The sequence below is a fragment of the Peromyscus leucopus genome, chromosome 6, assembly GCF_004664715.2.
Source record: "Peromyscus leucopus breed LL Stock chromosome 6, UCI_PerLeu_2.1, whole genome shotgun sequence".
In the NCBI taxonomy this organism is placed as follows: Eukaryota; Metazoa; Chordata; class Mammalia; order Rodentia; family Cricetidae; genus Peromyscus; species Peromyscus leucopus.
The window spans coordinates 132,178,757-132,322,554 of NC_051068.1; the positions used below are offsets into that span (position 1 = coordinate 132,178,757).

General features: G+C 46.6%; 3 protein-coding genes across 4 annotated transcripts; 1 reads left to right on the forward strand and 2 right to left on the reverse strand.

The window, feature by feature from the left end:
* The first annotated feature begins 13,642 nt into the window (after nt 1-13,642).
* Nucleotides 13,643-79,265, forward strand: LOC114700454 (choline transporter-like protein 3). 2 transcript variants are annotated; one of them, XM_028880078.2, is made up of 13 exons: nt 13,643-13,683; nt 15,003-15,139; nt 15,944-16,037; nt 23,611-23,771; nt 25,599-25,688; nt 27,859-27,983; nt 29,120-29,306; nt 40,992-41,157; nt 49,069-49,225; nt 52,235-52,321; nt 74,149-74,286; nt 77,540-77,776; nt 78,848-79,265. In XM_028880078.2, the coding sequence occupies exons 1-13, from the start codon at nt 13,670-13,672 to the stop codon at nt 78,950-78,952; spliced, it is 1,698 nt and encodes a 565-aa protein (XP_028735911.2). In that variant the 5' UTR covers nt 13,643-13,669; the 3' UTR covers nt 78,953-79,265. The 2 variants fall into 2 exon arrangements, with proteins under 2 accessions (XP_028735911.2, XP_028735912.1); XM_028880079.2 differs by having other exon boundaries at nt 52,238-52,321.
* A 1,620-nt stretch (nt 79,266-80,885) lies between these two features.
* Nucleotides 80,886-114,858, reverse strand: LOC114700455 (calponin-3). Its single transcript, XM_028880080.2, has 7 exons — nt 114,500-114,858; nt 89,949-90,070; nt 89,679-89,745; nt 87,760-87,897; nt 87,268-87,384; nt 84,532-84,678; nt 80,886-81,989 (listed from the first exon to the last, which is right to left on the reverse strand). The coding sequence occupies exons 1-7, from the start codon at nt 114,554-114,556 to the stop codon at nt 81,645-81,647; spliced, it is 993 nt and encodes a 330-aa protein (XP_028735913.1). The 5' UTR covers nt 114,557-114,858; the 3' UTR covers nt 80,886-81,644.
* Nucleotides 114,859-121,205: 6,347 nt separating this feature from the next.
* On the reverse strand, nt 121,206-121,790 carry LOC114700443 (60S ribosomal protein L29-like). Its single transcript, XM_037206492.1, has one exon. It carries the CDS (start codon nt 121,761-121,763, stop codon nt 121,320-121,322), a length of 444 nt encoding a protein of 147 aa, XP_037062387.1. The 5' UTR covers nt 121,764-121,790; the 3' UTR covers nt 121,206-121,319.
* Nucleotides 121,791-143,798: the final 22,008 nt, after the last annotated feature.

A 143,798-nucleotide genomic window follows, 5' to 3' on the forward strand; every position in this document is an offset into this window, starting at 1 on the left:
GGTTAGAATGGGAAAGTAAGAAAAACATCTACTGAACACTTGGTGTGTATCAGCAGTAAGTCCGTCACAGATAACTTCATTTAACTCCCTCAGCAAAGCATTAGGGACTATTATATCAATTTATAGATAAGAAAACTGAGGACCAGAGAGCTAATTAATGGTCTAATTTCATGAAACCAGTAAAGAACAGAGCAGCTATTCCATCCTGTAGAGGTGAACTGCTTCCTACTGGTCTATGAGGAGAGAGAGGAAGTTGTGGAGACGCACATTATTTGTAAGAGAAACAAAACAGTCCCTTCCAGACTTCGGCATGCCTGTTCCTCACACTGTCTCCGACATTTGGATCACTTTGGTTGGGAATGTCATGGTTAAAGTGTTTGTGTCAATGAGTGTGCTGTCCCTGTGATCTTCATTTAACATCTGGAGTTGAAGCCAGGGTGCAGTGGGGAACATCTGGAATCTCAGCTGCTTGCCCACTGAGGCAGGGAGATCTCACACTGGGGCCAGCCTGAGCAAACTAGCAAGATCCCATCTCCAAAATAAAGCGAACAAACCTGGGATTGGGCGCTTCAATGCTTACAGATTCTACAAGTTCATGTGTCTTTTGTGAACTGGACAGTTACGTCTATTGCCCATTTTTCTGTCCCCCCCCTACAGCTTTTGAAATCATACTTTAGAATAAAGATACAAGAATCTTGGAAATATTTATAGAAAATACAACAATATCTTACTTAATTTTGAACTCAGATGTATTAATGTCCCTGTGAATTTATGTCCCATAATCATGTGTTTCCTGTGAGGCTTCACGTCCTTGGGAAGCTCAGCCATGATCTTCTAGGAACTTAACAGACATTACTATTTATAGCCATGATGCTTTTCTTTGAATGAGTAATGCTTTGGGGGCTATGATTTGAACTGGAAATGTGTAGAGACTCTCTTTGTTTACAGCTGTTGTCTACAATTTATTTAATTTACTGTTTGCTATTAATTTACTCTACTTGTGTCTTTATGTGAAAATTGGCTCTAACAATAATGAATTTCATATCCTTTCACTTTTCAGCACATTCTGAATTCCTGCATGTGTGATACACAGTATCTCGAGGCCCCTGAATCGGCTCCCCCGAACTGTACCTTGTCCTCATTATAGCTCTAATAGAACTGCTGACCTAATATTCCCTTTCAAGTTTGATTATTCACACAACAGGTTGAGCTCTGAGCAAACACTTAGGGTGTCTGAAGCCATGGGTTCAATCCCAGCACCAAAACAAGGAGACAAAACAATGAGGCTTTGCCTAAACACACTTAGAAACAGTTCAAGTTGCCAAGGCTTCTGCCCAACAGAATGCCCCATTCGATTTAGTTTGAAGCCAATAAATTAAATTTGAAAGAAGTCACACTTTGACAAGGCTCATCTTTCCGGGCCGGGTGGGGGCTTCTTTTTCCCAGAACTTGTTATAACCTGGAATGGCATTTCTACACATCGGTTCTCTCTTCCTTTACTCCTCCCGTGGTTTCTCTTTGGATCCCGTTTTCCTAGAGAAAACACTCTCAGACATAACACGGGATGACTTTTATTTAGCGTTGCCGGGAAATGGCGGCTCAGCTCTCGTCAATCAAACAATCAGCAGCAGCTTTACCCAGGAGGCCGAGGGCTCTTGCTGGCGGGACAGAGTTCACCAACCACTTACTTTATCTGATAAATAACTACTTAGAATATGAGGCCCCGTGTGCTCTGCTTAAAGTTATCTGGCTCCATCTTCTGGGTTAAACTGTAAGTATTTGGAGGAAGAACTGGGTCAAAGTCCACGGAGCAGGGCTGGGGGACTTCAGTGAGCGAAATCAGGAGCCTGGGGTCAGCGTTCCAGGATGCCTGGCTTCCTTTCCTGTCTCACCTGGGCCCAGCCCACCTGCGGAGACCGGCTGTCAGGTGCCAGCTAGTGCTGAGTGTGAAGCTGGGGGGGGGGGGGGACTCCTCCCCACGACTTCCACCCGGAGCACTCAGCTTGGCCTGACAGAGCGCAACCCCTCCTGGCTTCTCTGGGATGCTTTTGCATTTGCAGACCATCTGCAAGCAACAGCAGTCCTGGCAGCAAAAGGCCGTGTGGATGTCCCTACCGCCTCCCTAAAGCCAGCCTATGCCAACTGAAGGAAGAGTCTGTCCGTCTGTCCGATCAGTCAGTGGGACCGTGACCTGCACCCTAGCTCTGCTGTTGTTCACTGCCAGACTTACAGTCCGCTGTCCTCCACCAGTTCAGAGGGGCCCACCAAAGCCTCAGCACAGGGGCCGTCACAGTATCCAGGAGGAGCTGAAAGTAACGGGGGAAAGCAACTGCCCCCCAAATAGACTACAAATCATCCATAGAGAAAAGGCTTAGTGTGCGTGAGATTTCATTCTAACATCTCTGTGTGCAATGCTAAGAGGCAGAGAAACTCTTCTGTCTTTGTGCTGTTTATATTTAGGAGGTCTTTCGATATCTTGGTGTGTTTTTAAATTTCTAGATACAAGCTTTTAAAAACAAATCTACAAATTATTCAAACTATGAAGAAAGGGTCGGGGTGGGGAGTCCGTTAATTGTCTCAGTTCACAGAAGGGGAGAGAGTGTCCCTGTGGAGAAATGGTTCTGAGGAGGCAAGAGAGATGCTGTGTGGGTAAAAGAACCTGATTCTCTTCCAGAGGAGGCAAGGTCATTTATCAACACCCACATGGTGCCTCACAATCTTCTGTAACTCCAGTTCCAGAGGATCTGACCCCTTCTTCTGACCCTCAAGGTCACCAGGCATGCACACGGTGCATACACATACATACAGGCAAAATACTCTATATATGAGGCAAAAACAAACACTCAAAAAATGAAATAGCTCAGCCAGGCATGGTGGCACACACCTTTAATCCCAGCACTCAGGAGGCAGAGGCAGGTGGATCTCTGTCAGTTCGAGGCCAGCCTGGTCTATAGAGTGAGTTCCAGAGCTCTACAGAGAAGCCCTGTTTCAAAAAACAAAAACAAAAAAACTTATCTCCAAATGCTGAGGCGCTAGGGACTGGGATGTCTAAGTGTGAATTTCAGGGAGGGACACAATTCAGTTCCTAGACTTCAGTTATCTGGAATGGCTGCTCACCAGCCTGGAACTCTCACTATTCTGCACGGCACAGATGCACTTCCTCCCTGGCAATGGAGGTGGAAGCTACTGCAAAGGGAAGCTGTCTGGCAGTCTGGGAAGCAGAAAGGAAAGGACAGGTCTTTTTCCATGACCCAATAGCTAAAATCCACCACCTTACAAGCACTGCAGGACTGAGCCAACTAATGCAACCTCAAGCACAATTTAGAGGAAGCTATTTTAGATCAGAATTTTTCACATTGGTAAGTCTAGGTAGCTCTGGAATATTCCTATTTAATGTCATTCCAGAAGTCACAGCATTTAAAATGAAGAACAGGCCCTTTGGGGTCTGTGTGCCCCCAAAAAAGACTCATATGAACACAGCGTCCCACCAGTGAACAAGCTAATTCACTAAACAGCATAGACACACTTTCCCATTTACTATAAATTAAAGGTGTTTGTTTGATATCTTAGTTAACCAAGTCTTTCAAAAAGTACTCAACCCCAGCAGGAAGCTGATGAACTTGCTTAGGGCCACTTACATAGTGGATGTAGAACGAGACTGTGGTGATATACCGTGTACCCTAATAAACTTTGCCTGAAGATCAGGGAACAGAAAAGCCACTAGATTAGACATAGAGGCCAGGCAGTGGTAGCACCCACCTTTAATCCTAGTTCTCAGGAGGCAGAGATCCATCTGGATCTCTGTGAGTTTAAAGCCACCCTGGACTACATGAGATTGACTAAGTCTAGAAGAGAAACAGAGCCAGGCAGTGGTGGCACACACCTTCAGCCCCAGTACTTGGGAGTCACACACCTTTAATCCCAGCGCTAGGAAGGAAGTAATATGGATGGGTGGAGAAATGTACATAAGGCGTAGGGAGACAGGAACTAAAGCCCGTTCAGCTAAAGGCTTTTCGGTTGGGCCCCTTTCAGCTAAGGACTCAGAGGCTTTGAGTCAGAGGATTCGTGGAGTTGGTGAGGTGAGACGTGGCAGTAGCTTGTTCCTTTGTCTCTCTGATCTTTCAGCATTTACCTCAATATCTGGCACCAGTTTTTTATTATAAGACTTATTAGAATTTGTGTTACATGAGACTCATCTAGTTGGCCATTTTAGGGACAAAGAAACAAGCGGATGAAAGCTTTCATGATGGTTGAATTTACCTAAACTCATATCCTCCTAGACAATGAGGTAAGGCATCACTTCTCGAATCCCAAATAGTGCCGAGTGTCATAATATATTAAATATGCTAGACAACTTAAAGAATTTATAAGAAGTTACATCTATAATAGCTTTTGACAGAGCATTCAACATTGAAGTAAATAGCTATATACTATAAAAGCAGCCTCGATTGTTTTGAGTTATTAATATTTAATATGTAATTAACAGAAATATAGATATCTAGCTCAGAATCCATGAAAAAACTTAACATTCGGGTTTTTTTTTTTAAACACAGTCACTGGCTTATAGTGCCACCTGCTGTTAGGAAGTGGTAATTACATGAGCCCTCACTGACAGGGTTTTTCAAGGCTCTCAGAGGATAGTGGATGCTAGTCTATGAAAAAAAACCTGGCAGGGCGGTGGTGGCAGATCGGGGGCTCAGATGGAACAAAAGGGGAGGAGGAGAAAGCCCTGACTTTCTCTTGGCTCTCTGTCCAGCATAGAGAGCTCTTCTGCTCAATAAACCCTCCGGCCATGATGGATTGAAGCCTCTAAAACCATAAGTCCTAATAGATCTTTCCTACGCTAAGTTGATGTCTGTGTGGGTGTTTATCACGGCAATGAAAAGCCCACCAAAACATAACCAAATGCAAGAAAGCGTTAGGAAATAAAATGTGTGTTGTTTTTCTAGAAACATCTGCATATATTAATTAAGACTATTGAGACAAATGGTTTCTCAAGATCGGTGTGTACCATCACCAGCTTTGACCTGGAAGTTCCAACCCCCATTGAGGCTTAGGTAACTGTCACACCTACAAGGTGGGGCTGAGAGAGGACCCTGAAGACCCAAGATCCTGATGCACCAGCTCTCTTGGTTCCTGGACCCTGGACGCTGGAGGTAGACCGAGCAGAGTTCTCCAGAGAACACCACCGGACTGCGCTACACCTTTCCCAGACCCTGTAACCTATCCCTTCACTTGTGAGTTACCCCACAAAATAAACCTCCCTTTTAACTACGTGGAGTGGCGGTAATAATTTCACCAATAATTGAGATTTATATGAGATATTTGGTAAGAAACAAAAGCAGATGGTATGCTTGTTTTTTAATAACCTTCATGAAATGCAAATGTCTCACATTTCAGAGTAAACAAATGGACTCTGCCAGTCATGACATTTATCTCACTGGACAAGGAAAGTACTGGCCTGAAGTCAGCAAAAGCTGAGGCTGGACCGGTAGGTCTCAGTCCTGTCCTCTGGGCCACTTCCCATCTTCACAAACTCTGCTCTTCCTCTCCACCAAGGCCTCCGATTGGGATAGGGTCTGGGAGTGGACAGTCATAGCTAGTGATGGCATTGTCAGTCACGAGTCCTCTTTCAGGGTCATTTGTATTTTAGGTTTTCCTTCAATGTGGGTTCTTTGTCTGTTTAGGAAATTATAGACGGGGTTAATCAGTGGGGAAGACACGGGGGCGGGGGTGTCTCCACGTGACTTGGAGATTATTTCTCCCACTCTAACACTGCATATTTCATAAGAAAGGGCACTGAAGCTGTCCTCCAGTAGCACTTTCTAGTGTCAATAATTGTATTAGATGTGCCAAAATTAGATGTGCCAAAATTAGATGTGTCTGCCACAATGTGTGTTCTCTGGTAAGCATCTTCAGATCTAACGCCCCTCAGGACCAGGTCGCGGGAACCACTTTCTCAAGCTTTCTGTTAGAACTCTCAGTATACACTCAAGAAGAAACAAGTGGTTTCTCAAGATCGGTGTGTACCATCAAAAACTTGAGTAAGAGACGTCTAAGAGACAGGTATAATTACTTGGTGAATGAAAGTAGGAAATTTCCTCAGGTCATTCATACATCCATAGGCCATTCATGTGTATGAGACAAGAGAGGTGATTGTAACACAAATACTGCATCTCCTCCAGTCAGCCACTCATCTTCAGCCTTATCTCTCCTACTGCTTCTTCCACACTGTTACTATATAGTGCCAATAAGCATTCATTCCAACCGCCATATTCTCCATGCCTAATAGAACTTTCTCTTCTGGTTTCATTATTTTTTTTTTCCAGCTTCATTGTTACTACCATACTCATCTCTGTAAATATAAATATACATATTGTGTGTATTTAAACCTCTCTGTGTGGTGGTATTGTGTTCCCCAAAATATTGTGTACCTTAATAAACTTATCTGGGGTCAGAGAACAGAAAAACCACTAGTTAGGCAGAGATAGCACACGCCTTTAATCCTAGCATTCCAGAGGCAGAAATCCATCTGGGATCTCTGTGAGTTCATGGCCACATTGGAAACAGACAGGCATGGTGACTCACGCCTTTAATCCCAGGAAGCAAGCCTTTAATCCTAGGGAGTGATGGTAGAAAGCAGAAAGGTATATAAGGCGTGAGGACCAGAAACTAGAAGCATTTGGCTGGCTCAGCATTTGGCTGGTTAAGCATTCAGGCTTTTAAGCAGCAGTTCAGGTGAGAGCCATTGGGATGAGGACACAGAAGGTTCCAGTCTAGGAAACAGGACCAGCTGAGGAATTGGCAAGGTGAGATAGCTGTGGCTTGTTCTGTCTCTCTGATCTACCAGCATGGACCCCAATAACTCGCCTCGGGTTTGATTTTATTAATAAGAACTTTTAAGATTCCTGCTACATCTCTGTCCATCCGTTCTAGTCCTAATTTGTTTCGGATGCTGTGATTCAACTGTGGTCTTTCTGTAATTACACACTGTCTACTTGGGGAGTGCTGGGGGGGGTAGTGAATTCAGGGTCCCCTGGAGTTCCAGCTACTCGCTCTGAGAAGCATGCATTCAGGAAGATCCTGAGAGTTAGGAGGGTGATTAGCCTAGAAGGAATTCCACCCACACACACCAGAGAGCCACTAACTGCTATTCCCCTGTACTCACCCCCTGGCTTTTTAAAATATAATATTTGTATTATTGTTTTAGATTTTTATCCATGCATGCAAAACATTTTGATGATATTCACCCCCATTCTTCCTCCTAACTACTCCCACAAGGCTCAGGGAACATTCCGGAAGAGGAGTCAGGAAGACTGTGAGAGCCAGAGGTCAGGGAGGACTAGGGCAAAATATCTCCTGAAACATGGCGGGACCACTGCACTTAGGAATCAGAGTGGTTGTGCTTGCCTGCTCCTAACCTGCACAAGAACAGCCAACTGCCATCTGGACGGAAGAAAGACTCCCTAGCCCCAGTTGAGGAACTATTGACAATCGATGGCTTCTGGGCAGGAGAAAGAGTGTGGGTGAGCCCTGGTAGGTTGATCAGGCTTTGGTGGATGGCCTCACACCCATAAGCACACGCGATGTTCAAACTGTACTCGCTCCCCTTTCTATTGCTCAAATCGGTTTCTACCCCTGGGGAGAAGCAGTGAGCTAGCAGCCTGAGGCGTGGAGGGACAGCAGGTGAGCTGGAGCAGGGGAAGCAGACCGAGAAAGAGGGTCCTCTGCTGTTTTGTTTTGTTTTTTTCCTTCTTTTTTATTTTACAGTACCATTCAGTTCTACATATCAGCCACGGCTGTTGTTTTTTAACTCCTCACCTCAGCAGCGCTTTCGTACCCACCTGATTGTTGAAGATAAAATTGTTGTCTCCTGGGACATACACACCGGTGTGCTTCAAAGGATGCCCACTGTACAGTCAGGTGATGATGCACAGTAGGAGAGAAGTGAGCCAGCGCTCCCTCTTCCCCCGCCCCCACAACAGAGAGAGAGAGAGAGAGAGAGAGAGAGAGAGAGAGAGAGAGAGAGAGAGAGAGATATTAAGTCAGTCCTTGGTCTCTGGGGGCTTTGTCCTTGTTGAGTTCCTGAGACTCAAGTTTCTGAAAGGTACTCTGTGGTCGAAAGGATGCAGCCTCGTAGAAATGGTAGCTGGAACGGTAGACACGGAACCCCTTGACAGCCTGTGTCCCCCTGAGCACCACTTCTGTCCCATGCCTCCGTCTCCCTTGGTCAGTAGCTCAAGGACAATCACAACAGCTTGCAGCTTGATGCTTGTCGCGGAAAAGCTGGTGAAACTCTCGGGGCAGGATTCTGCACACCGAAAGCGCCAGTTACCTGTGTGTGACACACCCCTGCAAGCTCCCCGCCCTCCTCGGGAGTGATCCCTGGGGCCTTACTTCCTACTCCTCCAGGCGCTGACAGCCCGCCGTTGGCGCACAGTAGTCAGGTGCACTTCCTAGGAGCCGGGGACTGCGTGGGTGGCACCCCAGCTCCCAGGCGGCCAAAGCCACAGCGCAGAGGGCGGGCCTAGGGGATTAGCGCCCCCGGCCGCTAGGCGGCGCTGCGCCCTGCCCGCCCTGCCGGGGCCACCTGGGCCAGCCGCTGCACCTCTGGGCCCGTGTGCACGGCGGCCACCACGGCGGCTGCCAATCCCTGACCTCGCTACCGAGTGTACCATGCAGTGCTTGGGCGCCGAGTACTTGGTAAGGGCGACAACCTGGGCCCTGAGGGAAGCGGCCTCTGCGGGCACCTGCACAGGCAGGACGCTTCCGCCTCCCATGTCCCTTGGCGATCAAGCCATCTGCTCCGCGACACCGCTCCTTTAAGGACACCTGGACCGGAGGGAGTGTGTTGGGCCCAGGTCAGGAAGACGCAAGGGACTAGGGGGAGGAGGGTGCTCTTACCTCCAGTAAGAACTAGGCACCCAGAGGACTTCACATCCCACCCTGCAGAGAGCAGGTCTCCCCCAGGAGAAAGAGTCGGTGACAAAGTTGAGTTACTTTAAGCAGCCTTTGGATAGGTTTCGATTGGGCTGATTTCACCTGCTTTCTCCTTATTTTCTCAACTCTCCATTTTTATTTATTTATTTATTTTCCTGGAAGGTTTCTGAAGAGAAAACACCTAGACAGAGAGAGTGGCGACCCAGATTTACAGGAAATGCACAGATACGGCGTGGCTAGCTCTGTTCTTTCTCTTTTGGACTGGTTTGGTAAGTACGGCCGCTTGGCAGGCACAAGGCCCCGTTGTGTGTGTCCAGACACAAATGTGTCTTAAATGTGAGTCGTTTAAAGTTTATGCTGCAAGGACATTGGCCCAGAAGGAGCCTGAGTTAGGAAATTCTTCTGGGATTTCACAATCTCCTCAGCTCCCTGAGGAGGCTGTCTTCTTGCAGCAGACCGAGATTTGTCGGGTCCCCATTAGGAAATGGAGAATCCGTGTCTTTCCTTTGGTAAGGGTGAGGTGAATTCCTTTACTATCCAAGCTCTCAGAGTAGAAGTCTTCAGTCAAATACTCAACAACAGCCTAGAGATCGCTTTTTTCCTGGGTGCATACAGAGACACACACGTACACATGGGCACCTCCTTGGCCTGCTGTGTTTAGTAACGTGCTGCAAACCCTCTCCTTACATACTTGATGGGTGGTACACATGATTGGTGATAGACCCCATCAGACCCTGGTGAGTCAACCCTAAGAGTCTCTTGGAGCTGAATCTTGATTCTCTTAGTCCTGGAGCCTCAGTCACCCTTTTCAGAGGCTGTGCTAAGGAAGTCACCCATGCCAGCTGGGGCATGCTATGTGCTGCATAGTAAATGGTTAACTCACAGTGCCCTATATCGACCTAGTAGTAATTACCTTCGTTGAAAAGACTTTATTTGAACTCACCCTAAAATACCATGCTTGTTCTACCCAAGTAAAGAAGGCATGTATTCAATTTTTAATTTTCCAGCTTTGTGTAGATAGACTTGATTGGACACACAGTGGAAGGCTGGGCCTGGAGGTGATTGCTGCTCCTGCTGCTGCTGCTTCTGCTGCTCTAGCTGAGGCCTCTCCTCAAGGAGCCCAAAGAAGTCTGTGTACCTACTATGTCTTATACCTCCCCTATCCACGGTCTGTTCTCCTCCACTTCCGCTGCTCTGTAAATGTAGGGAGCAGCTGTCCCTCTGAGGACTCTGCAGCTTTGACCTTGGGCTGTTACTGTCATTTAATGGTCCTCCCTGGCCCCTCCACCCCTCAAACTCTCAGGCCGGCAGCTGCCTAGGGAGACGATCATCGATGGCCCTTCACAGCCTGAAGAATTATGAGCTGGCTGAGACACTGCACACACTGAGCTGGAAACTGCAGAGAAAGCACACTTTGTTTGTAGGATAAATCTAAAGGTTTCCATATGCCCAGATTCTCTTCACTACATCTAGTCATAAGAGTTCTCTCTTAACTGACTAGCTTCTTTCCTCTTCTGCAAAATCTTTAGCTACAGATACCTATCCGAAGCAGAACAAAGTGTGTGTGTGTGTGTGTGTGTGTGTGTGTGTGTGTGTGTGTGTGTGTGTGTGTTCATCCACTGTTCCACTTCTGGGTCCTGTCATCACATCATAGACCAACTGACCAAGTGAAGGATTGATGTCGCTGCCCTCAGTCAGGGCTGGACAAAGCAGCTCGGTTGAGGATGCCAGACTTGTAAGCAGGGCTGGTCCCCTGCAAACAGAAAGAGCACCAGCCTGTGCTGATGCTTGTATTAAATACCTGAACAGAAAGCAAGCCTGAAGCTCTGAATGATCCCTGCCTTTCCTTACCCTCCAGTGTCCTCTCCCACATCACCCTTTCCTAGTTATCTTTCCAGACTCCCATTTCCCAGAGCCAGCTTGGGGCGACTTCATTTGAAGCCACAGCACACTAACATGCACACTTCCTAGACTGCTGATACTGGAGTCTGGGCTCTGAGGCCCGGAGCTCGCCAGCCTTACCTTGACAAAAGAAAACCAGGCCACAGGAGCTGGAGAAAGGAAGTGCGTTCATTTACAGTCTGGGGCAGAACTAGAGGCCAAAAAGTTGTTAGTTTTTCTCCACCTTTTCTGTTGGAGTCTTAAAATGAGGAAAACAAAGCCAGGAAATATTCCTGTTCCGATTGAGCTGTGTGATAGATATCAGTACTGTTTGCTGCCTCTTCCTGATGGATGTGGAATCCCTCCTCCCGTGGGAGGGAGCGTCTGGGACCCCTAGGAAAAGTTTAGTTCCCTGAGGTCTGTTTCTCAAGGGCCCTGTTACACTGCTCACCACCTCTCCTCATGTGGAATTAAAATTGTGGTGATGGTTCACAGTGGTGTGAAGGGAACCCAAGAAAACCCAAATCCCTCACCTCCCCATGAACTTCCCAAGGGAGGCATCGCACAGGAAGTCGGGGCACAGAGAAACTATCATGTTGTGATTAGATAAGTCTCTGGTAAGACAGGCAAACGCAGACACACACAAGTGCAGATGACATCAGGACTCACATCCCAAGCCAGGACAGAAGACGGACATGCCAAGGCCATTTTTAGGCACACAGACTCACCCTTTAGTGCCCTGCCTTGAAGAGAAGAAAGGGTGACCCTGACTGTTAGCAAAGGTGACCGATATATCCTAAAACTCTCATTAGCTAAACTGAGAAGGAACTTGGGAAGGGACAAGGGTCCCCTCCCCACACGGTCTGCAGTTGATAAGTCCTATTCCTTTGGGGGCTGTGTCTTCCCCTAAGCCTCTTGGTCCAACCCCAGCCCAGGGCAGTGCCATCAATATTAATAATCCTGGGAAGTGAATTTCAAGGGTTGTCACCCAGCTTTGTTTGTCTTTGTGACCTCTAGTAAAGTCTCTAGTATCCCCTGAGCACTCGAATATTTAATACTTTGGTTTTGTCTTTTTGAGACAGGGTCTTGTGTAGCCTGGGGTTGGCCTTGAACCCATTTTGTCACCAAGGCTGGTCTTGAATTCCCCCTGATCCTCCATCCTCTGCCTCCTGAGAGCTGGGGTTTCAGGTATGCACCACCTGCTCAGCTTATTACTTTTATTTCAAAACTGACAATGAATGCAGAGCCTCCAAAGTTCACTGACTTCAAGGCAGGGTACCTTTGGAGCATATGGCCACCCCCGTTAGTGGACAGTATCCCGCGGCCTCTGTCCCTGAAGAAGCTTGCTAACACCACATTCTTTTAGATGGCCTTCTGCATGTAGTAGATCGAGAGACTTACCCCAACCTAAGTGTGTATTATGAGAAGAAATCTCGGCAGTGGACAGACAGGTGTGTACGAGTGCAGTGGTTTGGGCTGAAGTTTCAAATGTTCCACATTCACTATAAAAGTGGATTTATGAAATAACAACAACAAAATAACAAAAAAAACACTGATTGACTGCAAGATGCCCTTGCAAAGCAGAGTCCTGAGATCGTTTTTTTTTTCCTCATAAGTTCTTTATTTTGTAGATTTTAAGCAAGTAGCCCAAATACTGCTTCAGACTTGTGTGTTGATACGTATCGACTGTGTAGCCTTGATAGAGTTCCCTATAAGCCATATGAAAAGCACAATTCTAAGGGGAGACGGGATGCCTGATAGCTCAGGCAGTAAGTGTTGGCATTGCAGGTGAAAGGACTGAATTTGACCGGAGGAGGAGACAGATGAAGACAGATAATGGTTGGGGCTCACTGGCTAGCCAGCCTAACCTACTTGGTGAGTTTCGAGCCTGGAGAGAAACTGTGTCTCAAAAAAACAACGTGGATGCTATTGGTGAAATTATTAAGGCCCTCCACGTAGTTAAAAGGAAGATTTATTTAGTGGGTGACTTACAAATGAAGGGATAGGTAGATCGAGGGGCCTGGGGAAGGTGTATCACAGTCCAGCGGTGTTCTCTGGAGCTCTGCTCAGTCAACCTCCACCGTCCAGGGTCCAGGAACAGAGACAGTGCTCGCCCATCCAGGTCTCGGGTCTCCAGACGCCTCCCTTGGCCCCGCCTCGTAGGCGTGACAGTTGCCAGAGTCTCAATGGGGGTTGGAACTTCCAGATCCAAGCTGGAATGGCTACCCACTACAGGATGCTGTCTGCGGAGCAACAGCCAAAGTTGTCCTCTGACCTCTACGTATGCATACGTGCACACATGTGCACCCACACGTGAACACATGTGCACCCACACATGCACACGCAGGAAAATATTATGTGCACTTGATACACTTAGATAACCCAGACGTGCTGAAGGGATGAAATGAAATGATCCCAGTCAAGTTTGGCTGAAAAATCACAAAGTGATGGCTTCTTGAAGAAGAGAAAGAGGAGGAGAGAGCAGAGCAGAATCTGAGAGCTTTAGGACCCCACCCCCACCCCCACCCCGCGCACTCACCTGCTACACCAGCTTCACAAAGCTGGACCTTACCTGGGTGGGTGGAATTGCTAAGGGAGGGAAGGGCTGTGGAGCTGTGAAGCATCCTTGTTCTTGTGTTTCACACCTTCCTCTCCGGGGATGTGAGGGGCTGTGGTTTGCTCCCCGGCCAGGCAGTCATCCCATGCCCCTGGGTCTTGCCAGGTGTTCATCATGGCTATTCGGTGGTGGCTGGAGCAGCGGGAAGACTCCTCTTCGGCTATGACAGCTTCGGCAATGTGTGTGGCAAGAGGAACTCCCGGTGGAAGGGCCCCCCTCTCGGGGCAGGACATGACTCTCAGAAAGTAAGTCTTGTGACTTAGGTCTCCAATCTACAGAGGGGCTGGGGCTGTATTTCAAAACCTCGCCTTCATCTAAGAGCTCAGCAACTCTTCCTATCTGAAAAGGAGGCTGCGCGTGCCGGTAAGGGGGCAAGCAGCTGTAGAATCAGCCAGTCCCGGGTTCACATTCAGCCTCCACTATTTCTCAGCTCTGTGACCTGGGGGCAGAGTCCCTAGCCTCTCTGAGGCCAGTTTTCGTCTTTTTAAACTGGTAATTATGCCTATCTTTCCAGGGTGTTTTAACGCTCCCCTGAGACTCTGCACAAACTAAAGCTTAGCAGATGCTCAGTGTTCCTTCCCATGACAAGGTCTCAGAATCAGACAGGTAGTGTGCATTCTGCATTCTGCATTCTGCTTGGGGTGTGGAAGGGAGTGAACTGGCCGTTTCCTGGGTTGGGGGTGGGTGGGTGATGAGGAGCTTGTCTATTGGAACTGTTTCCACAGGCTGGTTGATGGGGTCAGTTGTACAGATCCGTCCAGTGCCCTGAACTGTGTGCTGGAAATGATTCAGGAGGCAAACTGGATGTGTATTTTAACAGAATTTTGAGTTTCTAAACAAAATGAGGTCTGCGTGTGTCGTTCACCCCGGGAAATGTGTCCCACCGTTTCTCTCGCGTCCTTCCTCCCATCCCCGGTGGAGGGAGAGAGGCTTCGAGACCCCTTTGCCAGGTGTTCCCCTCACAGTCAGCCCCCCAGGGCTCTTCCCCTGCGTTCCTGTGGCTTTGGCAGCCTGTATCAGCCTTGGGTTGGCGGGGGGGGGAGGGGGGGGGGGAGGGGCAGCTGCCCTGAGAGCGCATGACCCGCTGAGGGACAGCCTACTTTGGGGCCGAGTAGCTGAAGGCAGCCTGGCTGTCCTGGCTCTTAGGCTGACTTAAATCCCCAACCTCAGCCCCCTCCTCCCCACTTGTCACCTCCCTGAGCTCCACTGTCCTCTGAAATTTAGAGCAGTCTCCATTACGTCGTTTATATGCCAGTTTGAAGCACATCATAAACAGTTTGATCGGCCCTTCTCTTCCTCCGTGACGTCTCGGGTAACTCTTGCTAGATCCCTCACTTCTCAGATGCAGACCCTAGAAAAAGGAGAGGCTTGTTCCCATTTGAATACGGTTCCCAAGATGCCGCCAGTTGGTGTGATAAGTGTTCGGTTATTCGGATGCATTTGGCTACAAAAGTTTGTCTTAGTCATTCCCCCTTGTGATGGTACACGATACATTTCCAGAGCCCACAGTTAAACCAATGAGTCTCAGTGGCCTGAGATGGGCCTTTGTTTCCTCCATCTATAGACACGTGTTCTTTATGAATGCCTGCGATCTGGACGTCGAGGACAGGTGGCTTGGCCCCACGACCCTCTGTGTATCCAGCTGTCCTGAGACACAGTTGGACACCCTGGAAGAGGTCCAGCACTTTGCCGACACCAATGGTAAGTGTTAAGGGCCTACTCTTCCCCCAGATCACCTGGTGTAGCAACCTGTAGGGTCCCAGATAGATAGTGTAACTTACCCTGAAGCTACTTTCTCTGAAAAGGTAGGAAGTATGCCCCTTTGCGGGCGTCTCTTAGTGGAAAGGACCAGGAGTATTTTCTCAGGAACCTGTTCAGTGTCATTGAGGCTTTCTGCGCTTATTTGAACCCCCGGGTGTGGTCCCTGCTCACAGGTCTACCTCAGAGGCTAAGAAGGGGACAGCAGACACAGGGCCCCGAGGTTCCCGTTCAAATCACCCACGTGGGGGCTTTTTTAATGTTGTCAGAGACCTTGAATACTTTCACTGACAGAAAAAGGTCAGAAGTTGTACTAAAACCACTTTGTCCAGAAAGTTCAGATGCACTTTAATTTAAAAAGGAAAGGAAAAAAATGAAGCAACTTGATGGTGAATTTTATCTGTCTGAAAAAATGGAGTGTGAGATCTTAAAAAATGTTTTCAAAGCTGGGTGAAAAATCTCAAGCTCCTACAATAAATCATCTTCAAATCATTTTTAATGACAATCCTATGATTTATGATGTCAAATTTGGGGGTTTGGAAAGAAAGAGAACCCAAGTCATCCTCAGATGACACACCTGTTCTTTCCATGTGCAGGCCACCTGTTTTCCAAGGCTGGGTAATACATTCTAATTCCTTCGTGATTTGGGAAAACAGCCGTGGCTTCTTTACTGGCTCCCCAAGGAAGATGGCTGCAATACATTTAAAAAAAAAAAAATAGCCTAGTGTATGTGTGTTCTGCTTTCAGGGTCTTTCCTGTGTGTCTATAGTTTGAATTCCTTCAACTATACTCAGAGTCCAAATGCAGATACCCTGTGTCCCAGGCTCCCCGTTCCTCCAAGGTAAGAGCTTATGTACAAAAGGCATTTGGTGCTTGATACTGTCTGTTCCTCCTCTATACACTGCGAAAAATGAAAGGGAGATTCAGAGTGTAGCTCACAATCAGGCACAGAGAGGGACTGTTTCATATATATAATAGCCAATGGCTAAATACGGAGAAAAACATCAAACAATAAGAGTACACACAGTCTTCAAACACCAGTGCTAGGCTGGCGAGGTGGCCCACGTGAAAGTGCTTGCCACAAAGCCTGGTGCCCTGAGTTTCATGCCCAGGACCCACATGATGTGAGGAGAGAACCCACTCCTGAAGATCACCCCCCAGCTTCTACCTGTATACCAGGGTGCACATGCACATGCATACACACAATAAAGTGTGATAATATTTTAGAGACAGTGAAAACAAACATATACACTGTTACCAAATGAATGGTTTTTATGAAGCGGCTAACATTCACTTTTCCTTCCCCAGTTCTTTGTTATCGTTAAGGAGAAATCATCAACATTCACTTTTTCACTACAACCAACATGGTTAGTTTTTATTGTTCAAGGCTATGCCATAAGAAGTAGCCCTGGGTGTCTGGAGAGATGTCTCAGAGGTTAAGGGCACTTGTTCCTCTTGCAGAGGACCTGGGTTCTAGTCTCAGGATTCACATGGTGACCTGGACCAGCACCAGGCACACATGTGGTGCACATACATACAACAAGGCAAAACACCCACAAAATAATGCTTTAAAAAGTTCAGTGTAGGGACTGGAGAGATGGCTCAGCGGTTAAGAGCACTGACTGCTCTTCCAGAGGACCCAGGTTCGATTCCTGGCACCCGCATGGCAGCTCACAACTGTCTGTAACCCCAGTTCCAGGAGATCCGACACCCTAATACAGACATAAATGCGGGCAAAACACCAATGCAAATGAAATAAAAGTAAATAAAAAATTCATGTATTCAGATGAAATGTATTAGAATTTTACATAAAGTTGTACATTAAGGTTTAAAAAGCTGACTATATATATTTTAAAGCAAGAACGAGGCCTGGAAGGGGAAGGTCAAGCAGGCTCCACACTTGTCTTGTCCAGCCCAGGTCCTTCTGAACATCCTGGGTGAGCTCCTCGGGGTCTTTCTCACCCTGGCTTGCAGCCGGCAGCTTCTAAGTCCTTCCCGAGTGGCAGTGATGCAGTGCTGGCGTGGGTGGCCCACATTTGCCCCTTGGAAAAGGCCAAGGCCATGGCAGGGCACTCTGCTGTGCTAAAGAAAGCTTGTTGACTTTGTATTGCCCTTCTTTTGGAAAAAAATGAATAAGTACTCCTAAAAAGAATCCCCGAGGAACAATAATTTAAGTAAAACAAGACATTGTCTTGAGCAACCCATACGGTGTGGATGAAACTTTTGCTTGGGACCCTCAAAATAAAGTCTATTCTGTCACAGCCTAGCACATACATACCTTCATATGTAGGTGTAAAATAGACAGAAATGTCACAAAAAGACCTCCTCTTATTATATATGAGTCATGTGATGGTTCCTATTCCAGTGAAGTTTTTAAATATATATATGTGCATGCATGGCTAGTCAACATTCGAGCATGGAGAGGCGAGGTACTCAAAGGCCCCCACTCCTAGCTGGGGAGCTGTTCACAACTGACAGCTTCTGGAAGAGGGAGAGTCGGTTTTCTTTAGGGGCGTGGCTCCTGGTAGACGGGCTACACTTCAGTGGGTGGTCCCATGCCTAGAAATACATGATCAGCACAAATTGGACCTGGTGGATTTAAAAAAAAAAAAAAGGACACAAAGTTAAGTATGGAGGTGGGGAACAGAACTTGGAGGAGCTGGGGAGGAGTGGAGGGGATGTGACCAAAATCCATCGTATGAAATCCTTGAAGAATTAATAAAAAATATTGTATTAAAAATAATCACTGCCAGACGGTGGTGACGCATGCCTTTAATCCCAGCACTCAGAAGTCAGATGGCAGGTGGACCTCTGAGTTCAAATCCAAGCTGGTCTGAGAAACCCTGTCTCAGGAAAAAAAAAAAATCAGTACAATCCTGTAACTGGCTGTAAATACAACTTGAAAAAAATATCAATCTCTCAAGACCTAAAGGCAACAAGCAGGGTCGAACTTATAGGAGTCAGGGTGTAATCCATCATCTTATAGCACTCTTTTCTAAAATTTGCAATTTGAAAGCTTATTCAATCCGCTTTCCTACAGTATCTTATTTTTTAATATGGTTATTCTTGCTTATCTTAATGAACTATAACTGAACCAGGAAAAACAACTGGAACATTTGAGTGAGCTAAAGTAAGATTATGTAATGCTTGGACAGAGATTATTAGTGATTAGGAACAATATAAGTGTGCCTGCATAAAGAATTGAAAAAAGAGTGTGTGTGTGTGTGTGTGTGTGTGTGTGTGTGTGTGTGTGTATACATGCGTGTGCAAGTGAGCATGGGGAGGCCAGAGAACCCCCTCTGGGCTTATACTGAGAAATACCATCGACCTTTTAGAGACAGAGTCCTGTTGGCTTGGAGCTTACCAGTTAGGCACTGTCTCTGTCTCTCCTGTGCTGGGATTACAAGGGTGTGCCAACACACCAGCATTTTTGCACAAATCCCGGGCAACCCAGCCCTCTTACTTACAAGGCAAACTCTTTCCTGTAAACTAAGCCATCTCCACTCCCCCACCCCTAGTCCCGAGAATGAAATTTTTTAAGGTTTCCATTTAAAGAGTCCAATCAACTGTCCTCTTTCTGTAACTGGGATGACAGCCATGATTCCATGGGAAATTTATATGGTGCTACTGAAAAACAGCACATTTGTGGGGCTCCTAGTCCGTTCCTTTTCTAAGCCTCTGACATGTACTCACCCACTGGGGCCTCACAGAGTGTCTGTGCTGTAGGTATCATTTTATAGACGAGAAAACCGATCGGAGAAAGGCTGAGCCCATATGATGAGCATGTAGAAAAACAGGCATCCAACCAAGCAGCAGTGTCCATACTGGGTTCTGTAACCCAGTGTATGCAATCAAGGCTAGATCGGACAACCTGGTAAATGGACTCCTTAGGCTCACAGCAAGCTAGAAGGGGAAAAATATCTCATGATCACATGACCTGGAGCCACCACCTCTTCTACCTCTGAAGCCAGCCCCAACCTTTTCACCCTGTAGCTCAGATCTTGCCAATGCTAACTTTCCAAGTGCAGACAGAAGTATTGATTGACTAGCCTTTTTTGGACAAAGCGAGGGAGACAAAAATAAGCTTGAGGGCACCATTTCCTTTTCCTACACAAGCAAGCGTTTGTTTAAGATGGAAATTATCATATTTATCCTGGAAGAGCTGTGCCAAGCCTTAAAAGCTACAGAACATGAGAAGTGTGGCCGTAGAGCCAAAGAACATTTTGTGAATACTTCTTTTGACTACATCAATTGTTTCTTCTGCTTGTGGCGATCGCTTAAGGTATAACTCACCCTTTAGAGCAGTGGCTGAATTTCAAAAAGGCATGGGCACCTGTGCACGAGCTTTGATGAGCAATGAAAAAGTACTAAGGAAGATAATGCGCCAAACTGTCTTTTTTCCTTTGGTGCCTAGCACAGTACTTCATTTTGAGTCTCCCATGCATTTGAAATCTAAAAGGCTTGGGATTCTCCGCCACACTCTCACCTCCCACTCAATTCTAGTTCTGGCCTCCTGCTCGACACTGTGTTGTTTACTTGGGTGAAATCCACATACAGATGTCTATACATCTTTCTGGGCGGCCCTCCAGACTCCTTTCTGCAAGCTGGAATGGTTTTGCTAGTGGCGATGAAATGTAGACGTGTGGAAGAAATCTCAGGCTGTGGACTAATGCACCTCTGGCCCAGTTAATGACGGGCATTTTCAGTGGACTGCTAGGCAGCCTGTCTCACCTGGAAAGTTAGTATTGGCAAGGTCTGCACTTGAGGGTGAAAGGCTGGGGCTGGCTGCAGAGGCAGAGTAGGAGGAGGTGGTGCCTCCAGGACACGTGGTATGGCATGTTTTCCCTTCCTAGCTCAGTGTGAGCCTGAGGAGGCCACTCATAAGAGATCCAAACTTCACATGTTTCTCTGTGTCCCTTTCAGGGTAAGATGGGTCATTCTTGTCATTCTTTATCAGCACAGGATTAGTGAATCACACACACACACACACACACATACACACACACACACACACACACACACATACACACACACACACACACACACGTTAGTAAAGCCACATGTATAAAATTATGAATAATGTTTAGATCAAAGGAATAAAAGAGCATTAAGTCTGTGTTTGCTCTTAGCTTTTAGAAACCCTGGTGAAACTTCAGAATACATTTGCTTTGAAAACACTTGCAATTTATTGGTGTTGTGAAACCGTTTAGTGTCAGAAAAGCAAAAGAAATTAGAGGTTTGGAAATCGGAAATCGGGAGCTAATTGCTGCTCTGCAGAAGGTATGATTATAGACCTGGGAAGGCAGGATAAGTGCCTGGGAAGTCCCTGTGTGCAATAAAAGAACTCATGTAGGTGGCGTGGGATCAGCTAGTATTTTGAAATCTGCACATTCGTGGGTTTAAAAAAAAATACTTATTTACTACAGCAGGAACAAAGATCCCATACAAAGACACCAAAATCAGTTTAAAAAGAACTGTATGAGAACCAGGGGAGGAAAACACCAGCGCCATTTTAGGTACAATGAAAAAACAAAAACAAATGCAAAGGTACTCTGTGTTAACCATACAGTCCAGCATGAAAAGACTTTATTCCTCTCTATTGGTCTATTAACCATACAGTCCAGCATGAAAAGACTTTATTCCTCTCTATTGGTCTATTAACTTATCATTATGGCAATGGGCAGATCAACAGGATTAAATCCAAATATGGTAATGTATTGCATGATAAAAGTGGCATTGTCAATCAATGGGGAAATGTGAATTATTTGATAAATGGTTATTAGGCCAACCAGGGAGACAGCCAATGGATGGTTTTCATATAGAAAATGAAACCAGAAGGTATTAGAAGCTTACAAGGATTCTTTCACATCCTGAAAGTGGGGAAGGCTTCTAACTCCTACTGAAATTCACTAAGACAAGCCCTCAGAAGGCTGAGACCCCTAGGGGAATTGCCATGAATCTGAGACCAGCACAAAACAGATAAAAATGTGATTTGAAAAAACCTAAGAAATCTAGTTAATACTATACTTGATGACGAGCAGTTCACACTTTATAGCTAAGATTAGAAACAAGCAATATAGCAGGAATCCTAATTGATCCTAATAATAAAAACCTGGAGCCAGATATCGAGGTAAATGCTCAAAGATCAGTAAAGGAGCCAGCAACTAGAGAGATTTCTTACCTCTATCAAATCTTCAGGCCTAAAGGGGGAGATCCTGTCTTTTATGAATCCTCCCCGTGCTGGGTCCTAGCTTGACCAGCAATTCTGAAGCTTTGCACTAGGGTTGAGGATGGAAGGGTCTAAATGAGTGACACCCCATCATCAGGGAGCAAATCCAACAACCGGCTCCTGGCTTCTAATTGACCTTTTACAAAGGATTCCTAGACAAATAGCTGACTGGATGAGGTCTCGGATGAGGAAAATGCCAGCTAATTCTGGTATCATCTTGTACAGCCAGAATATAAAGAAATGATGGAGGAGGGAGAGGAAAGGAAGAGGGGGAGGAGGAGGAGGAAGTAGGCTGATAATATAAATACTTCTCTCTATAAGAGATAGAGCCTGAGTTCCCTCCCCTTGATAGTAAGTGAGGCTCAGTGACTCATTTTTAAAATGTGTATTCTGGCCGGGTGGTGGTAGCACATGCCTTTAATCCCAGCACTCGAGATGCAGAGGCAGAGGCAGGCGGATCTCTGTGAGTTCGAGGCCAGCCTGGACTACAGAGGGAGTTCCAGGAAAGGCACAAAGCTACACCACTCAAAGGAAGAATTTTCCTGTTGAGTTTCCATTAAATCACTACTGGGCGACTCAGGGACTCTTTTTATAATATTGTGATCACCCAAGGAAGGTTCTTTCAGATGTCCATGTTGTACTTCAGTAGGAATTTCAGAAGCAATTTCTTCTTTCTTCTCCATTTCCTCTTTATACAGTTCACAAAATGGCGGCTGTCTGGCTTTCAACAGTTTGTTAGATAATCCAGCCCTTCTTAAACTGGGAGTTTTAGCCCCACTGTTTGGAGCCCATGGAGTGATGGGAGACCCTGTGATGATATCTGTGGTTTGTGAAGATTCTTTAGAATGTCTATTCCCGGGTGTGTTTACATTTTAGATAGGAGCCCAGAAAAGGTTAGCTTTCACACGGACTGACGGCAACAGTCACACAGCTTAGCTTCGCTTTCTGAGAGGACTGAAGAGAATCATTACTGTCATCAGTGCAGCTTCTGATCGACCCAGTCCATCCCCCTACCTGTTCCTTAAAGAAATGTGATGCTTACTGGGTGGTGGTGGCAGATGACTTTAATCCCAGCATTCGAAAGGCAGAGGCAGGCAGATCTCTGTGAGTCGAGGCCAGCCTGGTCTCTACAGCAAGATCCAGAACAGCCTCCAAAGCTACACAGAGAGACCCTGTCTTGAAAAAAAAGAAAAGAAAATTGAAAAGAAATGTGATTCTTGGTATGGGGAGAGGGTTCAGGGAGTAAAATACTTGCTGCTTCAGTATGAGTTCAAATCCCCAGCACCCATATAAAGGATGGCCACAGGGGTTGCATACATTATTACCCTGAGGTGGGAGACAAAGATCCTGCACTTACTGGCCAGCTAGTCAAGACAGTTGGTGAGCTCCAGGTTCAGTGAAGAGACCCTGTCTCAAAAACAAGGTAGAGTGAGAGGAGACAACTAATACTGACCACAGACCTACACACATATATGCACACGTGTGTGCATGCCTATACACATGTGAACATACACACAACCATGTACAGACAACACAAACACACACAAAAACACATACACAGAGAGAGGGAGGGAGGGAGAGAAGGAGAGAGAGATTTTATTTTGTACTGGAGTTAATAGTCTAAGGACCAAAACATAATCCAAAATGTTCCCATTTATTTATTTTTAAAAGGTGGTGTATAGATATTCCATGGGATGTCATTCAGCCTCTAAACAACCAAAAGGAAGAGCAGTTTCAAGAGTCTATTGTTTCCCTTAATCAGTTTCTCAACATGAGTATCAACTAATCACTGTAGCAGAGCAGGGTTGCATATCTTTCTAAGGCATGCTTTGAAAGCAGGATGCTAAACTTTTTTTACTATTTAAATTGTGTGTGTGCGTGCGTGCGTGTGTGTGTGTGTGTGTGTGTGTGTGTGTGTGTGTGTGTGTGTGTGTGTGTTTGAGCATGTATAATTGGGTCAGGGGCTGATGCTATCACACAGATGTGGAGGTCAAGGGCCAACATCCAGATTGAACTCGGGTCATCAGGCTTTAGAAGCAGGTGTCTTTATCTGCTGAGCCAGCTCATTGGTCATAAAGTCCTTTTTATAGATGCTGAGCTTCTGGTTTGGGGGTGTTGGAATTCTAAACATTTTTAAAGATAAATGACTGATCATTTCACCATTGATTCTGCCTCTTCTTTTCAGCAAGTCCTTCCCCTTATTTAACCGGTGCATCCCTCAGACCCCCGAGTGCTATTCCTTATTTGCATCAGTCTTGATAAATGATGCTGACGCTCTCCATCGGATTCTAAGTGGAATAATGGCGGGAAGAGACACCATCCTCGGCTTGTGTGTCTTCACATTCGGTAATTCTTGATTAATTTTATTTAGTAACTGTTTATGGTATGCCAAATTTCTCGACACTCGAGTACCTTGTGTAATGAAAACCAGCATCTTTGACTTAAATATAGAGCTTATGTATTTTCTTCACAGATTTGTTCAGAGGTTCAAGTGTGGACAGGGGCTGTAAGAATCGAAGACTAGTTGGCTCTCAGCTGGGAAGCAGTCCTGCATAGAACTGAGTTAAAATATTGGTCTGGCTCCTGTCTTTTGTTAACTCTGCATACAAGATGGGCAAATAAAACACTGCCACCTCATGCATTGGCTATGAAAAATGTAAGCATCAGGGGCACCAGACTCCAGTGCTGCTCGTCAGTGTGCCTTCCTGGCACACTTATAGACTGGTCAGTCTATGCGATCAGAAGGCTGCTGGCTGGGGAAAGGAAGGAGTGTGTGTCATGATATTGTCCTGGTCCTGATGGAGCCCTACCTGCTCTGAGCGAAGGCCTGCTCCCTCGTATCTTTGGGGAAGCAGCTGCCCATCCTTGAGCCTGTGGCTTCAATGCTGTGTTTCACCTTGCTAAGACTAAGGCAATTTTCTGTCTGAAGAGGTTAAGCCATGCTGCTTTGGACAAATATTGTAGGTCACTGCTCTTTCCAGCAGCAGGCCTCCCACCTCCAAGCTGAAGGAGACATTTTGGTCAGCCATCAACATATTTCTGCCTGTTTAAAAAAATTTACTTATTAGCTGAGAAGTAGTGTTGCAGGCCTTTAATCCCAGCACTTAGGAGACTTGCAGAGCTGAGACCCTAACCCAGGTCTGATTCCAAACCCTGTGTTAGTACCCACTGTACTGGAACATCTATAAGCAATCCCAGTTGCTTTATTTGTGAGAACTAGTGTTCCTAGTCACAGAAATATTCAGAAAAGTCACAATCCTAAAAACCCAAGTGTTAGAAAATAAAATGCAACATCTTACATATACAGTTTATTTAATAATTATAATAATTGATTTGTTAGATGTTGGTAGTGCATGCCTTTAATCCCAGCATTTGGGAGACAGAGGCAGGCGGATCTCTGAGTTCAAGACCAATCTGGTCTATAGAGCAAGTTCCAGGACAGCCAGGGCTACACAGAGAAACCCTGTCTCAAAAAAAAAAAAAAAAAAAAAAAGTAAGTTTAATTGTTTTTCATTGTCAAGACATTATTCTTTGAGATTTCATAAGCATATCCAAGAACATTAAGAGTTAGAACTGGTCCAGCAGTGGTGGCGCACACCTTTAAGCCCAGCATCGGGAAGGCAGAGGCAGGCGAATCTCTGAGTATAAGACCAGCATGGTCTACAGAGTGAGTTCCAGGACAGCCAGGGCTACACAGGGAAACCCTGTCTTGAAAAACTAAACAACAACAAAAAAAAAAGTTAGAACTTCACATAGCCCAACATAAAAGACAACAGACTTAAATATGGTAAAAATTTAAATAGTTAATTTGGACTTTTAAGAAAAAGTATGATTTCTTTTTTTACATCTACATTTTACACTTATTTTAATACATTATTTATTTATTCATTACTCATCTATCGTTATATTTAAACTTGAGAAGAATGCTGGCATTTTCAGAACCTCCTTACCACAGCTGACTTGTGTCGGAGGCCTAGGAGGGTATCCTGGGTATTTGTATTTAGTATTTGCTGTTTCCCAGGATGCTTGGAAATTGAGTAAACCCATCAGCCCTCACTTTCCTGGGCCTGACCAGCAATCACAGTTTTATGCTGACCACCCTTTCTACCCACCGCCCTCCCCTGCCGCCTTGTTGCCCTGGAGCATCATGTTTACCTCTGTTTACCTTTCCAGCCTTGTCTCTGGCCATGATGTTCACTTTCCGATTCATCTCCACACTTCTGGTCCACATCATCATTTCGCTGGTTATTTTGGGATTGCTGTGTAAGTATTTCCATTCTTTTTGAGTAAATGGAACAACTTTCCAGTAAGCACAGAGTTTAAAGGTTGGGGGGTTGGGTTTGGTTTGGTTTGTTTTTTAACTAACTAGAGTCTTAGAAGGGGATGCAGTCCAGCCCCATCTTCTCACATATGAGGAAAACCAGGCCTAGGGAGGCCGGTGGGAGTTGCTCCTGCCTCCCAAAGAAAGCTGATGTCCACTCTATCCTTGAGTCTACCTGTTGTGCAGCTTCTGAGACAAGCCTACCAACTGGGTGACCCTGGAGCCCATAACACTGGGCCGAGGACAGATCTCAGTGCTAGAGTCCTGCCAAGCATGCACATGGCCCTACATTCAATCCCCTGCACGGCAAACAAGCAACAACACAAAATTAAATTTTACTGATACTTAAATACATCATCAGGAAGAATTCCAGCTGGCCATGTTGGTGCACACCTTTGGTCCCAGCACTTGGGAGGCAGAGTCAGGTAGATGAACATCTGTGAGTTCAAGGCCTGCCTGGTCTACATAGCAAGTTCCAAGAGAACCAGGGCTGCATAAAGAGACTTTGCCTCAAAGAAAAAAAAATTTTTTTAAAAGAAGAAGAAAGAAAGGAATTTCTATCTTTCTTTTTGTTCATTTTGAAGGATTTATTCTGTGTTACACTTACTCTGTGGGCCTGTGAGAACCTATGATTGTCACACAAAGGCTCTGGTCAGTCTGAAGAGCAAGGCTGAGAAGGAGCAGAGACCAGGGGAACCTGTGTTGACCCCTCTTTTCCTTACAATAGATTGTGACTATCCTAGGAGTTTTGAGGAAAGAGGTAGAGGCCTCGTTTTGCAACTGATATAGGGCATTTTAATTTTGAATGAGCAATGTGACTGTAATGTTTTATCCCTTTGAATATTTAATTCTGCTCTCAGGCAGCCACACAGAGGCCTGGTGTCAGTCACCTTTCTGACTCTGTGACAAAACGCCTGAGTAAATCACTTAGAGAGATTTACTGGCTTGGCTCACAGTTCCAGAGGCTTCTCTCCACAGTCACTGGCTCCCTTGTTCTGAGCCTGTAGCGTTATTCTCCTGCCGGAAGCCTGTGATAGCCTAAGGCTGATTACTACTACCTCATGGCCACTAAGATGCAGAGAGTTCAGGTCCCCATAGGCCTTCCAAGCACATCTCCAGTAACCCACTTCCTTCAAGTAGATCCTACCTCCTACAGTTTCTTCTGCCTCCCAAGAATGCCAAGACTCGATCCAGCTGGGGATCTAGCCTTCAATACATGAGGTTCTAGGGAGCATTTCGGTTCTAAATCACAGCAAGCTCTGTATTGGAGAATGGCCACTGTGACCAGTGAAGGCTGTGGCATCCATCTTCCCATCTATGATCGGCAGACAACTATGACCTCCCTGGAGTTACAACAGTGATGGTTTATAGTCATGTTTTTATCTAGATGCAGATTATTTGCAGTGCCGCTGTATCTTCCCAGTGCACCTCTGATAACGTGATCTCCGTGGGCTGTGTAAATGACCCACCTTTGTGGGTAAGAAGCCAACATCCAGCCAGGCATAGTGGCGCATGCTTTTAATCCCAGCACTCAGTAGGCAAAAGCAGGTGGATCTCTGTGAGTTCAAGGCCAACCTGGTCTACAGAGTGAGATCTAGTACAAGCAGGGATACACAAAGAAACCCTGTCTTAAAAAACAAAAAGAAGAAGAAGAAGAAGAAGAAGAAGAAGGAGGAGGAGGAGGAGGAGGAGGAGGAGGAGGAGGAGGAGGAGGAGAAGAAGAAGAAGAAGAAGAAGCCAACATCCAGTCCCCCACGCCCAGGAGCTATCACCAGCAGACCTTCTGTGAATACTTTAGACTCGAATGCTCTTCCTCTGCTCACACTCATCCTGTGGACTAGGTTCCTGTGTCTCCAGAGACCAGTAGCAAGATTGACAGGTTCTCTGCAGACCTGGCTTTGTCCAGATCACCCAGAGAGAAGTGATGGGCTCCAAAACATCTGGGAATTTAGAACCTACTGTTTGAACAGGATCACTGGGTCAGAAGTGGCTAGACTGTGTGTGTGTGTGTGTGTGTGTGTGTGTGTGTGTGTGTGTGTGTGTGTGTGTGTGTAAAAGAGGAGTGGGTAATCTCAGGACACATGCCAAGCCTCCTATCACTTTGTTTTCTAGTTGTCTGCGGAGTCTTATGGTGGTTGTATTATGACTACACCAACGACCTCAGCACAGAATTGGACACGGAAAGGGAGAACATGAAGTGCATGCTGGCCTTTGCCATCGTCGCTACGGTCACGACGGTAAGACAAGCCCTTCCGAACGCTGGTTGAGTAGCCACCATCAGCTCTGAACCCAAGTTTCTGAATTCCAGCCAAAAACAACTTGGATGTTCCAGAAGGCTTAACACTCCAGAGGTCACAGGATGCATGCAGCCTTAGGGAGAACAGTGTCAGGAGTGTTGAGGTCAAGGAGTTTGTAGTAGATAAAGAGATACTTAGATGTGGGAGATTAGCGGTAACAAAGACAAACCAAGATGCTTGACCAGGAAGAGAATAGTCGAGAAGGCTGAATGGTATGGGGGTAAAGGATTCTGGTTTCCCTAATTTGGGAGACTTATAACTATTTCTATGTGGAGGAGAAACCCAGTCAAGAAGGCACAGCAAGTAGCTTTGAGGCATTGTCATTTTACGGCACATTCATATTCTCTTGCCTGTTGGCAGCCCATCTCTGGTGTGTGGCATGGAGGTGGGAAAAATAGAAGGTGTTTTCCTTGATCTTTCAAGAGCCTTATTCTCACCTTTGAACTCTGACTTATGGTGATATTTTATTTTGTACTAAAATGTTAATTGTATGTTAATAAATAAAGTTGCCTGGGGGTCAGAGCTATTAGAGCCATAGCAAGAGCATGGCGGTGGTGATGCACGCCTTTAATCTCAATACCATAGAAGACATGGAAGTCTCTACAGACAGGCAGTGACGAGGCAGTCATGTGTTTGGATTTACAGCCAATGAGAAGGCAGAACAGAAAGTCTATATAAAGTCAAACAGACAGGAAGTAGCTCTCTTTCAAAGAGGTCTCTGGCGGAAGAGCTAGCTACAGCAGGAAGGGCAAGGCTCTTAGCTCTGATCTCTTGACTTTCTTCTTTGCATTGGTTCTGTGTTCATTATTTAACAAGACAGTTGGTTACATCTACACTGACTGGCTCCTTTAGGCAGGGACTCAGCCTTGTTCGCCATTGTGACTGTGGGATCTCACACAGAGGCCAGTACATAGTAAGGTCTGAGTCAGTGCTTGGGAGTTGATCTTTTCAGTTACAACAGAAGTAATAAGTATCTTCCAAGAGAGCCGCTTGAGGCCAGTTAGACACTTCCGTTTCCAGCCCCACCCAGCCCTTCTCCGCTCTGCAGTGGTTTGCTCTGGCCTCTCTCTCAACAGGCGATTCTCCTCGTCTTGATCTTCACACTCAGAAAGAGAATGAAATCGGCAGTCGAGCTTCTCCAGGTGACAAACAAAGCCATCAGCCGCTGTCCTTTCCTGCTCTTCCAACCACTGTGGACATTCGCCATCCTCATTTCCTTCTGGGTCCTCTGGGTGGCTGTGCTGCTGAGGCTGGGAACTGCCGGTAAGTGGCGCCGTTTTAGAACTGAGCCGGTTCCTGGGAGCCCCAAAGCTCTTCTGGAACCAGGGGCTCAGTCACGGGGGACACTTTTGACTGGCCTTGGGGAAGCTGGGTTTTATGAGTTAATGAATTCAGTCAGGCTTGAAAACTTAGGTGAAACTTTAATATGAACCAAAGCTCACAGGGAGATGACTGTTAAATGTCTTCAGGTTTAAAGCTGGAGAATATAGCTCAGTGGGTGGAGACCTTCCCTAGCAAGCATAAAACCCTGAGTGAAATGGCACATGCTTATAATATCAGCATTACAGAAGTGGGGACAGGAAAATCACAAGTCCACAGTCATCCTTGGCTACTTAGTAAGTTTGAGCCAGCCTGGGCTGCATGAAACCCTGTCTCAAAACAAACAACAACAACAAAGTCTCCAGGTTTAAATCTTCTCCAAAGTAATTTGCCAGCTCCTGACAAATTAGTACTTCACAGATGGCACAGACTCCAGGGAAGATTCTGCTAAGTGAGTTGATTCCAGCAAGGCCAGCTTAAGTTTAAAACAAGTACATGTGGCCGTTCAGATTGCTTTGGTTTTGAAAGGCCACGCTGTAGCCTTCGTTCTCCTGGCGTATCCCAAGGCTGCGTCTCCACCAGGGGTCTTCCTCACAATCAGTTTCACTACTTTACCACACCCATATGTGGACCCCACCTGCAGGGATTCTGATCTTATTTGATTTGGGGGTAGGACAAAGTAGGTGGATGGATGGATGAATGGATGAATGGATGGATGGATGGACGGACGGATAGATGAATGAATGGATGGACAGATTTGGTATGGATATTTTTTGCTGGGTGGTCATGGCATTCTCCATTAATCCTAGCACTTGGGAGGCAGAGGCATGCAGATCTCCATTTGAGGCCAGCTTGGTCTACAGAGTGAGTTCCAGGATAGTTATGGCTATACAGAGAAAGCCTATCTTGAAAACAAACAAATATATAAACAATATATATATATTTTTATCATGCTAGTGGGGCATTAAGATTCTACATCAGTGTCATTCAAAGTGCTGTCTACAACGGTGCCGAAAGCCTAGGCCTAGGTATATACCCCATTGGTGCCTTCACTGAGAACTTCCTGTTATGAGAAAAAAATGGAGGGGACCCTGAAAAGATAGTACTTTCTTGCAACCACAAGGACCTGAGTTTGATCACCAGAACCCAACAGGTAGAGAGAGTCAGATCAGAGGGTCACTGGTTGGGGGATAGCCTGGCCTACTGGTCAAGTTCTACTGGTCAATCCCAGACCAATGAGAGGCACTGTCTCAATAATGAATTAGATGCTGCCTGGAGAGTAACACCTGAGGTTGTCCTCTAGCTTCTACACACACCTGCACACATGAGCTCCTTCATAAACATGTATACACACAGACAAACACACACACACACACACACACACACACACACACACACACGTCAGCTGGAAGAAATAACATGCTCAGTGGTGACCTTCATTCAACTGAAGCCAACTGAAGTATCCTTGCAGACTGGTACCAACCAGTGTGAGGACCAGCAGCTGGTCGGCGGCCCACAGTCCTGAAAATGCTTTGACTTTGCTCTTCGATTTGGTGATGGCCCAGATTCACACTCTGTGGCAAGTACAAGCAGTGAGTTACTTTACGAGACTGTTCCCAGGCAGACAAAAGCAGGAACAGACGTCACATCAATGAGGCTGGTGCAGTTCCTAATACGTTATCAAGTGTATCTTCTCCATTCAGTGAGGCAAAAATACATGCTCTTGCATGATGTCTACAATACAGATGCAGGCCCACGTCACAGAACAACTTCAGAGTTGTAGCTTCTTCTAAACTCAGTCCCCTTCCCTCTCCTCTGGAATTAAGTGATCCTACAGAATTAAGATGCTCACAGGTCCTTGGAAGCCACAGCCCCGGGAGACCCACATGTCCAGCTCTGGGGATGCTGGAGGAGCAGCCTCTTCTTCTGGAGGTCTCTGAAGGCCTCTAGGAATGTCCAATAACCACCCAGAGAGGAACCTGGGTCAAGCAGATAGACTATGATCATCAGAATGAGCTTTGTCTAGAAAGGAAAGAAAACTGAAAGATGTAAGGTAACGTGCACAAGATCCCAGTGCCTTCTTCCTCCACAACCTCTGCTCTTCCTTGCCATGTCATAGTTGAGAGGACCGCGTGGGCTCCCACCGTGGCGTCTCACTTCAGCCTTTAGAAAAGTGGCAGGAAGGAAGATGAGCACCCTTCCTCAGAAGTCACAGGCAGCACAGAACTCTACCCAACCCCAGTGGCCAGCCCCAAGGGACACGCTAACACCTACCTGCTAAGGAGGTCGGGAAATGAAGTTTCCATTTGCCCAGCCATGCATAGTGCAAAACTTAGAGGTCTATGACCCAGAAGGGAGGAGAACCTCTACTACAGCGGCACCTGAGAGGAATGCACACTGAGAGCCTTCCTCTAGCTCACTAGCTCAAGGTAGGCTCAGTGATGTCAGAAGGCAGAGCAGGAGCTGTGTGCGCCAAGTGGAGAAGCCAGCCGTGTGTTGAAAGGCCCCCAGCTGACTCCACACCAGGTGGTTCTCCTCCTCCAGCACTACGGTCCCCTTGTAACTTGTCTGCCATTCTGGAGTTTAAAGCGAGAAAATTAAAGACCCAGTAACCCAGTCACCCTTGATCTTCATGCAGCGAGGATGAGCCACGGCTCTCTGCTTCAAAGCTCTCTCGAATGGCGTCTCCACACTTTCCACTACTGACCTCACTTTCCGAGTGAAGCACCGACCCCACGGTGCAAGTGGATAGGCTGGAAATTGCCAGAATATCTGAAACAGATGGAGCAAATATAGACTCAGTGCAGGTCGAGAGAATCCCAGGAGAAGGGCCTGGTCTCAGGCAAGAAGGAAAAAACCCAGTCCTGAGAGTTGCCAGTGACACAGTAGAGTTTCTGCTCCAAAGCTGACTTGAGATTGGACTGCTAACTTGGTGCCTCGTGACATTCTCCTCCTTGGATCCAACAACAGTGCATTGACAGCCTCGGTCACAAGGACCCAGAGCGAAGAAGGCAGGGAGGCAGGAGGCCATTTGGTTTGACTGTAGCCTGTTTTTCCACAGCCACCTCAGAAGACCATGTGTCAGAGTGTGATAGTTCTCTGTTAGTGCAAGAGCTCAGGGGGCATGGATGAGAGGAGCCTGGGGGGAGAAAACATGAGCTGAGAGTCTAGAACCGAATGTAGCTCTCCGTCCGGGTAAGTTGGTCTTTGCCTTCCCAGCAGAGCGGGCGCTACAAAGAGTTACCCTTGCCCTCGCAGCTGTAGTCCAGGATCATGGACTCCCTCAGGCCACCTGACCCTCCTTTCTACACACTCATGGGCTGTCCAAGAGCACAAAGTCCCTTTTGTTCCCCAAGACCTCTTCTTTCAGTGTCAGTGGCTTGGCTCTGGGCCAAGCAGGCCAGCAACTGCATCGATGTTTGACTCTAGGAAGATGCCCCCGCTGTGCCTGTGAGAAGTGCGAGCAGCTTCCATGTCTTGGGAAAGGATGCTTTGCCAGAGAACACAGGTGGATAGTGCTCGGTGTCTCTCTGTGTCATTTAATGTCCTCTCGGGCAGTGATATGAGAGGACAGGATCTCTCTGTGTGTCCTACAGTGAAGGGGTGTGTGTGTGTGTGTGTGTGTGTGTGTGTGTGTCTGTGTGTGTGTGTGTGTGTGCTGTGGGGGGTATCCTCAGCAGGTAAATATTTATGAGTTTTCTTTAGGGGCTGGTGGTTGAATAAGTTAATAATTTAATGTGCAAAAAATACAGTGAATTTTGGTGGGTCGTGTTTCCTCGTGTGATCTGTTTCTCTAGTGACTTCATTCATCTGTTCACTAGTTCACAAGTTGTGGCATTTTGGAGATCATCTCAGCAGAGCCTATGAACATCCTGACAGCAGTAACATCTCGTAGTAGTCTGTTAGGACCTGTCTTCTAACTAATCCAATGACGTAAAGAGCCTGCTGTGATGGTGCACACCTGTCACTCCAGGAGGGACACTCAGAGGCTACAGCTGGGGGATCAGAAATTCAAGGCCTGGGCTACAAGGAGAGACCCTGCCTTTAAAAACCAAAGTCAAAACCAAACAAAAAGCAAAAGTCGTAGTTACCTTAGGAATCCAGCACACGCTGTTGGTGAGCAGAAAAGAGCCCAGATGATCTGGGTGGCAAGAGATCACTACGGTGGCCTAGAAGTCCAGAGTGGAGAACAATAGAAAAGGGTGTGTGTGTGGGGGGGGTATTTCCAGGTCCACGCGGTGCCTGAAAGGGCAGTCACAGCCATGTACACAGTGCACTTGGAACAGGCACTCAGCTACGCTTGGAGAGGAGGCAGCAGGCTCAAACAGAGTTCCCATCAGAGGCGCCAGGGGCCAGGCTGCTTCAGATTTCCTGGGGAATCAGTTCTCTGTGCTATGTCCATGGGAGGCTGAGCTGGAGGAGAGCTTTGCCTTGCAATTGAAGGGCCGTATGTTGTGGCTGTTGTTGTTGTTGTTGTTGTTGTTAGGAATTAACATTGACTAAGGAATATCTCACACTGGTCTCAGCCACACTCATTATTTGTTCCCCCTCTGCTGTGCCTGGTGGATTTGAGAACACAGTATCTAAGAAAATTATCAGAGATCTAGAAGATGATTCAAGTTATTTCACTGAGCCTGCCGATGGCCAGCCTTGTCTTGGAACAGAGCGAGGAAGAGAAGAGAGTCTGCAGGGGCTTCCAGAAGTTCAGGTCATTTCACTGCTGCAGAGAAAAGCCGTCCTCATGGGCCACTCTGTGCCTTGCTCCAGTGTGATCTGACCTAGAACCCACTCCCCTTCCCGACTCTCACCCCAGCCCCCCACCGCCAACTGCTTCAGAAGCTAGGCATTCTTAAATTTGTTTCCAGTGTTCTGTTTCGTGATGATAGTCTACAAATTTCTTGGGCATGTAAACTTGAGTATTTCTTGTGTATTGTTTTCATATTCTTCCTTCTTTCAGCAAATACTGATTGTCTGCCTAGTATGTGCTCATCTCTGGAGATGTATTATGTGTGCCTACTATGTGCTTTGGGTACTTGAAATAGAGCAGTGAGTCAATAGTCCCTTTCTCCAGCAAGAGGAGTAAATATCGTGTGTCTCAAGGTGCTCGTTACTATGAAAAAGATGTGTGGCTGCCTTAGTTAAGGTGTCTATTGCTATGATAAAACCCCATGACCAAAAGCAACTTAGGGAGGAAGGGGTTTATTTGGCTTATGCTTCCACATCACTGTACAATATTGAAGGAAGTCAGGACAGGAACTCAAACAGGGCAGAAACCTGGAGCTGATACAGAGGCCGTGGAGGAGTCCTGCTTACTGGCTTATTCAGCCTGCTTTCCTAGAGTACCCTGGGTCACCGGGCCAGGGTGGTACCTCCCATGGTGAGGTAGACCCTCACACATGAATTATCAATCAAGAAAATGCACCCACAGGCCAATCTGGCAGGGGCATTTTCTCAGTTGAAATTCCCCTTTTAAGATGAGTCTAGCTTGTCATCATCCACAAGTATAAGAACATTAAGGAGAGGGGAACTCTCTTACTACACATCTTACTAATGTGTAGTTGGCTTTTTTTTTCTTTTGGGGGGGCCACACCCAGCTCCCAAATAAAGATTTAGAGGCTTCATATTCTTTGTTACAAATGCCTGTCCTCCACTTAGGCTTGTTTCTAGCCAGCTTTTCTGACTTAACTAATTATCCTGTTTCTCTTTATCTATGTATTTCCCTTGGAACTTTTTATCTTTCTTTCCTTCTTTCTGCATGTCTTACTTCCCTGCTTCCTCTGTGGCTGTTAGCTGGGTAGCTCAGTGGCTGGCCCCTGGTGTCCCAGTCCTCATTTCCTTCTCCTTTTCTCCTCCACTCTTTCTTCTCCCTCATTCTTTCCTCTTGCCTAGATTTCTCCTCCTATATTTATTCTCTCTGCCCACCAGCCCTGCCTATCCTTTCTCTGCCTAGCTATTGGCCATTCAGCTCTTTATTAGACCAATCAGGTGCCTTAGGCAGGCCAGGTGAAACAAATGCAACACATCTTTACATCATTAAACAAATGCCACGTGAACAAAAGTAACATACCTCTACACAGTTAAAATAACAGTCTGCAGCATAGACAAATACAACACATCTTTGCCTGGTTATAATATCCCACAGCAGACATGTTTGTTCTTTCTCTGTCTCTCGGCTCAGTGTGCTACATCAGAATGGACATTAATGGACATTTTCCTCTTATTTTCCCTAATTTTCCTGCAGCCAGAGCAGAGGCAGAAGCTAGGCTGGGGGGCTCAGAAGGCCACAGAGTCAGTAAGACCTGTAGGCCAGTTTTCTAGAAAAGCTGCAAGAAAAATACACAGAACATTTTAGAAAACTGAGCCTTTTGAATTGTGTCTGCTCCTTTGGGGAACCTGTCCTGTCTGGTTGTTGGTCTGTCTTTCTTACAAATCTGCCATTTACAATGATCAGTTTACCACTACAGTCTCTTAAAATGCTTTAAAACTTGCCAATAACATCAAGGCTACAGCTAGGTATATAATGAATTCTACCAGGTTATTCTAGTGTGTTGCAGAGAGATCTAGAAAGTTGCCTCAAACATCTTCAATAGAATATCTTGTGGATTGGAATAATGTCTCTGCTCTTCCAGAGGACCTAGGTTCAATTCCTAGCACCCAGATGTCAACTCACAGCCATCTGTAATTCCAGTTGCAGGGGATATGATACCTTCTTGTGGCCTCCATACCTTCTGTGTATACACACAGACACAAATGCAGGCAAGACACCCACACACATAAAATTGAAGTTAAAAAATAGAACATGTCCTTTGAAGAGTGTCCACCAATCTCTATGTCCATCCACTAATTCAACGTTTACTGTGAGCTAAAAATCCTGAGCTGAGCAGTGGTGGTGCACACCTTTAATCCCAGCCCTTGGGAAGCGGTGGCAGGCAGATCTTTGAGGTGTAAGCCAGCCTGGTCTACAAAGTAAGTTCCAGAACATCCAGGGCTATAGAGAGAGAAACTCTGTCTTGAAAAAAAAAAAATTCTATTAAAACATGTGGAAATGTAGCTTTCCTTCTCAGTTAGAAGACAGGAAAACACACAGTGAGTAAAGCAAGCAAATGACAGAATAATTGGTAAGAGGTATGGAGAAAAGCGAATCAGAGGAAAAGAACCGTAAATGTCTGAGGAGACAGGAGCTCATTTTTAATTTGGCCATAGGGTTAGGGTTAGGGTTGAGCAAAAGAACATACTTGAACAAAGACTTGAAAGCAGTGTAGACAGGGCCACAAGGCAGACCTAGGGAAGGAAGAATGTCTCAAGTAGAAGACCGTAAAGAAGACAGGGTTCTGGGGCACAGGAAGGAAGCACATTCAGCTAGAATGGTGTCATTAAGACAGCAGACCGAAGTCAGAGAAGGCATGAGGTCAAATCCTGGGATGTGTGGTGGGAAGTTCAGAGAACAGGAACATGACACGATGTTCTTTTTAATGCATTTACAGGATGGAGAGAGATGGCGGTGCCCGGCTACCAGGTCTTTGTGTTGCAGTGTCACATACTGGGCTCTGCAACGACTTCAGAATGAGTAGCATTTGCTGGTGCAGTAGATGAAGGAGGAAGGCCAAAGAGCTGGCCATGGCTTTGTGTTGTTTTGTCTTTTCTCTAACTTTAGCCGCTGGAAGATGAGATGGGAATTAACAGAGATGGGGCAGAAAGTTCAGAGGGGCATTTCATAAGTAGAAATTAATTTAGGGAGTTATTTTTTTTAACAACTAGATGGATGTTTCTAATAAGCAATGAGTCTGAAGTTCAGAAGGAACGTACAAACAGTATTTGGGAGGAGATAGAGGATTGTGCTTTGAGACATTTCAGTGTTGAGACATCCTAGAAGGCTGGGGCTCAGCTCGGTGGTAGAGCACTTGCCTAGATTTGCTCTTGAAAATAAATAGCCAGGCGGTGGTGTCACATGCCTTTAATCCCAGCACTCGGGAAGCAGAGGCAGGCGATCTCTGTGAGTTCGAGGCCAGCCTGGGCTACCAAGTGAGTTCTAGGAAAGGCGCAAAACTACACAGAGAACCCCTGTCTTGAAAAACCAAAATAAATAAATAAGTGGGTTCTGGAGAAAAGGAGGGACAGCAATGGGGGCTGAGAGTGAAGGCTGGGGGTAGGTGACAAGAGTGGTATTCTGGAAAAAGGTTTCCAGGGCCTGTGAGTGGTTCCGTGTCTAAGCTAGGAATGGAGATCTCAGCATTGATTTCTTACAGCACATCGGAGGTCAGTCTATTGTAATTGTTGTAGATGAGGGGGAAGGGGGCCATGATTGGAGCCTCATGAAGGGAGGATAGGAATTGGAAAGATCTAGTATATGGTCAGTCGGGACGGATTGGACTGTGAAAGAGCCAAGGAAGCAGCAGTCCAGAGTCGATTTGTTTTCATGGAGAGGAGTTGAGAATGGCCCAGGAAAGGGAGTATTTTGATGGAGAAGAGCAGAATTGTGAAGATGACTTTTCAAGGGTGTGGGAAAGAGTAGGATCTAATGGCAGGGTTGGCCTCAGGCTCAAGGGCAGCTTGCCCTTTGAAGGGCCGAGGTTAAATTCTGGACACGTTGATAAGTATGCGTGGGGAGCAGGCAGGAGTGAGGTCTTCCGATTGCCTCATTTTTCTTAGAGCAACAGGAAGTGAAGTTATCGGCTCTGTGGCTGGAGGAGAGATTATAAAGCAGTTGTCGAGAAGACTAGATGAGCAAACCAACATGGCCACCTGTTAAGTCCTCAGAGTCTCAGAGGAGGCATCTTCTGGTTTTCTTTCGCATATTCCATTTTTCCTGCTAATAGCTAATGTCCATCAAAATGCCAGCATGCGGTAGGTGTTCAATAAGTGTTTAATTTCAGCATTGGGATCATATTACCCATAACTCCTTTGTAATTAACCATGCATCACGCTTTATTCTTAGCACCTTATCGGTTTATTACATTTGCAGGTGGTGGCTACTTGTGTCACATTTAGATTCAGGAAGCGATGCAGTCAAGTCACGAGGGAATGCGAAGCAGCTATTGCAATCCTTAGTGATAAGTGAAAACACAGATTTGCTTGTGGTTGGTCAGCTCCCCAACAGGATCTTGCCCGCACCTCCAAGGCCCATCCAGGAGAGGGCAGTCCTGCATGCATAAGCATTCCTGCCCCACCCTCAGGCTCTGGAACACGGTGAAGGTTCCCAGGCTTTCAAGCCACAGTGCCTGATCCTTTAAGAGATTTATTTGCTTAAAGCAGTGGTTCTCTTGCAGTGATTTCCCCCCGAGTGGCATTTGGCATCATCTGGAGGTATTTTGAATCATCATAAATGGGGAGTAGAGGCAAAGTGCACTCCTAAACACCCACAAATGGATCAAACAATCGCTACGCTCTACAGGGAGATAATCTGCTCCAAAGTGCCAACCAGTGCACTGAGAAGCTGAATAATCCTCTCTCAATGAACATCTGTAAACAACTCAGTAAAACTGAGACAGAGGAAGAAATGAAAGGCACTCAGGGAGATGCAGAGATGGCTCCCTGGGTAAAAGCACTTGGTGTTTGAGCCTGACAACCTGTGTTTGGATCCCCAAAACCTCCATAAAAGCTGGGCCTGGTAGTGCAAGCCTCCACAATCCCAGCACGCTATAGGGAAAGGGGAGACGGGTGGAGCTCCAGGTCAGCCAGCTAACATGGCTTATGCAGCAGTAAAGAGACCGTCTCAAACAAGACAAGAAGGCAAAGACTAAAGCCTGAAGGCTGTCCTCTGATGGCCACATGCATGGCATGGCATGCATGCCCACACCCTCACACCTGAGCACGCCCAATTGCCGGCACACATGGGCTGAGTGGAGGAGATTCAGCACTTCGGCCCACAGAAATCTGTCAGAAAGACCCTCTGGGCTTTGCTTCTTTGGAGGATATCAAGTCTTTGAGGGCCAAGTGGATCGATTTATCACTTCAGACGCCCCACGCTCCACATGCTGGCTGTTGTCACCAGTGTGACAAGCTAGGAAATGGTAGCAGTGACCATGCAGGACAGCCAAGAGGGCAGATTGTCTTCTTAGCATCCATATCTGTGTGAGAAAAGTGACGCCACAAACCCCCTTTATGTAAATATCCTCCACTTCCAAAACGTAATTTGCTGCTGGGACTCACGGTCTTGCTGCTTGTTCTCAGGCCCTGTGTCCTTCAGATGGTTCAGTGTGCTGTCCTCAAAGCCTGCCGGCCTGATTCACCTAAAGGACTTTGTCATCATGAGGGGCCACTTCCTTGCATTTTTGGAACGCTTTTCTGAAATACACCAGCTTTGGAAAAAACATAGGCATATTTCTGAATATGTGCCTCACCGGAAACACATCTCTTTCCAAGCCATAATGAGCTCAGCATTCAGTAGCCCAGTGTGGCTGGATCTCTGTAAAGCAAGCTACCCCAGCGCCTCTCGCAGTAGGAATCCTGTTTGGCAGAATTTAGAGAGGAAGGAGTGAAGATCAATCTCCTTCTGTGGTTTTGATTCACACGTGACTGTCTTCATCCTTCCCTTTGTGCATGAACTCTGTTGTGAATATCTAAAGGTGAAGGAATGGATGAACTGATCATCTGTGTGTAGCTGTGACAAGAAGCACAAAGACATGTTTAAATCACAGGCAGGCTGCAGGTTTCACCAAAGACCAAAGTGCCTGCTTTCTTTATCTTAGTAGTTTATTTAAAGAGCTTATGAGAGAACATATAGAAATCAAGCATGGCCACAGAGCTGGAAGCTAGTTTTCCAGTATCTGCAGAGCTAATCTAAAGGATTCTTTAGGTTGGAGGAGAAAGGAGCAGTGGAACATTATTAATAAGCCCTTACTGAACTTAATTTAATACAGTATTATACTCCTGAAATACAAGATAACAATAATACGATATCAATGAAGATAATGATAATTGTTATCACCCATGGAGGGATACTTCTGTGGACCAGGCTTTATCTCAGAAGCGATCTAAATTATATCACTTCATGTTCAAACTACCTAGAGGAAGTTAGTACCCAGGCAAGACTAAGACTCCAAGAAACAACATAATGTGCCCCAGCCTGGCAAACACTAAGCTCCAAATCAAGGACCTCAGGCATCTTACATGTGCTAAGAGAGTTTGCTCTTGCAACAAACTCTAAATGGAATCCCTTTGAGTAAAGGAAGGCTCTCCATAGTCTCTCTCATGGAGTCTAAGTTCTTCGGTGAAGAGTTCTATAATACAGCCATAATATTTTCGTGTGTTTTTGTCAATGTAACCTATTTGGCCCACATCATACACGGTGATGTAACAGAAAGTATACAGGGCAAGATGTCCTTCTATCAATCATAAGACACCCCTAAAGTTAGACTCTTTGGAACCCATTTTCACACCTTCAAAGTAGAGTGAATTTTAGAGTGTATGTCAAGTGTCTATCAAACTCCCCACAGTCACTGTCAATACTGCTGTTCGTTCCATTTAAATTCTCAAATTTTAGTGTTTGCTGTATGAAATTAACTGTTACTTTGACATCTGCATTTTGCATAGTGCCAAAGACCAAGCATGAAGAAACATGGCCCGTTGACGCATCTTCCAAGATCAGGGAAATATTGGTGTAAAGCATGTTTGTATTTTAAATTTTAGGCACTGCCCAGGTGATGGAAGGTGGCCAAGTGGAATACAAGCCTCTTTCGGGCATTCGGTACATGTGGTGGTACCATCTAATTGGCCTCGTGTGGACTAGCGAATTCATCCTTGCATGCCAGCGGCTAACAATAGCGGGAGCAACTGTCACTTGCTATTTCAACAGGTGAGGCCAGTCCTTGACCCTGTGGTCTGTCTGCATGCTTCGGGTTGTATATGCATCTCTGAAGATATTTGGGAGTTTCCACTCAGCTCTTTAAAAGAGAGTAACAAGAATTAGAAAAACAAACCAACAAAAAGATTAAGCTAAAATTTGGCCTAAATGCTCACGGATGAGTCAGAAGAAGTAGTCGGCCTTAAATCTCACACATTCCCAGGCTCTTTTGCTTATACTAGAAACTATAGAAAGAAATCAAACAGCAAAGTAATCTTATCACCTAGAACTAACAAATACCTAAAAGAAAGGGTTATATTCTCCGTTCCTACCAACTTCAGACTTTAAACATTATTGATCTATTTTAAATACACTCCAGTAGCTCTATCAACTATTTTACCTCTGTGAAATCAGAAGAATATTTACTGCAAACCATAATTCATTTCCTTAGCATTAAGTACTAGTGAATTGATTACTCACTTCTGTATCTATATATAGGTAATACCTCATGAAAATAATTGAAGACTCCTCCTCCTCTACTCCCACCCCACCCCCACCTCACATATACCTGAGCTCTTTGTATCTCTCGTGTTTAACTCTCCAGGGATTGTAGCCAGAAGAGCAGGCTCGGGACAATGACAGGGTTGGACTTGGAACAGGAAGTTTACTCCTGGTAGAGCTGACCCTCCTCTAGCCTCTCAGACCAAATGAGTAGATAAACATGAGCTTTCTGGGGTGAGAAAGCCAAGCAGCCATGACTCATGCCACTGAACAGTTGCCTCCGGACGATAAAGAGCACTGTGGGTTTTTAATCCGGCGGTACCCTTTGGGAACCACATCATTAGAGACTCTGGAGGATCCCAAAGGGGCTGCTGCCCTCGGTTGTCATTGAGAGCCTCCCAGCAGTGGAGGTGGGAGCTGCTTGGCCTCCAGCAGGAAACACATATCTGTCCAGCCAAATTGGCCAGCAGGTAACATCTGTCCGACAGATTTATGTTATCATAGCATAAACCAGACTAAGGCGTTTACAGCAAGGGCGTGGATGCAGAGGTCCAGTGGTTCACGGGCATTGATCCCAGCCCTCCCTTCTCTCCACACTCCATCATGAAAGAAGTACAAAGGAGTAAATACACAGACGGTGGGAAATAGGCAAGCAATGGCAACAGATGAGAACCATCAGCCTTGAAACACGTGACTTCGGACGCTAACGTCAAAAAATGAAATTCAGTCACGTGATGAAAACTGAAGACAGGATCCGCCCCAGCGGGAAAAGCTAAGTCGGCTTGTGGGCTTGTGCGTGCAGGCTGTGTGCAGACACGCAAAGAAGATGCTGGCTGGACACAGAAGCCAGAGGCAGGAAGTCAAGTATGAAATGTGCTTCCAGCCCAGCCAGATGGCTCCGCCGGTGACAGCGCCTGCCGTGAAAGCCTGGTGACCTGAGTTTGATCCCCAGAATCCATGCTAGAAAGAGACACCTGACTTCCGGAAGCTGTCCTCCAACTTCTACCAGGACATTCCCCGGCCCTCACGCTTTCATGAACACAGCATGTGGATAGACGCACAACAATAATAAGTACAAATTTAAAAGCAAATAAATACACAATAAAATGTGCTTCCAAAGATGCTAAGTCTTCAACCCCTAGACGCTTCCTCCATAGAGAGAGAGGACGCCTTTACTGTCCAGGACTATAACCCAGAGAGGGTCTGCTCATGGGTGTCCAGCACAGCTGAGGCTGGAGCAATGCTGTGTGCTGAACCAGGGAGAGCAAGTAGACGCCTATGCACTGATTAGTGAGGGCCCCATCACCATCACACCCCACATTCCACAGCTCAGTTCCCAGGATCTTGGCAGCCAGGTTGGTGCTCTAAAGGGGGGAAGTTTTCTAATCCAAGTCAGGAGCCACAGGAGCCCCTGGTGAAGCTGACTTCCAGACTCCTACCCCAGCACAGGCGCTCCCCCGGCGATAAGCAGTCTCTCTCGCTCGGAGCATCCAAGGGTCTGTGAACTGCTCGTTAGTGCTTACGGTGCGTCCGAAGAAAGTGAAAGAGATTAGACACCAAACCAAAGGAATTTAGGGGAAACAGACACAGTGCAAGCTGCAAAGGAACCCGGGGACAGGGACCATAATACAGAGAACAAAGAATGTGAGCCCATTAACTAAGACTCCACACATAAAAATGAATATGGAGAGAACAAGGAAGACCTTTTGATAATCAGCTATTTCAAAACTAGGAATTTTCTATTGAATGCTTAAACTATGAAGCTGAAGAATTCTTCTAGAAAGTTGAACAAAAAGACAAATGGGAAAATAGGAGGAGGGATAACATGTTAGGATTATTTAGGAAACCCACCACCTCACTAATACAGTTTTAAAAAGAGCAAACAAAAAAAAATATTTTTGAGGCAGGGTCTCATGTAGCCCAGACATGGAACTCGCTGTGTTACTGAGGGTCACCTGGATCTCCCAATCCTCTTGCCGCCTCCCCTGAAGGTCTGAGAATTTCAGGCATACACTACCACACTGAATTGTAGCATATGCCGGGTGTGGTGGCGCACGCCTTTAATCCCAACATTTGGGAGGCAGAGGCAGGCAGATCTCTGAGTTCCTGGCCAGCCTGGTCTACAGAGCTAGTTCCAGGACAGCCAGGGCAACACAGAGAAACCCTGTCTCAAGAAAACAGCAACTATTAAAGAATGAAATTTTCAAAGAAACTTGGTCAGAGCTGAGGACATAAGTTAGATATCTCCAGAAGCTTCGCAAAGAGGGAAAAAAAGATCAGACAGGGACTTGAGCATCAGAATCAAATGTGACCTTTGACATTCAGCAGCAACTCTGAACCCAAAAACAGCAGAGCAGACCTGTCCAAACGTGTGTGCTCCCAAGTCCCTGACCTAGAGTTCTATACCCATTCCCACCATCGATCAATTAAAGGTCACAAAATCCCCAAAGATTTCCCCGGGCACATCCCTTCCAGGAAGGATGTTTCCACTGAATGTCATGAGTAAGCCAGGGTGGGAAAGGGGTTTCCGAAAATGAGCAGCCTGTAGAAAGAAGATGGGGGAGTGCCTGGGAAGGTAACAGTGTTGCAAGTGTTAAAACAAGAAGTCGAGCGGAAGGCTGAGTGGGAGACCAGTGACCTGCAAGAGGCTGTCTCTGGGCAAAGACAGGGCCGAGCCAGGAACAGATGTGCTTAGACACGTTGAGATTTACACTCTGGTTCAGTGTTGAGTGAAGCCCAAGGGAAACAGAGCAAATAAAAAAATGTCATACAAGTATGAACACCAGGAAAACCCTACAGTTGTACAGAAGAGGAAATAGAGCTGGACGGTGCTACTTGGATCAGTTGGGAATATTCTTCACAGTACATTTATTTTATTTATGTACTAATGATATGAACGCTAAATATTAACTAAAAAAAGAAACAGTGCAATTGAGGAAGAGTGGGGGGATGAGGGCATGGAGCGGGGAGGTTAGGCTGAACAAGAAAAAAAACTGAATCTGCTGCACGGGACATCAGTAGGCAGTATACAAAGCTGAGAAATTAAGAGGGCCTGAATGGATGGCTCAATGGAAGAGCACTTGCCTGGCATCCCTAAGGCCTCAAGTTCAATCCTCAACACCAGAGAAGAAAATGGACAGGATGCCATAGGAAAAAAGCGAGTCTTAAGAACCTACAGTTTTAAATCAGGGAGGAATGTTCCAGAAGAAACAGCCAAACTAGCATTCCTAGGGAGGGAGGATTAAGGACAGGTGAAGCAAACGGCTGTTTTCTTTAAGCCTGCCAGCACTATTTAGTTTTTTAATTATTATTTTTATTAAAAACTAATTTAAAATGAAATACATAAGAGAGTTGAAGACATGGCTCGGTGGTTATAAGTATTTGCTGCTCTTGCAGAGGACCCAGGTTTGACTCCCCAAACTCACATCCAGCAGCTCACAACAGCCAGCCCTCTTTTATTCTCCAGTAGGCATCTACATACATGTGGCAGACATGCGTAGACATACGCATAAATTAAAAATACAAATCTAAAATAAAATGCATGATTTTTATTTTAGCACCACAGTTACTTAATTATTAGTCTTCTCAGCCAGGCATGGTGGCACACTCCGAAGGCAGAGGCAGGAGGATCACCACATCTGAGGCCAGCCTGGTTTACAGAACAAATTCTAGACCAACGTGGACTATATAGAGAAACCCTGTCTCAAAACAAACAGGAAGCATGGACCGTCTGCTTCGCTGTGACACCGACAGGTCTGTCCTCGTCGGCAGTTCACAGTTCTTCCAGGCTGTGTTTTGACTGACATAACCACTCACATTGACGGCGGTCATGTTTTCAGCTTCAAGCGGGCTGAAGAGTTTATAGAGAGGCCACTGTGTACCAATCTGTGCACAACCCTAAAACCCACCTTTAAAGATCATTTTGTGGAATGTAGAAACAGCTTAGCGGTTAAGAGCACTTGTTGCTCTTGCAGAGGACCCAGGTTCGGTTCCCAGCACCCTCATGGCAGTTCACAATTGCCCGTCACTCCAGTTCCAGGAGATCCTACGCACTTTCTGGCCTCCTCTGGGCGTACACTTGATAGGCATGTATGCAGGCAAACACTCATACACATAAATAAACATAAATACATATTTGAAATACAAACAAACAAGCATTTGGGAAGCCAAGAGCACATGCCTGGGCTCTCAGCACTGGGCAAGATGGGGAGTTTACACCCTTAGTCAAGGAGGAGCTGGAGGCTGCATAGTTTGAGGCTCACCTGGGCACGAGACCCCGTTTCAGAGAAGGCAGTGGGTGGGGATAGTGGGGAGCCAGGGAGACGACTCAGGAGATAAAGTGCTAGCTGGGCATTCATGAGGACCTGAGTTCAAGCCCCAGAATCCACAATAAAGGCAGACATGCCAGGCGGTGGTTGCGCACACCTTTAATCCCAGCACTCAGGAGGCAGAGGCAGGTGGATCTCTGTGAGTTCGAGGCCAGCGTGGTCTACAGAGCGAGATCCAGGACAGGCACCAAAGCTACACAGAGAAACCCTGTCTCAAAAAAAAAAAAAAAAAAAAAAAAAAAAAAAAAAAAAAAAAGCAGACATAGTGTCCCACCATTTGTTTTTTAATTTTAATGTTGTTTACACTTATTTGGGGGGTGTGCATGTACACACCTGAGTGTGAAGGTCAGTTGATACTTTGCTGGGGTTTGTTCCTTCACTGTGGGTCCCAAGGGTGGAACTCTGGTCATCAGCCTTGGCTGTAAGCACATTTACCCACTGACCTTCTCTCTAGTCCTGTGGTGTAGACTTATGACCCAGTGCTAAGAAGGTACAGATAGGCAGATCCTTGGATTGCACGTCAGCCAGCCAAGCCACTGACAGACCCTGAGCCAGAAAAAAAAGGTTTGGATGGCACCTAAGAAACAATGTCCTACCCTGCCACCTCAGGTTGACCTCTAGATTCCACATGTAGGAACACAGACACACACAGACACACAGACACACACACACACACACACACACCCCTAATAAAGACAGTTTGTATTGCTTGTGGAATCGGAAGGATGACCTTTACCACCACCTCACTGTCTTCTCATTCCATCCCGCAGGTTTTTGCTAGACAAACACAAGGAAGGGACGAGGTCTTTGCAATGGCCACACTGTTCCCAGTCACTGACGGCTTTGTTGGGAGCCAGGCACCCCATGCAGCCCAGACTTTATTCAGGGACTACGGCACAAAATTGGCTTTACATGACGTTGGAGGAGTTTCTAGAGAATGCCAGGCTGAACTGAACTATTGTTCTTAGAGCCCTGAGGTTGCTGGTGTGGCTGTTAAGCATTATACGTACCTTGACTTAAAGGTATTCTCCATCTTCCCCAGACTCCTATTAAAGATATCACTTGGTTACCCAGCACGCCTAGCACCACAATGTCAGTTCTCAAAACTGTGGTTAGGGGCAGAGATTAGTATTATTTTCTGCTTCCTGGGAAAATAATCAGATCCTCTTCCTAAAGGCAGGTTGTGCTGACTGGAAGGGAGGCCGAGCTGACGGCCCATTGGGGAGGGATGGCAGGCTGCTGTCCCTGGTGACTGTGGGAATGGGCGGTGACTCAGTGACTCTACTCAGCCTCATCTTTTGCAGGACTGTTTCTAGTCTGAAAGCAGGTATTGAGTGACGCTTGGCTTGGGTTAAAAGGGCCTTTGAAAGTCCCCTCGCCTGTCATGTGATAACCTAGCTTCTGGGGCCTCCGTATCTTCCTCCAGCCAAGGCCTGCAGAGCCCAGCATTGTGACTTGGGAGGGAAGGCAGGGCAGGCACACCTCTGTCCCAAATGGTTTGTTCTGCTGCGGTAAGACCTGCCCAGAAATCTGATGCCTAAACCAGACTTCAGCACCTGGAGGCCCAAACCTGGAGGCCCCATTCACAGTGGTCTGTGAGTCATTTCTCTCCCGAGCAGATGGGATGCAGGTGTCCCCTCTGCAGCTTTCTCTTAAGTGGTAGAGTAAGTTCTAAGGCTTATAAATTTCAGGGGAAAAGTAAACATCCTTCCTTTAGAAAAAAAAAAATTTAAAAAACAAGGAGATGGGGAAAATGTGTCAGAATTTCCTGGCCTGCTCCACTCTTCAGTATCAGATCAAAATGACAAAATGGATTTCCATCAGTGAAAGCCCTGGTCTGTCCTCCAACACCACGGCCCCACCCCCTGGATCTCCTGTAGCCTAGGCTGGCTTCAGAGTCAGTGTCTAGGGCAGAAGGACATTGAAGTTTTGACCCTCCTGCCTCTACCTCCTTTTGAGTGCTGGAATTATAGACAGCACCACCCCTCGGGGCTCATACATGGCTGGGGATCGAACCCAAGGCTTTGGGCATGCTAGGCAAGTACTCTACCGAGTGAGCCACGGTCAAACATACAGCACCTGTGGGTAGGCAGCCAGGCTGCAGCTCTGCCTCAGTCTCCCTGCCACGCTCCCTTCTCCTCCTGGATGATTTAAGGGAGAGCAAAACTGCAGCAGTTGCCAGCTCTTGAGACCTTGCTGGCCATGGGCCTCCTCCTCCCTCGGATGGCAGGCCATTGTCCAAACCTGAATTCATAGTGACTTAGCAGGCCGAGCCAGTAGTAGAGAAATGTTTTCTAAAGAAAGCAAGCTTCCCTTGGAGCCTGTGAAGTTGCTTCTGGGAAAGTCGGCCTCCTTTTCTAGAATGGCATCCCTGAGAACTCAGGGTCACAGTCGGAAGGTCACCAGCCCGGTGACATCAGCTCTCCTCTCTTCTAGCTTTCAGGTTTGGGGGAGAGGGAGGATCATTCCCATTCTGTCCTTTCTGTCTCTCTGTGAAGCTGACTGGCACACATTCCTGGGACCTGTGTCATTACAAGTCCAGTAAATGATTCACACTGAAGTGACCTCTAGGGAACACAGAAGAAATCAGCTGGTTTCGGGGAGCCCAAAACTGTCCAGAAGCCAGACGGCCCAACGCTGCTGTGTCTTCCTTTCAAACCTGAGCTCCCCATTACCCTTGCTGGCCCTGGTCCTGATCATGTGACTTGATGATTGCTCTAATCACCAGGTTAATCACACATGTCCCTCTGCCACGTAAGCGGTGAGCACGGTGAAGGACTCAGTCTATTGCAAATGAAAATAATATCAACAGGCACCTGGAAGGGTGGGTCAAAGGACCAAGAACGATAAGAAAGAAACGTGTGTATTTTGGCGCATAGGTATTTTTTTCTGTTTTGCATTTGTTTACACATGAATGCCACCAAAAAAAATGTAAATTAGCCCAGGATGTAAGGTAACCTTGGCTACCAAGGAGGATAAAAATCTTGCCCAGTGCCTACTGCATCACCAGTGCCAATGAGGATCTGAACCAGAGAGAAGGTTCTTGTTGCTTTTTAAATAGTGAGTTTTGAATGTTCTTCTTCCCTCTTCCCAGGAATCAAAATGACCCTCCTGCCCATCCAATCCTTTCGTCTCTCTCCATACTTTTCTGCTACCATCAAGGAACTGCGGTGAAAGGGTCATTTTTAATCACTGTGACAAGAATCCCAAGAGTCGTTCTCATGCACGCGTATAAGACTCTGAAAGAGCCGGTAAGACAACCCCCTAAAGCTGACGGGTTGAGGACCGGCCCCCATGCAAGGACTCTGCAGACCCGGCTCCCAAGCTCTGCTCTGTGTCGGGCTGAGGGAGGAGAGGCTCTGTGTTAGCTGGAGTCCTTCTAATTCAAATGCGGAGCCAAGGGCTGGAGTCTGATGGTGGTGGAGTTTCAGTTAGTGTTTGTGCCTCTGTCTCAGGTTTGTTTGTAGATACATTATAAAGTAGGAATAATAGTTGTTTTGTTTGGATGCCAGCATACTGCCTGCCCGCTGTGTTTCTAGAGGGTGCCATGGGAAGTGATTGGTGTGGGCCAGGAGGAAAAGTCAGAACGCCTGTGTGTGTGTGTGTGTGTGTGTGTGTGTGTGTGTCTGTCTGTTTATGTGTGTGCACAGGCATGCGTGTGTGCGCATGTGTACATGCTCACCCGCACTTGAGAGTGAGAAATGGATAAGCTGACCCACATCTCAGCTCCAAGGACAGAAAACTGTAGGGCTTTTGTGCCGAGAGGCTTCTCCTCCTCGGGTTTTATTTCCATGCGCATTTAGTTATGAAAGCCAGTGGAAACCAGAACACCAGGAAAACAGCTGTTCTCATGGTGTCTCTAAGCTGCCACACAAGGGAGGCTTGGACTTCCCCCAACTTTCCTGTTCTCATACAATGCTGATCCTTCTCTGTCTCCATTTCCACCTTGGGGGTTTGTGACTTGCTCTGAGTTTCACAAACCTACCTGATTCCAGCCCTTTGGGTCTGGTTACACGGCCTTAGTAAATCGGGAAGTTTCGTGCCCTGGTTCACGTTGCTCACAATTAATTGTGTTTGCTTTTAAAAACAGAACTCTAAATTGTCATTATTTTAAAATCCACAATCAAGGTTTCAGCTTGGCATACCAATTAGGAACAACAGAGTTGAACTGCACCTGGGATTATCTGGCTTTCTTATCTTGCCGCATTGAGCAGTTGACTATGAAATGTTTTCCTGTGGCTCCTTGCCTGGCTGCATTTTGGACACTTAAAACAGGTGGTTGTACCTGGCCCAGGGCAAATCTAAGCTACTGCAGTATAAAAGGTTTCTCCCTCCCTCCCTCCCTCCCTCCCTAACATTTATTTGTTTGTTTGTTGTATATGTGTGAGCCTGCATGAGTATGTACCAGAAGAGGGCATCAGATTCTGTGGAACTGAAGTTACAGGTAGTTGTGAGCTGCCATGTGGGTGCTGGGAATCGAACCTGGGTCCTCTTTAAGAGCAGCCAGTGTTTTTAACCACTGAACTATCACTCCATCCCCAGTGCAGGGTTTCCTGAAGTACAGAATCACTCTTGATTTTAAATATACTTAGGTCAGGTGAGTATTTTGTACCTATGCAGCACACATCTGAATATATGTTTTATTAAAATGTATTTTACAGACACGTATATGTACTAATATATTGGCCACATATATATATGTAATTAATTAACATGTGAATTAGTTATTGATAACCATAAATCAGTGAGCAGCTGAGAGCTTGCTGTCCCCTACTGAGCAAGGCATTTTAAGCCCTTTGGGAAAATAGCTTCCATAAACCCAAAGAGAACTTGGTGGAAGACAGAGGTCTCTCTGACGCCATCACTCTTCAGATTCCACAACGTGCCAGGTAACCAAACTCCCATTTGGTGATGCCACCAAGGTAAAATATGACCTCTCATAGGTCTTCTGCCGCAGCCTTACAGCTCGGTCCTGTATCTACAGCGTCCACACCTCCCATAGCCGTGCGTGATCTCTCCTACATTAAACAGTCTCATTCCCAGCAGCCACCAAGCTAAAACCTGTCCAGCTCGAGTTTTATCCAGTTGAATTAACATTGGGATGAGAAAATGTCTCTATAAGGCCGAGTTGTTCAGGGGTCCATGAAATAGGCTAGTTGAGATTTGTTAGCTGGTTTGGAGTTTTTGTTTTGTTATCTCTGGGTGGTAGGTGGGATACGGCAGCTACCCCTTGCCCTGTTAGTTCATTCAGTTTTCATTTTTAAATTCTTAAAAATGTTCTTTCTATTTACTTATTTATGATTTGGGGAAAGGAGCTGTGGGTCCCAGGAACCCAACGCAGGTTGTCAGGCCTGGTGTGCGCATTTTTACTTCCAGCACTGGGCTCTCCAGTCTGGGATGTTTTTACAATAGGTGGTAGGTAGAACTTGGTCACCTACCCTTCCCCAGCCAGTTCATTCTCAAGTTACACACTCAAGTTAGATTTCAGAAGATCCACTGAATCTTTGAAATTTAGTCTGAAAACCTCACGATAGAATCTATTACCCTCCACGTCAAAGTTAATTAGTTATGTGGGCACGTGACTAGTCTCTACACTATATGGTTTGGATTTCTAGTCAGTGACAAAAACCTCACAAACTTCAAATTCAAAAGTCAAGGTGTTCAAGGCATGGTGCCATACGCCTATTGTCTCAGTACTGGGGAGGCTGAAGCAGGGGAATTGGGAGCTTGGGGCTCGTCTGGGCTACGCAGCAACACCTTGTCTCAAAAATAAAAATAAAATAATCCAGTCAGGGCAGTGTGACCCATACCTGTAATACACACATTTGGGAAGCAGAAGCAGGAGAATCAGGAGGAGGGCAAGACTGGCCTCAGCTACATCATAAGTTTAAGGCCAGTATGGGCTACGAAAGACCCTGTCTTTAAAAAAAAAACAACACACACACAAATTGTGCATACCATTTGACACACTTAAACTAAAAGGTCAGCTTTTCCTTAGATGTTGAATACCGGTCACCCCATTTCTCTTTCTGCTGAGGTTAACTGAACCATGACAGTGAAGGCCATGAGTGAACGCTAATTCATCCGCAGTGGTAGCAATTAGTTGAGTTGCTGGTATAGGAACGAGAATCACTCCAGGGGTTCCCCCAGCACATAGATCTGCCAATGGAAACTATTCTCCCATCAGAGACAAGCTGCTTACCTTCTCTCTGTATCTCCCACTCTGTCTTTGTGGCCTGAACCTCCCTACCTGATCCCAGCAGTGCGGTACGTGGTCAAGAGGTGCGTTCAGATGCAGCTGCTGTGGGCGCTGGTGTCTCACCAGATACCTGTACCATCTCAACCAGGTATGTGCCTTTCCTGTACCCCAGGAGTCTGAGGGTGGCTTCTGTCACGTAGATCAGCAAATTCTTCAGGGCGGGTTGTGTGATTCCTTCAGTTTTCCAACCATGTAATGTGTCAAGTCCACTGAACTCCGCCATCAAATCCAGGAAAGCAGCCACAGACAAAATGTGAAGAAACGCACATGGCTGTGTTTCAATAAAACTTTACTGGTGGACTCTGAAATTCTAATTTCGTGTGATTTCACATGCCAAGAAATATTTTTTCTTTTGCCTCTCCACTCATTTTAATGTTGTAGACATCATTCTTAGCTCCAGCCTGAGGAAGGCAGGGCAGGAATCCGTCAGACTGACCACACCCCCTCAGCAGGGCTATGGTTTGTAGACCCCTTACCTGGAAACTGTATTACTGCTATTACAACTGCTCTTCAAATTCTGCAGAAATGAGTTTCTTTCTTTCTTTTTTTTTCTAAAATGAAAAGTGGCACGCGTCTTTTCACGTTTGAGTATGATGACTAGCTGTCAGTGAGAGCAAATGTCAATGCCGTAACAGGCTGCCATAACCGGCATAGTTCTCCTACAGCAGGAGAATTTTCTCCCACTTTTTTTTTTCTACATTTCCTCAGCCCTTTCTTTTCAAGCTACAAATATTCTCTTTAAAAATCTTTCAAATTGACAGAGGCTTAAATCAATGTTTTCTCCTTCTGTAGCTTGTTTAGGAAAGTTTAATAGCCCTTAGTCACATTTATACAAAGCAGTGTTTTTGTAAGGCAGCGGGCTGTTTTAGAATTGAAGTGTGTGCAGAGATCTCACTTAGAAAAGTCGTTCTTATTATGGCCCATCTTTCTAGCAGACGCTCTAGAGAAGTAAAGGGGCTAATTAGGCCGTCCATGTTTGATGTCTCCTAAGTGGTATTTGAAATACCTTTCATTATTCAGGGAAAGTGGAGCATTCTTTTTTTTTTTTTTTTCTTAAGCCCTGCTCTATTTTAAAGTCTGAATCTGGGTGTACATTTTAGAACATATTTAGATCTAAATACCACAAGCCACCATATATAAAACACAATAAGGCAATGTGGCATTTTTTCAGAAAGGTGGGGCATATATCAAGCCAAGCCACACCTTGTGGATACACTCCTAGACTAACATGCCATGCTTCTCAGAGCTGTGTGTATGAGTCTTCACACCAGCTGCTGATATGAAAATTTTGAGATGTATTGGTACATTGATACACGGTGAGATATAGTTAGACCGGAGAGGCCAAGGCCATGGGGCCACTGACACAAACACACTAGCTCCAAGGTCCTCCAAGGCTCCAAGCTGGAGCCAGAGCGTCTCTCTGTTTCGTGGGATTCGGGTTCTTTCTGTGTCCTTCCCTGTTTTACTCTTGGTATCAAACTCCCTCCATGGGAACCTAGGACACCACCATATCAGGAGGGGAGAAAAGTCAGTGGGGAAGAGGCAAGATGAGGTCCATTCACGCCACCCCACCCCGTCTTCCGTGCAGATAACTCCACTATCTGTAACTTGGGTTTGGAGTCTACCACTGGGGGGTGGGATGTCAGGACTCTGCCAGTCAGCACATTTGGAAACCACTGCCTGGTTTGGTTACATTTGTTTTTTTTTTTTTTTTCTACTCTGTTACCCTCAGGGACATAGCCTCTGCCTTCTAAAATCTCACCTGCTAATATTAACTAAGAGCTTTTCTCTTGGGAACTGAGAGTAGTGCCGAGGTCGGGTGCAGTGTTCATATCAACCACACTGTGATTACCTTTACACCGGTGGTGAGTCCTGGGAACAGATATGCAGGGGGAGCGACTGTCCTGGGCAATAAGAGGAAGCTGGCCTTGCTCCAGCTCTGAGAGAGTCAGTGCGACAAGCAGGGGTGGGTCTCTGGGATTCTGACCTTGGGGTCTGTGCTGCAAGCCATGGCCTCCGCTGGCTGTCATGGCCTCATTGCACTAGGGCGACTCCTACAGGACTGGGCAATGTCATCTGGCATGAGAGCTGCTGACAGAGGGGGCTGGGAAAGAAGAGCTGAAGGGGAGGGATGGACAGGAAAGAAAAGACTGAGGAGAACGCTGACAAGCAGAGAAGGGCCTGGAAGTGAAGTGAATGCCTGAGAAGGAAGACAGCTAGTGGAGATCCACCATCATGGGGTCGGGGGAGACAGAGTTACAGAGGGAGAAAGACAGGACGCTGACCCGCTGAACGAGCCACACAGATACTGCTGTGGTTAACAGAGAAGGACTCGGCTTTCCTACAAATGGTGCCAAAGAAACGAAGAAAAAGGAAGCTCCACTCAAAAAGACAACTCCACCATAAATTAAAAAAAAAAAATAATTCAGAGAAACCCTGTCTCAAAAAACCAAAATAGTGATGATGATGGTGGCGGTGGTGGTGATTCAAAATGGGGCAGAGACCCAATATAAATCCAAACTGTAACACTTCCAGGAGAGAAGCTCTTAGTAACCGTGAGTTTGAGCAGAGGAGTTCTTAAACACGACACAGAAATCACGAACTATCCAAAAGAAGAATAGGCACAGAGGAGGCCGAGCTGCTAGGGGGCTTAACCTAGCGTGCATGTCCCATGCCCAGCAACCCATACACCAGGTGTGGTGTACACCTGGAATCCCAGCGCTGGGGAGACGGATGCAGGAGTTCAGGGCTCGCCTCGGCTGCATAGAAAGTTCAAGGCTAGTCTGAGTTACGCAAGAGTGAGGAGAGAGGAGGGAGGAGGCGGGAGGTGGGAGGATAATGACGGTAAAATGGTAGTCAGCACAGCTGTCCATCTCATCTGTCAAGAAACAAAGGAAAAGGAGTTCAAAGCGAAGAACTGAATTTGGGTTAGACTGGCAAACAGCCTCCCATTGGACTAGGTGTCTGCGGGGGTGGGGAAAGTTCGGGCATCTCTATGCCTGGAAATCAGATACAAAAAGGCCAAGGCCTGTTCTCTTTACTCCGTTTGATGGTAAGGAGGCTAGGGAAGCTGGCAGACGATCAAATGTGCTTGTCCTGCTCAGAGCCCAGAGTACCTCCCTGCAGCTCGGAGGCGGCTGTGGTCCATCACTGCTTCCTAAAAGCCTCATCCATCTTCACTAAGACCCAGGACAGAGGCAGGGAGAGGTTTCTGCCTTTTGTAGTGGACACCCAGCCTAAGGCTGCGTGGTACTTCACTTGCAGAGTGGGGTAATACAACACCAAACCTCGTCATTTCTCATTTCCTTCTCTCTGCTTCGTAAATACCGAATGTGTGTACAGCTGAAAAACAATTGTGTCACCTCACACATTCATGAACACAAAAGTCATTTGTTTATGCTGTGTGCAACCATGTGAGCCTGGCTTCAGAGGCAAAGGGAACCAAGGGAATTTGAGATGTGTATGCAGAAGTAAGAAACACACGCGTGCGACATGTATACAACAGTAAGAAATTCAGAAAATGCCGACACTCAGAAAAGGACAGCCTTGATAACTGAGTGCCCATGGATACCACCAGCTGATAGAACAGGGACAGTGCGGGCTGTAGGCTGTTGGCGCCAGCCGCCAATCAATCCTGCAAGGTGAAGTAGCATCTCCAGCTTCCAGGCCAGGAGACAGAGTCTTGGAGGAGGCTCATGGTCAGTGTCAGAACCAGGACCCCCACAAACTCAGTCCATTTGCCCCCCACAACCAAGCCCTACCAGCCACAAACTCAGAACTACCACTAGGCCTGTCCCCAGCAGTTTTCAGATCCAGACAGGCTAGCTTACTTGACAGGGGAAGACTTGCTTATGGCAGACTTGGAAAGGACAAGAAGTACATAGAGGCCGCCAGAAGCCATGACTATGACTCCTGTGGTTTCAGGCCAGAGAAGCCTTGGCTGGGTGGTCTGACTCCCCTCCTCTCCTTAGGCAAGTCAGTGGTCCCGACTTCTGGTCCTGAAGGCTGGTTTGTGTCAGTGTGGCTGGCAAGGAAGTCTGGAGCCTCCTGCTCCCTACCAACACCTTTGAGGGACCCAACTGAAGTCTTTCTTCCCAAGGGACCCTGATGCTAACCAACCAGAAAACCTACCTTCTGTGTTTCTCACTGTCCTCACCCAGTTCCTCATGATAACGCCTCCCCACCCATGTGCAGGGCATCTGCCCCAGCTCTGATGGTGACTTTAGATCAGCACCCTTCGAAGTACAAAATCCACTGGTAGGCCTGCAGCACGCTAACAGACGCTTCTGCACTGATCTGAAGACATGCAGAATTTGTCTTTTCCAAACCTTAGAGGGAAATCACAAAATCCTATAGGTTTTTATTCTTGCACACGAGGATGGGCTTTTGACCAATCAGTCAAGTAGAACCTCCGGTTCTTAAAATGTGTTTTTTATGAACCCCAATAATTGTGTTACTCTGTTTCCTTAGACTTCATCTTCTCGAGTCTATTGTGACAGCTAACTATCTGGATGGTACCTGGCAACTGTCTGGCCACACCCACTCTAACAAAGCCACACCCCCTGATAGTGCCACTCCCTTTGGGATTATGGGTGCCAATTACATTCAGACTATCACTAGACCCTAGGTTGGCAGAGAGTTGGGATGGTGCAAACTGGGAAAAACACAACCAGTGTTGTTCAGTCACGGTTGTTCATTTAACGAACACACTTTGTCGAGTATTTGGTTCTAACTTACTTTTTTATTTTTATTTGTTGTCATTTTAAGCTTTGGCTTCCTTTTCCATTTTTTTTTTTTCCTTCCAGCAGAAGTGGAAATAGGTGTAGAAAGTGAGCTATGGGGTGATACCAATACCATTTGAAAACCACCAGTCTCCTGGGAGAATCTCCCAGAAAAGGTCAGCTCCTCCGTTGGGTGTCACAGCCGTTGGCCTCTGCGCCTTCCTTCTTTGTGTAACTCAAGCTGGCCACTCAACCCCAGGAGATTTACAGGTTGAAAGAGTTGGGTTAAATAACCCCCACATCCATAGAGAGCCTTCTGACCCTTGTTGGACTAGCCAGCTCAGAGCAGAGGCTTGTAGATGCCAGCCGGCTCCATCATGTGCCTGACAAATAAGTACGCTTGTGGCTCAGAAAGACAGAGAGCTGCCCGGGTTTCCATGAGAATGCCAGGAAGGTTCAGACAGTTTCATTCATTTGAGTGCAGAAAAAAAAAGCTTGCTGCTTCCTGGAGATCAGCTCATCTCCTATCGGCTCATCACCACCCACCTGCCTGCTAGTCATTTTTATTAGTGAACATAAAGTCCATCTGTCTTCCAAGGTTTTTTAGTCAACCTGACTTGTAAAATCTAAAGGCCTTCTGTCCCCAGGTCCTTGCAGTTAGCTCTGCCCTAGTGACGGCCTTTCTTTCCATCCATGAATAGCGTCAGTACTCCGTGACTTTTCCATGTCAGGTTTGGGTTCCTCACAAGCCAGGGGTGGCAGATCACCACTGAAACTTCTTTTCCTTCCTCAGAGCAGCGTGTGCATCTCAGGGGAGGGATGCAATGAACTGTGGGAAATCCCTTTAGCAAGACTCTGAGAATGATGGAAAGAGGCCTAAGAGAAAGTTCTTTTAGTCACCAAGGTGGCCCTAATAGTAACCCTGGTCATAGAGCACCCAGGCAGCCTCTCTATCTATAGCAGAGGTGGCCCTGCTTCCCTGCTAGCTGGCTCAGAGCTATCCCTGGGCAGCCAGCTGTTGCTGGAGCTCGAGAGATGCCTCCTGCTTGTGCATTTTAGAGGGAAGCGCGGATGTGTGACCATATCGACGGTTTGCATGAAGGCTCCTATATGAACGGTGATAATCCCTTTGCAGCTGTCTCCCAGCAAATGCTATTACCCCTGCTTTAGATAGAAAGGAATTAAGGCTCCTCTTTGTCAGAGGCCCCAGTCTGTCTGGAAGAAAACCAGCTGAATCCCCGTGCTTCCTGGTGTGTGTGTGGCTCAGGAGCTGCTGCTGGGTAAGAAGGGCTTTGTGTGCCTGCCCAGGCCCGGCTTACACCTGCTGTGAGCATACTGCAAGTGTCAGGGCTTCAGAGGGCGAGGCCCTAGTGGGCTCTTCGCTAAGTGGGCCCTGGTGCACCCTCAGGGAGCAGCAGCTGCCACCGTGGGCGAGACTCTGAGGTCCTTCCTGATTTGAGATTCCATTTTAAGGGGGAAACAATTGAAGTTTATTAAATGAAGGATTGCATCACTCTCAGGAAGGAAGGGGAGTGATGCCGGGGTATTGGGGGAAGCAGGCACCTCTGCGGGGAAGTAGTGACTGTATTCAGCACAAATGGCTTTGACTCCCACCCCCCACCCCAGGATGCTGCTGCCAGACACAAGGATGCCTGCTGTGTGCTCGGTGCTTACCAATGCTGTGCTGGGTACTCTTGTTTCACCTGCATTAACTACAGCCTCACCCACGAGCCCTTGAGAGGTGCACTGTTATTATCCTCTTCCAAACAGATGATAACACTTTGACGCTAAGACGTTAAGACAGAAGGAAAGGGAGCGTTGCCTCTTGAGGTTCAGAAGACACAAAAGGCCTTTCTTCTTCCTTCTTATCAAAGTTGAGAGCGTCAAGCCTGAAAATATCACCTCGAATACCAAATCGGCTGGCTGGTAAATGGATCCCAGAAACAGCTTGTTAATGGTTCCCCCTAAATCAGAAGGGCCAAGCCACCTTCTTGCAGGCCTTACTCACAGAATGGGGAGCTGCAGCTGAAAAAGTGGTAGTTTTGTGACAGCAAGACCCCACCACCACCACCACAAGAGAGCCAGGAGAGGACTGAGCAAGCTGCGCTCTGCTCCCCATTCCACACACACTAGCTCCTGACGTCTGCCTCCTCCCCATGGAGGAATGAGGTATGTTCTCCTAAAAGAGATTCTTGGCCATTTAACAACAAAAGCAGGATGACCTGGTTGACCTTGACCTTGACTCCAGGATGGAAACTTGGGTTTTCATCAGTCCTGGGGCACTCCTTCCGCAGGCTAGGTCCTCAGAACCTCAGCCTTTCAGACATCAGGAGAAACCTTCCCTTCATTATAGCAAAATCTGTAGGCCAGAGGACTTGTTACCCATCCAAGGGTACATGGTGAGCAGAGTTCTTTCATCCTCCTCCCTATCCTGTGTCTTCTCCTGCCTTCCACACTTCACTGGGAGGCTAAGGATAGGCAAGTGTGTCCCCACCAAAGAACTATATGCAGATTGTCCCCTTCACAGGGGCAACATGGAAGACAGACCTGTGCTCCAAAGGCAGAAGGGTAAGGAATGTTTGGGTCCTTGGAGGGCCAGGATCTCCCTGTAATAATGGGACCAGACTCTCAGCTTCCTGCTCTAAGACCCTCCTATCCCTCTTCTTCCCTTCTTCTAGAAGATAGCTGCCCCATCTACCAGTGTTCTCTCTTCCTTATCCCTTACCTCTCTTGGAATCTGCGTCCGTATTTCCATTCCCCCAGGACTGGGCTAGAACAAGAAGAATTCAGTTTAAGGCAGATAGTTCTGGATCTGAGTCATGTACTGTGGGACCTGAGATGGTTCCTTTCACCCCATTAGCCTCTGTTTCCTCACATATAAAGCAAAAGTCTCAATGGCTACCTCATGGACATGAGGGATGATTAAATAAGCTAACACACCAATATTTAAGTGTGCCGTCTTCCTCTACTTACGTGTTCTATACATGTTATTTGCTATAATGAAGGTAAGGTATCTCCCGAGGACCTAGTCCGTGGAAAGAATGCCCCCAGCGCACTAGTGAAAATCTAAGTTTGAATCCTGGAGTGGGGGGTCACCTGGATTCTCCTGGTTTTATTGCACAAGGGGGGGGGAGGGAGGGGAGGGTTTAATTACTTTCACTTACTGATTCACCAAATATTAGAAGTCTGTGCGCCTGGAGAAGTTGATGGTTAAAGTGCCCGTTTCCCGGGGTTAATTTAAGCACTTTTGCAAAGCTCTTAGTTCTGTGGCTGACATGTATAGATAAAACAGAAGGCATTAACATTGCCGTCACCAACCCATCACTGAGTGTGGGAGCTCCTGGTTGTATCCTGTAGCATTCCAAGATTGCTGAGTTCACGAGGTTATTCATCAAATCCTCTCTGTTGAGGGGTGTCAGTATCCATGGAGGGCTTCTCCTACAAATGGTTTTCTCTTCCCCAACCCCAGCCTCTACCACTGTATTCACGACTCATTGAGAGAGCAGAGCTGCTCAGAGGACCACTTTCGCTTCTCACATTCCTAAGCAGACTGATGTTTCCCCCAACTCCAGGGTCCAGCACTTATATCCACATCTGAGATCAGGATACAGGGTGTGACTGTGGCTGGAGACTGAGAGAATCGGCCCACCTGACCCAGTAGTTCTAGGAGGCAGACTTGTCTGACCCTGTCTCCTCTGCATCAAGCCTTAGTCACCGCATCAATTTCTGGTCACTCTCATTTTTTGTTTTTCAAGACAGAGCCTCACTATGTAGCCCTGGCTGTCCTGTAACTCGCTATGTAGACCTGGCTGGCCTTGAACTCACAGAGATCCACCTGCCTCTGCCTCCCGAGTGCTGGGATTAAAGGCGTGTGTCACTAGGAACTTTGGTGACATGGCCTAGCAAGGGTCAAGGGTAGCTAGGACTGTTTTCAGAAACACAAGCCTAAGAAGTCACCCTACTCAAGGGGCCATCAGTTCTTAATTATGACACACTCTGCACAATTCTGAGCTTCAAATAAAACACAAGGCCACCAATTTATGCTCTTACCTTCCCATCAAAACTTCTCTTAGATATGCTGGAAGTAGCAGATGGGACCACTTGGGTTTTTAATATGATATATCTATGAAAACTACCCCTGAAGTCAGCAAAACCCAGTTTCCTCATAAATAAGGAGATGCTGTGACAAACACCGTTTGAATGTGGGGGACCTGACAGCCAAAGAAGCAGATCTTCTCCTACATTCTTCCCCTCAGCAGCTTTGTGTCTGTGGTAGGTGCCCTGATTGTCTGCATCCGAAGATAGACTATCTTCTGTGTTCACAGGTAGGGAGGAGGGAGGGTGCTCAGGATGCAAGAAGGATGTTTGACAGTCCGACACTACCTCAAAAAATGTAAAAACTATAAATTATTGTTGATGTCTCCCAAACTTGTTTAGCATGGGAAATGGAATTAAACAATTAAATAGCTCCTACCACAAATCTAATCTTCCTTGTAATAGGGAGCAGGCTTCTTCATACCATCTGCCTTTGAGTCTTCTTCTGCAAAAATGCTACCATCAGGGGCTCCTTGAGACTCCTCCAAAGTTCTTACCTCCCTTCCTTCTCCCACCTTCTAAGCAAGGCATCAGCTGTGGGTAGGTTCCTCAGCTGTCCTTCCTCCGTTATCTCTGTCCTGGATATTGCAGGAAGTGCTTGGTCAGAGGCTAGAGAATGCACTCACAAGAAAAACAAATGAGAGGAGGTGCGAGGCAGCATGATTAGGAATACAAAAGTTTTGATTTGGCAGTCACTAATTCATGAGGGAATCCCACGAGGCTCTCACCTCCTGAGCTTCATATTTGAGTGATTTTCACATGATTTGTGAGTCAAATACCAAAACTCAGATGTGTGAGAATCACTGTATCGTGTCTCATAACCCAAGATCTTACATTGGGCTCCCATTTCATTGGATGGGCAGAAAAATGAATTGCTATTCTTGGGCTTTTAAGCAAGGTTTCAGGTGTTCCCAGGCATCAGCTGGCTCAGGCTGCTCTTAGGAAAACCAAGTTCTTGCCTTCATGGCTCTTTGAGCCCTCTCTAGGAAATGGGATTCTTTTCGAAAACCACGACATATGGTCTTATGTGCCTAGATGTATGAGAGGTAGATTACCACCGTCCTGGTCATCTAGAAGAACACAATTCTGCAACTTCTTCTTTCTTAGACAAATAGAGGCCCTAGAGGTGGTCATGGAAGGCCCTTAACATTTTCTTGCTCTGCTAAGATAAAAACAACCTAAACCTCTCATCAGAACCCACCAACCTCTGTCCCCCAGCCCAGTGAGGTTTTTCCTTCTGCAGGTGGAGAAAGACCAGAGCACACATCTGCTACTGTAAGACATTCAGACCATACTGGGAAACTCTTCCCTTCACTTTCCCCCATTGCAGGGAAGCGCTCAAATGGTTAAAAGCTGGGGGGGGGGGGAGAAATGCTAGTAAAAGTGGTAGATGGATTATCTTCTTGCCCTCACTCTGTGCTTAGCACCTGGGGGGGGGGGGGGCTAGAGCCTGAGTCCTGCAGGGAGGAGAGAAAGGAGGAAATCATGGGAATGAGAGCAGTTAACAGGCACGCGCCTGGCAGAGACCGTGGGCGGCCCTTCTGCTCAGGGACTCATCTCTCTAGACATTAGGAAACAAATTCTCTGAAAAGCAGGCGAGGGGATGGTGTCGGTAAATTTAGTTCCATTGGATTCCTTAGGTAGGTGGGGCGAGGGAGTTTCTAAAAGCTCTGACAGTTGGAGCCAGGCTTGGAGGACAGTTGTGGTTTCGCCCTCCCACCCTTTGCCTGTCACAGAATGCTTCGGCTGGCACAGGGCTGGAGTAAGCGCCGCATCAGTGAGGTTGCATTAGCTGAGGAATGAGACAGCTGTGCTAAATGACTTCATCGCGATGCGTCCCAGCGTGAGTGGAGACGTGGTCTTGGCGTGTTCGCCATGCCACACTTCTCACCATAAGAGGGACACCGAAAAAGTTTGGGGAGGTCCAAGGGACGAGAAGCTGCTGCTCTCATAAAGCGCCCTATTCTAGTCTGTATCTGGGAGCTTGACCAAAGCAGACCTTCCACACATGTCTATGGCCTAAAGGAGGACCATGAGGCCCATGTGGTCCTCACACGGCCCCGGGTCCCTGCTGAATTCAGGTAGCAAAGAATAGCTGGGAATCTGAAAGGGGGGGGGGGGAGTACTAGTTCAAAAGAGCTGCCCTTGTCTGGAACTGATGTTTTGAGAACAGTTTTCTGAGCAGATGTATCAATGGAAAGGGGAGGTTGACATGGGAAGACCAGTAGCCAGGCTTTGGACGTTCAGAAAGAAAACATCTGTCATACAAAAAGCCATCATAATTAAATGCTACAGTACTAGCATAAACAAATATGGTAGATAGCTATATAGACTTTTGCAGCAGAATAGAGAGGCTAGAAATAAATTGTCTCATAGATGGCTAGAGACACCAAATTATATCATAGAGAGAGGACAATCTTTCCAACAGATGTTCTTGAGAAAACTGGGCATCTACATGCAGAAGACTCTCACTGTGTGACATTCAAAAACCAACTCATAATGAATTTTAACCTGAAAGACCTAAAACTATAAATCCCCAGGCTGGAGAGATGGCTCAGTGGTTAAGAGCACTGGCTTCTCTTCGAGAGAACCTGGATTTGATTCCTAGAACCTACATCCCAGCTCATAACTACCTGCAACCCCAGATGGAGATCCTTTCCTGGCCTCTTTGAACAGTGCACACATGTAAAGCACTAACATGCAGGACAAATACCCATACACATTCAATAACTGAAGTAGATTAAAATGTTTTAAAAACTGTAAAATGTTCTTCTTTCTGAAAGAAAACACAGGAAGGGAGCAGAAGGCATTGGATATGGCACCAGTTGTCTATATGTGACCACAATATATACATATCTGCCTTAAACTCAAGAACTGACTGCACACCATAGGCAACAATCTGCAAAGTGATCCACAGAGGAAAAGGCCCATCTTGAAGGGGAAAAAATGACCACAAGTCACATGTAACAAAGGATTAACATCACCAATGTATAAAGAACTTCAGCTCAACTACAATGAACCAAAGAATTTAATTTTTTTTAAATGGGCAAAGGATTTGAAAAGACATATGTCCAAAGAATCTACAGAAATAGTCAATAAATGCACAATAATATACTCAGCACCACGAATCATTAGGGAAACGTAAATCAAAGCCATGAGATGTCACCTCATGCCTATGAGGTAGTTGACTCTTAATAGATCAAACAATTAAGAGTGTCACCAAGGATGCGAAGTTGGAGCCTGTGTATACTATTGGAATATAAAATCATGGGAAACAACATGAAGTTTCCTCAAAAACATTAAAAACAGAATTATCATACAATCCAGCACCCCTACTTCTGGAATCCATCCAAAGGAATCCAAAGCAGAATCTCAAAGAGCTGTGTACACAACCATGCTCATCCCAGCATTACTCATAATAGCCAATGGCAGAGGAAAACAACATATTCGTGCATGGATGAATAGAAAAGGGGAATGATTATATACCTACAGAGGAATATTGTAAAGCCTTTAGAAGAAAAGAAACACAGTCAAATGCTACAGCAAGGATGAACTTTGAGATTATACTAAATTAAATCATAGCAGGCCTTTGGCTGTACTGCCCGCTTCCAAATAACAACACTGAGACTTATTAATTATGAAAACTCGGCCTTAGCTTAGGCTTGTTTCTTTTTCTTTTCTTTTCTTTTTGTTTTTTGTTTTGTTTTGTTTTGTTTGTTTTTTGAAACAGGGTTTCTCTGTGTAGCTTTGGAGCCTGTCCTGGAACTCTCTGTAGTTGGCTGGCCTCAAACTCACAGAGCTCCAGCTTAGACTTGTTTCTAACTAGCTCTTATAACTTAACCAGTTTCTATTAATCTACGTGCTGCCGTGTGGCTCGTGGTTTTTACCTCTCCTCCTGTGTGTCCTGCTTCCTCTGGCACCTCTCCCCCACCTAGATTCATCTCCTCTTCTCTCTCTGCCTGGAAGTCCCATCTAACCTCTTCCTGCCTGGCTACTGGACATTCAGCTCTTCAGTAAACCAATCAGAAGGCCCCTTGGCAAAGACACATCTTCACTGTGTACAAAAAGATTATTCCACAGCACTAAGTAATCCATTTCAAAAGGACGAATGTCATATCTTTCCGTCTGTGTTAGTCAGCCCTTATCACTGTGACAAAATCCCAGAGAGAAGCAACTTAAAGGTTTTCTTTTGGCTCATGGTCTTCAGTCCATGCTAACTTGGCTCCTTTCCTTCTGGGTCCAAGCATGGTGAGGCAGAACATCATGGCGGGGAGTATATGAAAGTGTCACACTTTATGGTGGACGGAACACAGAGAGAAAAAAAAAAGTGCTTAAGGACAATATAAGCACTTCCAAGACATGCACCCACCTCCTAGTACAACGTTTAGCCATGAACCCATCCGTTTCATGGACATTGAGTGTCTGCTGTAAAACGAAATGGTTCTAGAGATCTGTGCACAACCATTTATATGTACTGCTTACCTGATATCCCAAAACTGTTTGAGATGATAAACTTACTGTCATATGTTTTTACTACAATAAAAAGAAGGGGAGAGATATGCTATTATATATTTTTAGCCAATCTATTTTTCTTCTAAGAGTTTTTCCTGCAAGATTTGCCAAGCCATGGTACAGAGCAGAACCAGGGTTCTAACTGTTGGCCCTTGTCCCTCAACCTAGCAGGTCAGCTGGTACTTTGCCAGCTCCTTGTCAATCAGCAGTGTGCTTCCAGGTGGGTAGACACCCGACTTGAGACTATGTCCCCCTAACATATAGTATCCAGGAATACACACCATCCCCACTTCTATCTGCCTCTCGCTGGCCCTGTTTCCTCAGTGCTCAGCTCCAAATTGGAGATGCTTGGTGTTAAATAAAGAACCAACTGTCTAACATCTGTGAACACCATGATGTTCGTGGAGCTTTTATAGTATAACAGTCCCAGGGTAAACATCGCTTTTTTCATATTTATTTTTTTTTTGAGAGTCTCATACACGAGTACTGTCTTTACATCAGGGCTAAACATTTTGCACACTGCATCAAGGTTTAACCTCTTAAGGACTCTCTGAGTGTCAGGTAGCTGTCGGCCACACTGTACAAATGAAGAAACTGAGGCCCAGAGAGAGGCTAAGGAGCTTCCCTGGGATGACATTGACAGCGGTACTATGGAGGTCATCGGTAACACTGCCACAAGCCATGGCATCACCGGCTTAGTGGCCCTGGCCGAGTTTCTCGTCAGGGATGAGGGTGAGGAGGAGGAGACTGACGGTTCCAGTCACCAGGAGCAAGCCCATCTATTCCGTGTTTCTAACGAAGTCTGAAGGCAGCAGCCAGACCAGCCCTTACCGTTTTACACATCCACGGTTTAATTTGTCCGTAACAAAAGACCAGGCCCCCTTCTGACTTGCTCATTTCCTCCACTGACTACGCACAGGTCAAAAGAGATCGGTGGCTGCCATCATTCTGTACAGGGGGAGGTAACAGTCTCCGCAGCACTGACTCCTGGACCCGCCTAGTCACCCAGAGCCACACAGTTGCATTGCAGGGCACAGAGCTCTCCTACATCAGCCGAGGGTCAAGTTGAGCACGATGCGCTTGTCTGGCTGGGCGTCTGCTGGATCTGAGAGAAGATGGGTACTCTCTCACAGAGCATGTGCTGTCTGCTCTCTGATTGTGCTCCGTGTCGGCCATCTCTCCCTGGCCACCGCCTACCGAGAATGCTTTATTCTCAGTAGAATTTGAAGATTTTCCTGGAGGACATCTGAAGGTGCCCTGAAATTTATGTCAGCACACTTATGTGTTTACTTGTTTATTATTTACTTGGTGAGCTACACACACGCCACGGCACAAGTGTAGAGGTCAGAGGACTCCCCTCGGAGAGTTGGCTCTCTTCTTCCCTGTGTGGGTCCCAGGAATCGAACTCAGGTTGTCAAGCCTGGTGGGAAGTGCTTTTACCCATTGAGCCATCCATTGAGCCTTTTAATCCTAACACTCTACTAAAGAAATAAGCATGCCAACCAACCAAATTCAGGTTTAGTATGAAGGACGATTATGTGGAAGATGATCTTTGCCAAAAACCTCTTCATTTATCTAGTCAACAATCTGTGTTCCCTAAGTTTAAAACACAACGCTGAGAAAAGTGAGCCCTTTAACCCTTGTGGCAGTTTCCATGGGGCTGAACAGATAGCTCAGTGGTTACGAGCACTGGCTGCTCTTCCAAAGGACCTGGGTTCAAACACCAGCACCCTCACGGGGACTCACAACGGTCTGTGACTCCAGTTCCAGGGAATCTAATGCCTTCCTCTGAACTCCTAAAATGAATAAATCTACAAATATTTTTTAAAAGCAACAATTTTCATGCTGGTTTAATTCATGTGTGTTGAAGGTGTGTATACACTTGTGTGCATAATATGTGAGGCCAGAAGACGACGTTCTGTGTCATCCCCTCAGTCACTGTCCACCTTCGTTTGAGACAGGGTCTCCCTGGCTTAGAACTCACCAGGTAGGCAAGGCTGGCCAGCCAGCGAGTCCCAGGGAGCCTCCCGGCTCTGCCTTCCCAGGGCTGTGACCAAAAGCAAGTGCCACTGACCTGTTTGTTTGTTTGCTTGCTTTGTTTTGTGAGACAAGGTCTCACTATATAACCCTGACTGGCCCTGAACTCACCATGTAGACCAGGCATGCTTTGAACTCACAGAGATCTGCCTGCCTCCGCCTCTAGAGTGCTGGGATTGAAGGCATGAGTGGCTAGGTAGGTCTGGCCCATTTTGCTTGTTTGGATTTCCAGCATGGGTTCTATGGATCTGACTTAGGTCTTTCTTCGTGCCCCCAGGACAGGCACCTGACCCGCTGAGCTGTCTTTCTAGGCCCAGTTTTTCATGATTTTTTTTTTGTTGTTGTTGTTTTGTTTTCCAGACAGGGTTTCTCTGTGTAGCTTTGGAGCCTTTCCTAGAACTCACTCTGTAGACCAGGCTGGCCTCGAACTCACAGAGATCCTCCTGGCCCTGCCTCCTAAGTGCTGGGATTAAAGGCATGTGTCACTACCACCTGGCTCATGATTATTTTTAGAAAGGGTTTTAGGGCCAGTGAGACCGCTTAGTGGGTAAAACTGCGTGTTACCGAAGCCTTCTCACCCAAGTTCCAAGCCAGGAACTCACAGAGGAGAGAACTGACTCCCACACGCTGTCCTTGAACCTCCACACACACGCCATAGGACTTGTTCACACACACACACACACACACACATACTAATGACAAATAAAATTTAAATAAGTTAAAATAAATAGAAAAGGGGTTTTAGGAAGCGAGTCCTTGTATGTGAAAGTATGATTTGTGACAAATTCAAATATTCCTTCAGTGTGGGTTGGCTGTCACTTTCTTTACTTGACAACATGTATACTTTCATGGAAACACCTTGTCGAATACAGTTCTGTTGCCCCTGGGCTGGTCTGTCCGTCTGTCTGTCCTTTCAGCTATGTATATTTGCCAAGGGCTGTGGGGAGGGAAGGAAGCGTCCTTCCCAGGGGCTACTTGAGACTGATGGGTGGTTTCCTTTCTTCTTGCCTCTGAGCTGCTTGATTTTTTTTTATGATGAGCTGGGACAGAATCAGACCATCCTAAAAATTAAGCCTAAAAGCAAACCAAGTTCAGAAAAGCAAACAACGCTGCATTGCCTTGCTTCTGGCTTTCTTGGCAGGAGTAGCTAACTCTCAGCCACCACTCCCCAGCCCCCCCCCCCCCCCCCCCCATCCTCACGGCAGGCTTCCCCATTCACGGTCTCTTTGGTAGTGGTCTGCAGCCTGGTAAACAGTGAATTCCTGAAGCGGCCAGTAAATGCCAGGCTGGAGTGTGTTTGCCGGGTGCCTTGACTTCCTCCCCATGTGTTTGTGATAAAATCAGAGATGAAACTGGCTTGGGCTAGTTCCTGCAAGTTTTCCTCGGGGCCCCTGAAGGCCGCCTGGGCTTCCCTGAGTTCTGAGGGAAGTGATGGTGTATTAGTTACTCGAGTTTGTTTTAGGAGTTCTGGCTTTATTTTGAGTGAATAAAATCAGAACTCAGTTAGGAAAGCCATTCCAGAAATAAAGCTAGCTATTCATGGCAGGGCTTTGGGGCGAATCCCTTCCCTTCTCTGTGGAGGAAAATTCTATTTACTTTTTGAAGAGTCAACAGCAGCTCAAAGTCACCATTTCAGTTTGGGTGGAGGACAGACCGGTGTTCTCAGGGGACAGAGGACTAAGGGCCAGGCTGTGAAAGCTTCAGTTTTGATTTTAGGAGGGGGAGGGGACCCTGTCTATGTGTTAATATTCTTGGAGAATTTTCAAAATGAAGAGGTGATCTAGCCTTTTTGTTACCTAAAAGCACAGTGATTTGACTTTTCTATTAAATGGGGATAATAGTGCCTGCAGTGATTATTTGACTGAGTTAAGGTCAAGTAATGTGATCAGGGTTCCTGGTCCGTGTGTGTGTGTGTGTGTGTGTGTGTGTGTGTGTGTGTGTGTGTGTGTATGTGTATGTGTATGTATGTGTATGTGATATGTGTGTGGGGGTGCAAGCATAGATATATATTCATGGAGGCCTGAGAAGGCCATCCGGTGTCCTGCTTTATCACGCTCCATCATGTTCCCATGGGACAGGGAGGGTCTCTTACTGAACCTGGAGCTGTCTGGGAGCCAGCAAGGCCCGGGGACCCTCCTGTCTCTGCCCCTTCCCACACTAGGATTGCAGAAGTGTGTGACCAGCCTCAGCTTTCCTTTCTTCAAAGATTTGTTTATGTGTAGGAATGTTTGCCTGCATACACGTATGTTTGGTGCCTGCAGAGGCCCGAAGAGAGCATCAGACTCCTGGAACTGGAGTTAGAGGTTTGTGGGTTGCCATGCATGTGTCAGGAACCAAAGCCAGGTCATATGTAAGAGCAGCGAGTGCTCCGAACCACTGAGCCATCTTTCCAGGCTTCACTCAGCTTTTAATTTGATTTAATTTAAAATTTAATTAAAATTTTAATTTGAGCTGAGGTCCTCACGCGGGCATAGCTGAACCCGCTGAACACTCTCCAAACAAACATGGTAGTCTTTAACACAGAACTTTAAAGCCAGCAGATGTCTCTTTACAAAGCCCCAAATGGGGTTCCTTAGAAGAGGCAAGACCTTGCAGAGATCACTCTGCAGGCTTTAGGAAGCAATCCTTTTCAGAACCCAATTCTTCACAATTGTCCTGCCATATTCACGATGGGAGATCTCACGAGAACCCCACACTGCTGCTTTGAAAGGCAACGCACACCTCAAAGTAAATATTTTCCTGCAGATGGGTCCGGCGAGTCGGAGGTCCTCTCCATGCAGGAGGGATGTAACATCGGTCTCCTTCGTGTGACTTGGCGTGCCATCTAGACTTTCTGTGCTTGGGTACTCTCTGCTATCTTACTGTCTTGGGGCTAGGATTAAATGAGTCAGTATGTTCCAGAGAGAGCCTAGAATGTGGTACACTTGGTGTACTGAATGGATATTTGTGACCGTACCTACTTTCACGTAGAAGTTGCACACACACCTACCTACAGACGAAAACATTTGAAGGCCACAGATAAGAGATAAGAAGCTCTCTTCAGGTTTGTGCCAAGCTGTTTGGGGACAAACCACTAGGACATCTGCCGGCGTCAGGGTGTTCAGGAGTCGGCGTCTGAGAGGAGTCACAGTTCCTAGTGCTGGCATTTGTGGCCAGGGGAGAGTTTCTTGGCTTTGGGCCAGGCTTTGGTTCATCACTGCCACTGGGCCAGTGTGCTTGGTGGATGTGTGGTCACACCACATTGACCCTAAGTGCAGCAGTGCCCTGTGGGCATTATGATTTGTCTGGGAATGTCTTGCAAACTTCTGATATGATGGTTTTCAGCCACAATTCATGCCTCCTTCTTCCCACAGCCTTTGTTATTTCCTAGAAAACGTAAAATTAAACTCTCTCTAATCTTCTCTCATTTTACCTGCTTCTACTTTTTCGTTCTAAGGTACCTCATAGAAAGTAATATCTTTTTTAAAATTTATTTATTTTTATTTTATATGTATTAGTGTTTTGCCATGAGTGTCAGGTCCCCTGAAACTGGAGTTACAGACAGTTGTGAGCTGCCATGTGGGTGCTGCGAATTGAACTTTTGGAAGAATAGTCAGTGTTCTTAACCACTGAGCCATCTCTCCAGCCCCCAGAAAGTAAAATCTTAAACCCTTTGGCCTGAGCTAGAGAGGAAGCTACGCAGTTGGTAGAGTGCTTGCCTGAACAGCAGATGCTGTAAATCCCTGCAGGAGACAGGAGACCAGAAGTTCAAAGCCATTCTATTTATAAAGTAAGTTCGAGAACAGGTCCATGAGAGCCTATTTCACAAAAAGGAATAAAAGCAGCTCACCCTGTGGATTTTATGTCGTCATCCACTTAAAGCGATTTAACCATTACCCTCTCTTTCCCTTGCTGAAAGGTTAGCCATGGTGTGTGTGTGTGTGTGTGGGGGGGGGTCCTCCCCTAATCACTCATGATCGACATGATGTCCCTCATCATAAGCCATCCTCTCCACACACCATCAAGCTCTGTCGCTGCCTTAGCACACAGCCCCGAAGCGGTCAGCTCAGGCATGATCACACACTGTGGACGGCCTGGTGGAGTCCATCCTCCGGATGCCCGCTAAGGAAACCGCCTCTACTCAGCATGAGTGTGGGCCACTAGTGCTGAAACAGCAGAATGCTTAGTCTGCACCCTGTGTCTAGGGCGATGCTACCCTCTTCCATTCATTCAGTCCATTATTAATCTAGGCCTTGATGTGGCACTCAGGGTTGACTCTTGTGGTAAAATACAGTACTGTAGTCACTTCAGCAAGGCATATATAATTTCCCCGTCAATGTGGCTTTAATGTTGTCTTTCAGTGGGCCATGAGACATTAAAGATAAGTGGTTATGAGCCCCCTCGAAATTTGCGGGGTTGACGCAAGCATGAAAATGTACCGTTTACCCTTTAATCATCTTAGCCAGGGAAGACAGTCTATTTTTGTTGCTTATGAGTGATGGATAGCACTAAACTGACTGTGAGGGAGTAGGGGGGGGGCTCCCTCAGAAAACAAAACTACGCTTCCCCATATGAGTCCGTATGTCCACTAGGAATCAGTTTAGAAAGGGAACGCGCTGGGCTAACACCTGAATGGAGAGAGGAATCAAAGATGGAGACCATGGTAACCACACTGAGCACTGGGACGTGGTTGGAGACATGTGGCTGGCCACTCCCGGATCCTTGTGATTGAAGCCTGAGGATGAAGACAACACAGGTCCTTCCTATGGCTCCGAGAGCGTGAGGAGCTGATCCGTGCTCCCAGGGGTAAATGATGCCACCTTTGGAGAGCTCTAGTGACATGCATGAGAGTGACCAGGCTTCATGCACGTGTCATTGCCAGATGCTGGGCTCAACAGCAATGTGTCTTCAATCCTCCCAACAGTTGGTGCTCTGCCCCCCTTTACTGAGAAGAAAAGGGAGCTCAAGAGAGGCTGGTCACTGGCCCATGCCCAGTATCTCCTCTTCTCACTGAAAGATCTGAGCCCAGAGACAGTTGGACTACGGGGCTTGTGCCTCCCGTAACCACCATGCTTTTGAATTGAGTTTTGGCCTAATGAAAACTGGTGAATGTAAAATCCAGACAGTTGGAATATAAAGAAAGGATGCTTTGTCTTACTGACTCATCAGGGGGCTTTGGGAAAATGCCCTTCCTCTTGGTTTCCAGTCTACAAAAGAATGAGTCCGGGCTGGGGGTACGGTTCAGCTGGTAGAGTGCTGGCCCAGCATACAAGAAGGCCTGAAGTCAGTTCCCAGGACCACACAAACTGAGTGTGAGTCTCCGAGCCTAAAACCAGCATTTGAGAAGATACAAGAGGCTCAGAAGGTCCAGGCTGTCCTTAATGATATCATAAGTTTGAGGCCAGTCTGTGATAGGTGAGCCTGTCTCAAACCAAAACAATTTACCATTCTACACACACACACACACACACACACACACACACACACACACACACACACACTTACTTTGACTTAATAATCTCGTTTTTTGGAAGTTTAGCTTTAAGAAATCTAAAATCAGGAAATTAAGGTGTTCACTATGTATTTATAACAGCAAAATATTTTAAATAGCCAGTAGATCCATCTCACTTCTTGGCCTCTTGGCTAAGTTCAGGTGTGCCTTCCTGCATGTATATATACACATCCCCAGAGAACTGACAGTTACGGGAAATGAAAATTTAAGATGCCATGTAACAACATAAAATGCTTACATAGAGGCAAAAGTCAAATACATAATCTTTTACAATGTACTTTTTTTTCAATTGTTTTTCTACTCTGCCTCTTCCTCTTTCATACCATCCTGACCTGTGTTCCGTTTCCTCCGAGCGCCTTCAGCATGCTGCTTTCCTGACTGCGGCTTTCCCCAGAGTAAAAAGTTCTGTAGGTTATGCATATTCCTGGGTCTGTCTTGTTCCTGGGAGCCGGCTTCTGTCAGGGCAAGTGTTCACAGGGTTCCACCATCCCCTGGGGGATGACTTTGCTCTGCTCTTGCCCAGATTCCAGATAGTTTAACGACCTTCAACACATAGTAGAGTGTCTTTCAAGCACTTTTCTGCATGGTTGGTCGATTTTGAACTGTGAATCCTAATTTGTACAGGAAACTCAGTTCTCTAGCAAGAACCAACACTATCTCTCAGGCCTAAGGGATCCTGATTCCTGAAGCCCTCACTAATTCCGTACCAGCTGCACCCTGGTGTTTGGCTCACAGGTCACGAGGGGCTGCTCTCTTTCTGGTCCTCAAACCCCCTTTCCTGCCCTCCAATGCTGCTGTGTATTAAAAAATAACTTATGCTTACTCACTGTTTCCACATTTGTGGTGGGACCTTTAAGCTGCCATGTCGATGAGAGATAATTTTCCATTTACCACAACAGTATGCAAATATATTTGAATATAATCAGAAACTGAAAGAGACTTTGAACTTATTTGTTTCGGGTGGAGATGCTCTGTTTACAGCTACAGATTGTATACGGTCCTTCTGTTGTCTTGAAATGGCAGCATATTTATGTTCATAACTACTGCCTCTTGTTCTAGAATGCGTACACCGCAACTGCCATTAATGGGACGGATTTTTGTACATCAGCGAAAGACGCACACAAAATCATGTCCAAGAATTCCAGTCATCTCACGTCTGTTAACTGCTTTGGAAACTTCGTCATTTTCCTGGGAAAGGTGAGATGTCTTGACTAAATAACAGAACCTGGAATTCAACAAATTAGACAACATGGAGGCTGGCTTGAGAGGGAACTCGTGTTTGTTGCTCTGAGGGAGCTGACATGCTTCATTATCTCATTCATTCCTCAACCCTGTGAGGCTGCCTGTTCTGCCGGAGATCTAAGGTTTCATGTTTCCAGGGTCCCACAGCGTGTACAGACACTCTTTTAATCTTAGTTTATCTTTCTCACCTCTGGCCAATCCCACCATTTTGATCCCTGGTTTTGTCTATCTAAAATGAAAACGCTACTGACCTCAGAAATCAGGAAGTTTTGTAGATTGGTTTTTGTCTTAAAGCGTAGAAGTAGCGTTGATTTGATTAATTGGTACATTATTTAAGGGCAGTAAGTCTATATAATGGAATCTGAAACCCGCACATGGTAGTGGTGAATGCCTTTAAACCCAGCACTCAGATGCAGAGGCAGGCAGATCTCTAAGTTTGAGGCCAGCCTGGTCTACAGAGTGAATTCCAGAACAGCCAGGGCCACATAGCCAGAACTTGTCTAAAGAAAAGGAATCGGAGCAATCTGAGTGAAGTCAGCTCAGTTGTATTCTGATGTCACTTGACTATCTTTTTAAATGTCTTGTGTGGTGAAGAGGCTCCTTAGAGCTCCAGTGTCCTGTGGTGTAAAGGACAGAGCCCATAACTTGGACACTCTGAACTTCAGGGTCTTGTGATACAGGTCTACAACCCTCCAGCTACTCAGGAGGCTGAGCCAGGAAGCTCTCAAGGCCAAGGCTAGCCTGGGCTATAGAGTGAGCTCAAGGCTAGACTGGACAACTTAGTGAGACCTAATTTTTTTATCTCCAAGATAAAGAGTTAAAAATGGGCTGGGTATGATGTAGGTCAGTGGGAGAACACTAGTGTTGAATTGTGGGAGGCCCTTGGGGTCAAGACCCAGTACTGTAACCAAATCAAAACAAATAATAACCTGTGCCTCTCCTGGGTGGTAGGGATAACAACTGGAATGTTGATGAACGGGATGATATGCCAGCCTGGTGGGTCATGTCTCAAGTTCTCTCTGCCATGCCACATGCTGTACCTCTCTTTCCATGTACTTTTCAATCTTCTGGGCCTCATTCTGCATAGCTCAGTTTGTCTGATGCCACTTCCTCTTAAGGAGCTGTCTGTCTGTCTGTCTACCTACCCACCCACCCACCATCCATCCATCATCCATCCGTCCTATGTACGGATCTGTGTTTATGGGCATCATGTGCACACAGGGGTGGACAGACGGTCTCAGCGCCCCTGGAACTGGAGTTACAGTTTGTGAGCAGCCTGATTTGGCCACAGGGATCAGAACCCATGTCCTCTGCAGAAGCAGCATGCACCCCAAACTGCTGAGCCATCTCTCTAGCACCCCTACTTCCACTTAGATGCCGTTCCGATTCTTGACGCTGATCCTTCCCACCATGTCTTCCGTATTCAAAGCTATGCACTCCGTCTTCAAAACCATTCCTCCCTCCCTGATAGGAATTCCAGTTTTCAGCAACGCCCACAAGTGGACAAGGTCCTGGTCACCGACTGTGACATGGGCAATGAAAACATGGGGACTGTGCCCCATTAGGATTCTATGCTTCTGGGCTTCTGGTGTGCTATTTGGTGCATGGCCGTCATAGCTAGCTCCCAGCAGGTTAAGACATGCTTGGATCTCACGGGTGTGTGCTAATCACACATACATTCAAGGCTCACCTGGGCCCCAGAGATGTTTCCTGTGACAATAGTCACAGAAGCACAATATAATTATGCCTTTCAGAACAGCCAAGTAAGGTACAGTTGCGTGCAATTTGGTGATACTGTCACCCGAGTCAGATTATGGGTGACAGATGCATTTTCTAATTCCAAAAATATTTTTGGTTCAGTTTCATAATTCTTAATGCACTTAGATTTTTCACTTTAAATATAAAATATAAATTCATTTTCTTAAGATTTCCCATAAGAAGCATACCATGCCTAATGAGCTTTCAAAAATATGGGATAATTAGTGACTTTAGGCTTCTGAAGGAAATAGCATTCTGAATTCCATATTTATCTTTGCTGGCATCCAGGGGTAATGGAGGCCCCCAGGTGGATTCTGTCACATCTTTTAAAAAACTGAGTATACCATAGCCTATAAGTGTGTCCCTGGAAATATAATAATTACATGTCACAAAAGCCTGGGAGAATCCAATTATCTTGCACACTAACAGTGGAAAGCCTTTTCACTTTAGTGCCTGGAGGGTAAAACCAATCACTTAGGAAATTAATAATTCACCTCTTCAGTTGCTCGCAATATAAAAATGGGGTTAAAGTCAGGAGGCGCACTCCTTTAATCCCCGAAGTCAGGAGGCAAAAGCAGGGGGATCTCTGTGTTCGAGGCCAGCCTGGTCTACAGTGAGTTCCAGGACAGCCAGCGCTACACAGAGAAACCCTGTCTTGAAAAGCAAACAAACAAAAATGGGGTTTAAAGAAAAAAAGAAGTGGGCATGGTGGCACACATCTTCAATCCCAGAACCCAGGAGGCAGAGGCAGGTGATCTCTGAGTTCAAGGCCAGCCTGGTTTACAAAGTGAGTTCCAGGACAGCCAGGGCTACAGAGAAACCCTGTCTCAAAACCACCAAAAGATAAAGCAAAAGTTTTGAAGGGGCTGAGAGCCAATTGGTAAAGCGTCTGTGTAAGCGTGAGGACCACCACCCATTAAAGATGGGCGTGGCGTTACATGTCTAACTTTAGTGCTGCGAGGTGGGGTGGGTGGAGATGGGGGGAATCTCTGGAAGCCAAATGGATGAGCTCCAGGTTCAATGAGACCCTAACTCAAAAACTACAGTGGAGAGCAACAGAGGAAGGCACACACAGGCACACACATTATCACACACACCCCACACGTACACACGCATCCTCAAGTGAGGATCCTGATGATTTTGCCATACCGTGGTGAGAAAGAAGAAAAAGGTTTGTGCATTACATTTCCATGAAGGCAAAGGCAAACACAGATAAAAAGTTCAGGTCTGTCTTCTCACCCACTGGGCTTTTGTTTCTTCCGTCGGTTTTCCTTCTACTTCAGCCTGTCCCATTATCTTTAGACACACACATACACAACAGTATTACTTGTAGTTGGGGGCGGGGGAAATAAAACCCTCGGTAAAATAGCTGACTGACCGTATTCATAAAGGTTTTCTTTCAGCGAGCCCCCTCCATTCATAAAGGTTTTCAACGCCCCCCGCCCCCCAGGTACTGGTGGTGTGCTTCACTGTTTTCGGAGGACTCATGGCGTTTAACTACCACCGCGCACTCCAGGTGTGGGCCATCCCCCTGCTCCTAGTCGCCTTTTTTGCCTACCTAGTGGCTCACAGTTTCTTGTCTGTGTTTGAAACTGTGCTGGACATACTTTTCCTGTGCTTCGCTGTGGATCTGGAAACAAATGATGGATCGTCAGAGAAACCGTACTTCATGCACCCTGAATTTTTGGTAAGCACACATTTCATCTCCTGTTGTAATCTTCTTCCTCCTCACGACCTCCCGAAGCGCTGACCACTCACAGGCTGAGAGGCAACACAGGAGTCTCATTTCAGGTCCATCGGGCTCCGTGAGTTTCTGCTTCCACCTGGCCCAAAATTCTAGAGGGGAATGGGAGCTCAGCTCTCTGAGGCTGAACCACTTCCTTACAGAGATCCCCTCTCCAAAGAGAAGTGAGAACAGAATGGGGCATGTAGGCTCTTCCTTCCACAGGACTCCAGTGGACACAGTAGTAGCTTGGTTTAACTTCAGCACTATCAGCTTGATCTTGCCTCCTGGAGAGTCTGGGAGTTGGAACAATTGTTTATGGGAAGCATTTTGCATTTCCAAGCACCATTCATTCCCAGGAAGCTTTGGGTAGGGTGCATTGCCCTGTAGACTGCCCACCTTTTGTACCAATACTGACGCTGTGTCTGCAGCCCTCCCTCGGTCCGGCCCTTGCTAACTGGACACACCCTCTGCAATGCCCCATGCAGCTTGTATCTGGAGCTAGCAGGCAGTGGTTTCCAACAGCTTTTTGCAACACAATGAATTGCTGTCATTTGTCTTATCCTCTTCAGACAGAAGACATTTCAACAACTGAGCTCTTTGGCTGCCGGGGGTCAAATGATATTTTAGTAATCTTCTTTCATTTTGTTGCCATAAACAGGAAGGTTTAAGTGCCTTAGGCCTTAAACAACATTCAAAGCACTGTCAGTTCAGCAGGTACTGGATTTCAGCACTTCTATGAATGTATGAATATTAATATGTACCCTCCATTCACAGAAACATAATGATACAATTACCTGTCTTTACGTACTCTGATGGTTGCATTAAAGCTAATTTGGTCTACCCTTCTTATAAGTTTCCAGTTAAAAGCCTACTTTGAAATCTATCCCACTATGCACACAAATATTTTCAAAACACTTGGGAAGCTTTTAAAGCTCAGTTTCCTAAAACTCTAGGGCCATGAGTAAACAAATGGCTACCCAAGGAGCTTCCTGTCACCGGTGTCCGCCATTCTATCATTCTTTTGTTTTTCAGAGTTTTGTGAAACGGGCCAACAGCTTTAACAATGCACCGTCTCAAGGATGCAAGGACTCTTTACCAAACGAGGAGGGGACAGAACTTCGGCCCATTGTGAAATAGGGGCCCAGAGGCTTTTGCACTGGGAGAACCTGTGCGTGTTTTGATCACGCTGTGATACTGAAACAATGTCTACAGCTGTTTTCACAGGAACTAGAGCAAGAAAAATAATGTTAAAACTATGTTTGTACGCATCACTTTAAAGGGCACAATATATCTGGGCACAGTGACATGCATCTATAATCCCAACAATTAGGAGGCTTAAGTACAAAGACCACCAGTATAAGGCCAGCCTGTGCTACCCGGGAGTTTAAAGCCAACTGAATGCTATGTAGAGACCTTATCTCAACATAAATAAACAAAAATAAAAAAATAAGAACGGCTCACTGGATAAAGGCAACTGCTGCCCAGCTTGAAGACCTGAATTGATCCCACCAGCCCCACGTGATAGAAGGAAAGAACCACTTCCCACAAGTTGTCCTCAGACCTCCACATGTGCTGTGGCACGCACACGCGCGCGCGCGCGCGCGCACACACACACACACACACACACACACACTAAATATAAGTAAATAAATAACGTACTATGTAAAAACTCACCTGAGTGTGTGAAGTCATAACCAGTTTATCTTTTGAGGAGGATTTTATTAGCAGAAATCTCTAGAATACTGCTCTTACATAGGGCAGGACTTTCTCTGATTCTTCCAACCCTGGACACATGCTAAGAATCCACATGAGCATCTCAAGTTACAGCTCTTACCCTTACTGTTGTAAGAAAGGCATGAACTCCTGTCCTGGAGCAGGCACACCCAGGACAGGCAGTTGCACAAGATGCCACGCAGCTGGATGCCAGCAGGTGGTACTTTCACAAATCAGCAAATCAGAAAAGGGTGATGCTCAAGCTCCACCCAAAATGAGACTTGCCTGGGAGCTTTTTAAAAAATCATTATTATTTTTGAAATACATCTGAACAGCACCTGAAAACGCAGATGGAGTGTAAAAGAGCTTTTCCTCTTCTAAAGCCCTAAAAAGAACTTTGAAGATGAGGACGGGTACCTCATCAGCCCAGATGCTATGTGGAACTCCCACCCTACCAGGAGGCTCCGTTTGACTGAGTTGGCAGGCCAGCGTGTGTGATGTAATACAAGGCTTCCTCCCCTCCCCTTCCCTAGCTGCCTCTGCAACTTAACAAGAAACAGCCTGACAGTTCAGGTCCACTTTAAATGCAAATGCTTTCTGAAATGGGGCCATTTAGCTCCACACATGATGTACAGGGCACTCCCAGAAGCATCGGAGTGAGTCACCGCAGAATGTGTACATCATTTCTGTGGGTTCCAGCATCTCTTTATCTGTCTTGGCAAAAACTACCGCAGCCTAACAGCCAGCCCTATCAGAAGACATCACTTGGCTGAGATGAGGTCAGAAGGCGTGACTTCCCTCGGTGATGGCACTGTTGGTGTTTAGATTTCTCTAAGGTGACAATGATGGCTTAGGTTTTCCTCAGTTTGCACACCCCATGTCCGCTTCCGGCATCATTCACATACACCCTCAATGCATACACGGTAATTCTCCCTTGCAGGTGGAAATGCTTTTAAGAGTACTCCAAATTGGATTTAAGATGAACCCAGGGCAGCCAAGTCATGAACAAGAGCCAGATTGTTCTTGGCTCTTACTTTACTCTACACAATGGGAATGTCTCTTCTTTTGGTTATTCTTTTGCTTATGTCTCTCTAAAACAGGGTCTCTGTAGATCAAGCTGACCTCAAACTCACAGAAATCCTCCTGCTTCAGCCTCTCTAGTGCTGGGTTACGGATATTAGGTCATCACACCCGGTTTAGACTCAGTCTCCATGAGTGCCATGGATTAAATAACGTTGTATGGATTAAATAACGTTGAAATACCGTCTTAGCATCCAAGGAATGAGGCCTCAGGTCTCTGGCCTGACTCTGCCTACAGAGAAGCTAGCCAAAAAATAACCAGCCTGTGGTTCATATGAATGTTCAAAAAAAATATTTATTTATAAAAAATACAATGGGATAAGTTTATGCTGAGAAATGCAGCAATAAATACAGTTGAAGGGAACAGAGAGACTGCAGTGATACATTGGCACAAATGAAGTCTGCGGGCACACCACCCGAACCTACGTGTCTGCGGCCATGTTGGTACACACGCCTTCAGGAGGAGCGCCACTCGGAAAAGACCTTGTCAGCTTAAGGAAGAGAATAAGTACACGTGTAATCACAGATGCACACTGATCATGACTTTATTTAAAACTCAGCAAGCAGTACTGCAGAAAAACATCCATGTGTCAGATTCTAAACGCTGCATCCTCGATTTAGTTGGCAAAGACCACATTTAGCAAATCAACATTTTAGTCTTCCATGTACAAGCCAGATACACACTACACTGTAAAAAAGGAAAAATAGTTTCCTATTGTTCGAAAATACCAGTTTAAGTGTCAGACTGTAAAAAAATGCATAGATCTTCAATAAAAGAACTGGCTGCCTTCCCACGGCATTCCTTTTTACTTCATACGCAAGTTATTGGTTATGCTGTAGGATTTAACTCTGACAGCACTAAAAGGCGACTATTTAGGAGGCAGAAAAGGAAAAGGGAATGTATGTAAGGCATTTTTTTTAAAGGTACAATAAGCATAATAGTGTCTGAGGAAGACGAGAGAAGAATTACTCAAGGCTAGCTCGGGTCTCACTGGATAACAACAATGGACTAAATACTGCGCTCCCATGTGTGACTCTAGTAGTCAATGCCCTGGTCGTCGCCATACTGGTATTCTCGGGGATAGTCATCAGTGTACTCGCCATGGTATTCATCGGGGTACTCTGCCTGGTAGTCGCTATCACTGATTTCCGACCCATTTGTTCCCGTGCCCTGGCTTCCATTGTGAATGACAGGCTCCGTGGGGGCAGCACAGTACTTGGGGTCATACACTTGCCGCCCAAGCCCATACACGCTCATTCCTTTCTGGGAAGCGACTTTGTTGGTACCCATCTGAAGAGAGATGGTCGAGTTGTCCACGGGCTGTAATGTCAGCTTCTGGTCGTAGATGTCTCTTCTGGTACCCGGTGCCAACATCCCAGCCTGGCATTAGAGCACAACAGTACACAAGGTAAGACAACAGCTAAGGTCTAGACTTGTCAATGTTGTCTAAATTATGACAGTCACACGAATGTGAACATCAACGCAGTCACTTTCAATTGGTTTATGACGGGAGTCACTGAGTCCCGAGCGGAGCCAGGCCATCTTTCACGTCTCTGCCCACCATCACCAGGTGGCCTCCGAACACGAACTTTGAGTTATTTCTTCCTATATGTAATACAGAAGCAATACTACCGACCACTAAGTAAAGAATTAGACACAAAGTATATAAAATCAAAGCCCAGGCCTGGAGATATGGCTCCATAGTTAAGAGCATTTGTCTGTCTTGCGGAGGATCCAGGGTCAGTCAGTTCCCAGCATCCACATGGTGGCTCACAACTATCTGTAACTCAGTTTCAGGGCATCCAATGCCCATTTCTGACTTGCAAGAGTACCAGGCATATACATGGTTCACATACATACATACATACATACATACATACATACATACATACATGCAAAATAGCCACACAAACACAAGAAAACAAATAACTAATTTTTTTATATTTAAAAAAGTTCCACACTGGCATACCTAAAAGTTACACATGAGTGTCTATGAATGGCCACCAATTTTAAACTAGCATATAATCATTCAACAAGAAGCATGCTGAGCTGATCTAAGGGACTGCATCTTCTCAGGAGGCTGTCACCGAGAGTTACTCGCTTCAGAACACAACACAGTAACTCATGCCTCAGTTTCCCGGTCATGTCAAGCACACACTTTCAGATACAGAGTGGGTGAAAGGGCAAACGTGAGTAGCAGCTATGGCAAGCAACTGTCCGTGACAGGGCATGTTCCATAAGGGGGACATCACAGGTTTCACCAAAAAATAAAAAAAAGGGTTCCCAAAACTTATTCTCACTATTTTTAAATATAAAACCCTGCTGCTCTCAAATGGTTATTGGTGCCTCCCTGTTCTCATTATTTGTGTGTGTGTGTGTGTGTGTGTGTGTGTGAGAGAGAGAGAGAGAGAGAGAGAGAGAGAGAGAGAGAGAGAGAGAGAGAGAGAGAGAGAGAGAGAGAGAGAGACACAAGGGGTCAGGGTGCTCACGAGAAGGCTAGAGGACCAGTTCTCTCCGGCCATCTTCATGTGGGTTCCAAGAATCAAACTAAGGACACCGGACAAGCGCCTTTACCCCCAGGGCCATCTCATCCACTTAAAAACTCTTACACTAATGAGGGAATTACCTCTATCAGATTGGCCTGTCTGCACATCTATGGGGCGTTTTTTGGATTGCTAATGAATGCAGGCGGGACCCCTGGGCAGGCAGGCTGTCTGAGAAAGGTGGCCGGGAAGCAAGGGAAGCCAGTGGGTGGCATTCCTTGCTGGTCTCTGCTTCAGCTCCTGCCTTCAGGTGGCTGCACTGGCCTCCCTGGATGATGGACTGGGACACGGAAATGTTAGCCAAATCAACTCTCTCCTCCCCAAGCTACTTTTAGTCAGTGTTGTATTGCAGTAACAGAACACTGACAGTTACAGAATTACTTAACTAGCATTTCATACAAATTCATTTCTCTGGTAACTTAATGTTACATTTCAAACTAGGAACCAATGGCTGAGATGCCTCCAGGTTCTCCCAGCATCCTTCAGTCCCTACTTGTTACAAGGTATGGCTGGCACATCTGGCCCCCAGAGGCTCTTCCATATACAATCCAGACATTTTGGTTACCTGCCCCTTTCGTCCCTTTGGCCTCCTGGCTGCTACACCTGGTTCCTCTTTCTCCCTTCCCCTCCCCCTCTCCCAACATGGCCCAGTTCAGTCTGGTTATGTCCACTCTAGACTCTTCCAGAAGTCGCTGCCTCTGGCTATGCTCTCTCTTTTATCTACAATAAACTTTCTCTTCTACCATACCTAGGAGCAGTCATGTCCTTTCCTGTTGCTGGGCGGTGGTGGCGCACGCCTTTAATCCCAGCACTCGGGAGGCAGAGACAGGTGGATCTCTGTGAATTCGAGGCCAGCCTGGGCTACAGAGTGAGTTCCAGGACAGGTACCAAAACTACACAGAGAAACCCTGTCTTGAAAAACAAACAAACAACAACAACAACAACAAAAAAAACCCCACCCTTTCCTTTCATTTTTTTCATTCACTTAATATTTCATAAGAATGCTGACTAAAGAGCTCTTAGCAGAAATGCCAGATAATCTTACAGACCCATTTAAAAAGCCCCCTTTAAAAGCAAAACCAAAAAGGGGTAAGGGAGAACCAACCACCTTTTACTTGGAAAAACATCACTTTTTTCTTCTGGTTAGGCAGAAAGGCCAAGTGTTCTCACTGCCAACCAAAGCCATTAGTCACGCTACGCTTTTCAGGCTGGAGAAAGGGCCCTTTGATTCTTTTGCTTCCCCAGCAAAACCTACTTTCCTGAAGACTAAAAATACTATAGAAAAAATACCGCTGAGATTCTAGCTATGCATGGGGTCAGTGCTCACTTAGCATGCCCTCTGTGCCCTCTGCTTTGAGAATTAAAAGACACTTGCTTACCTGGCTGGCTCCTTTGTTGGTGCCCATCTGCAGACTAATCGTGGTCTGGTCAAAAGGTTTGTCAGTCTGCATTTTGGGATCATAAAGATGCCTCCTTGTCCCATAGGCTGTCATACCTGCCTGGCTGGCACATTTGTTGGTTCCCATCTTTAAGTTAAAAGATCAGCATTCATTATCAGAAGTCAGTAACATATACACAATAAAATGTTCTGCATTATTGAGAAAATGTATAGTAGAGCTGGAATGTAACTCAGCACTCGAGTCTTCTCCTGCCATGTACAAAGATCTGGGTTCAATTCCCAAGCACCAAAAAGGGGGTGAGGGGTGTTGGAGCGGGGGTAGCCAGGGACTTACAAGTTCCCAAGCTAAGGAGGCTCTAGGCAACTAGGTAAGAGCTCCCCTCTGGGCTTTTGAATGCAAACTGTGAAGGCTTTGAATTTTAAAGAAAAACTCCCAAACACTCTTAAATATACAGAACCTCACAGAACAATTAGCTGCATCTGCATATAAACTTGCAGAAAGAGATGTAACATTAAATAAGTAAGAAGTTACTGTGCTGGCAGAACTATGGATGAATTCCCCGTCGTTCTTATCTATACTCCCTGTGGCACAGGCTCCAGACTGAAGTGTGCCCACTTCAGGCACGGAAACCAACAGTGAGTGTAGACCAGACGACAAGCCCTCCGTCTCCAGCCACTGGTGCAGCCAACCAACCTTTCTGCAGCTGTCATCCACAAAGCTCACCCTCCACAGCCACAGAATCAAGTCACAAGGAAAGGAAGGAAAAAAAAAAAAAAAAAAAAACCTACGTACACAAACATCTCGTAATGTTTCGGGTAATTTTGTGCTGGGTTAAAACCCACAGCTACCTTTGCGGCATGTGCGGCCTGTGTGCTCAGAGTTAAAACGGGAAAGCAAAGGCCAGGTACTTAAGACATCATCAACATTTTCGTGGAGGAAAAATGCATTTTATTCCTACGATACTCGTTCGGATACTGGCCAGAACCAGAACGAGGCCGTATGAGGAGCGTGAACTGAAGCAGGTTCAGAGGAATAATTAACTTCTGCGCCCAGCTGAGAACTAACCACCCAGGCCTTCTGTGGTGCTGGAGGAGGAAACCAGTTCCTACCACTGTAGAGAGTGTGGGCCTTGGCTTTTTTGAGTCTCACATAAACCCAGCCTTGCACTCGATAGGTAGGCAAGGATAACCTTAAACTCCCAATCCTCCACTTTTGAGTACTGGGGTCCCAGGTGCACACCAAACACTCAGGGGGCACTTACAAAAGAAAACTATTACTAAAAGCAAAACCCCTGCACAGGAAAAGATTCACACAACACATAGAAGCAAAGAAAAAAATTGCTGCAATATTAACACTTGTAAGATATAACTAGAGTTTGCACCTGCGAATACCCTTTGGGTTATATTTGCATGTGTTCCTGCATATGCCTAAAGCCACACTCACATAGAAACCCAAATTTTACAAAAATACACATATCCCTTTAGAAGTCAATGGCATTTTATAACCTTATTTTCCCCTTAATTTGTCTTTTCAAACACTGCTGTTAATTCCTAGGCTGCAGGTCCAACTGCATGGAGTTCTAACTCACTGATCCGGACTTTCTTTCTAATGTCCCTCCATTTAAACACTGTTGCACTTTTTAAAATTGAGGCCACCCGACACAGACTCAGTCGGGGTCAGTTCACCAAGGAGGTCCTCGGCACTCACACCACTTGGCTGTGGTTTTGTGACACTCTCCAGGGAGACTGTGAATGTCACCTTAACCAAGCACTTCCCAAACACTAACCTGGCCCAATCTGCTAGGCTCACTCAATCCCACACCTTGCTAATGGATAATGATTCTGGCATCATGGGCTTTGTATACATGTCCTTAGTCAATAAGAGCTAAGACTTTATAAAGTGCATTTTCTTCCTTTTTAAAAGAAAATATGATTAGAAAAAACCACAACAACAAAAAACTTCAATTTCCTAGAGAAACAATGGTCAAGCTGGGTGACATACCTGAATTTTCTTTTAAAAATACCATCATTTTAGCTGGGCATGGTGGCACACACCTTTAATCCCAGCACTCAGGAGGCAGGGGATCTCTGTGAGTCTGAGGTCAGTCTGGTCTACAATGTGAGTTCCAGGATGGCCAGGACTGTTACAAAGAGAAACCCTTGTCTCAGGGGAAATCAAAACAAAAACAAACAAACAAACAAAATCAAAATACACCATCATTTTCTTTTGGTTCTTATTTAACTTTTTTGGGGGTCGGGGGTTGTTTCTTGAGACAGGGTCTCTGTGTGGCCCTGGCCACCCTGGAATTTGCTCTATAGACAAGACTGGCCTTGAATTCAGAGATCTGTCTCTTTGCCTCCCGAATGCTGAGATTAAAGACATGTGCCACCACCGCCCGGCTTATTTTCTTTTTTTGAGACAAGATTGCATTTTGTAGATGAGGCTGGTTTTGAACTCCTATGTAGCCCAGGAGGGCTTCAAACTCAGAGCATCTTCTTGCTTCAGCCTGCTCAGTGCTGGGATTACAGGCGCAAACCACCACACCCCATCATCGGGGTTTAAACAGATCGGAACTGTGTAAGCCATGTACACATGTAAGCAATCTACATTACAGAACTTTCATGAACAGTTCACTCATGAGAGGCACAACATTTTGTGTGGCAACAATTAATGACACCGTGTTAATGAATGAAACAATAACATCACACCACTTACCTGCAAACCAATTACACTTTGGCCAGCCTTTAACTTGCCTTCATCAAAACGTCTCGTTTGTTTTTCTGCATACTTAACTCCAATGTCAATGGTTGTATGGAACCCTTTTGTTTTCGCCTAGACATAAACACATTCACCAACTGAGTTGGAGCACAGATATTCATTCCGCCACCAGCATTTTGAAGAGGACACAACAGAGAAGTGATGTCCACAGACAGGCTTCATGGGTGAGATCATACCATACCAGAGAGAGAAAACACACTTAGGGCTACTCAATGATAATACGGTACCCTTTGAAACGGGAGGGTTCTAATTAACCTATCTGGCACACGCTGATGTCAGCAGCCCTTTCACAAAGCTAGCAATTACAGAGGGCCGAGGCCCCTCCCCACCGGGTTTCTGCACCCCTGAGAGAACAATGATGTAATTCACCACCTATGTGCAGGGAAGTTTTTTTTTTTTTTTTTAACCAAGTGTAGAGCATGTACGTACCAGGCCTGCTAGGGCCACCAGCGTAGTCTGAACCTGGGTCATGTTGCCATTCTCAAAAAGATCATTTGCTTCAAATATGTCATGGGGCTTCATGCCATAAGCCTGAATGGCTTTAATAAAGTTGCCAATATTCTCCAACTAGAAACAGAAAGAGTCACATAAGGTTTGAAGCTAACTACAGACACACCAGGATTCTTCAGTCTGGTTACTAAGACTACAGACAGAGTAAGCACACAGCTCTTTCTGGAAAAGGAAGGGGGCTTAAGGAACAGGCCTTTAAAGTAGATCTTTAAAAACAAACAAGCCGGGCGGTGGTGGCGCACGCCTTTAATCCCAGCATTTGGGAGGCAGAGGCAGGTGGATCTCTGTGAGTTCGAGGCCAGCCAAGGGTACCAAGTGAGTTCCAGGAAAGGCGCAAAGCTACACAGAGAAACCCTTTCTGTCTCGAAAAACCAAATAAATAAATAAAAACAAAAACAAACAAACAAACAAGAAAAAACCCCAAACACGATTTGTTTGCTGCTCTTGTTGAAACCAAAAAAGACTCATGAAGCTCAAACTGGTTATAATCAAACAAAAATCTTTAATTTCTGAACCTTCTGCCTAGATCCCCACCCTCAGACCTGGTGCTGGAATTAGAGGTGAGCCTATCACCCCCTATTTATGCTGTGCTGGGGATCAAACCCAAGACTTCCTGAATGCTAGACACTCTACAAACTGGGCCACATTCACATCCCCACATTCCCTGCTTTTTAAAGCTCTTTAAGGGCAAAAATCAGCCATGTGTGAATGTGTGAATGTGTGTGTGTGTGTGTGTGTGTGTGTGTGTGTGGTATGCATGTGTGCATTATGTGGGCATTCAGGTGTATATGTCCCATGTGTATACATGTACACATACATGCATGCTAGAGATTGCATTAGATATTTTCTCCCATCACCCTCCACTTTACTGAGGCAAGGAGGGTCTTTCCATACACCCAGGGCTCACCTACCTATCCAGTCTAGCTAGTCAGCCTGCCCTGGAGATTCAAGCTTTGTTCTGCCTCCCATGCAACTGGGACTATAGGTCCACCCAGTTTTTAAGTGGATCTGAACTCCAGTCCTTGGGCTTAGGCGGTGAACACTTTGTCCATGGTCCCCAGGTCCATCCTCTTTATAAGTGCTTAAGAATTCTGTGTCAGAGTGATCCAGGCCTGAAGTTTTCTTTGCCAAAAGTTACACACATATATTAATAGTTCACCATGTGTTTTAATTTGAGTTTCAAAGCAAGCTGGTTACTAAATGATCACTGTCTCCCAAACCAACTTAAGATCAAATAAATAGCTAATGCCACTTCATGTGCACCAATGAAGCTGTGATGCAATGTTCTATCATAAACTAGGAGTCACTGCATTAAATGCCTTGCCTCCCCCACCCCCTTTATTCTTATGGTCCAGATGGTATTTGTGTAAAACTGTATCAAATCCTTCAAAGCAGACTAACTAAATGCAGAAAATTTCTAAAACTAAACACGAGAAGAGACCAGTTCAGTAAACAACAATGCCATGTGTACAACTTTCTGTTTACACACTTACACACTTACACACACACACACACCTGCAAACAATACAAAAATTTTGACCTTTTTCACCAAATAAAAAGGAAACCAACTGGGATACTGCAGCTTACTTGTAATTCTAGGCCTTGGAAGGCAGAGGCAGGAATACCCAGAGTTCTGTCCATCATGGAGTATATGATGAATGAAGCCAGCCTGGGCTACAAAGTGAAACCCTTGCCTCAAAAGAGAGACGGAAAGGAGGGAAGGGGAACAAGAGAGCGCAGTGGAAGGGGACGGAAGGAGAAGGGAGGGAAGGGACAGAGGGAGGAGGGGAGGGGCAGGAGGGAAGGGATGGATTGGAGGTTGCTCACTTGGCACTTACCTGAGGCCAGTTTAGTGAGGATTCATTGACTTTCTTCACAGAGCCTGGCTGTAGCTTGTTTATGAGTCTAAAAACAAAATTACAAGGACACTTTATGGGCCAAAAGCAAACACTAGAATATTAAGCTGACTCCCTGGATGTCAGCCAAGGAAAGCATTAAACACAGTGGTAGAATATCAAGATCGATATCCTAGACGGGGACCCAGGAGTAAGGCAAACGCCCGTGGAGAGGATCAGAAGAGCAGAAACAAGCCCAGGAAGGCCTCTTACTCGCAGAGGATGATGCCGTCCTTGAGGCCCAGCTGGAAGTTGGTGCCAATGCCCATGCCCGTCACCTCTTCTATCCAGTTACGCAGATCTTCCTCCGCCTGCTGGTCATACTTGGACGCAATCTGAAAGACAAGTTCCCTCACTTTAGAGGGGCTCAGTAACAGGGCGCCGCCCACCACTGACTCACAGTCCTTGGCTTTTGTTCATTACCCACTGAGCCCAGCTGTGGCTGGCAGTTGATCGCAGGCAGGAGAGTTCCAGGGGACCTTAACCGGCCGTCACAGCTTCAGTAACTACACACAGTTCATTGGTGAAGACAGTGTCCATTAAGGAGCAGGGAGAGAGAAGAAGCTGGGACCAAGAAGAGAACCCAACAAGACGGAGTCTGAGCCAAGACACCAGGAACAGGATTTAGCGGTGTTGCAAAACGGCATCAGCTGGACCTTGAACTTCAAAGACTCAGCTGCTAATCACCACATTCCAAAGGAAGATGGAGAGAGATTCCAACACGTGGGACTATGTTACACAGTATCTCAGCCATCTAGGACATACCATTCCAGCGGTTTGTCCAGAAAGTTCTGGGATCTGCCTTCTATTACATCCAATACAAATTATACTACACATGCACACACGAGCACACACACACACACACCAGATAATAAATACACTTTAAAAAATACATTTAAAAGGCATTTCTCTGGGCTTAAAAAAAAACACTACATTCCAAAGATCCTTTCACAATAACACCACAAACCTAAACCTTCTGCCTTTTTTTTTCTTTTAAGATTTTTGTTTTTTTATTTAATGTGTACGGGTGTTTTGCTTGTATAGAGGTCTATGAACCATGTGGTGCCTGTGGACACCAGAAGGTAACAACTGGACCCCATGGAACTGGAGTTATAGAAGGATGTTAACCACCAGTGGGTGCTAGGAATTTAACCTGGGTCCTCTGGAACTCTGGAAGAGCAATCTGTACTTAACTGCTGAACCATCCCTCCAGCTCCCTAAACTTATTTAAAACTCAAACTTAAATATTAACAATGACATGTACCACACCTTTAACCCCAGCCCTCAGGAGGCAGAAGCACATGGATCTCTTTAAGTTTCAGACTAGCCAGGTCTAAAAAGTGAGATCCTGTCTCAAAAAAAAAAAGACATGTTCAAAAGTTCCCTTGCCCTAAGGTTCCTTAAAGAGGCTGGTCAATAAGGGTTAAGAACAGAGCAGGGTGGAGGTGGTACACACTTTTAATCCCAGTACTCGAGGGACAGAGGCAGGCAGATCTCTGAGCTCTCTGAGTTCTGGTCTACAGAGCAAGTTCTAGGAGAGTCAGGGGTACACAGAGAACCCGTCTCGAGAACCAAAAAAAGGAGGAGGCTGCAGTAGCGTCCGCGGCTGTGGCTGGGAACAAGGCAAGATCCTGCACCCTTCCTCTTTTCCTCCAGCACAGGTCAATGTGCCAACTAAACACACTTAGGCAGAGCCCAGGGGCTGGGCTAGGGCCTTGGGCATCAATTACAGCACAGTCAGAAATGAAGAGCAGCGATGTCTGCTGGCCACAAACACGATCAGGCTCACGCACAGAGAGATGCAGATCACTACATTGCTCGGAAGGAGGTCCTTAGAGCGCAGATCTAACTCGCCCCGCAGGAGCGAAGCACCGCTATGTGGAACTCCAGGCTGCCTGTGTGCCCTTTCTAGGAGAGATTCATGGGTCAGCAGGGTCAGGGTGGACAGCTAAGAAGCTGGCGAGGTTACTGCTAACACCCCACAATGAAAGTCAGCGCCGCATCTTAAAAACAAATGGCCACAACTGACTGCACTTGACTACAGTTCCTCTTCAGGTGACAGCGATGGCTTTACATTTTTTTTCCAAGGTGGAAAAAGATGTCATTTCTCACGTCAAATAAACGAAAGAGTCGCATCCTCCTCTGGCAGGCTCATCAGAGCTCGCAGATAGCCTTGGAACAGCCTCGGAGAGCGGCTGAGGTTGGCAGGTGCCTCCCCTCACCCATCACCAAGGGGAGGAGGCTCCACTGAAGTAAACAGATGATTCAGGGATTGCTGTGTCCTCTTCACACTCCATTACCCATAATTAGAGAAACGGGGACTGGATAATGGATAATTGACTTCAACTGCGCGTTTGCTTAACCAAGATTACAAAAGGAAATCCAGCAGGTTTCGATAGTCAGGTTAAGATAGCGCCGTGGGGCTTCATGGATCAAACCCCGCCCACCAGTAAGTTAGTTTACAGAAGACAGTTGCTTCATGTGCGGCACGGTGCCCTCCCTCGCAGCCTCATCCCCTGCCAGCCTGGGTGACACTGGGGGCCAGTTACGGGAGCATGAAGGAGGCACCAGTGAGGGACAAGAAGAAAGCGGCGGCCGCTCTCTTACCCCCGATAAACGTTCGTGGATAATTTATCTCCTCCAACACAGCAAACAGGTCCATTTATGTATGACACCCATACAAAGGAGAATAAACCACACACACTGGAGGGTGGGGTGGAGGGAAGGAAAAGGGCAAAAAGAGAAGTCAGTCCTCCCTGGGTCCAGCTCTGGAAAGCAAATCCGAACTGAGCTGATTTTTTTAAGTGATGGGCAGTCAACTGTGCGATGTTTCAACAGACCCGAGGAGTGACCCCCTCAGCTGCTATAAGAAGCCTGTCTTCGCTCTGTCTTTCTGTCTTCACTGGAGCCCATCGTCAGTTCCTCTTCTGATCCAGTTCCCGTCTCCACAGCAGCAAGACTGACTTCAATGAGTTCCCTAAGTTCCTTCTAGTTGTCTACAAACTTGGTCAAGCATTAAGAACTGTAGACATGTGGTGCACAGATATACATGCAAAACACCCATACACATTTAAAAAAAAATCTTTAAAAAAAGAGTAAAGAGGTATTGCATACTTGTAATCCCAATGCAACAAGACAGAGGAGGCAGGTGGGGTGTAAAACCAGTGCGGGATACACGGCGAGAACATGTTTGGGGGTGGGGAGGAAAATCATTCTCTTGATTTTTCCAATACAGAGATGAAATTGTTACAGAGGGTTTTTTCGCAGGACAGTGGTGATGATTTTTAAAAATAGTCTTTTATGAGAGAGAGAGAGAGAGAGAGAGAGAGAGAGAGAGAGAGAGAGAGAGAGAGAGAATGTGTGAGATGTAAGTGTAGGGAGAGTCAGAGAACAACTTTCAGGTGTTGGCTGTCTCCTTGCACCTTGTTTATGAAGCAGGGTCTCTTGTTTCTATGGATAGTATACAGTTCAAATGGAGCTGCTCTATAACACAGGGATAACGCCGCTTCTGGGTAACACAAGCTATTAAAAAGCCTAGCATGGGATATCTTTTTTGAGAGGTATAAAACCCCTCAAACATTATATGCTATTGCCGGTCTTCTTTGTTAACTCCCAGAATTGGATGGTAAGGCCCTAAAGACACCACATCCATATACACAGAAAACAGAAAGAAATCCTCAAAGTCAGTCTTCCTACTGGGAGAGAAAAGTAAACAACAGCTACGAATCTCAAAAGCTATGACTGTCCTGGCAAGATATGATCACTGGTGAAACAGAGGTGTGGAGATTATAAGAATAACCAATTGAGCCGGGCGGTGGTGGCGCATGCCTTTAATTCCAGCACTCTGGAGACAGAGCCAGTAGGATCTCTGTGAGTTCGAGGCCATCCTGTTCTACAGAGTGAGGTCCAGGACAGGCACCAAAACTACACAGAGAAACCCTGTCTCAAAAAAACAAAACAAAACAAAAAGAGAATAACCAATTGCACTGGGCAGTGGTGGTGCATGCCCTTAACCCCAGCACTCGGGAGGCAGAGGCAGGTGGATCTCTGTGAGTTCAAGGCCAGCCTGGTCTACAAAGTGAGTTCCAAGACAGGCTCCAAAAGTTACACACAGAAACCCTGTCTCGGGGGGGGGGAACGGGGGGACGGGGGGACACACGGACCAATTGCTTTCTGATTGCACTTAAGGGTCACTCACTGTTAACAGGACCAAAAACCCATGACTGCCTAAGTCATAGACAAGAACCTACTACTCTAACGTTGCTAAATGGACACAGTAATAAACTGCATCCTAAGTTCTTATCTAATACCCATAGACTAGTGCATGGTTCAACCCTCATCAGAGAAGCTTCTTTTTGCAGCGGCTGGCGATTCATACAGAGACCCACCCACAACTGGTCAACACGCACAGAATAAAGAACTACGAAGTGCTCAACTCTCAATGGGACATCTATATCCCAGGTCCTGCCCACGAGGTTCAGAGGTCACTGTTGAAAGAGGTGGTGGAAAAGTTGTAGAAACAGAGGTAGTGGACATCTGCAGCAAAAAAGTAGCTGCCTGGCATGGCAAAGCTGTGGCACACATTAACTCACAGCTGCAGCCACATGCTCAAGACTTGCACGAGAGCAAGCCGGTCAAAATTCCCGCATGGAAGGCTCCATGACGCCCCGCTCCTGCTTGAGGCGCTGTTGGCGAATGATGGATACTGGTGGACTGAGAGTTTTCTTCAGGGATGCGATCCTGGAGAGGGCGCCCACGCTCTAGCCTGTGGTCCTACACCCTGCCCGTGCAGGCAGCACTGAGCAGACTTGGTGGGCTAACCTGAGCGCATGACGTTGGGAGGGAAGTGCTGGCAGAATGGGTGATGGGTCTGATCAAAACACATATGCATTATGGAATTCCCAAAACTAAATAAAAAAAAAAAAAGCAAATACCCTTTGGGCAATACAATTTATTCATTATTTTCACCTTAAAAGCTTCAATTGCTGAACGTAAGGCTATAACGGCATTCTCTCTTATGACAAAGCAAAAACTAAACCAAACCAAACCCAAAAACCCAATAAGCCTAATGTCAGAATAAAGAGACAGCCCACACTGGACCTCCCTGGACTGAGTCTAACAAGATGACCACAGTCCTCGGGGGAGGACTTGTCCTGGAGGAGGTGGGAATGGAGGGTGGGCTGGGGGTAAGGGAGGGGTGGGAGGGGGGAGAATAGGGGAAACCCATGGCTGATATGTAGAACTGAATGGTATTGTAAAATAAAAAATATATATCACAAAAAAAAAAAACAAAACAAAAAAAAAAAAAAAAAAAGAGACAGCCCACAGAAAGGAGGAACCACTCTGCTGGGTCAAGTGTGGTGGCACACGCCTTCAGTCCAGCACTTGAGAAGCAGAGACAAGTGGATCTTTTGAGTTCAAGGGCAGTCTGGTGAGTTCTAGGCAGGAACTAGTTCCAGGTCAGGCTATCTAGTGAAACACTGTCTCAAAAACCAACCAACCAAACAACAAATTACCAATTATACAGAAGGATATTCATATCTAGAATATATAAATAATTTCAAATAATGAAACATCAAGACAAAAAATCATCCAATCTATAAACAGGCTATGAAACTGAGAAACAAAGTTCTCAAGCAGAATACAAATGGTCAATAAATACTTTTTTGTTAAATTGCTCAAAAGCCCTCAGCACCAGGGAAATGTAGATTAAAACTGCTTTGAAATTCCACATTACTCCATTTAGAATAGTGTTGTGGGATGTTCTGTATGGCAAATGTGTTGCTCTGACTGGTCAATAAATAAAATACTGACTGGCTAGTGGCTAGGCAGGAAGTATAGGCGGGACTAACAGAGAGGATAAATAAAAGAATAGGAAGGCAGAAGGAGTCACTGCCAGCCACTGCCAGGACAAGCAGCATGTGAAGATGTCGGTAAGCCACAAGCCACGTGGCAAGGTATACATTTATGGAAATGGACTAATTTAAGATATAAGAACTAGTCCAGGATAGGCTCCAAAGCTACAGAGAAACCCTGTCTCAAAAAACCAAAAAAAAGAAAAGATGAAAAAAAACTCATGAAAATGTTGCTCTATAATTTGTTGGGAGAAAATAACTCACTCTTTCGAGTTGTTTATAAACATCATTTTCCTTCTTCAAAATTTATCTTTCTTTCCCAAGCTCTTTTCTCAGACTTTCTGCCTCAAGAAACCCTCTCCTTGCTGGCACCTGAGAGCAGAACCTCCGCCGCCACCACCCCATCTTTTCCATATCAAAATTCAAGTGAACTGTGCCTGGGCACAGCTGATGGAGCCTCCCCATCGATGGCCACCAACATCTTCCTGCAAACACCGTTAAGGATGAAGACCAAGAAAAAGGCCCGCCAGGTGTTAGATGGTGTCTTAGTTGGGGTTTCTACCACATGAAGAGCACCATGACCACTGCTGTATTTTAAAGATGGCGCATGGTGAGTGGGAGCTGCGGAGAGAGATACACCTTGCAGACCGCACTCACATGGAAAGTTTATTGGGGGGCGGGGAGGAGAGAAGGAGCTGAGGAGAGAAGAGGAAGAAGAACAGAAAAAGAAACGGGAAAGGCGGGGAGAGAGGAGGTGCAGACATGACCTTGTGGGAATAGAGAGGGAGAGAGAGATACAGAGGGAGGAGAGACAGAGAGAGGGAGAGAGAGGGAGAGGGAGAGGAATAGACAAGGAGAAGGAGGAAGAGAGAGAGAAATAGGGAGAGAGAGGGAAAGAGGGAGGGAGAGAGAGGAAGAAGGAAAGATGGAGGGAGAGAGAAGGAGAGAGGGAAGGAGGGGGGAGAGGTAGGCGGGGCCCACCTCTTAAAGGGGACTTGGCACATGCACAAACATGGCTAGGCAAACCTGCCTATGCAGAAAGATGTTGTCAGGACCTTGAGCTGGCCAAGGTACTGCCTGCTTACTGGGAAGATTTCCAAGGGGCCAGCCAGGTAATGCTTAAATGCTGACAACCATAGCAACTCTTAGAAAGGAAAACATTTAACTGGGGCTGGCTCACAGTTCAGAGGCTTAGGCTGCTTCTCTCATGGTGGGGAACACAGGAGCATGAAGGCAGACATGGTGCTGGAGAGGTAGCTGAGAGTTCTACTTCTGGATCAGCAGGCAGCAGGAAGAAAGAGTGAACCACTGGACCTGGCTTGAGCTTCTGAGACCTCAAATCCCACCCCCCAGTGACACACTTCCTCCAACAACAGCATACCTACTCCAACAAGGCCACACCTCCTAACAGTGCCACTCCCCATGGGCCTATGGGGGCCATTTTTATTCAAACCTCCACAAATGGGTGGGCCATCCTCCACCGCCAGCCAACACTCTGTTCTGCTCTCGTTCCCCCTGAACACCAACCGTTTTCCTTCCTTCCTTCCTTCCTTCCTTCCTTCCTTCCTTCCTTCCTTCCTTCCTTCCTTCCTTCCTTCCTTCCTTCCTTCCTTCCTTCGCTCCCTCCCTCCCTCCCTCCCTCCCTCCCTCCCTCCCTCCCTCCCTCCCTCCCAAGAACCAACTAAGAGCACCAGGTTGAGTCACTCAACCTGTGTTTCTCCTGTGTGGAGCCTCAGCCATCTGCTCAGCCTTGGCTCTCCAGCCTAGGCAGCTCAGAGAATCCATCTGGAGTTGTTCTTCAGTCAAGTGCAGGCCAGTCCTGCATGGCCAGTCTTTAGTCCTCACTTTAGATGTCTACAGAACAGTATTTATTTACAAAAATCAAAGAATGTAAGTATGCAGAGCACACAGAGGGTCTTGTAGGCGACACAGAACAAAATCTTAAACTTAGGGCCCTCCAAAAGCTCAGCCCATTCAAAACAGTTCCACGCCTTTGTACTAAGTCTGGCCGAGATGGAAGACGTTAGGAAAAAGGTCACTAGGACAAAGTGACGATGACAGATAGCAAGCGTAGGAAATGCCAGATGAACTACGATATACAAATCTCTTTTTGTCGCCCCTCCCAATCTCACCCCCTTCGTCAAAGTGTCATCCTCTGTCAAATAAAACATGAAACAGCACAGGAAGTGGATTCTCTTCAAAAGCCACAAGCCCCAAGGGCCTGCACTTCCTAATTGTAGGAGACACTACGTCAGATATAAAAAGCCTTCCAGTCGCTAAGAAGCAGCCAAGCCCGGGCGCTGTGGAGAGATGTTTCACTGGAAGTCGTCAACAGGGAGGCAAAGTAACTAGGGAGACAGAAGGCCTCAAAGACATCTCAGCAACGGGCTAGAAACAAAGCCAGGGCTACGCCGCGGTGCCAGTTTGGGTGTAAGCAACAAGTACTCAAGAAGAAGCTACTAGGGAACCTAGAGGCAGAGGGCTCATGGGAAAAGAACTGCCTGATGGCCACACTTGCAGGCACACTGCAGAGTCCCCTGAAGAGTGAAGAGCACTTGGCTTTTATCCCTATATCTACAATAGGGCTCTGATTCAGGACTCGTAGAGACACCGAAATCCCCAGGTACTATAGCCCTTACATACAACAGCACAGTATGTACACAGAGCCCATGCACAGCCAAGTCTACTTTAAGTCACCTGCAGACTTACCTTAGCCAACACAATGTAAACACTGTATATAGAATATGCTGGAGTTCAGGGCATAATGACAATGAAAATACATGCTAGGCAAACACACAATTTTTCTTCTAGTATTTTTGACATGGCTGATTGAATCTGCAGATGCTTGGCCCATGCATATAGAGAACCAATCCGTTTTCCTTCCTACCATAAATCATCACAGAGGCTGTTCAAACAATAGTCCAGGTTATTGTTTCTGGTGCTGACAACAATCTCCTGATTTTCAGCCATGCCTGAATTCTCTTGGGGCTGCTTTTGAGCCACTCAGACAATTCAGCATGACCCCAAAACTACACTCATGTTAGTCCCCGTGGTTGTTTAAATGTGAACGGCCCCCAAAAGGCTTGTGTCTGAATGCTTAGTCCCTAGTCAGTGAAGTGTTTGGGAAGGATTAGGAGGTGTGGCCTTGTTGGAGGAGTGTGTCACTGGGGGTGGGCTTTGAGGTTTCAAAAGCTCATGCCAGGCCCTGCCTCTCTCGTTCTGCCTGTGGATTAGGAATATAAAGCTATACTGCTCCAGCACCATGCCTCTCTGTTCCCACCACGACAATCATGGACTAGTTCTTCAACACTGTAAGCAAGGCCCCCGGATGAATTGTCTTGGTCACGGTGTCTCTTCACAGCAATAGGTCAGTAATGAAACAGCATCTGTCGTGGTTTCTGGATTTTTTGTTTTGTTTTGGTTTGGTTTGGTTTTTCGAGACAGGGCTTCTCTGTGTAGTTTTGGTGCCTGTCCTGGATCTCGCTCTGTAGACCAGGCTGGTCTCGAACTCACAGAGATCTGCCTGGCTCTGCCTCCCGAGTGCTGGGATTAAAGGCGTGCGCCGCCACCGCCCGGCTATAGATTCTTCTTTCAGTTTCTCTTCTGGTCCTCTCCTCTGCGCTCTGCTCAAACAGCTACGAAGCACACTTCAGAGACAGATCCTGCCCCAAGAGATCTTATTCCAGTAGTACAGAATCCAAACTTCTACGGCATGAACTTGCTAAGGAAATCTGAAAGTCAAGGACAACCACATCTGTAGCAGGTTATCACAGTGGGGTCAAGGGCATTCAAAGGTCTGGTACAGCCAGACCTTCAGACCAAGGTATCCCCCCATACAGACCGTGTTAGTTTCCTGCTGTTGAGACAAAATATCTGAAGCCAGGTAACTTTGGATGGGAAGTTTCAGTCCGTGGCTACTTGGCCCTGTAGTCTTTAGGCCTGTGATGGAGCAAAACACGAGCAAAACACCATGGTAGAAAACGTGAGACAGGGGAAACTATGTAGCTGAGGGTGTCTGTGAAGAGAGGGAGACAAAGGAAGGGGCTAGGATCCAAGACACCTTTAAGGGGAAGCCTCCCAATGATGTCACTTCCTTTCAGAAAGCCCCGCCTGCTGTTTCCTCCACATCCCACCAGCCATGGCTAGACAACCAAGCTTTCAACACAAGACTTGCCAGATTCGAATTCTACCAGTCAGATAAACACAAAGACCCTAAGGCTCGATGATGTTGAATGCTGTGAAACTGATAAGAAACCCCCAAGAGAAACGGACCTAGTGCCTAATCCAAGCAGCAACAGAGAGAGAAGAAAGAGCAAAGAACAAGGCCAACTTTAGCCTCTCTAGAAAAGTCATCTTCAGATTCTCATGTGTAGAACATACACAGCTAAAAGTGCAACCTTAAATGGCGGGGGGGGGGGGGGGGGGGAGGGAGGGGAGCACACAGCACTGGCTTCCCCCCACACACTAAAACTCAAAAAACGACAGTTAATAAGGATGGAAACACCTCACTTGGTGAGCAACTGTGAACAAAATCCTGGAGGCAGGTCTGTCCACTTCCTACTCCCACCCCACAAAACAAGGCTCTCTATCACTGGTAGGGAGGATGGCTGTCCTGGAGGGACCTGAAACTTCTGACGAGTGTGTGCAAGCACCTGGCAGGTGCCTGGGTAGATATCACCCGCAGCCAGCAAGGTTCAAAGTCACATCAAGGGCAGCTACCCAGGTCTCCTCCCGTGAGGTAAAACCGGCACTTCACCTCTGTGGCTCTCAACGTCACGCCTGGAACAAAATAGTACTTAAAAAGTGGCATTCATCTACGGCTCATGTCGCCAGCCAAAGGCTCTGATCGAGAAAGGTCTATCTTGTTCTGAAAGACATCTGCATCTGAATGCTGCTGTGGTCACCACAGGCGTCACCCCCTCATCAGCCAATCTAGTAATCTTAGATGGACTGCTAGGGACATAGTCCCTGTCTGTAGCAGTCCTGGAAGGTCGGCCAGAGCAGTCACCAGGCACTCTGTGACTATGCAAGGCGAGCAGGAGGAGCTCGCAGTGATGAGTTCCTGGAGCTTATGCTCAGTTCCCTTACGCTCTGGTCATGAGTGATCTAGGAGCCGTGGAGTGTGCTTATGAAACTTAAACTGAGAATCGGAAACATCTTCTTTTGTACAATAAACAAATTATTCAAGATACATCTAAAACCTTGCCCTGAAGGTCTAGAACTAACAGTGCTTCCTCAGTGAGCTGACTGAGTCAAAACTGATGTTCTCTTTGTGCAGCGATATAATTAATGTCTGTTTGAATCACAACAGCCCGAGGAGATACCCAAGGAAAGCATTAGCTATAAGCAGTAAGTGGGAAATAAGTATGTAAACTATTAAACCGTCTGCCGCTATTCTCACCTAACTTTACAGAAAGGGAAAATCCATTTGCCAAAGTATGGTCTAGACTCTTGTCTACAGAGAGATGCCTTTTCCACATCACTGGGTTATCATCCTGATTGAAACAGGAGGTGGTTGAGAATCAAATACACAGAATGCTGGGTAATCATTCAACTGTACCCTGGTGAAACCACATCATGCCAATACTGTGATCCAGACGCATTCTGAACGAGGACACGACAAACTGGTTATCAGGCTCTAGAACAGTGGTTCTCAGCCTGTGGGTCGCAACCCCTTTCGGGAATTGAATGACTCTTTCATAAGGGTCCGCCTAAGACCATCAGAAAACACCAATGTTTACATCACGATTCATAGCAGTAGCAAAATCACAGTTATGAAGTAGCAGCAAAAATAATTTTATGGTTGGGAGGTCACAACATGAGGAACTGTATTAAAGTCACAACATCAGGAAGGTCGAGAACCACTGCTCTAGAAAGATCCAACTGGTGGTGAAAAAATTAAAGAATTCAGATACAGCCAAGCATAGTGGCCCGTGTTATAACCCAGCATTTAGGAGACAGAGGCAGGATTACAAGTTAGAAGCTAGCCTTCTCAATGACTAAATGTTTAAGCAATCAATCATACACAGCCTATTATGAAGAACTGGGCAGCCACCAGTGACTATACACACCCTAGAAGGGGCCTGAGAGAGAGGACAGCCATGATCTGAACATTAACTGAAAGTTTTACAGGCGAGAGCCAATTTATTCTGAGGCCCATGGAGGTTAGGCCCAGGATAAATAACAGAAATCCAAGGAAACGGACTAGAAGCCAAATGGAAAAATACCTTGTTAGTACCAATGAAGTGTAAGCAAGAAGCCCACTTGGAAGAAAGGCAGCTGGAGAAGAGTCTCTGATAAAGAAAGGGCTTCCTTGTCCATGTGAGAGCTCGGTAGAGATTCTGCTGACATGGAATCCCAGCTGAAGCTGCAGCGAAGGGAAATGGGGCTGCTTCTCCAGTTTACGCATTTCCTCTGCTCCCATGGCTGGAACACACACACATCTCCACAGCACCCGATGGTGCCAGCTCTTCGCTGCTGTCCAGATTCAGGACTGTGGCTGCCTCCAAAACCTTCGAGCCGCCCGCAGGCAGAGCTGAAGTCTATGTGGGCTGTGCTGGCTGCATCACCTTCTGCAGCCTTGGGATACATCTGTGTGTACCCCTCGCCGGATAATTTCAAGTTTACCTTAGAGGATGCAACTCGAGATCTACTGTGGTTTGAGGAATTCTCAAAAGCCACTTCGCCATCGCAGTCCCCAAAGCAAGGCACCAGAAGTTCCTCGGTACTGACCTCAGAAGCCCAGGTGAGCATCCATCCCCACGAGTCACCGTGAGCCATGTGACTCCCTATCCACTACTGAGCTGGAGGATCAGGGCAGGTAGGAGGCAGCGGTCGGTCGGCACTTCGGTCAGCCCCAATTGTGGAATTAACTGCCTGGGGCTCAGATCTGTTATCTCCAACTACAAGCACCTTTACGACAATGGCATCCTGTCCATTTCACAGTGATGGCCTAACACAACCAGCTACACCTGGACTGCTAAACTTGAAATGAGAGGGCACAAAGTTTCCATGAACTAACAGGACGGAATTTCCCATTTCCCCCTTAACAAAAAGCTCCCCTGTGCCTCATGAAATGGAATGGGAAGTGACCTCTAGGGAGGGAAGTCCTGAGTGAGCATGTGCGGTTGACATGGGCATGGCCAGGTGAAGCTCAGAGCAAAAGCCTCTTTCCTGGTCTGAGTGCAAAACGTTGACAGTGTTTACAGAAAATCCCCACCATAGCTTCCCTGCCCCACATTTACAGCCCGAAGACAGCTCCCTACAGGGACTGCGCCTCAAGATCAGCTAACTCTGTCTCCTTGCTCAGCTGTATTTAATACTCATGAATCCTTCTGTATCTTCGTATAATTGCCCCGCTTTCCCGTTCAGCTGTATGAAATAACCCCTCTCTATTCTACTACATATACTAAACACACTGAGCATCCAGGATACTGTGGCTTCTCCATCAAGAGAGCCCAGTCCACTCCATCCCTGTACATGTGTCTGTACGTGTGTCTGTCCTTTGTTCGTTCCCTCATGGGCCTAGTCCCAGACCCAAGCTGTGCAAGGACTTGGTAGAGACCCTAAGTTAAAAGCCTGAGTTCATTTTTCTTTTAATGTGAACAATAATAAACTCGGGGGTTAGGGTCACATACCTGCATTCCACCATGACCTACACAAGAGCCACTGAAGGCAGGTTAGATGCACACTGGAGTTCAAACTTCTCACTCACCACAACAAAGAAGGAAATAATCAGTTCCAAGATCAGAGTCTTCACACACACACACACACACACACACACACACACACACACAAATGAAGAAATAAATAAAACTTGAACCTCTTTCCAGCTAGGACCTGGTTATGAGGCCCCAGGATACACACCCCCCACCACCCGATTAACAGTAAAGACAGCTTCCCACCGTATGTGACTGTCTCGGAGTTTGAATACACAGAGAGGAACAAAGTCAGCCCTCATGAACTGGAGTGTCCGTCAGTCTTCTGCCCCAGCACAAAGGTCTCCCAGGGGTGATGTGACAGACACATACACACAGAATCCAAAACGGAAACCCTACTTCCCATCCCCTCCAGGTCAAGGGCCAAGGGAATGGGTGGAGGGAACAAGCGCCCAAGCAGCAAAGGGGCCCTGCAGGACTCAGCGGAGGCAAGCAGCAGAATGCAGAGTATTCCACTACAGGCCCAACCCCTTCACTCTGTGGCCTATGCTACCAGCTCAGGAGCTGCAGGCCAGGGCCAAAGTGACACCTCACTCCACCCATGTAAGAGCAACAAACACTCCTGGCTCAAGAGCCGTCCACATCACCTCTGCTTTCAGGGTCCTCCACTTTCTTCCCACCTCTGCTAACCCTCAACTCCACTCTCTGCCCCCAGCCTTCCCCTCACTGGCCCTTCAACCGAAACAAGCAAACCTTTGAACAATCCTGATGCCGGTCTCAAGCACTGACCTGCTTCTCTTTCATGTCTGGCCAGCTCTCTCCATTTCCTCTCTTAGTGCTCCCAACCTCCTGGAAAAACGCTCCACTGAAGACAATCTCTCCAAAGGTTAGCAGTAAGGGCTCAGCAGCCCAGTCCCTGGCCCGTTCCCAGCCCTCCTCCTGCAGGAGACCGGCCTTCCCGGACCCCTGACTCCCCTCCTCTGCCTGTTGTCAAAGGCCCCTCTCTGTTTCACCACCTTTCTTCTTTGCCCCTTGAAAGATGTTGGTTCTCTCTGAACTCTAGCCTAGGACTGAAATGGTTGGTCTGGAAACCGCTAGGGCATCATCTCCACATGTGCGCTTCTTCTGTTGCAAACTGGAGATCCTCGGTGGCTCTCACATCACCCAGCTGCTGAGAACCGCCCCAAGTTCATTCATGAACATCGCAGGAACTCCCTGAATGTCCCCCTTCTTCGTCTATGCTTCGCTGGCGATTCCCACTCAGATAGCGGAAGACAGTTCACACTCAGCAGCTGTCCCTTGGTATCCACAGGGACTGGTTCCAGGCCTCCCTCCTCACCACAAACACCAAGAGAGCCAGTGCTCAGGCCCCTGGTATAAAATGGTATTTTAAGTAGTGCATGCAAGTAGCCTCCACACATCCTTCCACGACTTCTTATGTGCGTAGTGCTGGAGATGACCCCCAGGGCTTCCCGCCTGCTAAGAAGGCACTCACTCTACCACCAAGTTACAACTCCATCGCCCCCACCCACCCCACTTAAAATCATCTCGAGATGACTTACACTGCCTAACAGAAATGCAAATGCTTTGTACACAGTTACTATACTGTACTGTTCAGAGAACAGGTGGGAAAGTCTGTGTACACGTTCAATACAGCCGTGACCATTGGGGGGGTATTTTCAGCCCACGGTTGGCTGCCTCCACATCGTTACAATCAATTAACTGATGCCATTTAATATGGGATCTTTCTGATGCCACTTAAGCTTTTTACTTTAAGAATTATTTACTGGCCGGGCGGTGGTGGCGCTCGCCTTTAATCCCAGCACTCAGGAGGCAGAGGCAGGCAGATCTCTGTGAGTTCGAGGCCAGCCTGGTCTACAGAGCGAGACCCAGGAAAGGTGCAAAGCTACACAAGAAACCCTGTCTCGAAAAACCAAAAAAAAAAAAAAAAAAAAAAAAAAAAAATTATTTACCAAGTAACTTTTAATGGACGTGTCCTCACCCCCCTCCACTGTCTGGTCTCCATGTCTGAAAGAGGGAACAGTGAAATGGGGGATTACAGATGTTGGGGACTCAACACAGAATCATAAAGAGCTAACACATGTGGCTTGAGCCTCAGCAAGGAGACTTACATAGTTTTGTTGTTTGGTTTTTTGCTTGTCTGGCTGTTAATTTCTTTCGAGGCATGGATGGTCCGAGTGTGAATTTATGTGTACGTGTGTGCACCTGTGGATGCACGGAAACCAGAAAAAAGGGCCATCGGTGTCCTCTTCTCTCACCCCAACTGATGCGTCTGAGACAGGGTCTCTCCCTGAACCTGGGGCTCATGTTTTCTCATACAGGCTGGAAGCCAGCACACCCCAAAGATCTTCCTGTCTCATCCTCCTCAGAGCTGGGGTTACAGGCATGAACTGTTGCATGGGAACTAAGATCTGAACTCCAATTCTTATGATCGCAGAGCAAGCACTCTTAACCGATGGGCCATGTCTCCAGGCCCTGCTGGCTGATTTTTTGAAGCAGGGTCTCATGTAGCCCAGAGTCCCGGATCTGCCTTGGAACTTACTATTTAGCTGTAGATAGCCATGTATTCCTGATCCTTCTTTCTCTATCTTCCAAGTATTGGCTTTCAGTTGATTTTAAAAAAAAAATTAAAGTGATCTTCTTCCTATTTCATACCACTGGCTAGGAGTATAAACTGATTTTTCAAAATGAACAACTGCTAAATACTTAATATACACTTACGTACTGGGTCCAGAGCTATGCACTTTCCCACACGAGCATCTGTAAGGAAAGTTTCCCAGTACGGAAGTAGTGAGCCAATCATGGAAATCCATACAACAGACTACAGTTCGGTTTGTGGAACATCTGAGTGACACTCGGGGTGACTGAGCCATGGCGATGAGGGGGAGGGATACAGGGTTCTTTCAGTGCAGCGCTCTTACATTTTGGCACTGTTCCCACTCTTCACAATTATTTCATTCACCAAACAACGATTAAAGAGTTGGAGAGGTTCTCATGAGCAAGGAAGCAAGCAGAGATGGCCTATCCAAAGACTGAGTACCAAGCAGAAGTCTGGACCCAGGTCTGCCCAGAGTCTACGCCTTTTCTACCTCCTCTCCTCTGCTCTCTCCAGTTCATAGTTCATCTCAAAGTAGCAAGAGAAGAGGGTGGAGTATGCCTGGACTCCCAAGGCAGTGAGAAGAGCTGAGCAAAGAGGACTGCTTGGGTCCAGGAGTTAAGAGACCCCACACACACTATCCCTGTCCCCCTGATCACTTTATCACAGGATACACTAGAGCCTGCTGCCAGCCAAGAGCTCTGCTTCCAATAGCCAGAGGACTCTGCAGTCTCGGGGGGCAGTGCCAACCTGGTTCAAAAGTTCATAAGAAGATATCTGGCAAAGAGATCTCAGACTGAAAACTATTCTACTGGCCTCTCTGGAAAGTAGCCTCTCGCCCCGGGTGTTTTGGAAGGTACTAGAAAATCAACTGCAGGAAAGTATCTAAAACCAAATCCCTGGCCACTAAGAAGAAACAGAAAGGATAAAGAGGTGAAGCGAGGAGAGGAAAAAAAACTAGAAATGAAAACAGAACTGGCAAGTTAAATGTCTAAGTGTATCTGGCCAGGGGGAGGGTCATGAGGGTTCCCAATACACAGCATCCAGGTTCTCTGCAGAAACCTGAAGCAAATGCCCAGGCTCAGAACAGCCCGAGGGATGAAGTTTTGCTGCTAATGGCCACGGGCTCCGACAAGCTCCCAGGAGGAGGTTCATGTACATACATACAGTTTCTATGGAAAGTATAACATGACTACTGTTGCTTTTCTTTTAGGGGAATGTGCATATATATGTGTGTAGAACACAGGGGACAACTTGGGGTGCCATTCCTCAAGCACCATCTAGCCCCTCCACCCCAGAGACAGAGTCTCTTACTGCCCTGGGACTTGCTGAGTAGGCTAGGCTGGGCTACTCGGCTGGAGAGCCAGGGATCTATCCGCCTCAGTGCTGGGATTACAAGCACAAGCACATGCTGCCATACCCAGGTGTTTCTTTTCTTCCCCCATGGCTTCTTGGGAATCAAATTCAGGTCTTCAGGGCAAGCATTTTAACGACTAAATTATTCCCCACCCCCCTTTTTGTGGGTTTTTTTTTTTTTTTTTTTTTTTTTTTTTTTTTTTTTTTTTTGAGACAGGGTTTCTCTGTGTAGCTTTGCGCCTTTCCTGGATCTCACTCTGTAGCCCAGGCTGGCCTCGAACTCACAAAGATCCACCTAGCTCTGCCTCCTGAGTGCTGGGATTAAAGGCGTGCGCCACCACCGACCGGCTTCCCCACCCCCTTTTTTTAGGACAACTTCTCTCATGTGGCTCAAGCTGTCCTCAAACTAACCATCCAGCCAAGGATGGCTTTGAACTCTTGATCTTCCTGCCTGCACCTCCCAAGGGCTAGGATTACAGGCTCCTGTGAGCATGCTGGGTTTATACAGTGCTGTGATTGAACCCGGGGCTTTGTGTACGCTAGGCAAGCAGCCCAGCAGCCGAGCTACAGCCCCTGGCCTGCTGCTGCTTTTTAAATAGAATCAGATGTCGGAATTAACCAACAGCAAGAAAGGGAGACGTGCTACACATGGTATTAATTATTTTCTCTCCGATTGCCTCCCACATGAAGCAGAAGAGAGGGAGAAAAGTGTAACAATGAAGCTCGTACCCTACCCACTGGCTGAGCCTGTAAGGAGCAAGGGGCTAGGATGAAAAAGAAAGGACAGACCTGAGAGGAAGAGGAGGGGAAAGGGTCTCTTTGCTGCATCCTCCTTCCCGGTTCTCTGGCTTTGCCAGTGCAGATGCCCCGCCCAAGGGACATACTCACTCCCTCCAGCTTCCCAGTTCCTGCTCAGAAGGCAGAGACACAGAGGAGTCCTCCCTTTACCTCACGGGAGAAACTAGGCCAGAAAAGAACAGAGGACCCAGGCCTTCAGGGGGCGTGGGGGAGAAAGAGACATCACCCAGGATGCTACGGGAGTTCTGGACAACAATCCAGACACCAACACATTCCTGATGAAAAAGGGAAACAGAGTAGGGATGCTCGGTGTCCTGGTCCCCTTCCTATCAGACGCCTCGGACACAGATGGAACCTCAGCTTTTAGAGACAGTATCAACATCTACAAGACAAATACAGCTCAGAAGCCAGCAGCAAAATGCTTACATCATCTGTACTGAGTGCGCTTTGGGCTAATCCTGAACACTTGACATGAACGATCTCCGTCAGATTTCTCTAACAACCTTGTAAAGCTGACTGTTACATCTTCACTGCGCAGGCGAGATGCAAACAGGTTAAGTCACTTGCCCAAAGTCACTGAGATTCCACAGAGAATCTCAAAGAAACTGGGTTCAAATCCAGGGTGCCCATTCTTCATTGACAGGAACCAGAAATGGTGCTTACCAGGAGAGGGGGCCTTTCTGCGCTCAGAAATGTGTGTTTATAAAACTTGCAAAATATGTTTTTATTACTTACCATGAAGACTAGGCATGAATCCCCACAAGCAACCCGATGCACACCCCCTTTCCAGAAATGCTTACCAAAAATTGAGGACGCAAGAAGACAGGCATTAAAAGTTAAGATCCCATGAGGGTGAATCTAGATAGAGCCAAAGAACCAATACACACACAGTATATGGCTAATGCTAAGAAGAACATGGGACCTGCCCCCAAAACTAAGGACAAGCTTCACACAACCACCATCTCATCATGAAAAGGAAGTTAATTAAGATGGCCACAACAGCCAGGCAGTGGTGGCACAAGCTTTCAATCCTAGCACTCGGGAGGCAGAGGCAGGCGGATCTCTGCGAGTTCGAGGCTAGCCTGGTCTACAGAGCGAGTTCCAGGACAGCCAGGGTTACACACAGAAACCTTGTCTTGAACCCCCTCCCCCCCCAAAATGGCTACAATGATGGTGAAAGAAGCCAAAACAAAACCATCCAAATGTGCTTTAAAAGAGAAAAATATAGTCACAAATAATATTAGCCATCTTAGCCACGATATACAGTGAATGGAGTGCAGAGGGGAAAAAACGCATTAAACCACATGCAGTCAAAACACTCATTCACATAAAAAGAGGAAAAAAAAACTCATTAATCCTCCTGTCCTAATTGGGAAGGGAAACAGTCATAAGAGAAAACACACACACACACACACACACACACACACACACACACACACACACACACACACACGCCCCTCTAGTTACTGGAAGTACTGACAATGTTTTCACTGTTCAGCCTATTTCTGAAATCTAAAACTGTAGGCTAACAATATAATGCGTTCTCAGACTGTGGAAGGCTACAGGCCACAGAGGCCAGTAAGCATGATAAGGAAGTGTTCCAGAGTGAGTGTGGTCCCTCTCATCCTTTCCAAGTGCATCTTTATGATGTGGTCAAGATGAGGGGATGGGGTAAAGAAAAGACAGGTGAGTTGGCAGACAAACCTCAATCATCAGTCCCTGTCCTACTTCTGGGAGGCTAGCATCAGAGTAGCCTTTTCAGATGGGATCTCTACATTTCTCTCTAACTGGGAGTCCAAGAAAGTTTTCCCAAATCAGCAACGAGAAGGAATTATTTTAGTGGTTTTAAGACACAGAACAAGTTACTTTACAAAACAACCACACATGGCTGGTGTTAGGACACATTTCTTTATAAAGACCCAACACCTGAGAAGCAGAAGCAGGTGGATCTTTGAGAGTTCAAGGCCACCCTAGTCTACACAGCCAGTTTGAGGGCTACAGTCAGAACCTATCTCAACCACAACTAAACAAAACCATCTAAGCACTTTTAAAACATCAGACCTGAGAAACAGAATTCTCTTATGGTGTGTGTGTGTGTGTGTGTGTGTGTGTGTGTGTGTGTGCACTTGGCAGATAGATTTCCAGCTGTTGAGACAGCAAAATCTATTCCTGATGGACGAACTCATTAAATCGATAAATATTTACTACAACTTGCAAGATATGTTTCCATTTCTTATAATGAGGATTGTATTAGTTACACAGCAACTCTTTTATTATGCTCCAAACCACAGCCTAATAGAGACCTTGAACTGCATCCCAGAGTAAGACCTGGATCTTTATCTCTGATGAGCAGAGACAGACAATATCAAGTTTTTAATGAGAAATTGCTTAACCCCAGTACTTTAAAAAAAAAAAAAAAAAAAAAGATAAACCCTGCTACACGTTTTTGCAGTAATTCTGCTACCTTAAGTGATTTCATTATTTTTATTTATTTATCTATTTATTTTGGAGACAGGATCTCACTACATAGCCATGGCTAGCCACAAACTCACAGAAATCCACCTGCCTCTACTTCCCCAGTGCTGGGATTAAAGAGTGCACCGTCAAGCCTGGCTTCAGTGATAATTTATGCTGGAGTCACCTGGGAAGTACCCTGATCCAGGCCACCCTGAAAAGCAGCTGTTGTTCCAAACACAGGAGAGAGACAGCTGCAAGCAAGGATGTCATGGGTCCTGGTCCTCATTTTAGTATAGGATGGTTTAATTTACTGTGAAGTGATTTAAAATTTTAGTACTGTCTTCCAAAGCGGCTTTTAGATATTTGGGAATACCACTGGGTGACCAAAAAGATTCTCCAAGAAACCAGTTTGCTCAAACCAGACTTTCCTATGGGAACAGAAGGCTGTGAGAACACACATTCCAATCACACGTTCCAATCTCATTCTTAACACTCAGCCTCCACCAAGAAAACACACTGTTGTAAAACCACTGGGGGGTGGGGGGCACCAACCCTTTGCACTCCTGTTTATTTCTGTGAGGTCCCTGCAACATCCGTCCCAAGCCAGCTTTTACTAGCTCCAACCTTTAGACCCAACTGTCAGGAAATGTTGCTCTTCCTTAGAGGATCTGTTGGTTTTATTATATTTTCGTTTTCCTTTTCTCCTTTTAGTTCCCACAGAGCCTGTTCAACCTGTACAACCCACAGGACATTATCACTTATGGTAAATTCCATCTTCCCTCAAGGGTCTAATACTGATTCTACTTCTTCCCGGGCCCATTGGGATTTTATGCAGATCATAGTTACTGGTCCTTTTGTAGTTTCCCTCTTTTATTGTCATTTAAAGACAGGCCAGAAATGGTGGGTGCATGTCTGTAATCCCAGCACTCAACTGGGAGGTGGAGGCAGGAATAAGGAGTTCAAGATCGTTCTTGGCTACAATAGTGAATTCAGGATCAGCCTCAACTCCACAAGAGCCTGTGTCAAAAAAAAGCAGAAACACTTGATCCACAATGCAGACTGAAGGGAATCTTTTCTTTTTTTAATCCTGGTTTCCACATTTTCTTGCCCTCTTTTTTTTTTTAAAGATGTTTGTGTGTTCTGTTCTATATTGCCATCTCACCAACTAAATGTTTCATTTCAAAGATGTTGCCCTGGAATTGTACTGACTCAAAGTATTTAAGATCAAAGATACTGTCAATTCACTGGTGCGGGGCTTTGACCACTGAGTAGAGCTCAATGCTTTGTGATACAAAGTGAATCCTTAAAAGAGCAGAGCAGACAACTGCAAGAAATAAAATAGACATAAATCCTAAATCAGACAGATGTCAAAGGACCCGCCCACATCATCCAAAGCCGGAACTAGCCAAGCCGGCAGGACCTAGAATTTACATCTGCTGGACTCAAACTCCACTCCACACTACCTACCAAGACGTTAAATGATATTTTAAGAAAGGAAATTCTGGGGAACTGCAGCTACAGCTAAGAACCGCAGAGAACCGGGGTTCGAACCCCAGGACCCACTTGGTAGGTAGCTCACAATCATCTGTAACTCTAGTTCTAGGGGACCCAAACCCCTCCTCTGGCCTCCAGAGGCACTGTAGGTACAAGGTGCACAGGCATACATACAGAGAAACCCCCCCCACACACACACACACAGTAATAAACAAAATTCTGGTAGTTGATCAACACATACATTATATAATACCTGAAGGGGAAAAAAGGAGTGAATGAAAAGTTGCAGTGTGAAGCTCATGTTTCCCTATGCCCACTCTTTATCCAACAGTCCTACTCCTTCACTCAAAAATCAACACCTCATTCAAGCATGTAGATTTGGTTACTAAGCCCAGAACAGATGAGTACCAGGACAGGAATAATTACAATGTCAAGTAGTAACAGGTGGATGACTAAAATAGGGTGGGCGGGGCAGACAACAGTGTCCTGTGGTTGAACACATCTAAGTACTTAACCAAGACACCAATTGTTGAAATTCTTAGAATACTCCAAGTTTCTTCTATGACCCTGGGCCAAACACACCCTTCTTGAGCCCAGCATCCTAACCAGAAAAAATGATGCTGGAATCCCAGTATTCCAGTGACCCTCCCCACCTCACAGGGTACCTCTTCTGCTGAGATCAAAAGGATTTTTATAAAAGGGTCCTGTGTGACAGCCCCGAATAAATAAAGGGTTTATTTTTTTTTTAAATGGGCTTGGTGTTTAATTTCCAAAGGTTCTTTAAAAAAAAAAAAAAAAACTGAGGATTTACTGTTTCCAACACTTGCAGTAATAGTGATCCGGCCGAGTCTCTGCATTTCCTGGGGTTATTGGCTCAATTAGAACGACATGGGGAGAAGCTATTATACCAGTCAGCAAAAAGAAAACCAGCTTGGAAACTAAGAACCAGGAAAAGTCAAGTCACTTGAAGGGCTGCCAACGTCACCAGCACCTCATTTACAATGCAAAGGTAAAGAGACTCAGAGGGCGCCAGAATCCCAGAGGGAATTACAATTCGTGCGCCGCCAAGCCGCGCCAGGGCACAAACCACCCGGTTCTCACCCGCCAACGCCCTCGGCTCCCAAAAGCTAGGGCTATAAACTTGGAAGGACCGCTATTTTACAACGAAGTTTTCAGTCGGTGAGTGCTGTACTCCAAACAAACTTTTCTGCCTCTTCGGGAAAAACTTTAATTCAGACCAAACATTTGAAAAGGTTAAACCCTGAAGATTTCAATTGTAGAACAAGGGCGAAAATTAACCCCTTGCTTCAAAGACTGTTCGGAATTCATCTTCTAGATGAACTGCAAAGGGGTGCGCTAGCTACAACAGCGGGAGAGAAGAAACCGCACTCTCACTAGCGTCTGACAACGGTGCGCTTCGTTACTTCCACGGGATTCCCTTCACACCGCACACACCCGCAGCTCCGGGGTGTTAACAGCCCTGACAACGCCACTGTATGCTACCAGGGGTGGGACAGCGCGGTGACAATCCTGACATGCTTTGGCTCCCGGGAGGTTAATGAGAATTAAACCACAGCAGCCCTCCTTTGTGGCGCTTTGGCCGGAACAGCAAAAAGGAGACAATGAGCGGTCTGTGCGCAGTTCCACGCGGATTGGCTGGTCCCCCCCCCCCCCGAAACCCCTGATGTCATGGACTTGGAATGCAAGCAGGGAGGAAGGAAGGAGAGGATTTGGGGAGGGGGACGCCTCTCATCTCTTTCCCAGGCAAAAGTCCGAAAGATAAACCCCGATGCATTCTTGAGATGAGTACTCGGCAAAACTGCGTCGCCAGATTCCAATCACTCCAAAATACAGCCCGCCACAGGAAACAAACCCCGAACAAAAGCGACCGTGCCGAGATATCGTGACAATTCAACGCGCTGCAAACTTCTCAGGATTGCATTTCTAACTCTTCCCATCTACAGCTGAACCGGCTCGCAGGCGGCGCGTTCAGGCTTTGTCTGGGTTTCCCGCACCAGCGGCAATTACACCAAGGCACCACCGACGGGCTCCCTTTCCGCCCGCGGGTCCCAGGGGTCGGCGGAACACTCGGCGTCCCCTCCCATGGAGAAGGAGAGGAACAATGAGGGCCCGGTTTGGCCACGTAGCCGCCCAACTTCGTTTGTGGGAGGAGGGGGCCAGGATGGGAGGAGATGCAGGGTCCACGGCAGCCCCGACCCAGGCGGATGGCGGGGGCGGCAACTCCCGGAGTCCCAGCCGCGAGGCAAGGCCCCGCCTAAGGGCCAAAAGACCACTCTGGAGCGCCCTCTTCCCGGAGGGGAGCATCCTACAGCCTTCGAGCGGGCCCGCGGCGCTGCGGGACTCCAGGCGATCGGGAACCCACCGCCCGCCAGGGCCGCGGCGCGGGAACAAAGCCAGGGCCAGCGCGTGCGAGCCGGCTCCGGGAGCTGCGGAGCGCGCACCTCTCCGGCAGCCTCGACGTCTCCCCGCGGCAGACCCCAGACCGCTCGCTCGCTCGCTCGCGCGTACCTTGTTCTTGACCTCGGCGGAGAGCCCGTAGGAAGGGCCCTTGTTGAAGTGGGTCATGGCGGTCCCGACGATGGGAAGGGGCTGCTGCGCTCGGGCTCGGGGGTGGGGGTGATTTGTGGCCCTCGGTGTCCCTACTCCTAGCCCCAGCGGCGGCCGCACGGGAGATGCTCGAGCTCGCGCCTCTGCGCGGCGCGAGAGAATCCGGAGCGCGGCTGGGGGACGTGGACGAGGCTTCGAGGGTCGGGTCGGACTCGGGTCCCGCCGAGACTCTGGGTCACTCTGGAGTGGGGCTGGCTGCCCGGCTGGCTGCCCGCTCCGCGGTTCCGCACGCTCTGCCCCCAGCCTGGTCCCCCCAGACCTCCGGGGATTGGCCGGCGAGCCCGACCAATGGAGCGCCGCCTCCTCCCCCTCTCCTGCTCCGGGGCTTCGCGGCCAATGGCAGCACGGCGGGCGCGGCGCTCCCTCCCGCGGGTCCCAGCCCCCGGCCCCGCCCTCACGCCACCGAGGACCTCAGCGCCCCTCCTCCCGGTTTGGTCAGCCGGCTGCGGCCGCCCCGCCCCGGCGCCTGGGGGCTTCCCAGCCGCCGCGGTTCTCATCAACTCCCAGGCATCCGTGGCGCTCCGACGGTGGAGGGGACAGGAAGCTCCCCGAGCTGGCCCGTCGCTGACCGGCCACTCCTCCCGGACCACAGCGCGCCCAGATGCTGCGCTGGAAACCCTGGGAGCAGCCTCCGAGCCCACACGTCTGGCACAGGGAGGCCTGCATCAGCACCTGCCAGGTCCTCCCTCCCCGCGCAGCTGCCGCACCTGTGGGTCTGACCTCTGCCTCGGTCAAGGTTCTTTGCCAAATTCCTGCTCGCTCTGTTTAAACTTTAAAAGCAGTGCGAAAGAAATTGGGAAAGTGCTGTGGCAAAGCCTTGGGGGCTTTTCGGGTCCTTTTCTGGATTCGCACCAGTTGCCCTCTTGCAAGCAACTTTACAGGGAGTTCAGCCGGCCCAAAAGTCTAAGAGACTGTCGCTCTGCCTAGTTTTTGTTTGTTCCTTTATTTTTAATTAGAGGACTGCCTTGAATAAGGAGTCTACCTGCTTTTGTTTGTTAATCAGAGATCTCTTTGAATCAGCCCTCTGTATTCTCTACTGTCCCCTTCCTTTCTTCTGTTCTCAAAGGCAAACTGATAGAGGAAGGTGAGAACAGAACATTGTCCCTTGCCTGTGCTCATGGGACCACACTGGACTGTAGGTCTTCCAAAGGTTAACCCATTTACTTACCCAGAACTACTAGGTAGAATCCGTTTCCGTTTTAGTGGCTTGAAGGCAGCAACTCGGATTCCTAATACTGACCAAGGTCACCACCTCCACAGAGTCACCTCGTGCCTTGGCATTCTGAGGCTCACCTAGGGCAGGTTTCTGCCCTCTGGGTCCTAAAAGGAGAGTTCTATTTCCCAAATACAAGCTGAGGCTCCAGATGAGACCACAGAACAAGGGGCGGCGGCCTGCTTGAAAAGAGCCCAGAGAGCCCAAGTTGAACCTCTCCGCGATAGATATAAGGAAGTATGGCGCGGTGTCCCAACCTTGCAATCCCAGCACGGAAAGGATTGCTGTGAGTTTGAGTTGGAGGTCCTACAGCCGGAGCTATGTAGAAAAGAAAAAGACACAAAATTTCTGTCAGCTGAAAGAATTTTCTCGTCGAATCTGTAAGGTAGTGTGATGGAGCAGGGAAGAGTCGAATAGGCGGAAATGTGACATGACTTTATGATTGACGGATCGATACTGAAGGCACTAGGACTAATTAGGGCATTCTCTCTCCACAAAAAGATGATGCAACTGACCCACGATGATGGGACAAGTGGTTGGGGCTGTTTTTCCAGTCCTGTGATGGTGGCCCTGTGTCATCCACCAGACCAAACCCATTTTTTTTTAGATCCAATACTTGAAACCTGGCAGCCAGATTTGAAATAGAAATTACAGCCTCAGCCCCAGCTCCCCTGCAGAACCCCAAGCCTTGGGGCTTCTGTTTGGACACAGTGGGTAAGGAAATTGTGGTCAATGCCAATTTAATCTCCTAAATCGTATTTGGTAGAATGCTTGGGAATTTTATTTTTATTTTATTTTATTATTTTTTTTTTTTTTTGCCACCAAAGGCCTGGATTCTAGTGCTTACCAAGTTATTGTTAAAGACTACAGAGTTTCAAAGGGTTGTGACATGAAATGGCAGCAGTCACAGCTGTGGGAATTGAACTCCCCTGTCCCTCCCTCCCCACCCCCCCACCCCCCACCACCGTGTGGCTTCAACATGAACATTAGCATTTGCTCTGTTCCTCTAGTCAACTATTATCTTCCCCCCAAGCACCTCTGTTCTCGGCTCTGCCACCAACACCAAAGTACTGTTGGTCCCAGTGGGTGCTCTCAGTGCAACTGGGTTCCTCTTCTCATTTAACTCACTGCCAGGAGGAAGTAAAGCTGCGTCAGGAATGAAATGTGGAGGCAGGTATGGTGAAGCACTCCTTTAGTCCCAGCTCAGGAGGTAGAGGCAGGTGGATCTCTGTGAGTTCAAGACCAGCCAGAGCTACCCAGTGGGACCCTGTTTCCTAAAGAAGGAAAGAGAGGGGGAGCGGTGTAAAAGACTGTTAGCACTGGGGATAACTGGGTCATAGAGATGCCTCAGTGGGTAAAGGTGCATAGCCTGATGACCTGACTTTGGTTTCCAAGACCCATGTGGAGGAAGAAGAGCGCCAACTCCAGCAAGACACCTCTGCCCTCCACTGAAAGATGTGGCACACATACACACACTTGCATACAGAACAAATAAATTGAAATTTGAAAAAAATTAAAAATTGAGAGTAAGCCAGCCAGTGATGGTGCACACCTTTAATCCCAGTATTCAGGAGAGGCAGGTGAATCTGTATGAGTTCGAGGCCAACCTGGTCTACAGAGTGAGATCCAGGACAGCCAAGGCTACACAGAGAAACCCTGCCTCTGACCTCCATGTACATGCTAAGGCATACACGCATGCCCACACTCATATGTACATCATATACATACTCTCAGAATAATAAAAAACAAAATTCTCAATCTCGACATTCACTCACATTGTAAGGTATACTATGAGCACATTCCTTTTTATTATTTCATAGTAGTTCAGCACAGGGATTCACTTCCCTTGCTGATGAATCTTTTAATTAAAGTTTGGGGCTATTACAAATAAATATGTACTTTGATTTCTACTGAAGTTTGCTGTGGATATCTCTCTGTATAAATAAACACTGATTGGCCAATAGCCAGACAGGAAGTATAGGTGAGACTAACAGGAGAATTGAGGAAACAGGAAGGCAGAAGGAGACTGCCTGGAGTCGCTGCCACGACAAGGAAGATGTAAGATACCGGTAAGCCACGAGCCACGTGGCAAAGTATAGATTAATAGAAATGGGCTAAATACAAGAGTAAAAGCTAGACAATGCTAGGCCTGAGCTAATGGCCAAGCAGTTTAAATAATGTAAGAGTCTGTGTGTTTATTTTATAAGTGGGCTCCAGGACTGGTGGGACTTGGCGGGAGCTGGAGAGAAATTCTCCAGCTACAGAAGTTCCATTCCAATAAACCCATAGTAAATTAAAAATATAAGTTGAAACAAAATTAACACACCTGTCTTAGAGTTCCTATTGCTGTGAAGAGATACCATGACCATGACATTTAATTGGGGTGGCTCACTTACAGTTTCCCAGGTTCAGTCCAATATCATCATGGCAGGGAGCATGGCAGCATGCAGGCAGATGTGCTGGAGTAGTAACTGAGAGTTCTACATCTTGCAGGCAACAGGAAGTCAACTGAGACACTGGGCAGTATCCTGAGCATAGGAAACCTCAAAGCCAGCCCCCACAGTGATACACTTCCACCACCAAGGCCACACCCACTCCAACAAAGCCACACCTCCTAATAGTGCCCCTCCCTATGAGATTATGAGGGCCAATTGCATTCAAACTACCCCAACACCTAACCTACCGAACACCATAGCTTAACCACCCCCAGTACATCTTAGATCATCTTCACTTGTTCTCTGGAGCACTCTCGATCTCATTTCAGTTTTATTTTTGACTGGGTCTTACCCTGTAGCCTAAACTAACTCACCATGTAGCCCAGGCTGGCCTCTAACTTGCAGCAATCCTCCTGTGTCAGCTCAGTGCTAGGATTACAGGTGTGAACTACCATGCCTGAGTGATTGTTTACCCTGTGATCACCTGGTTGACTGGAGCTGTGATTCCCTGCTGCTGCTGCTGCTGCTGCTCAAGATCAGGGGAAGGCCTCAGGCCACATAGCACTTTCCTAGGAGAAGATAAGAATTTGTAATTTGGTTGGGCATGATAGTATAACCATTTAATCCCAGCACTGGGGAGGCAGAGGCAGGCAGGTCTCTGTGAATTCAAGGCCAGCTGGTCCACATAGCAAGTTCCAGGAAGCCAGAGCTATGTAGAGAGACTCTATCTTAAGAAGAAAAAAAAAAAAAACATGCAGACAGGAATTTGTAATTTGAAGTGCGGTTCCTCCTGGATGCATCACATTTTCACAATACCGTGAGTTGAGAAATCATAAACCACTGTCTTCGGTCAGGGACCACCTGGAAAGCTGCTGTAGTCATTCCCGACCATGCCATTAACATAGACATGCTTTCATTTCTCTTCGATACAAACCTCCAAGTCCAAGGGCTGGCAGGTGAAAGGGATGTGTTTAACTTTTTAAGAAACAGCTGAGTGAGTGAGAGGGCTCAGACAGTAAAGACACTTGCTTCCAAGCCTGGTGACCTGTGTGACCCTTAGAATCCACATTATGGAAGGAGGGAACCAGCTCCCTTACACTTGCCTCTGACTTCCACCTGGAAGTATGACATGTACACACACACCCACTCCCCACACACTCACAAATAATTGTAATTTAAAAGTTTATTTTAAAGAAACAACCTATCTTTTTCCAAAATGGTTGTGATCTTTTATGGTCCCACCCGCCAGCATGGGAGTTTTGGGTCTCTTGTGCCTCTGTCAACACTCGGTGTGTTTGTATGGGGTGGTAGCTCATTGTTTTAACTTCAGTTTCTGTCATAAGTACATTGGACATCTTCTCATGTACTCTTTGCTACCTATATTTTTTCCCCACTTCGAGATAAGGTCTCTCTATGTCACCCTGGTTATCTAGAACTCAATATGTCAGGAGTTCTCAAACTTCGAGTCTCGACCCCTTTGGGGTCATGTATTAGGTATCCTGCATATCATATATTTACATTATGGTTCATAATAGTAGCAAAAATTACAGTTATGAAGTAGCAATGATATAATTTTTTTTTTGAGGCAGAGTTTCTCTGTGTAGCCCTGGCTGTCAACAGAACTCACTCTGTAGACCAGGCTGGCCTCGAACTCACAGAGATCCACCTGCCTCTGCCTCTCAAGTGCTGGGATTAAAGGTGTGCACCACTACCGCCCAGCATCAAGGATATAATTTTATGGTTAGGGGTCACAACATGAGGAATTGCATTAAAGAGTCGGAGCATTAGGAAGGCTGAGGACCACTTCGATATGTCAACTAGGCTGGCCTTGAACTCATGGAAATCTGCCTGCCTTTGCCTAGGGTTAAAGGCATGCACTGGCATGCCCAGATCTTTTATATTTATTTATTTTTAAGAGACAGTGTTGGGGTTGGGGATTTAGCTCAGTGGTAGAGCGCTTGCCTGGCAAGCGCAAGGCCCTGGGTTTGGTCCTCAGCTCTGGAAAAAAAAAAAAAAAAAAGAGTGTCTTACTGTGTAGCCCATACTGGCTTCAAACTCATGGCAATTCTCCTGCCTCAGCCTCTCAGATTACTGGCATTGTAGACATGAGTCACCATGCCCAGCCATCTGCTTTCTTTTCACAGTGTGCCTTTCACTTATTGTCAAGATAAACTCAGAAAACCCTGACCAAATTCTAACAAGAATGTCACCAGGGAGGGCCTGACAATCTTGAGCATCTTCCCTGAAACTTTTTAAATGTGAAGAACACTTTGGTAAGCACTCTTACTGTAATGCGACATTTCAAAAACCTATGAATTGGAAAGCTGTAAAGGGGGCGGGGGTTGTTTTTTTGTTTTAGAAAGTATTCTTCCAGGCTGGGATGGTAGCTCAGTTGGCAAAGTGCTTGAAACACACGGACCTGAGTTCGAATCCTAGATCTCACCTTTTAAAAGCTGTAAAAGGTGGGTGAGGTCTAGTCTTTCTCCCCAGGAAAGGAAAAGAGAAATAAATCTCTGGAGTTCACCGGCAGGGCGGCCTGGTCAAATTACTGAGCTCCAGGTCAGTGAGAGGCCAAGATAGTTGGCACCTGAGCACCAACAGCTGGGGTTGTCCTCTGATCTCCATGGACATGCCTTAAAACCAGGCCTGGTGTAGGATAATTTTCTAAAAATGACTCAAGTCCCTGGAGAATTTAAATAATTTTTTTTTAACAGTCAGGGGGAGAAAGCTTTTCTGAGAAAAAAAATACAACAAATTCCAGAGTGCATGGTTTAAGCCCACCTCATAACCCTGCTAGCAGTGAGGACATAACACTCCTTGCTTACTACAGTCCCTGTCTCAGGAAGGAAGTGCGGTAGCTGGCATCTAGTCTGAGCTGCTAGGAAGGGGTCAGTTAAAAAATTTTTATAGGTGATGTTTCATGGAATATGTTATTAAAACATCCCATTTCCATTTTTTTAAAACAGGTCCTGCCTCAAGTTTATTTGTAAAAACAGCATGGGGTCCTGATCATCTGCAAGTAGCGTGTAGGTGTGTCACACCAGTCCATCTGTCTGGCAGACAGAAACCTTTTCTATGGGGCCTTCACAGGGGCCTGGGCACCTTTGGGAGCCTGAGCTGGAGCTGAGGCCTCTGCCTTGGTTTGAGCCTTGGGTTTTGGCTGGCAGAGCCTATGACCCTTGGCCATGTAGCTTCTAATCTGCTTCCTGAGCTTGGGGTGAGCCATGAAAGCGAGACGGCTGAGCTTGCTGCTGGGGCCCTTTGGCATCTTGGGCTTAATGGCCTTGGGCTTCACAAGGGCCTTGGTGGCCTCTGCATGCGCACTCACTGCCTTTGCATTGCTGGCCTGCATCTTCTTCAGGCTTTTCTTGTGCTTCTTGGCAAAGCGCATGTTCCTCAGGAACTTGGGGTCCACCCCCTTAAGAGATTCGTATCTTTGTGACTGGGGTTTCTTGATACCATTTCTGTGCCATTTTCGAGACTGGTTGTATGTGGTGTGGTTCTTGGACTTGGCCATGTCGGAACGGTAACCCGCGGCTCCCGAAGCACCCCCCCCCCATTTTCATTTTTAAAAATTTTGTTTATTTTTGTTTATTTTGGGCTCAAGGTTTTTGTTGTCCAGGCTGGCCTCTAACTCACAGATATCCTCCTGCTTCAACCTCCCTAGTGTTGAGGACTTAAAACATCCACTTTGTGCTCAACTTCATGTACAATTGAGTTTCCTGAAAGAGGAGCATCCCGGTAAAAGGCATGCACAGGGTGAGACATGCAAGAGGGACACAGGGTCCAGCCATGCTTTAGGCACCCCATCCTGTAGGAACCTCTATGAGGCTTCTCAACCTTCCTAATGCTGGGACCCTTTAATACAGTTCCTCATGTTGCGGTGACCCCCAACAATTAAGTTACTTTTGTTGCTACTTCATAACTGTAATTTTGCTATGATTATGAATTGTAATGTAAATATCTGTGTTTTCTGACCCACGGGTTGAGAACCACTGCTCTACAAGTTCAAGTACCCAGAAACCCTATGAAGTCCCTTTTGTGTGTGTGGGGGGGGTGGGGGCTTGGGGGGTGGAGTGGAGTATTTTTTTTTTTTTAATTTGGGGGATGTTGTTGATTTGAAATAGATCTTCACTCTGTAGATCGAACTAGCCTCAAAATGAAGTCATTCTCCTGCTCCAGCCTTCCAAGTACTGGGATCACAGGTATGACACACAACTACCAGCTGAAATCACTCTTGTGAGACACTTTTCTTTTTGTGCCCCTTGAGGAATGTTCATCCCTTACTTGAGGTGATGCTGTTGATATAACCAACTACCTAACCCCCCTGGCATGGATTCCAAGACCCTCGGGGGTGCCTACAACCCAGCATAGTACTGGACCCTGAATGGACTGTACTGGTTTTTCTTTTTCCTATATGGATAACAATGATAATGTTTGATTTACACATTAGGTACAGTAAGAGAATAACAACAACTGTGCTCTTTATGAACATCGTCTCCCCTGCACTCTAGTCACCCTGCTTTGTGATGATGTGATATTCATGTTTATATTTGAAGGAAGAACTCAGGGCTGGGGATGGCTCTAAGAACACACACTGCTCTTCCAGAGGACCTGAGTTGGGTTCACCAGCATCTGCTTCAGGAAGCTCACAACCACCGAGAACTCCAGCTCCAGGGGGAACTGGCACCCGCACTTACACGTGTATGCCTACGCACACATAATTAAAAACAGTAACAATGCATTTTTAAAGGAAGCACTTTCCACCTCCTCTTCGGCGCAGTGAGATTACTGCCACCGCTACAGTCCTTGCTCTTTAGGGCTGTTATGAAATAAAAGGACGCTTATTTGAATGAAGCTTATTGAATGCAGTATTTGATCTGATAACCAGGCTCAACAGTGAGTGATGGGCAGGTGGTGTCCTAGTGTGCCTGTTACTGTCGTGTGGTGATATTTTATTTGTGCTCTAATAAATAAAGCTTGCATGGAGATCAATGGGAAAAGCCAGCCGCTATAGTAAACATAGAAGTTGGGCAATGGTTGCACAAGCCTTTAATCCTAGCATTCAGGAGGCAGAGATTCATCTGGATCTCTGTGAGTTCAAGGCCACACTGGGAAGAGAGCCAAGCCTGGTGGCACACGCCTTTCAATTTCAACACTAGTTAACCATAAAGGTCTGGAGGTCTGTACAGACAGACAGGAAGTGATAGAACTAGGCAGAGAGAGGAAGTGATGTAGCTGGGTGGAGAGAGGAAGTGAGATGGCAGGGCACAGAAAGGTTTAGGCGTGGGTGTACAGGAAGTAGCTCCCTCATGAGGCTGAGGAGTTGGTGAGGTGAGGTTGGCTGTGGCTTGTCCTATTCCCCGATCTCTCAGTTTTCACCCCAATATCTGGCTCCGGGTTTTTTATTAATAAGACCGTTTAGCAATTTGCCTTACACTGTCATAAGACTGAAGAAAGGCATCTTGAGGAGGGAAGGGTTTATTTCACCTTACATGTTCAGGAAACTGTTCACCACTGAAGGGAGTCAGGGCAGGAAATCTAGGGGAGGACCTGGAGGTGGGAACGAAGCTGACACCATGACGGAGTGCTCTTACTGGCTGGCTCAGCTACTTTCCTTATATAGAGAATTAGAGAACTGCCTACCCAGGAGTGGCTGGGCCCTCCTCCATCAATTAACAATTAAGAAAATGCCTCATGCACGGTGGCACACGCCTTTAATTCCAGCATTTAGGAGGCAGAGGCAGGTGGATCTCTGTGAGTTCAAGGCCAGCCTGATCTACAAAGAGAGTTCCAGCACAGCCAGGCCTATACAGAGAAACCGTGTGTGTGTGTGTGTGTGTGTGTGTGTGTGTGTGTGTGTGTATGGGGGGGTATGCCCATAATTCATTCATTTCCCCTCAGGTCCAATCATGAACAAGTATATACCCTGGCGTATTTCCTGCCTACCTACTGTTCTGGTGGAAGCTTCACCTCAACTCTCCCCCCACCAATCTCTCTCCCCAAACCCACCCCCTCAAAGCCAGCCAAACAGCAGCCCCTTCCGGAGAGCTGCCGTCAGACCCCTGCCCCTGAGGAAGCGGGCCCAAAGGCAGCCCCTCCCTGGGGCTACTCAAGACCACGCCTACTGAGTACTTAAGGCCGGGTAGCCACATTTGCCATGTGACTCTTCCCCTGTAACCCTTCCCCTGCCTTCCCAAGGGTCACCCAGGATTGCTTTGCTCATTAAACCTGGATTTATTGATTTGGTTTGATTTGGCTTATTACATCAGCCACGGCAGCAGGAACCCAACAACCAGGGATTCAAAACGTATCCCTTACCTCTTGCCCTCATGTGATCAAGCACATCCGGTGCAGATGGGTCAAACAAACTTGTTTAGGGAGTGAAAACGTGTGACTTGTTATCTCCCATAAACAACAGCCTCCAGCATTTCAGGAGCTATCTGTCCTTGAGCAAGTGGCTTGCAGATCAGAGACATTTTGATTCGCGGATCTCTAAGGCATAGTAATTAAAACTTGAAATGTGACTTTGGCTCTCACACAGGGGAAACTACAGAGGAGGGTGACTACATTCTCCATAGACAGCCCATGGTGTTAGTTACTATTAGGCGGTGCTGTGTTATTTATTAAGCGGCACTGTTTACCACGCGAGGAAAGCCACGAGGCACAACAAAACCCACTATAAGAGTTTATTAGGAGAAGGAACAGAGGGGAATGTGCCTATGGAAGATTGTGCATGGAGAGAGAGGAAGAAGAGGGGGGAGGAGTCTGTGACGGCTTTTTATGGATTCTCCTCCACCGACCCCCATTCCCACCCCTGCACATGCGCATACGGGTTTACGTAGCTATGCCATGCATGCGCATAGATTATGTGATCACGCTGCACGCAAATTGCATGACCTCTCAGCGCACAGATTATGTAGGACGTAAGGCCCCAGGGTGACTAAGCCTCTTGCTTGACTACTGGAAAGCATATGTGCGGTCATGTCGCTGGGGGAGTGGCCAGGAATCCCAACACATGGCACACTTAAGAAAGTGAGGGCACTAGCCTCCAAACCCAGTTACCACTCAGAACTCACCTGAGTTCTTTACTAACCGGAGGGAGGAGGAGCTGCTGGCCAGCAAGATGACACCCGCTGTGCTAGCTCCTCCCCTGCGATCTGTCTGCCCACTTCCAGTCTTTCAGAGTCCTATACTCCAATTCTAGGAGTGATGAGCCATGTGTATAACCCCAGAACTTGGGGTTCAAGGTTGCTCTCAGCTACTTAGTGAGTTCAAGGCCAACCTGGCCTCCTAGAGATACTGTCCTAATAAACCAAAACCAAACAAACAAATCCCTTCACCATTCTATACTCCCGTTCATCCTTTTCCTACAGAACAGTCTTAAGCTTGTATAAGCTTCAGCCCCACCCCCAGTCTGGAGTCCCCCAAAATGCCTACATCTTCTCTCTAACAGCCAAGCCAGCAGTAGCTACTTGACCAGCACACCACCCACAACAGCTGGAAAGCCAGCTGCTAAGTGTCTCTTGCCACAGTGTTCTTTTTCTAGATCCATCTCTGGAAGGCTTGCATCCCTAGGGGGAGTTCAAAGATAGAATGACCAGATGATCCAGCCATTTCACTTTGGTTATGGACCCAAAATAATGGAGAGCATCCTAAAGAGATGTGTGTATACCTCTGGTCCCAGCAGTGCCATTCACAACCTGTTTGAATTGATGGGTGACAGAGATAAAAAGAGAGTTCAGTAGATAGCTGAGGATGACTTTGAACTGTGTGTGTGTGTGTGTGTGTGTGTGTGTGTGTGTGTGTGTGTGTGTGTTTCCTCCCCCGCCCCACTTTCTTTTTTTGAGACAGGGTTTCTCTGTGTAGCCCTGGCTGTCAACAGAACTCCCTCTGTAGTCCAGGCTGGCCTGGAACTCACAGAGATCCACCTGCCTCTGCTTTCCAAGTGCTGGGATTAAAGCTGTGTGCCACCACCACCACCTGGCTCAAAACCCATTTTTTATCTGTGTGTGTGATTTATTTTTTTTTTATTCGGTCACACTGTATTACATCACCATAATCAATAGTTCCTTCAGGCAGGTTGCATAAAGAAAACAAAAAAGTGAAAGCTAAATTCTGGAACTACTCAGATTTGGAGAAAGACAACCAAAGCAACCAGAACCGTAAACATGTGAAATCACAGAAATGAACTCAGAAAGACAAAGGGGTGTTAAGTAACCAGGCAGGGTCAATGACAGAACAAAAGGTCATGTCGTTCTGAGTGCCAGTTCTCATTGAGAAGCCAGCCACAGGGCCATGAGTCTAGCAGATTCAAATGAAGCTTCCAGTTAGCACAGTGACTCACACCTGTAATCCTAGCACTAGAGAAGCTGGGGCAGGAGGATTGCTGAGAGTTCAAGGCTAGTCTGGCTACAGTATAAGACTTGGGGCGGAGAGCAAACTAGACATGGTGATGCCCACACTAGACATGATGGTGCCCTCACTAGACAAGGTGATGCCCTCACTAGACATGGTGATGCCCTCACTAGACATGGTGATGCCCACACTAGACATGGTGATGCCCACCCTAGACATGGTGATACCCTCACTAGACATGGTGATGTCCTCACTAGACATGGTGATGCCCTCACTAGACATGGTGATGCCCACACTATACATGGTGATGCCTGCACTAAACAAGGCGATGCCTGCACATATTTAACTCTAGCACTTGGGAGGCAGACAGGAGGCTCAGAGTTCAATGTCATCCTCAGCTACATGGCTAACTAGGCTGCAGGAAACCTTGTCTCAACCAAAACGGAGCAAACACACTAAAATTGAAATCAGACTCTGGTTAAGGTAGGAAGGGAAGAGTTGGAGGCGGAGACTCTAGAGGCCATCAGTGTGCAGGGCCGCAGGAAAGGTCAGGTCCTTAGGAAGGCATGAGGGGCAGAGGCACCTGGAGGACTAGAGGTGAGCCCAGGGAGTCAGGGGTGGTGGGGGTGGGGAAGTACGATTCTGGGAATCCTAAGGGGGAGGACACACCACTCCTCTCACCCACCCACTCTCCCTCTTTGTCTCCTTCCTGTAACTCCTTCATTTTCCTCCCTTCTGGATGACCCTCCCCTCCCCCTCCTTTCCTCCAATCTCTTTAGTTTTATCTTAATACTCGACTAATTTCACTGATTGTCATTCAAGATCAAAGGTGGCTGACTTCTAGGTTAGGTGTGGACCACTGCCAGACTGCCTTCGGGTTTAGTAGCCTGGAATTGAACAAAAGAGTCAGGCTATATGGTCTGGGATTTAAATCTTACTGGAGACTTCCCATGCTAGTTTTGTGTATAGTGTGCTCATGTACAGTATGGGGTTTTTGTTTTGTTTTTTTCAAGACAGTGTTTCTCAAGGTAGCCCTGGCTGTCCTGGAGCTCCATCTGTAGATCAGGCTGGCCTTGAACTCATAGATCTACCTGCCTTTGCCTTGGAGCTCTGGAATTAAAGACTTGTGCCACCATGCCTAGCCCATTGTGTGTTTTAGAAAGATTCTGATTCTCAGGCAATGAGGATCACAACCCCTGGGCCCTCCATCTTACCCCATCCCACACACTTGCTCCATTTCGGCTTCTTATGCTCATTTAAGTCCTTGAGTTTGGTGTAGCTTAAAGACTTCTGCCTATAAAGAGCAGGGCAAACACTGAGATTCTCCGCCAAGCAAACTTTCTGAAGTAAAGCCCGCATTCCAGTGCCACATTCCAGTCCTCTTTATTGCTTACCAAAAACCTTAGATAATTTGATTTAAGAAGGGATCAGAATACTAATGCAGTTTAATTCCTTTGTAAACTTGTTTACACTGAAATATGAAAGCCAGCCACCTTTCTGAAACACAATTCCTTTAGCACTGCGGCAAGGGAGAAGCTCTGGTCTGTTCAAAGTTTCTGGGCACCTGTTTCTTCAATAATTATGTTTAGCTGCATCTCTAATCAATACACACACACACACACACACACACACACACACATGCATGCACACAAACATTTACCTTTTGGTAATGAAGATGCTTGAATTGATCAATGATATTTAAAGCATTCATATAGGAAACTGAAGACCCTGCTCCTGTGGAATAATCTTTTTCTATACTATGAATATGTATTACTCTCGTTGGTTAATAAAAAGCTGACAGGCTGGTAGCTGGGCAGGAAGTTAGTCAGGAAAGCCAAACTGAAAATGATGGGAAGGAGAAGGGCAGAGTCAGGAGTTGCCAGCCAGACTCAGAGGAAACAAGATGAGAATGTTGTACTGAGGAAAGGTACCAAGCCATGTGGCTAAACTTAGCTAAGAATTAAGAGTTAATTTAAGTGTAAGAGCTAGTCAGTAGGCCGGGCGGTGGTGGCGCACGCCTTTAATCCCAGCACTCGGAAGGCAGAGCCAGGCAGATCTCTGTGAGTTCAAGTCCAGCCTGGTATACAGAGTGAGATACAGGACAGGCTCCAAAGCTACACAGAGAAAACCCTGTCTCAAAAGAAAAAAACCACAAAAAAACACAAAACAAACAAGCTAGTTAGTAATAAGCCTGATCTACCAGCTGAGCATTTATAATTAATATAAGCCTCTGTGTGGTAATTTGGGAAGTGGCTGTTGAGTACTTGGGAGTTATTGGCAGGACAGAAACTTCTGCCTACACCCTGTTAACCCAAATTTTTGTTTTCTTTCCCATTAGATTATAAGCTTCAAGAAGGCAAGAATCATTCTATCCAACAGTGTATATCTCCTGATAACCCACACAAGGTGACCACTAATAAATATTCATCTTGTTAGAACAATCAGTTGTGGGCCAGGAGCTGAATTCCAAGGCAGGAACACTGTTTAACATGTGCAGGGCCCTGGGTTGCCTCTCAGCAAGGCCACGACTACAACAGCAATAAATCTAAATCAGGACGCTGTTGAAACGAAACTTTGTATTACAAGGAAACTTCAGCTTAGCCAATCAGAAACCACCAGCTAACCTCTTATTGGAGCTTTCTGATTTAACCAATGAGATGTTTCCTTTGCCTTGTTTCTGCAAACAGCTCACAGAGCCCCGCTTCTCTTCACTGCCTCTGTATGGAACTGCACTGGTCGGGGTCCAGTTCTGCCTGATTCATGAGTCAGGTCTGCTTTGCTGTTTCTGAGTCTTGGTCTCGCAGCCCAGAATGGACGGTGTGGCTGAGGACGACCTCAAACGACTGATTACCCCTGCTGTTGCCTCTTTTTTTTTTTTTGGTTTTTCGAGACAGGGTTTCTCTGTGTAGCTTTGCGCCTTTTCCTGGGACTCACTTGGTAGCCCAGGCTGGCCTCAAACTCACAGAGACCCGCCTGCCTCTGCCTCCCGAGTGCTGGGATTAAAGGCGTGCGCCACCACCGTTGCCTCAAGCCCTGGCTAAAGACACTGTTTCTAATTTTGTTTTAATGTTTGACAGTGCCTGGGATTAGCCATATCTGGGGCCCCCATGTTAATATTATGACCCACCTCTTGAAATCCCACCCCCTTGGTGCCACCCTGCGTCCTGACAGAAAAGTCTCATTCTACGGAAAAGCTCCTCCCCTTCCTCTCTCCTCTTCCCCTTTCCTCCCACAGGCTGCGCACCCTTGACATCTCCTTCCATCTCTCTCTTCTTCTCTTTCTGTCTCTCTCTTTCCTATCTTTCTCTTCATCTCTCTATTATAATAAACTCTCAACGTGGACGCAGTGTCTGGGTTGGTTGTGAATTACTGGCTGCCACCGCCGCCGCCATGCCTGCATGGTGGGCGTCTGCCCAGCCTGCCGCTGCATCTGCCCAGCATGTTTCCCTGCACGTGCAGGATACTCTCACGGGTCCCCCCTGCACAACAATTCATAACACCTAATAACTTTTAATTATTTATACTAAATAAATATTATGGAATAATTAAATTAAATATTAAATATATTTCTGATATTTAATAAATGAATATGAGAAAAGCTGATAAAGAATGCAGTTTACAGAATCCTATTATCTGGTGAATCCATTTCATTCAATTCAGTTATTGTTTGTTGAGTGCCAACCCTGGACCAGACTTTTCTAGGCTCTGGGAAGTCCTGGGAAATGAGACAGGTAAGATCTTTCAGGCCTTCCGATCTAGGAGGCAGCAGGGTGCAGGAGACAGTCAGTCCAGTACTAGTTAGTGGGAACGTATGCCATAGTGCTAGCAAGTACTAACATGTGCTCAAACAACATTGCACTAGAGGCTGGGTGTGTGCTATGGGAGAGTGGTCTGGGGAAGAAGGATGGATGTTCAATGGAGATGCGGGTGTTGATAAGATAAAGGGAGAATGCATTCCTGGGAGAGGATGGCCTGGAAACCTAGAGAAAGGAGAGAAGTCGCTGGAGGCGTTGAGTGGGGTGGGGGTGGGGGTAGGATGGTGAAGTAGGAGGGTCAGGCAGAGGTCAGAGCAAGAGGGCTTTGAAGGTTGTGAGGAGTTTGGCCTTGAAGGGGTAATGTGATGACTTGGATGGATGTGGGTTGTGTTCCAAAGGTCCATGTGCCGGAGGCCTGGTCTCTAGTGTGGCGGCGGTGTTAGCAGACTCTGTAGGAGGGTTGGCCTTAGGTAGGCAGATGACCCCATTGGTAAAGTACTTACAGTAAGCATAAGGACCTGAGTTTGAACTCTAGAACCAACACAAAGCCGGATGTGGGGATGCACATGTAATGTGCACCGGGGAGGTGAAGGGATCAGACCAAACAGCCTAGTAAGTTCCACGATAAAGTGAGATACTCGTGCAAGGCCCTGGGTTTGGTCCTCAGCTCCGGGGTGGGGGTGGGGGCGGTGAGTGAGATACTCAAAAGGAACACAGGTGAGTCCTGAGGCTGGCTCCCGGCCTTCACATGCACTGCATGCATATGAATTCACACATAAACACATGCATTACACACACTGAGGTGGTTCGAATGAAAAAGGCCCCCAGAGGGAGTGGCACTGTGAGGGGGTGTGGCTTTGTGGGAGTGGGCGTGGCCTTTGTTGGAGGAAGTGGGTCACTGTGGGGGCGGGCTGTGAGGTCTCACATATGCTGAAGCCACACCCAGTATCTCAGTCCACTTCTGCTGCCTGTGCATCAAGCCGTAGACCTCTCAGCTCTTCCTCCAGCACCGTGTCTGCCTGCACGCCACCAAGAAGATAACGGACTAAACTTCTGAAACTGTGAGCCAGCCCCAATTAATTATTTTCCTTTAGAAGAGTTGCTGTGGTCATGGTGTCTCTTCACAGCAATAAAAACCCTAACTGAGACATGCACAAAGAAGTAGGGCCTAGTTGGAGGTGGTTAAATCATTAGCGCACTGCCCTCAGGAAGGATTAATGCAGTTCTCTCCCGGCCTTAGTTAGTTCTCACAAGAATGGATTGTTACAAAAAGAGAAAGATCCCACCGGTCCCTCCCAGCTTCTGGCCTCTAGTCTCAATGTGTGATCTCTCCCTGTGCACAGGTTCCTGCCATGATGCCATCTGCCATGCTGAAATACAGCTCAAAGGGTCCCCGCCAGGAGTTGTATGTTTTGTATTTTTAGCTTCTAAAACTTAGATTTAAGGAACACATTGCCCCTCCTCCTGCTCCTTGTTTGTGCAACAGAGTCTCATATAGCCCAGGCTGGCCTTGAACTTACTATCTAGTTGAGGATGACTTGAACTTCTGGTTTTCCAGCCTCTACCTCCCAAACACTAGGATTACAGGCATTCCTGACCATGTTTAATTTTATGCAGGGCTGCGCCTTGAACCCAGGGCCTTGTGCTTGCTAGGTGAGCACTGTACTTATTGAGCCAAATCCCAGCCCAAGCTTTTATGTAAACCAGCATCAGATGTATGGTAACAACAGGAAACAGACTACTACAACCAGCAATGAAGACAAGGAAGTAAAAACAAACAAACAAACAAAAAACTCCAAATAAACACAAAAATCCCAACAACCCTCTGTGTGTGTTGCTGAATTAAAGGATTCAAATAAGCCCAAATGAGTTGGGCATTGAGGTGATTTTTAAAATGGAGTCTTGAATAGTGAGTGTATCTGGTAACTCAGCCCCAAACTGAAATGAAGGAGGCAGGTGATTCAGGCCTGTAATTCCAGCTGCTTGGGAGGCTGAGGTGGCTGGACCCTAAGTTCACATCCTGCCTGGGCTCGAGTTCAAGGGCAGCCTCGGCAGTTCCATTATATCTGGATTAGAAAGTGAGGCGGGCCTTGTTTGCAGCGCAGTGATGGAGCCCTCCTAGCAGGCAGGAGGCCCTGCATCCAACCCCCAGTGCTGAAGAAAAGAAGGAGGTGGACCCATTGTCCAGCCATCCTGGATACAAACACGCCTGTTATATTATAACACTGCTTCAGCTGGGAGCTTATGTTTCAGGAGAGGAATGTGGTCAGCATAATAGGAAAGAATTTTTCCACTCCCTTTGTGCTCAGAACTGGCCTCCACATTCGTTTCCACTGCTCTCTCCAACTTTGCATTTTAAATTGTTTGGATTGTGAGCATAGATTTAAAAAAAAAAATTAGCCTCACCTAAATTTTTTTCCTCCCCCTCCCCAAAAAAATGTTTTCAAGGAAATTGCTTTGTAAAGGGATCTGAATACTTTTTTGCTTGTAGCTCTCAGCTAGAAGAGTGTATGGGTGTGATTTATAGGCATTATTCCAAATACGACCCTACTCTGCCTCCACCCCCACCAAAAAAAAAATCCATTTCATCTGTTGAAATGTGCGTCTGATTGCCTGGGTTCGATATCTCGCCAATGGTTCAGTGGTCTGACTGTGTCCCCTAACTCACTCTGCAGTGGTCTCACCATGTCCCTGACTCACTGTGCAGTGGTCTCACCATGTCCCTGACTCACTCTGCAGTGGTCTCACCGTGTCCCTAACTCACTGTGCAGTGGTCTCACCGTGTCCCTGACTCACTGTGCAGTGGTCTCACCGTGTCCCTGACTCACTGTGCAGTGGTCTCACCGTGTCCTAACTCACTGTGCAGTGGTCTCACCGTGTCCCTGACTCACTGTGCAGTGGTCTCACTGTGTCCCTAACTCACTGTGCAGTGGTCTCACTGTGTCCCTAACTCACTCTGCAGTGGTCTCACCGTGTCCCTGACTCACTGTGCAGTGGTCTGACTGTGTCCCTGAATCACTGTGCAGTGGTCTGACTGTGTCCCCTAACTCACTCTGCAGTGGTCTCACTGTGTCCCCTAACATTCTCTGCAATGTGATAGTGTCCAGAGCTCAGAACCTGCAGGGAGTCACAGGTCTTGAGGGCCCCTCCCTTGGGGTGAGATGAAGGAGCTTAGAAAGGAGGCTTCAGAGGACAACTGGCCCCTTCTTCTCTGTCTCGTGCAGTGTGAGGGTGCAGCATCAGGACACCCAGCAGCCCTGTGCAGCCATGAAGGCCACAGGCTTCCCAGCCTTCAGGACAGTGGGGAATCATTGTCATGACTGCCCAAACAGATGCAGAGTCAGAGCAAGGGAAGTCCAAAAAATGTAACTACCGGTTGGGCATGGGAGCACATCATTTCAGTTACTTGGGAGTCTGAGGCAAGAGGATCATTTGAGTTCAGGGATTCAAGCAAGACCAGCCTAGGCAACATAGCAAGACCCTGTGAAAAAAAGGAAGAACTAAATTTTATTCTCTTTTGAAAATGTGATTTTCTTTTTTATTCAACTGATTTGCTTTTCCTTGACATCAGTCAAGTATTTTTGGAGCCAATTCCTAGTTAGCATTTTTAAATAAAGTGAGACTTGCAGGGCAGATGTTAGGAGAGCAGCCTGGAGAGATGTTACACAGATGATTTATCTGACCTTTCTAAGCTTTTATCTGTCTGGTTTGTAAGATGAGGCAGATGTGAGAGAAATAAACAGCTCCATCATTTCCAGTTACAAGTCCCTAAGCCTGGGGTGCTACAGGAAGTGGAATTTTGAGGTGGCATGACCTAGACAAAGAAAGTAAGGTCACTGGCAGCCCTGGGACCTCAGCCTCTTTCTCTCTCTCCTTGGCTTTCCGGCCATGAAGAAGTGACCAGTTTTGGCTCGGCTCCACCATGTGCTCCTTGCCCTGAAGTATCTGCTTGCCACGGCCCAAAGGCAGTGGGCTAACTGACCATGACAGACTTAAATCTCTGAAAGAGTGAACCAAAACCAAACCTTCCCGCCATGTAAATTGATCTTCATCCGGTATTTTGTCATAGTGATGGAAAGCTAACAAGAAGACTATTCATTTTGTCCAGATTCTCTTTCAATTAAAGCTTCAATGTTACCTCTTGAAGACTGCTTTTCCATTTACATAACCATTCAGAAGCCTGGTTAATATACAACTTAAAAAAAAAAAAAAAACTTGTTTGTCTCTTTCAGACAGAGCCAAAATGCTGTTGCAATCAGGCCAACCCAAAAGGATGAACAAAGGTCGCCAAACAGTGCTCTTAGAACACACACACTCTTTTCTGCTAGCTCACTTACTCATTTAACAAATGATGATTGAGTACCTCCTGTGTGTCAGGCTCTGTCCTGGACTCAGAGAAGTAAGCTATAAGCAATACTTTTAAAATCCATGCCTTGAAAAGCATGGCTTACATTACTGGGGACTTATCATCCAAACTTATTTATGGAAACTCAAGAGGTTTCTTTCTTTCTTTGAGACAGGGTCATGTGTACCCGAGGCTGGCCTCCACCTTACTATGTAGCCAAGGATAGACCTGAACTTAGCATACTGCCTCCACCTTCTGACTGTAATGTGTTACCAGGACTGAATATAAGGTTTTGTGTATGTTAGGCAAATGCTCCACCCACTGAGTTACGCCTTGAGCCCTATTTACACAGATTTAACCAAATCTGCATGTGCCCAAGGACAGCTGCATAACCAACCTGGTCCCTCCAGTGGGCGACTCAACTGTGCTTGGAGGACAGCTCCAAGCATCTTAGAGTTTAGAACGCTCTGTTGTTGAGACAGGGTCTTATTGTATAGCTATGACTGGCATGCAATTTACAGCCATCCTTTTACCTTAGTTCCCCAAGTGCCTGCATTACTGGTAAGCCCCATCATGGACAACTCTACAAAGACCTCTTCTCATGAACCATCTCACTGGCAGCCTGGAATAAATGGGTCTCTGAGCTTTGTAGTTGCCATGTTACTAAGCTGTGTTCCAGTGACCTGCTTTCAGTCACCAAGCAGCACATCTGTGTCTGGGGGCCTCTTCCATGTTCCCCTGTTCTTTATGTGACTTATCGCTCCAACTTCATCCCATCTGTCATCTTCTCCAGGAAGCCTTTCTTGTCCCTTCTGCCCATGTTGGTTCAGTAGCTACAGCTAGCTTCCTATAGCTTAGTTTTTGTGTTTGTTTCAGATGGGTCTCTCTACACAGCCCTGACTGTCCTGGAACCAGCTCTGTAGACCAGGCTGGTCTAGAACTCACAGAGATCTGCCTGCCTCTGCCTCCCAAGTGCTGGATCAAAGGTGTGTGCCACCAAACCTGGCTCTGTGACTTAGTTTTTAACATGTCCTAGGATCCAATGCATCATAATTGACTAGTTGCTCTTTTCACCAAACTACGTGCTAATAGCAAGAAATCCACGGAGTCTGCTCGAAGGGCAAAGGAATTTATTAGGGGAAGAAAAACTCAATGTACAGAACAGAATTGTCACAGGTCTGGAACATTGTTCTGGCTGGCTGAATCAGTCCCACAAGGGAGCGAAGAGGGAGTGTGCCCTACGTGCATCTCAGGTGAGAGGCCACACCCTAGGGGCATGTATTTCAAGGTCATAGACAGGTAAGAGCAGTAACCTGCTGCATCTCTAGGGCCAATGTTTCAAGGTCATAGACAGAACAGCTACCCATACATCGTGCTTCTTAAATTTAGAGACTATGTGTTTTCTTTTGTGGGAACTATATTAAACAAAGAGAAGAAGGAGCAGGAGGTGGTAGAAGAAGAGAAAGGAAGGATGTGTTCTCGATAAGAATTCTCCCTAGAGGCTGGGGAGATGCTTGAGCAGGTAAAGCTGAATGCCCCCAAGATTGACAGTTGGGTTTGATCCCTGGAGAGAATGGACTCCTACAAGTTGTCATCTGATTTCCATGCATGGGTCAGGACAGACAGACAGACAGACACAGACACACACACACAGAGAGAAAGAGAGAGAGAGAGAGAGAGAGAGAGAGAGAGAAGAGAGAGAGAGAGAGAGAGAATTGGGGTAGGAGGAAGAAGATACTTCTTCCCAGTACCTGCTTTTTTAGAGTTGTACCCAGGTGTAGATGTCACGGTCTTATTAAATAAGAAACACAGAGCAAATGCAGAGTTAAAAGACCAAGAGGTCACAGCAAGTAGCTGAGAGCTGATACTAAAACCGCCTTCTTACCCGCCTTGTTACCCTTTGCTGCCACTGCCGTCCTTCCCCTGAAAAAGAGGCCTACTTCCTGTGTGTCTGTTTTTTATTGACTTCCTGTTTCTGCTTTCTCATGGTTGTAAGCCCAACCACATGACCTCCTCATCACTGCCTGTCTATACAGACCTCCAGGTCTCTATGGTTGGTATTGAGATTAAAGGCGTGTATCTCAAGATGGCTATGTCCTTGAAACACACAGACTCTGCCTGCCATGTGATCAAATTAAAGGCATGTGCTGCCACCACCCAGCTTCTGCTATAGCTTGTTATTAGCTCTGACCCCCAGGCAACTTTATTTATTAACATACAAATAAAATCACATTTTAGCACAAATATCACCATACCCAGAGAGAGTGATTAGTTGTGGGGTTGCTAAATTATTTAACTCAGATGGCCCTATTCCTGCAGTAAGCAGGGCTTAATAAGCGTGTGCCTTGAAACAATAATATTATTAGACCTTTAAATTTTTTTGTTTGCTTTTTATATTTTTGGTTGTGAGCCTAGCCTTTAGCAGCTGAGCCATCTCTCAGCCCTTGTTTGCTTTTAAAGACACAGTCTTGCTCTGTAGCCCAGGCTGGCCTCAAATTTGCAACATCCGCCTGCTTCAACCTCCCAAGATGCTAGGAATACAGGTGTAAGCAACCATACCCTACTCTAGAGACTTAATCTCAACGAAGGTTAGCACACAGCATTTACTGTTTCCATATTTTTATTCTGAATTTCAATATAGCCCTGTGGCTATATTCTTTCGGTATATGAAGTGAAGAAAGGGCAATCCTGAGAGGGTGATACCTACAGGGCCACTGTTGGGAAGGGGCTCCAGAGTCCATTCATTCACAAATCCTGCTTGGCTGCTTGGAGCAGGAAGTGCCAAACACAAAGAATCCCCACCCTCATTCACAAAACCGTTCTTCACCACTCTTTTCTCCAGTTACTACTGTGACTGGAGATTCTCCAGCATGCCCATCTGCAGTTTATTATAGTCTGTCTGTTACTGACTGTTAGTGTTCCCCCAAATTCATGTTGAAATCAAACCCATAAGGTGGTGGTCAACGAGGTGGCATCTTTGGGAAGTGACTGTCATGAAGGCAGAGCTCTTGAATAGGATTAGTGCCCTTGCATGAAGAAGCAGGAGAACTAGTTCCCTCCCTCTGTGAGTGAGTGTGTGTGTGTGTGTGTGTGCATATATATGGGTGTTTACTAATCTAGTTGGCAGCATGAACCTGGGACAGAGGGGCTGAAAATGAGGGGGACTCAAGTCTCATGCAATAGCAAACTTTATTCAGTGCATCAGACAATTTATACTCTGAGGTTAAGAAGAGTCACCTGAGTAAGGGGTACAATCACAAGGACAAGCCAAGCCACACATGGTAGAAGCAGGTTTTTCCATAGAGGCATATGAGTAACAACAGCTGAAGTCAACTCACTCCTGTCCGATACACCTGGGGAGGAGCATGAAAACACAGTCCAAGAACAGTTCCGTGAAACGGACATCACAAGACTCTTTTTTGTTGTTTGGTTTGTTTTTTTTTTTTGGTTGTGTTGTTTTTTTTGTTTTTCAAGACAGGGTTTCTCTGTGTAGCCCTGGCTGTCCTGGAACTCACCCTGTAGACCAGCTGGCCTTGACCTCACAGAGATCCACCTGCCTCTGCCTCCCGAGTGCTGAAATGAAAGGTGTATGGTGCCTGCAAGACACTTGTCTTGTTTTCTTGGAGTTTTCCCACAAGCACTCAGAATTCTCACACAACTCCATTCTTGGCTGTGTTTCCAACATGTGTATATATTAATTTTAGAAAATACCATGTTTCATTATGACAGTTTCATATACATATAATGTTTTGATTGGGTTTGCCTTCCCATACCCCTCTAACTGGCCTCCTTCCCCTTTTAAAACAGCCTCCCTTCCATTTACATGCCTTTTTTGTTGCTGCTAAATCTAGATTACTCATATGAGAGAACACATGTAACTTCGTCTTCCTGAATCTGGCTTATTTTGCTTAACACGATGTTCTCCCGTTCATTCATTTTCCTGAAAACGGCAGCCTTTCATTCTTTTTTATGGTGGAATAAAACTACACTATGTGGATATACCATGATTTCTTTATCCATTTATGTGCCGACAAGCACCAGGCTGACTCCTATCTTGGCTGTTGTAAATAGTGCCGCAATAAACATGGGTGTGTAGACGTCTCTATTGTTTGCCCCCTTTGATTCCTTCCAGCACTCTGGCATGGTACTGGCATGCTCTCTCTGTGCTATGTAGTTGGCATTCTAGAAACAGAGGAACCCTGAGCAGACACTGGGCTGGCGACCTCTCAGCTTTGTATGAATTTCCCGGCACATGGGGTAGTTTGCTATTGTGGCCTGTGTGTGTGTGAAGCTGTAACTTGGTACTGAGAAGTGGGATGATTCTATGCATATACTTAATGATGCTGAAGGAGCTTTGGAACTGGGTAAAGGGTGGCCTAGGTGAGATTGGCTCATCAGCCCAGATTGTCAAGAAGGGACTTCAAAATCAAGCAAGTCTCCTAGGAACTTTGAGAGCAAAGAAGAAAGCTACCAAGTGTCTTAGAGAGTTATAACCAGTGTAGCTGATAAACATGTGGGTAGTAACCCCATCGTGACCATGATTCCAACAGAAAGGAACATGTTATTGCACAGTAAGGAAAAGACAGTTCTTGCCAAAGAGTGTAGAAGAGGGGTAATTGGCCATTTACCTGAACAGATTTCTAAGCAAAGTGTTGAAAAGGAGCTTGGGTTCTAAAAGTAAGATGTGAGAAGGAAGAAATTCTTTGAAGTCAGAATAAGGAAAGGGAACTAGAATGTAAAAGATTTAGAAAATGCTCACCCTACCCACCCTGTGAAAACTGAGAAAGCAAGCTCAGAAGAGGTCAGTCTCTCAGTGTGTGGCCGACTGACACAGCCCAAGTTCCATAAGGATATTTGTGTTGTAAGAGTCAAAAGGCCACTGTCCCAGTAGAGAAGAAGCGGCAGAGAATGGCATCTGAAGAGATCATTCTTCAGCTCTGAGAATGTGGGGTGTTTATTCTGGTAGGGTTGGGACTTGCTTGGGACCTGTCATCTCTTCCTTTCCCCTTTTATCTCCCTTTCAGAAAGGGAGTATCTAGCTATTGTTCTGAAAGCATGTAGGTGACTGGGTTTTACGGATTCACTGATGATGGAGAGGGATTGCACCTCAGGACGTGCCTAGATTCTCACTTATAATTGATTTACATGGTGTTTAAATGGACTTAAGGATTGCCACTGGAATGAGTTGAGGATTTGGCAGCTGGTAGGGCATATATCTCTTGCTAGTCTGTATACATGCTATGAATTATTTCTTCCTAAGGTAACACATACATGCCTCTAGGACTGGTTGGGTCAGTAAAGTAGATGACCTTCCTCTGGGAATGTCCTTACCGCAGTGGTACCCAGTACAAAATCAATTTCCTGGGTGGAAGAACTGAAAATTCTCATATGGCCACTTCAACTGAGGTCTGGTAAATTGAGAAGTGACAAGGTGATCATTTTTCCATATTAGATGTAGAAAACAGAAAAAAAAATAGATTTATCAGTTTGGTCCTATAATTTTTTAAATGTTTATTTTTTTATTATTATTTTGGGTATGATGTGTGGGGAAGGGGCATGCCTCCACACTTATGTGGAGGTCAGGTTCCCTCCTTCCACCTTTACATGGGAAACAGGGATTGAACTCAGGTCCTTGGGTTTGAGGAGCGAGTGCTTTACCCACTGAACCATCACACCAGGTTCTGGACTCTCTCATTAAAGGCCCAGTATAACAATAGCTCAAATAAGATAGAAAATTTCCTTTTATAGGAGAGTGTGAATGAAGTTCAGCTGTCTAAGCAGAGTTAATAATCATCTTGGCTATGTGCAGTCATGGCCCAGACTGCTGTGGAATAATCCTTTTGTTCACTGCAAATATGTATTACTTTCACTGGTTAATAAAAAGCTGATTGGACAATGGCTAGGCAGGACTTTTGGGGCAGAGAGAATGCTGGGAGGAAGGGCAGAGTCAGAGGAGCCGCCATGAGATGCAGAGTGCGCAGGACGGGAAGTACATACATGAGGTAAACAAGCCTTGGGGCAGCACATAGATTCATAGAAATGGGTTAATTTAAGTTATAAGAGCCAGGTAAAAACAAGCCTAAGCTATCAGCTGAGCATTTATAATTAATATTAAGTCTCTGTGTGGTTATTTGGGGGAGTGACTGGCAGGACAGAAAAGTCCACTTAACACCAGACTTGTGTGCTATTGTTGCCATAGTCCACCTTCAGTTCCCATCTCTCTAGGTCAAAGACAGTGATTTCAACTCCTGCATCTCAGGCACACCAAGACCAAGGAGAGAACAAGAGAAAAGAGTTCACCTGTGTCTATTTAAAAGATTAATATGAGCGGGCTGTAATTCAAGCACTCAAAAGGTGGCGGTGAGAACATCCCAAGTCTGAGGCCAGCCTGCTTCACGTTGAATTTGTCTTTACAACAATCAGAAGGAAAGCGTCAAGAGCATGACCCAGACATTGAACATACCATGTCTGCCCACACCACACTGGTCAGAACCTCGTCAGCAGTGTGTCCACTTGCTGTGTGGTTGGTTATCTGTCCAGCAAAAACTCGCTTCTTTCAGAAGGGGGAAGTGATGTCACAGCCACAACAAGCAGAGACACTGTGTCAGCAGGGAGTGAGCATCAAGTAGACTCCAAGAAAAAGCAGTAGCAGGAACGGGACCTCCCGGACTCCTCCAGCCTCCTGCGGGCACCGGGCTCTTGGGCCGAGGTCATCATGGAGGCCCAGCAGCTTTCCTCCCTAGTTTACCGTCACCCCAGGGAAGCCAACCCAGCGGCCTTCTGTTCCTGACACCGGATGTAGGCTAGGCAGCGGCACCCATGCTCTTAGGTAAATACTGGTTTGACTTAACTGTGTTGCTTCCTGTCGCAGCTGGATGCACTTATTATCTGCCTCCGTCGTTTCTGCCAGTTGTATAAGGGAGCCTTCAAATCGCCTCAGAAACAGTCACAGGGACGTCAGGGATTGCCTCAGTTCAGAACTTGAAGAAGAAAATAGTAACAGTTTTGGCCCAACCCTCTCTTGAAACCTGTCAGCACTCAAAGAGAAGGGGCCATCAGCAGCAGCTGTAATGCAAACCACACTGTTATGAGAACCAGACGGGCTACGGAGGGCTGGAGGGCTCAGTTCTCTCCAGAGTAGACAAATGCTCGCAGACCTGTGAGTGACATACCAATATGATCAGCTCACCCTCAAAAGAATATGCTCCTGCCTGGATTTGAAGAGCCTTGCGTGAAACTGTTTATTTTATTTTTTTTTTCCAGTGTTTTAAATTTAACCAGCTGGAGAGAAGTACCACTTTGGGCATGGTAGCTCATGGCTGTAATTCCCAGGCTGGGGCAGGTCAGCCTGAGTTCCATAGTGAGTTCTCAAAAAAGTACCATTTTATTAAGCCTTTGTAAAATGAAGATTTGTTTTCCTGCCTCCCCACCTCCCCCACCCCCCTACCCCACCACCTAGCACATTGGATACGAAGCCCAGCACAACATCCCTGAAACACGTAGTTTGTTGATTCTCTTCCACAGAGAATGGGATTTTCCAGAGGCTTCTGTAATGAGGATTTCCAAGCTACAGGATTCATGTTCAACCAAAGAAGTCCTCAAGTTTGCTTGGCACGAAGAAGGTATTCAACTAATTCTTGTTGATTATGTTTCAAACAGACTCAGAAATGATAGAACATTCCTCATCCAACACATTGACACAGAACTCCCACAACATACAGGATTTGCGATTGAATATGCAATTTCCCTTCACTTATGTAGAAAAGCCAGTCCATCTATAGGTGATGGACCTGGGGGGTGGGGGGGGTCTAGCCCAGTGGTGTGAACATCTGGCCAGCATGCCTGATGCCCTAGGTTCAATCCCTAACACAATGAAACTAAACAGAAGAAAAAACGCACACGAATTAAACCGTTGTTTCAACCAGGTGTGGTGGCACATAATCATAACCCCAGAACACAGGAGGTTAACTATGACTGTGAAGCCAGTGTGATCTACATCTGAGGTCCAGGCCAGCCAGCGGTACATTGTGAGACCCTGTCTCATAAAAGAGTCTATTGAAGAGGGGGAAAAAAAAAAATCACACATGGGTGGGGCAGAATGAGAAAGCTTTTAGTGTATAATAACCTGAACGATTTAAAGATTTCAACGATAGCCCTGTTACTTTCTGTTTCAGTGTGTGGAAGGCAGTTAGAGTCTAAGGTCCTGATGGCTCCTGGTGTCTTTAGCATTTTAGAGAAAGGCCAACACGTTGTCAAAGATGACAAAACACTGCTCGATGGCATTTGTACCCTTTATTCATTTAGGACTAGTTCCTCCAAGAGTTGGGGGTGATAGAATGCTTACCTAGCATACATAAGGCGGCGGAGGAGGGAGGGGTGCTGGGGGTTGGGGGGGTAGGGGGTGGGCATTGATTCCCTGATCTCCAGCAACCCCTCACCTAAAAGAACGTTTGTTTTCAGCGTTTTTGAGTCTTTTTATGAAAACATGTTCATTGAATGCATTGAGTTAGATAATGTGGTGTTTTCCCTCAAAACATTCTTTCAGGGGTAACTGATTCAGCATTGCATTGAGTTTCCCCAAAATACTCCCAGGTTTGAAACTCCCTAAGAGGACACCCATGTAATCCTAGCAGGGTGAGGACTCACACAAGGAGACAAGTGTCTGCACACTCAGCAATAACAAAGAGAACACGGGGTGAGCTCTGGGCAGACCCGGGCACAGGTTCCCGGGGATGCTGTCCCGAGAGAGTGAGACACAAGTGAAACCTCCAGCAAGGACTTCTCCACGTGGGAACTGGCTGAAATGTTATCACCCAGGGAACTCGTTAGAGACTCAACATCCAAGTTTCTATTGAGGGGGGCCAGTCACCCAGGCAGCCTCTGCTTGGCACAGGCGCGAATTTGAGACTCCCAGGAGGAAAGCAGGTGTTCTGCATAAACCATAATTGTTTGCATAGTTTAGGCACAGCCAGCCTCTTATCGCCGAGGAGGAGCGCCAGGGAGGGAACGATAGCAAAATCCAAGTTCCCAGGCAGCAGCCCGAGAGGCAGCCTTGCAAGCAGGCCTGTCATGCGGAGGAGTTCAGGTCCACTCT

What these genes read in the sequence shown, in the direction of transcription:
- LOC114700443 (XM_037206492.1), bottom strand. Translation starts at nt 121,763, where the DNA reads ATGGCCAAGTCCAAGAACCACACCACATACAACCAGTCTCGAAAATGG.
- LOC114700454 (XM_028880078.2), top strand. An exon ending in CTTGTGTGTCTTCACATTCG is followed by an intron (nt 23,772 to 25,598) that starts GTAATTCTTGAT and finishes TTACCTTTCCAG; the next exon opens with CCTTGTCTCTGGCCATGATG. An exon ending in GTCACTTGCTATTTCAACAG is followed by an intron (nt 41,158 to 49,068) that starts GTGAGGCCAGTC and finishes CCCTCTTCCCAG; the next exon opens with GAATCAAAATGACCCTCCTG.
- LOC114700455 (XM_028880080.2), bottom strand. Translation starts at nt 114,556, where the DNA reads ATGACCCACTTCAACAAGGGCCCTTCCTACGGGCTCTCCGCCGAGGTC. An exon ending in CCGCCGAGGTCAAGAACAAG is followed by an intron (nt 90,071 to 114,499) that starts GTACGCGCGAGC and finishes CTTGTCTTTCAG; the next exon opens with ATTGCGTCCAAGTATGACCA. An exon ending in TGGTGGCCCTAGCAGGCCTG is followed by an intron (nt 87,385 to 87,759) that starts GTACGTACATGC and finishes GTTTATGTCTAG; the next exon opens with GCGAAAACAAAAGGGTTCCA.